The sequence below is a fragment of the Chelon labrosus genome (assembly GCF_963514085.1).
Source record: "Chelon labrosus genome assembly, chromosome: 6".
NCBI lineage: Eukaryota > Metazoa > Chordata > Actinopteri > Mugiliformes > Mugilidae > Chelon > Chelon labrosus.
In genome coordinates, this window is record NC_140342.1 from 26,656,870 (window position 1) to 26,801,048 (window position 144,179).

At 42.5% G+C, this 144,179-nt stretch overlaps 4 protein-coding genes and 2 gene segments (V, D, J or C); 3 read left to right on the forward strand and 3 right to left on the reverse strand.

The window, feature by feature from the left end:
* Nucleotides 1-7,412: 7,412 nt before the first annotated feature.
* LOC311489662 (putative nuclease HARBI1) lies at nucleotides 7,413-10,109 on the reverse strand. The gene has a single exon (XM_084546848.1). The coding sequence runs from the start codon at nucleotides 9,850-9,852 to the stop codon at nucleotides 8,824-8,826; it is 1,029 nt and encodes a 342-aa protein (XP_084402974.1). The 5' UTR covers nucleotides 9,853-10,109; the 3' UTR covers nucleotides 7,413-8,823.
* Nucleotides 10,110-34,987: 24,878 nt separating this feature from the next.
* On the forward strand, nucleotides 34,988-38,709 carry LOC311488930 (immunoglobulin lambda-like polypeptide 5; the record flags this gene model as incomplete). The annotated part of the gene is made up of 3 exons (XM_084545801.1): nucleotides 34,988-35,098; nucleotides 36,180-36,249; nucleotides 38,278-38,709. The coding sequence occupies 3 exons, from the start codon at nucleotides 34,988-34,990 to the stop codon at nucleotides 38,700-38,702; spliced, it is 606 nt and encodes a 201-aa protein (XP_084401927.1). The 3' UTR covers nucleotides 38,703-38,709.
* A 2,445-nt stretch (nucleotides 38,710-41,154) lies between these two features.
* LOC311489664 (immunoglobulin lambda constant 6-like) lies at nucleotides 41,155-116,247 on the reverse strand. The segment is given in 3 exons: nucleotides 116,094-116,247; nucleotides 113,303-113,647; nucleotides 41,155-41,636 (listed from the first exon to the last, which is right to left on the reverse strand).
* Nucleotides 78,064-80,506, forward strand: LOC311489666 (uncharacterized protein). Its single transcript, XM_084546851.1, has 3 exons — nucleotides 78,064-78,183; nucleotides 79,406-79,753; nucleotides 79,886-80,506. The coding sequence occupies exons 2-3, from the start codon at nucleotides 79,504-79,506 to the stop codon at nucleotides 80,035-80,037; spliced, it is 402 nt and encodes a 133-aa protein (XP_084402977.1). The 5' UTR covers nucleotides 78,064-78,183; nucleotides 79,406-79,503; the 3' UTR covers nucleotides 80,038-80,506.
* LOC311489665 (immunoglobulin lambda constant 6-like) lies at nucleotides 82,307-83,285 on the reverse strand. The segment is given in 2 exons: nucleotides 82,807-83,285; nucleotides 82,307-82,674 (listed from the first exon to the last, which is right to left on the reverse strand).
* Nucleotides 109,326-111,327, forward strand: LOC311489855 (uncharacterized protein; the record flags this gene model as incomplete). Its single annotated transcript, XM_084547168.1, has 3 exons — nucleotides 109,326-110,053; nucleotides 110,186-110,260; nucleotides 111,302-111,327. Exons 1-3 carry the CDS (start codon nucleotides 109,681-109,683, stop codon nucleotides 111,325-111,327), a joined length of 474 nt encoding a protein of 157 aa, XP_084403294.1. The 5' UTR covers nucleotides 109,326-109,680.
* Nucleotides 116,248-144,179: the final 27,932 nt, after the last annotated feature.

Sequence of the window (144,179 nt, forward strand, 5' to 3'; positions counted from 1 at the left end):
GAGTAAGAAATCTAACCCTCTTGTCTTTCTCTTCTTTGTGGTGTTTTGAATGTTTCAGGTTAATTGAACCAGGCATTAACTTTGGGTATAAGATTTTGTATGTCTTAGGTTGGTTGAACCTGACATTTACTTGGTCCTTCGAGCCGGATCCCGACACGCCTGAGGATTCCAGCAGGTGAGGTGGAACTCCAGAAAGACCATGGCCATGGCAAGCTCCGTAGAGTGAGCTTCTGAGACCCTTTCCGGGACTGGTGATCGACCCGCCTGCTGGGATCCGACGGCTGACGGGAGTCCGCGAAGGGGAAGACAACAGTGGTGAGTAGGCCTTTGTTTAAAACTGGCGAATGATTGGGAATCATTGCGCGCAGCAATAAAACTGGTGAATGACTGGGAGTGTGGGAGTCATTGCACGCACACGCCCTGGATATTCTAGACTCTGGCAGGTAAAAGGAAGCGTGAAGACAGAACTCTAAAAATCTAATAAAAAAAAAAAAAAAAGAGTTCTGTCGGAAGTACGCTATAAAATAAGCGTGAAGACAGGACCCTAAAAAGCCCTGTAGGAGGGACGCTTAATCACGTGATAAAAGTGAGTGATTGTGAGCGTGAGTGGTGATTAAAATACCACTTGGTATTTTGTCACATACCAAAACAGTAGGACTGTAAGTAGCGAACCTCTTGTGGATGCAAAGGCAAGAACTCTCCACTCGAAAGAGTTGAAGTGAGGGTTACCACAAAAGGTATTTTTAATCGCTACCCTACTGACAAAAACCCAGTTCTTAGAACACCCTAGGTGTTGACAGGACTGGACTAAATTCTTAAAATGGGAAAAGGGGCAAGCAAAATCGATTTTAAAGAAGAACTGCAGTGTAAAGATTGGAAGTTTGTAGAAAAACAGGATCCTGATAAAATTAGGCACCTAAACAAGTGGATTAAAAATTATGGATTTAAAGGCCAGCTAAATACACACAAAATAGTAGCACTACAAGATGCAATAAAAGAAAAAACTAAAAATAATAAAAAACAAATGAAACGAGAAGGTTATGAAGACGCAGGGTATTGGCTGAAGATAGCGATAAAAAGAGTCGCCGCCTCAGTACGAGGAAACTCCTCGGCGAGCGACTAGATCAACAGGAGAAAAGCTTACATGGTCAACAAAAATAGGGAAGGTGTATTACATCGGCCTACCAACAGGAACTTTGGAGGAATATGTTGGTCATGCTCTCCATGCAGAGAAAGTTGTAAAAGAAAAGAAAAACAAAAAACCTTTGGAAACTTTCTTCCAAGAAGAGGGAGGAGAGATTTATTACCAAGGAGGGAGAGGCAGAGGAGGCTTTAGAGGTCGAGGTCAAGGCTACCGAAGCCAGAGAGGGAGAGGAACGAGGAGAGGCAGTTTTAGGCAGTTAGGATCAGGATGTTGGTGTTGTGGAAAAGAGGGACATTTTGCTCGGGAATGCCCAGAAAAAGGACAGCAATCAGCATGACCACTCTCATCTCTCCGACAATAACCTCTACGAACACTTCCAATCCGGTTTTCGTCCCCATCACAGCACTGAAACAGCTCTACTCAAAATAACCAACGACCTCCTCCTGGCAGCAGACTCTGGACTCCTATCTATTCTCATCCTCCTTGACCTTACCGCAGCTTTTGACACTATCTCCCACTCCATCCTTCTCCATAGACTGGCATCCATTGGACTATCTGGCACACCCCTGGACTGGTTTCACTCTTATCTCACTGGCCGAACTCAATTCATTCAACTAAAAACTTTTGCATCCCAGCCATCTCCCATCTCCTCTGGTGTACCACAAGGTTCTGTCCTCGGTCCAATCCTCTTCATTATTTACCTCCTCCCCCTTGGTCACATATTCCATAAATACAATATCCACTTTCACTGCTATGCGGACGACACCCAGCTCTACCTTTCCTCTAACCCCACCTCCATCCTCCCTCCCACCTCCCTCTGTGACTGCCTCCAAGAAATCAAAACTTGGTTCTCCTCCAACTTTCTCAAACTGAACAGTGACAAAACTGAGGTTCTTCTCATTGGTTCTAAATCCACCCTCTCCAAAGCTAACAGTTTCACCATCACCATTGACAACTCCTCTGTCTCCCCCTCCCCTCAAGTCAAGAGTTTGGGTGTCGTCCTGGACGGCACTCTGTCTTTCCACTCTCACATTAATAACATTACCCGGTCTACATATTTCCATCTCCGCAACATCAACCGTCTCCGCCAGTCCCTCACCGCCGACAACACCGCCATCCTGGTCCATTCCCTCGTCACCTCCCGCCTGGATTACTGCAACTCACTTCTCACTGGTCTCCCCCTCAAGTCCCTCCGTAAACTACAGCTTGTGCAAAATGCTGCTGCCCGGATTATCACCAGGACCCCTTCTTCTCATCACATCACCCCTATTCTCCAGCAGCTTCACTGGCTTCCCATCACCCACCGCATCACCTATAAAATTCTGCTCTTAACATTCAAAGCCCTCCACAACCTCGCCCCTCCTTATCTGACAGAACTTCTCCACGTCAACACACCCAGCCGGACTCTTAGATCATCTTCATCCATCAGCCTCACCATCCCTCCTGCCCGCATGACCACCATGGGGTCCAGAGCCTTCAGCCGTTCCGCCCCCCGCCTCTGGAATTCCCTTCCACCCATCATCCGCAACATCGACACTTTGGCAATTTTCAAATCTCATCTCAAAACCCACCTTTTTCTCCAATCATACCCTCCTTGACTGTCACTCTCTCCAGATTTTTAATTTTTAAACCAAATCTTTTATCTCTTTGTTGTATCTTTTAGTGTATTATAGTTTGTTAAATGCTTTTGATTTCTGTAATGTATTTTAAACCCTGTTTTACCTGTACGGTGACCTTGGGTGTTCTGAAAGGCGCCTAGAAATAAAATGTGTTATTATTATTATTATTAAATATCACCTGAACAGGTTTTCCAAGCAGAGCCAGAAAAAGAAACACATTATGATACAGGAGAGATCTTACTTAACTTTCAAGATTTACTCTCCATGGATAAAGTAAAACCAGAGGTAACATTATGTGTAAATGGTAAATTTGTTACCTTTTTGTGTGACACTGGTGCGTGCAGGACCACCTGCAGAGAACAAATACCTAACTATGCAGAAATAACAGCACCAGCAAATTAACGTATGAGGATGACTTAAAAAATGACATTTCCACTATGCTGGAATACAGAGGCTGAGGATGCATTATGTAAGATAAAACAAGTCTTGGTGTCGAGCTCAGTGTTAGCACTACCAGACTACAGTAAACCTTTTGTTCAGATGGTAGATTGTAAAGGTCTTTTTATGACCTCAGTATTGGCACAACTACACGGGATAAGATGAAACCGATCGCATACTTCTCATCCAAATTAGATAGTGTGGCATGTGCATTACCTCACTGTGTAAGAGCTGTGATAGCAGCTTCCATGGCCGTTGAATCTAGTGCTACGGTAGTTTTGTTCCACCCTCTTGTTCTGAAAGTGCCACATGCAGTCTCTGTTCTGTTGCTACAAACTAACATGACATTCTTGTCACCAGCAAGACACTTATCATGCATGTCTACATTGTTATCACAACCTCATCTTACAATAGAGAGGTGCACTACCCTTAATCCTGCCACGTTGATGCCTCTTCCTGAAGATGGCATGCAACATAACTGTCAAGAGTTGGCAGAGCAAACAGCTAAAAGTAGGAAAGATTTAAAGGATCAACCATTAGAAAAAGGGGAAGTGCTATTTGTAGATGGTTCTTCTAAAAAGAATGAACTGGGAAAGACATTGACAGGATATGCAGTTGTGACTTCCACAGCTGTGCTAAAAGCAGGACAGCTTCCATCACATTACTCAGCTCAAGCAGCAGAGTTGGTAGCATTGACTGAAGCATGTAAATGAATGAAAGATAAAGAAGCAACAATTTATACTGACAGTCAATATGCATACGCCACAGTTCATACTTTTGCACAATATTGGAAAAATAGAGGTATGGTGACCTCAACGGGAAAACCAGTAACACATGCTGAACTTTTAACAAACTTACTGCAAGCAGTACAGTTGCCAAAGACGCTAGCTATATGTAAATGTGCAGCACATACGTCCGGAAAAGACATAATATCTCGGGGCAATGCATTTGCAGATGAAACAGCAAAAGCAGCAGCAACAGGCCAGATCAGCGTGTTAGCTGTAGAGGAAAGCACAGACTTAGACCAAACTATTTTAAAAGAGATGCAACATCAGAGCCCAGAAGTTGAAAAACGCACTTGGACAAAACATGGAGCAACACTACGAGATGACATTTATGTATGACCAGACAACAAACCTATCCTACCAAAAAATCTATACAAATGGGCAGCAATATTGAGCCATGGTGTTTCACATGTCTCAACAGGAGGGATGGTAGGACAGGTACAACAACATTATACTACCTATGGTTTTAACTCTTATTCAAAAAAATTTTGTAGAGCATGTTTGACGTGTGCTAGACACAATTCACAGGGGAACCTTAGACCGCGTAGAGGAAAGTTTCCTACGCCACAATATCCATTTCAGGTTATTCATAACCCTACGGCTGTAAAGATAGCTGAAAGATCGACGTGGGTTCATTTGACACACTGTAAGAAGGTCATTTCGGTTGAAAGCTCCGATAGGGGAGGTGAGCCAAAGTCTGATAATAGGGTGGATCCAGACGTATAGAGGCTGGATAGACCCGAAAGTCAGTGAAGCCTTTACAAGACACCAAACCAAGTAGAGGAGACAAATTTGACCAAAATTACCTCGAGATGGATAAAGGATGCCATCCGTTGCTGGGTGGCAACTAGGCTGGTTGAACCTGACAATAAGATAAGACTTTATTCATGTTACATCTCTTCCTGTACCCAGCCTACAGATAAAACCAAATAGGTTAAACTCTGGAGCACCCTGCAGGACTGTTTTGCTAGGACAGACTGGGATGTGTTTAAAGCTGCAGCCACACTGGAGGACTCTTCTGTTAGCACACAGGACTATGCTGAGTATGTGACTGGGTACATCAGCACTTGTGTTAACAACATTGTACCCACCAGAAGCCCTGGATAGACAGTCAGGTTCGACTCTCTTGCATTTAGATCAGATCAGTGAGGCAGAGTACAAAGTACGGACTGAGAAAAGTTAACACAGCAGTCAAGAGGTAGTACAGAGAGAAGCTGGACAGACCTGACACAATGGGCCCTCTGCTGTATGCCTACCATCCCAACAGCTCCATCTTGGAAGCCATCACTGCTACCCTCCATATCTGCCTGTCCCACCTAGAAAATAAAGACTCCTACATCAGCATGGTGGTTTACAAACTGACCCACAAGCTGTCTACACTCTGACTGCACCCCACACTCTGTGACTGGCTCCTGGACCTTTTTGACTGGCAGGCCCCAGTCTGTCAGCTTTGGGAAGAGGACTTCAGCCAGCATCTCCATGAACATTGCCAACAGACCATAACACGTGAGGTCAGGCCACATCTGCTCCACCACTGTCACACTCGCTTTTGGTGATCAGGAACTCCTTCCTACAATTTTTTTTTTTTTTTTTAAAGTGTGGAAAAGGATGTTTTTCTGTCACATTAAAGTGATCAAAACATTTCACTGAAACTCAGTCAGGAAGGTCTGAATGCACTGGCCATGCTTTCTATGGAGAGGGAACTAGTCAGGAACATGTCTGATCTCAATGAGAAACTGATCATCTGTTGTAATGTTGTAGCCTAAAGTTACTGAACATTGCTAATGTGTGCTAATGCTGTGAAGCTAAGCTAAAGCTAATAACTAATTCCCACTAGTTAGCGGGACACTAACAAGTGTGAATGTTTCCTGGAGCTGACATCCATTGGGTTTCTCCTCATCTAGCTGTCACCTATTTTTTGGTTTAGTGCAGAGTGAATGTGTGTTTAAGTTAAAACATTTTACACTGATGACTGTCTGGCTCGCTCCATCATCAGATGAACATTTTAATTTGTCTGATTGTTATGGCCCCTGCCATTTCAGTGGGCCGCCCATTCACAGGTGTGGCAGATTTCCCCTGGGAGATTCATCGCCACACCCCTGAACGGACTGATTGGTCGGGGGATCCTATTTAAAGACTGTCCCTGACACTCAGAAGCTGGAAGCATCCCCATCTATCTTGCCTGACACTGGTGTGCCCAATTGGTGACTCTTTGAACCTTTGAAACTTTAAATCTGTGCATGTTCACCCTACAAGTTCTGAAATACTTAGTCAGCTTAAACCCTTTTGATTTAAGCACTTAATTTAATTTGTCTATGCTGGACTGCACATCTGCACCAGTGTTAATTTTGTTGACGAAAAATTTTCGTCATAGTTTTAGTCAACAACCTTTTTTTCTCTGATGATAACTAAATACAAAATATGCCCAAAGACTAAAACTATGACGAAAGTTATTGACATTTTCGTCAACGAATAAAAACGAGACTAAAATATTTGACAAGGACGAAATCCAATCAGAACGACTTTAGATGGTGAAGCTGGACAACTTGGAAAGACAACCAATCAGAACAAACTCTGGAGAGCAGTAAGGCGCTCATTATGGTCGGTAGACTGCTACAAGGGTCATCATATACATGCACTCGCAGTTTTTTATTAACACCGCGATATGTCACAGCCGGGGAGAAAACAGAGGCAAGATATATGGACTCATTTCCAGTTTACCATTACCGAAAACAAGACGCATTGCAAACCGTGTGGACTTACTATCGCCGGTAAAAACACAACGAACTTGAAACGACACTTGCAAGCGAGTTATCCTGAAATCCATACGAAGGTAAGCTAGTTAGCTCGTTAACTCCAAACTGCATGTCATGGCTGTCTACGGTATCTACTACTGTGTGCTGTTCAGTGTTTTAAGTTTGTTAAGAGTTGCCACCCTCGCTAGTTTTGGTTTATCAAGTGCAAATACAACTGAGGCCCAAATCGAATTTGGTCAGGTGCAATAACTAGCAACTCTGGTTACGTTAACCATAGACATACACATACTGTGCATACATAGACGCCTCATTGAGCGCTTCTACAAAGTACTATACGCATTTACACATCCACACCCGAACGTGTATATTCAGGAAACCGATAGGAACCAAAAACAACGTGTGTAACATTCTGAGTAGTTAATGTTACAGACGTTGTTTTGGTTCCTATCGGTTTCCTGAGTTTCTGTATTTAGATACCTTCTGCAGTGGCATTACAACCAATAGTTTTATTATTGTTTTGAGAATTGCACTTTATTTTTCCTTTTGTGAAAAAGCCACGGTCAGTGTTTTTGAAAAAGAAAATACATGTTTTGTATTACAGCCGTTAAATCTGTGTCTGTATTGCATATTCAAACCTTAATACCATTCCATAAGATATTAGTCAACTAAGGCCCGGTTTCACAGACAAGGCTTATATCAAGTCAGGAGTAGGCCTAAGTCAGACTAGTAAAGCTAGGTCATTTAAGCGGCTTGCATGAACGTGGCTTACATTTGTCTTAGTTAGTCCCAGACTGTGGAGTCCTGGAGTAAGCTTAAACGAGAACACCTGGGTCAAGCCTCATTAGCCTAAGTGGGAGCACAGCCTGTTAGCCTATTGGTGCTCATAAAAACCTGGAATGGAATTGAGGACAGCGTTGCTGGAGGGAATTCTGACACCAAACATGGCTGGAGGTAAAAGAAAACGCTCTAAGAACTATACTGAATATGAAAAAACTCTACTTAAACAGATTGTGGGAACTCATGCTGTTATTGAAAGTAAAGGCCACAGTGCTGCTATTGAACAAAGGAAGAGGAGTGCTTGGGCTGCCATTTGTAGTGAATTCAATGCAAATGAAAATGTAACCACAAGAGCGGTACAGCAACTGCAGGTGAGACATGTCAATTATGATCTGTATATCACAGATGTCATATAGTTTTGTGACATTGTCTATATTGAATGATATCTGCATTCATAGACTCTGTGGAAGAACATCAAATTAGATTTGAAAAAAAGGAATGCAGAGGCCAGAAGAGAGAGATTTACTACTGGTGGTGGACCCCCACCTAGTAAAGACAAGACTGATGAATTGGCGGACTTGTTGACTGGGATAATAGAGGACCAGCAACCTCTGGATGGTATACCAGATGATGACCATTTGGACAGTGGACATGAAGAACTGAGCACAAATGGTAAATATATGATAGAAAGCAAATTAGTTACCTCATTCTGTACATACAGATTATTCCACTGTCTGTGTTTATTTTATTTCATTTCATGTGAGTTTTTGTATCTAACAGTGATCTTTTCACAGAGGAAACCATTCTAACCCTGGTGGAAGAGCCAGTGCACAGTGACTGTTCACCCTCCACATCTGGTACGGCATCCCAGAGAAAAGATACTGTCACCACCTTCCAGCAGAGACCAAAAAGGATGTCCATGCATGAAAAGTTAGCCTTAGAATTTCATGAGCTGAAAATGAAATATCTGAAAGAAGAGCATGACATGAAAATGAGAATTTTACAGGTCGAATTAGATATGAAATTAGAAGAGAGAGCTGTTCAAAGAAAGATGCATGAGACAGCTATATAGTGTAATGAAATATCTTGTGAAAATAAATTGTGAGTGATTGTGAAATTGTGAGAGTGTGAATAACGTAAACACCACTACCTACATTTTAGAACAGCCTTGGTTAAGTTTCCCATTTAATTTTTCTGCACACTATTTATATATGTTGTACACAACAAACAAAACAAGCAAGGCAAAAGGCAAGGCAAAAACAAGCCGTAATCAATGCATTCCATGGTTAAATGTATTTTTTTTTCTAACTGAAGTGCTGCAATGTGAAAGCAGCTCTGAGCGCAAGTCCTCCTTGGTTATTTTCTGCCACGGGCATGGGCACATTTGGATCAATCTGGTCTTCCATTGGAGGGTCAGGACAATTATGCTGCTTCAGGTAGTTGTGCAGCACAGCTGTAGCAATGATCACCTTGCAGCATCTTCTTGGCTCAAAGCGAAGTGTATTGCGTAAAGCCTGGAATCGATTCTTCCACACTCCAAACATACGCTCGACCATCCCTCTAGTGCGAATATGAGCTCTGTTGTATCTTTGCTGCTCAGTTGTTGTGGGATGTGGCCAAGGTGTGAATAAATAGGAACTCTGAGCATATCCACTGTCACCAAGTAGTAGTCCACTATGTTGCCCTCTCTCAAACTGAGCACACAATGAAGAGTTGTGAAAAATCCTTGAATCATGTGTTGCTCCTTTCCAACGGGCAACAATGTTTGAAAACTCTAAATTGGGAGTGCATACAGCCTGGACATTGATGGAAAACCAGTTCTTACGGTTCCTGTACTCCTCAGCATCAGGAGTTGATGGACACTTGATTTCAACATGACATCCATCTATACAGCCAATCACTCCCGGGAAGTTCCCATATTCATAGAAACGTATTTTATAGTTGGCTTGCTCAGCAGCATCAGGGAACATAATGTACAGATTTCTCAGTTCACAAATGGCACTGCAGACATTGTGAACTATTCTACAGACTGTTGCTTCACTGACACCACACAAATCACCAGTCTCACGATGAAAGGTTCCAGATGCCAAGAATCTCAAAGTGATCAGAACTTGGAAAGAACTTGGTACAGGCCTTCCTCTTTGAGACATGGAGGAAAGTCTAGGCTCAAGCAATGTAATGATCTCCAATGCATCTTCTTTGTACATACGGAAGCGGTCTCGGAAAGTTATTTCATCGTACTGATTCAATGGATTGCTCCTGTCCACAGGTATTTGTCTGGCTGGCCTCTGTAGTGAATATTGGTCTTCATTTAGATATTCCAAATACTCCATGCTCCCAAACCATCTGTGCTCCCTTTCACAAACACTACCAAGCTGAAGTTAAACCTGCCTCTTTGCAGGATTAATATAAACTACAATTTAGTCCTAGAGTAGCTCTAATCTACCCTCTTGCAATTGGCTTTGTTTAATCCAGAACAGACAAAATCTATGACTAATTTAAGATAGGTCTCTGCAAGTGACTTAAAGTTAAGCAAGCTCAAACAGCATTTTAGTCTGGGATTAGGCTTAAGCCTTGTCTGTGAAACCGGGCCTTAGTCTACTAAAACTAGACTAAGACTAAAAGATTTCAGATGACTAAAATATGACTAAGACTAAATGATGCGTTATTCAAAAGACTAAGACTAAATCAGAATTTGCTGCCAAAATTAACACTGATCTGCACTTACTTTGGTTCACTCTGGCTAGTTTTTGTTTGTATGTTCACATATAGGTTTGGGGTGTTGTTTGTTGATGTGTTTTGAGTTTGGTTAAGGATGTAGAGTTTTATTTGAGATTTTATTTCTTAGAAAGGACGTGGTCTGCATGTATAGGTTTGTTTTGTTTTACTAATTTCTTTGATTTATTCAGCACCCCACTGTCCAGCCTTATTGCTGCGCCTTTTGTTCAAAATGCTTCACTTTCACAGGAATAAACCTTAACTAAAGCCATTTCCACCTGGTTTTATTGTTGCTTCCCTCACCCCAGGATGTAAAACTAATACTTTGATTTATGACTAAATATCTGCTAAACTAACAACATTCTGACTTTCTATCTGTTTGATTTCTCCTGCTACTTGTTCAGGTTCCTGATCATTTATTTCATTCCATCTGTATTTTTTTTTTTCCATCTCTGACACAACAACAGACTCTGGTTCATGAAACAGTCAAAGCTACATATCAGTCAGATTTAGTTTTGGGTGGATTAGTTTGGATCATGAGGTTCTGGTAACAGTGCTGCAATGTGTAAATCTGGTTTGGTTCATTTGATTTTTCTGATCATATCAGGGTTCTTCTTGGTTTTACTGTGTTCCTGTTTAGTAACAATTGTTAAACTGATTATTCACAAAATGATTCAACGAGCTCAGTAAATGGTGAGCCTGTTGATAAGGACACCATGACCATCAATGGTTTGAGGATTGGCTTCACTCTGTGAGGAAGAAAGAGATTAAATAAAACATTTCTGATAGAAAAGGAACCAAGACAAAGATTCATGTGTTCATACATGAACTCTGGGGAATACAGTCAGGTCCATAAATACTGGGACATCGACACAATTCTAATCTTTTTGGCTCTATGCACCACCACAATGAATTAAAATGAAACGAACAAGACATGCTTTAACTGCAGACTTTCAGCTTTAATTTGAGGGTATTTACATACAAATCAGGTGAACGGTTTAGAAATTACAACAGTTTGTATATGTGCCTCCCACTTTTCAAAATATGACCTCAGACTGAATGTTACAGGATTCAAACTTTATTATTCTGGTTTCCACAACATGATACCTTCAAATTAGAGAACAGAAAGAACCCAAGATAAATATGGGGAAGTTTATTTTACTACACTTTGTGAACAGAAAATGTGTCAGTGACGTAAATAGATTTCATGTTATTTGCTCATTTTAAATATATGACTTTAGAAACCTAAAAACTATCAAATGGGATTGAAGTGATTCTAGACTGTGAGTGTTCTGGAGGATATTTAATTCATGTTCAGGAACATTATTTAGACTTTATTCCATCTTGTCCACAAATGATTTAACGACCACCCGTCCTCTTGACTGTGTGATGACATTCTGTGATTTAGTTAGCATGGATGCTAGAAAGAGGAACATGAACTATTGAATGAAGCTTTATTTCTGGGTCTTTTGTTTTTGGGAGGTGTGAGAGTATTTCTACAATTCTAGGTTTAACCATTTGCAGTCTATGAAGGACAAACACAGCAGGGGCCTCTGGACTGGGTGTGGAAGGAGAGGATGAGGAAGAGGAGGAAGATGTGGTTGTTTTATTTGTGTCAGCAATCAGCATTGAGTTAGAGACTGTCCAAGAGTCTGGAATAACCAGGGTGGACAGAAGACAGCAGAGGACTGGTGGTGAACGAGGCTGGGGACAGATCTGGATCAGAGGGACTCTGTGGACAGTAAGAAGACATCCTCAGGAAGGTGGTCATAATGTTATGGCTGATCGGTATGGAGCTTCATCTTCATCTGGAACATTTGTCTGAAATAATTTGTTCTATTGAACTTTGACTTTTAAAATCTCTTTGTGTTCTTTTGCTCTTTGATTGAATTCTTTTGATTGTCTTTGTATTTCTGCTCTTTGTTCTTCTCTGTCTTGTTTTCATCTTTTTTCTAACTGTTGAAATATCTGCTAACAACATCAATAAATCTGATGTCAAATAAATAGTGAGAGCAGGAAAGAAGAATCTCCCTCAGCTCAGTATGTTTGGGACTCTGTCTGAGATGGAGGTGAAATATGTGAACCTGGGCTGTGGTTTACTGCTCTCTTCCTGTCACAAACACTGTTTGACATCTGTTCATCTGTTGTTTTTTGTTCAGGCTGCTCGCATCATTTCACACTGTGGGTACCAGACTTATAACAGGAGCAGTAGTAGGTAGCTGAATGATCGACTTTAACACTCTTTATCTCCAACTCCCAGCCTTTCTGATTATTCACAGATGAGAAATCATTTTCCTGAGGATGACTGTAAGGTCTATGTATGTCACCACTATCAGTAATATAAAGAATTACTCTGAATGTTTCTGTTTCTTTCTTCTGGTACCAGCGTATATAACTACTACACTGGTCAGTTCGTCCACATCTGAAGGAGACTGTTTGACCAACTCTCCTGGTCAATGTTAACTGGTCCTGGGTCAGCTCTGCTGCCATGGCAACCAGCGCTGTAGAGACACAGACAGATAGATGAAGGTTAGTGAGACAGTGTTTGTTAAAGGTGGAGTTTGTTGGAAACACTCACCTGAACACAGACAGCACAGAGCAGCAGCTGGGAGGAAAAGCATTTTGTGCAGTGGTGTATCCTCTGGTGAACCTGGGGAGAAGTGGAGCTCTGATGCAGCTGAGGCCCAACAAGGACGAGCTGTGAGATCAGACGAGGCCACGTGGTTTCTAGCAGGTCCTCAAAGCTCCCATCAGCCCCTGCAGCCCACAGATGAGACTGCTGCTGCTGATTGACAGCTCAGATGAAGCTGCTGTGTGCTTTCATGGTCTTGATTTCAATCTGACAGCAGATGAAAAAAATCTGGGTCACATGATGCAGAAAGACTAAAAAACATTCATGTTCCCACAAACACATTCAGGTTGGTGGTGAATTTAGTAACACAGACTGTTATCTGTTGTTGAAGAGCTGAGATGAAAATACAAAACTACAAATCCACACAGCTCCTCAACTCTGATTGAACTCTGACTATTTGACATTTAAAGAGATGAAAGCATTAAAAATCCTTGACAGAGCAGCTTTACTGTGTAATATGTAATATTACTGTGCAGATTTAATATCTCTCAGGACATACAGGAGGAATTTGACAAGTGAAAGCAGAAGATCAAATGTTTGACTTCAACTCCTAAAAGTAGAATCAAAGCTCAGTGACTCTGAGAGATTTTGCTCAGTTAGAAGAGATTTCCTGCTCTGACATGTTTGATAAATCCAGACCTGATCAGCTCTGATCATTTTGTTGCTGCCTGAGGCTGAAATGAAGAAGCAAAGAGAAGCAGCGTCATCCTGTGGTGAGTCACTGGAAGTACAAAGGCATCCAGACACAAATGACACACAATGGTTGAGAAAAACAGCTCTGAGCTCTGGATGCAGAACATCCACCAAGTTCTGGACAAACAGAGTCATGATGGTGTCAGCTGCTTGTTCATTACCACTGGAGCTGTTCACATCTGCAGCTTTAGCATTCAAAGAAAAACTCCAATGATGAGTTTGATCAATGAAAAGAAGAAAGAAAATGAAAATCTCCTCCTCCATGAATCATTTCATTCCTCCTTCTTTTCAGACTGGATCTCTCTCTATCTCTACTTTCATGATATTCAGCAGATATGATCAGTATCACTTACTGTACTTGGACACTTTCTTTCCTTTTAATCTTTGCACTTCTGGCTGCTGTCAACACTGTCATGTCAATCACATGAATGTTTCCTTCAATCCAATCTGCTGTCTCCATGTTCTACTGGAGAGAATCAAACAGTCCCTCTGCCGCCCTCTGCTGGTTCAAACAGCACACTGCTTCACTCCAGCCAGTCTGAATCCTACATTCAGTTTTAGAGCGGGAACAAACAGGACTGTCAGTGTTCTGTGTTTGGAGATGGAGCTGTTGGAGTGGATGATGATGCTAACAGGAATAAGACACTTTATATTTCTGCTACAAAACGTTGGTGTCCTGTACATATGAAACACTGCTCTGTAAAATCTATCAGTGCCATTTTTCTGGGTGTTGTGTAGCAGTGTCTTCTTTCTGGTGATGTGGATGTTGGACTTGTTTTACTGTGGATACAGATATTGTTGTACCCGTTTCCTCCAGTGTCTTCACATGGTCCTTTGCTGCTGGGACTGATCTGAACTTCTCGTACCAAAGTCCGTTCATCTCTAGAAGACAGGATGTGTCTCCTTCCTGAGCACTATGATGGTGTCCTGGTCCCATGATGTGTAGTATTATTTGTAAACATCAACATGGTTCCTTCAGCCTTTTGGAAATTGCTCCCAAGCTTGAACCAGACTTGTCCAGGTCCACAGTTTGTTTTCTGAGGTCTTGGTTGATTTCTTTTGATTTTCCCATGATGTTAAACAAAACCTTTGAAGGTAGTCCTTAAAATACATCCACAGATACACCTCCAGTTGACTCAAATGATGTCAGTTAGCCAATCAAGCTTCTAAAGCCATGACATCGTTTTCTGGAAATGTTTAAGCTGTTTAAAGGTGCAGTCAACTGAGTGTATGGGGATGTCTGACCCACTGGAATTAAGATATAGTGAAGAAGAAGTGAAATAATCTATCTGTAGACAATTGATGGAAAAATGACTTGAGTCACAAAGGAAGCTTCCTCAGGAGTCACCCACGTTTATATCGTGTGTTAGCAAATGAGTCTGGGAAGGAGTATCAGCAAACAAGGATTTACTAGACTCAATGAACTCTACCAGATCAGAACACTATACATCAGAAAGATGAGCCAAGCAACCTGAGAGATTGTTCAAAATGTCAGAGTTTGACAACTTTCCTTGGGTCAAGGCCACTGACAAACCACAGTCCCTCACTTCAGCACTGGACAGCTCCTCTGAACCCTCTCTACTGCCAGGCTAACACAAGGAGAGGTAACTTCAGCACTGGACAGCTCCTCTGAACCCTCTCTACTGCCAGGCTAACACAAGGAGAGGTAACTTCAGCACTGGACAGCTCCTCTGAACCCTCTCCACTGCCAGGCGAACACAAGAAACCGAAGCCTTTAGCAGAGCGTACAATTAGGTCTGTGGGTTTTAGATATTTAAGTTAAACACTAAAAAAATGAACACTCAAGACACTTGGCACTTCACAATCTGAGTATTCAAATTTAGATTTTTAATGTATGGAAATGCATTGCTGCCAACCAGAAAAACGGATCAATATCAGTAACGTGATCTTTGATCTGTTTTTTGTTTTTTGGCATCAATTCGTTTCCATGAAAATGACCACGTTATGTTGCATTTATGATATGCTTGTCTGTTTGGTTACTCTTTATTTTGAAAGTACGGACCGGAAGTTTATTTAATGCTGTCACCTCTAACTTGACGACTGGTATGTGTTGCACTTCCACCCTGTGACCAGTAGAGGGTAGTAAATGTTTAAAATGTCTTCCTACCTACCACCTTATTCCTCGCTCCCATGAGCCCTTGTGTGAATTATGGGTGAGACTTCCGGTGCGAACCTGAAGCGGCGTTTTTACATGCTAGCTGTCAGCGCGAATCCACTTTCTCTGACTACTTCGACACGTAAACGATGTGGGAACACCAGCTGTCACAGCTCAAACAAGACGACATTACAATCCCGCTGCCTAATAATATAGAGGGGTGGGAGGATGACATGAAGAAGTGGCCTAAAATAACATACAGTGGCATAGTTAGCTACTTTAACTCTGCCGCTTCGGACGGGGAGGCATCATCTAAAAAGCTCTGAGGCGCATCAGTACCTGCACAGTAATAAGGTTGGACGCGTTTGGTTAAAAGAGATCGTGGGACACAATCTTATTTAGCTTAAAGCAGACGTAGAGCCCAGACAAAGTCTTAAAGTCCCTCATCACCGAGCCTTGGTATTAGTGTCATCATCGGCAGAGCTTGCAGCCACGCTGCTGCCATCCTCTGGAAGGTATATGTTGATTGTTCTGCTAGTTTTAATGATCATTTTCATTACTTTTAATGGAGGGCTGCAACAAACCATTATTTTTGTAGTCAATTAAATGTAATTAAAACTAGAAAGGGGCAGGTATCATAAGTTTTCTTCTTCCTGCTCCTTTTCATTGATGGTGTTACGTATATAATCATGTCATGTGTTTAATCTATGAATGGAATAAATAGATATGAATGAACGAATGAATCTTTAATTTACTTTCAGTTCAGGTTGAGAACGCTGTGAGACAGGGAAAGACAGGGACATCATGCACTGATGCACAGAGAAAGTGGAATTATTCTATTATTGAACTAAATATTACAGTACCAGTCAAAAGTTCAGACACACCCTCTCATTTAATGGTTTGTCTTTATTTTCATGATTGTTTACCTTGTAGATTCTCACTGAAGGCATCAAAACTATTAATGAACACATATGGAATTATGTAGTAAATATAAAAAGTGTGAAATAACTCTAAACATGATTCATAGTCTAGAGTCCTCAGAGTAGCCACCCTCTGCTTTGTTGACAGCGCTGCAAACCCTTGGACTTCTCTCAATGAGCTTCATGATGTCGTCACCTGAAATGGTTTTCACTTCACAGCTGTGCCTTGTCAGGGTTCACTTGTGGAATTTCTTGCCTCTTTAATGGGGTTGGGACCATCAGTTGTGTTGTACAGAAGTCAGGTTGGTACACAGCTGACAGCCCTATTTGACAACTGTTAGAATTCCTATTATGGCAAGAACCAATCAGCTGAGTAAAGAGAAACGACAGTCCATCATTACTTTAAGAACTGAAGGTCAGTCAGTCTGGAAAATTGCAAAAACTTTGACTGTGTCCCCAAGTGCAGCTGCAAAAACCATCAAGCGCTACGACGAAACTGGCTGACATGAGGACGGCCCCAGGAAAGGAAGACCAAGAGTCACCTCTGCTGCTGAGGAGAAGTTCATCTGAGTCACCAGCCTCAGAAATCACAAGTTAACAGCTCCTCAGATTAGAGCCCAGATCAATGGCACACAGAGTTCTAGTAGCAGACACATCTCTACATCAACTGTTCAGAGGAGACTGCACCAATCAGGCCTTTATGGTCAAATAGCTGCTAGAAAACCACCACGAAGGAAAAGCAACAAGCAGAAGAGATTTGTTTGGGTCAAGAAACACAAGGAACGGACATCAGACCAGTGGAAATCTGGGCTTTGATCTGATGAGTCCAAATTTGAGATCTTTGGTTCCAACCAACGTGTCTTTGTGCGACGCGGAAAAGGTGAAGGGATGGTCTCTACATGCATGGCTCCAACCGTGAAGCATGGAGGAGGAGGTGTGATGGTGTGGGGGGACTCTGCTGGTGACACTGTTGGGGATCGATTCAAAACTGAAGGCACACTGAACCAGGACACAGGACAATGAGCCCAAACACACCTCCGGGCTGTGTAAGGGCTATTTGACCAAGAAGGAGAGTGCACCAGATGGCCTGGCCTCCACAGTCACCTGACCTAAACCCAATGGAGATGGTTTGGGATGAGATGGAGCGCAGAGTGAAGGCAAAGGGGCCAACAAGTGCTCAGCATCTCTGGGAACTCCTTCAAGACTGTTGGAAAACCATTTCAGGTGACGACCTCATGAAGCTCATCAAGAGAATGTCAAGAGTGTGTAAAGCAGTAATCAAAGCAAAGGGTGGCTATTTGGAGGACTCTAAAATATGAATCATATTTAGAGTTATTTACACTTTTTTGTTTACTACATAATTCCATATGTGTTCATTCATAGTTTTGACGTCTTCAGTGAGAATCTACAAAGTAAATTGTCATGAAAATAAAGAAAAAACATTAAATTAGACGGTGTGTCCAAACCTTTGACTGCTACTGTATATATATATTATTTTTTTTCCAAGTTGAGTTGTTTCAGCCACATCCTTCTGAGTTCATCATCCCTCGGTAGGCGATGGAAACTGTACCGACTCTCACAACAACATTCGTCCGGGGTGCATGTTCAAAACACTGCTCTTGTAGCCACAGATTCAGCTTCGCCTGGTTATTAGTACAACCGAGAACAGCGCAACATGTTCCCAAGCTGCGCAAGAACATTTTAAAATGCTGCGGGAGCTGATAATCGTTTAGTAAAGAACAGTAAAGACCAGTAAATATCCAAATAAACCACTACGGAAACGAAAACCGCTAGCAACCAATGGCTCACTGCTACTTCCGGTGTGTCACCGGAAGTTGAACCCATAATCGTTTCGACATCAGCGCCCCCAGGAATGAGGTGAGCGTATAATAGCAGAGCGAATAATTAGGACTGTGGGTTTTAGATATTGAAGTTGAACACTAAAAAAAAATAAACACTCAACACACGTGGCACTTTACATTCTGGTTATTCAAATTTAGATTTTTAATGTATGGAAATGCATTGCTGCCAAGCAGAAAAAGAAAAACGGATCAATATCAGCAACGTGATCTTTGATATGTTTTTTTTTTTTTTTTTGGCAGCAATTCCCTTCCATAAAAATGACCGCGTTATTATGTTGTATTTATGATATACTTGTCTTGTTGTTTACTCCTTATTTTGAAAGTAAATACCGGAAGTTTATTTAATGCTGTCACCTCCAACTTGACGACTGGTATGTGTTGCAGTTCCTCCCTGTGACCAGTAGAGGGTAGTAAATGTTTAAAATGTCTTCCTATCAAACGTCAACTCAACATGAAGTAAACTGTCTTTAAAACTGCACTAAGTGTTGCAGTTTTATTCTAGTGTGAGATAAATTAAAGAATTAACTCATTTTATTTTAGGAGTATTGTATTTGTATTAATGAATGTTGAATGTTATTGCCGTTGATTTGGACAGTTATTAAGTTATTATAATCACATAAACACCGCTCGTTTCATTTAAAATGCAGTACTGCAGTTCCACACTATGACCACGAGATGGAAGTAAAGAGCCGTATTTCAAACACCTTCCGTCAACCTCCAGGGATTTATTTCAGTTAAAATAATCAAAGTAATATATACATGTTGTTTATGGAAGTTTATAGACAGACATGTTATTGAAATAAAAACTAAAAACACATTGGAGGGCATTAGTAGCAGCAGAAGCAGCTGTCACAGTCAAACGTCCAGTTTAACAAGAAAATATTGATACAAACATAATTCATGTCAAATTTCGACCTGAAATAAAAATAATGACATATATGGATTTATCAAACATGTCAGAGCAGGAAATCTCTTCTAACTGAGCAAAATCTCTCAGAGTCACTGAGCTTTGATTCTACTTTTAGGAGTTGAAGTCAAACATTTGATCTTCTGCTTTCACTTGTCAAATTCCTCCTGTATGTCCTGAGAGATATTAAAGCTGCACAGTAATATTAAATATTACACAGTAAAGCTGCTCTGTCAAGGATTTTTAATGCTTTCATCTCTTTAAATGTCAAATAGTTAGAGTTCAATCAGAGTTGAGGAGCTGTGTGGATTTGTAGTTTTGTATTTTCATCTCAGCTCTTCAACAACAGATAACAGTCTGTGTTACTAAATCCACCACCAACCTGAATGTGTTTGTGGGAACATGAATGTTTTTTAGTCTTTCTGCATCATGTGACCCAGATTTGTTTCATCTGCTGTCAGATTGAAATCAAGACCGTGAAAGCACACAGCAGCTTCATCTGAGCTGTCAATCAGCAGCAGCAGTCTCATCTGTGGGCTGCAGGGGCTGATGGGAGCTTTGAGGACCTGCTAGAAACCACGTGGCCTCGTCTGATCTCACAGCTCGTCCTTGTTGGGCCTCAGCTGCATCAGAGCTCCACTTCTCCCCAGGTTCACCAGAGGATACACCACTGCACAAAATGCTTTTCCTCCCAGCTGCTGCTCTGTGCTGTCTGTGTTCAGGTGAGTGTTTCCAACAAACTCCACCTTTAACAAACACTGTCTCACTAACCTTCATCTATCTGTCTGTGTCTCTATAGCGCTGGTTGCCATGGCAGCAGAGCTGACCCAGAACCAGTTAACATTGACCAGGAGACTTGGTCAAACAGTCTCCTTCAGATGTGGAACTGAACAGTGTGGTAGTTATAATGTATACTGGTACCAGAAGAAAGAAACAGAAACATACAGACTGATTTTTTATATTGATAGCAGTGGTACTACACAGTCAGGTTTCAATCATCCTCAGGAAAATGATTTCTCAGCTTTGAGAAATCGGAACGTTTGTGAGTTGGAGATAAAGAAAGTTAAAGTTGATCATTCAGCCACCTACTACTGCTCCTGTTTGAAGGTTGATGCCCACAGTGAGAAATGATGCGAGCAGCCTGAACAAAAACCAACAGATGAACAGATGTCAAACAGTGTTTGTGACAGGAAGAGAGCAGTAAACCACAGCCCAGGTTCACATATTTCACCTCCATCTCAGACAGAGTCCCAAACATACTGAGCTGAGGGAGATTCTTCTTTCCTGCTCTCACTATTTATTTGACATCAGATTTATTGATGTTGTTAGCAGATATTTCAACAGTTAGAAAAAAGATGAAAACAAGACAGAGAAGAACAAAGAGCAGAAATACAAAGTCAATCAAAAGAATTCAATCAAAGAGCAAAAGAACACAAAGAGATTTTAAAAGTCAAAGTTCAATAGAATAAATGATTTCAGACAAATGTCCCAGATGAAGATGAAGCTCCTCTGCTCTGAGCTGCTGCTGGAATAAAGTTCATTCCTGCTTCACAATGATAATGTTCTCTTAATGAAAACACTTCCAGCAGCACTTGTTGTTTAACACCTTCCAGCAGATTTCACCACATCATTTCACTTTCTTCCATTTTCAAAGTCAAATCTTGGACTGATGTCAGGTCAGGACTTAGTTCTTCTAGCAGCAGCTTATTAGGACGCTGATGTTGATGGACAGATTTCCATCAGTGTCCTGTCCACTTCGGCAAAAACTGGTCCCCCCCCCAAAGACAAAACACAGAGGAAGAAACAGAGTAATGTAGTGTATGCTGTTCAGTGCAGTGATGAATGTACAAACTTGTCCATCTTTTCCTGTGACCCACCAAGAGCTGAACCACTCCATATTCTGACAGTATTGTACACTCCAAGGTCTGAATGTTTTACCACCGCTCCTGTTTTTGGTCAGGGATGGTGATGGCCAGATGAAGCCCCATGAAGCCTTGAAGCTTTCCATCAAATTGGTTCTTAAAACGGTTCATTTATTGAGGCTTCATCTGCACCCACACCCCCTGCTCCTCACAACCTTTATTGTCATTTCAACCATGTGTGATGGCCTCTTGACTGTCTTGCCACGGTGTCAACATGGAAATAATCCCAGACCAGAACAGAAATAAAAACACCTTCATTTCATTTTCTGTGGTTCATTCATTCATTCATCTAATCTGTTTTTGATTAATATGTGGGTAATGGTAATAGAGGTCTATTAATGTCATGCTCATGAAGCAGTTGTTTCAAACCTCTGTGCTGATGCGTGGTCTGGTCACGTGATTTCTTTCTCTACTTTTCTTTATATATTATGAACCACTTTATTGCTTCATTGGTTACAGAAACACTGTCACTGGTTTGGTTGTCTCTGCTCTTTGGGAGAGCTGAGACTGAGTGGACAGGGGTTTGGTTTGACAGTGTTGCATTCAGTACTAAAGATCCTATAACACTACTAAACCATGATACCAGGAGGAAATGAAAAGCGTTGATGTTAGCGCTGTAACATAAATACTGGTGGGTCATGATGAAGACTCATGGAGTGATTTCTCTGCACACGCTCCGAAGCCTCGGCACAGGACGTCCCATCACTAGTTAGGGAGTCAGGGAAGGACGCCTGTATTTTATTTCATATTTGTTTGGTAGTTGAGTTAGTAATTATGTTGGTCACTTGGTTTGTTTGTTGTTTTGGCTATGCTCACCCTGAAGATGTATAACGATGCAAATAAAGATTGGTTTTTGGACTGCAAGTTGGTGGAGTGCTGGTTCATTTTGGGAGCAGGGAAAAGGGGAGAGTCAGCTTTTTGTGTTGTGTACTGGTTTCCCCTAGGCCGGTCATAACACCATAAATGTTAGGGTTCATCCTCTGGGAACCATGAATAACCACAGGACGTCTGTGAAGGTTCTCAGTCATCTAGGTCATGGTATATCCAAAAAGCGTTAAAAAGGCAACTGGACTTGTAGAGTTTGTTGAGAAGACGTTTCACCACTCATCTGAGTAGCTTCTTCAGTTCTAAGGGACTGGTGGGAAGCTGATAGCCTGGCTCCGCCTGCCTACGTACCTCCGCTCATTTGCATTCCCTACAGTACTCAGTCTGGAATAGCCTGATCCGCTAACGTTTACTCCGGCCAAGATGTTGGCGAACCAATCAGCGAACAGAGGGTGGGTCTGAGAGCGATTACGTTTCAGTTGCGCGCCGAGTTTGAAATGTTTACACGAACGGAGACGGATATACTCGAAGCCATTCGCTCCGTTGTGGATATGCTTCCTGGCATTACAGCACTTTTATTCCAATTTCGCGTCCTTAATTGCAATGGGGGATGGTAGAGTAGCGATTTGTTTACTTGTTGCGTTCTTGAAAGCGGAAGTACGAGGCAACAGAGCCTGAAGGCTCCGGTGCATAACATACGTCATTACCAAACGTTAGTGATTGGTTAAAGGAACTCCGATGATTTTAAACCTCAAACTGTGCCCTCCCACCAGGAAATAAACGTTTGCCAATGGAGCTAGGCCAGACTCTCTGCGAAGTCAGAGAGCCTGGTATCCAGGCTAGGAAGCTGAGGTTTAAATAGGAAACTCTGTGGGTATAACCCATCAGAAACTAGCTTGACTTCTTTCTGTAATGATCAGAAACTGGTGCAGCTAATTCCATTAACGCCTAGATACTTAGCTGTCGTTGAGGGGGGACTGTTTGTCCCTGTCCTCTGTCCCTATGAATGGAGCTTTAACGACCATTATCAGTCAGAGGCTCCAGTCTCAAGGTGTGAATGGGGTTGAAACTTCTTGGAGACAGAAGTTAAAACTGATGAAATGATGTGAGGGAGCACAGTAGCAGAGAGACACTCACACATACATGACTCACAGTCATAACAATGGTGACCTCCTGACCTTTCCTCTAGCGCCACCATCAGTACAAAAGGTTATCTACAACAACACTTCAGCAGTTCAAGTTTATCTCTGAATTTTTAGAATAAGATAAAAAACTGTTGCCTCATTGAATCAAAACCAAAGAACTCTCAGTTCTCTCTAAGTGATCAATAATAAATGAAGGTTCTTGTTTTTCATTTGAGTCTTTTCTCTTCATGACACTTGTCAGTGTAACACAATCAACAGTCTGTGTTACTAAATTCACCACCAACCTGAATGTGTTTGTGGGAACATGAATGTTTTTTAGTCTTTCTGCATCATGTGACCCAGATTTTTTTCATCTGCTGTCAGATTGAAATCAAGACCATGAAAGCACACAGCAGCTTCATCTGAGCTGTCAATCAGCAGCAGCAGTCTCATCTGTGGGCTGCAGGGGCTGATGGGAGCTTTGAGGACCTGCTAGAAACCACGTGGCCTCGTCTGATCTCACAGCTCGTCCTTGTTGGGCCTCAGCTGCATCAGAGCTCCACTTCTCCCCAGGTTCACCAGAGGATACACCACTGCACAAAATGCTTTTCCTCCCAGCTGCTGCTCTGTGCTGTCTGTGTTCAGGTGAGTGTTTCCAACAAACTCCACCTTTAACAAACACTGTCTCACTAACCTTCATCTATCTGTCTGTGTCTCTGCAGCGCTGGTTGCCATGGCGGCAGAGCTGACCCAGGACCAGTTAACACTGACCAGGAGAGTTGGTCAAACAGTCTCCTTCACATGTGGAGGAACTAACCAGTGTGTTAGTGGCTGGCCTGTATTCTGGTACCAGAAGAAAGAAACAGAAACATTCAGAGTGATTCTTAATATTGATAGCAGTGGTAACATAGGAACAGGTTACGGTCATCCTCAGGAAAATGATTTCTCATCTGTGAATAATCAGAACGGCTGGGAGTTGGAGATAAAGAAAGTTAAAGTCGATCATTCAGCCACCTACTACTGCTCCTGTTATGAGTCTGGTACCCACAGTGAGAAATGATGCGAGCAGCCTGAACAAAAACCAACAGATGAACAGATGTCAAACAGTGTTTGTGACAGGAAGAGAGCAGTAAACCACAGCCCAGGTTCACATATTTCACCTCCATCTCAGACAGAGTCCCAAACATACTGAGCTGAGGGAGATTCTTCTTTCCTGCTCTCACTATTTATTTGACATCAGATTTATTGATGTTGTTAGCAGATATTTCAACAGTTAGAAAAAAGATGAAAACAAGACAGAGAAGAACAAAGAGCAGAAATACAAAGTCAATCAAAAGAATTCAATCAAAGAGCAAAAGAACACAAAGAGATTTTAAAAGTCAAAGTTCAATAGAATAAATGATTTCAGACAAATGTTCCAGATGAAGATGAAGCTCCTCTGCTCTGAGCTGCTGCTGGAATAAAGTCCATTCCTGCTTCACAATGTTAATGTTCTCTTAATGAAAACACTTCCAGCAGCACTTGTTGTTTAACACCTTCCAGCACATTTCACCACATCATTTCACTTTCTTCCATTTTCAAAGTCAAATCTTGGACTGATGTCAGGTCAGGACTTAGTTCTTCTAGCAGCAGCTTATTAGGACGCTGATGTTGATGGACAGATTTCCATCAGTGTCCTGTCCACTTCGGCAAAAACTGGTCCACCCCAAAGACAAAACACAGAGGAAGAAACAGAGTAATGTAGTGTATGCTGTTCAGTGCAGTGATGAATGTACAAACTTGTCCATCTTTTCCTGTGACCCACCAAGAGCTGAACCACTCCATATTCTGACAGTATTGGACACTCCAAGGTCTGAATGTTTTACCACCGCTCCTGTTTTTGGTCAGGGATGGTGATGGCCAGATGAAGCCCCATGAAGCCTTGAAGCTTTCCATCAAATTGGTTCATAAAACGGTTCATTTCTTGAGGCTTCATCTGCACCCACACCCCCTGCTCCTCACAACCTTTATTGTCATTTCAACCATGTGTGATGGCCTCTTGACTGTCTTGCCACGGTGTCAACATGGAAATAATCCCAGACCAGAACAGAAATAAAAACACCTTCATTTCATTTTCTGTGGTTCATTCATTCATTTATCTAATCTGTTTTTGATTAATATGTGGGTAATGGTAATAGAGGTCTATTAATGTCATGCTCATGAAGCAGTTGTTTCAAACCTCTGTGCTGATGCGTGGTCTGGTCATGTGATTTCTTTCTCTACTTTTCTTTATATATTATGAACCACTTTATTGCTTCATTGGTTACAGAAACACTGTCACTGGTTTGGTTGTCTCTGCTCTTTGGGAGAGCTGAGACTGAGTGGACAGGGGTTTGGTTTGACAGTGTTGCATTCAGTACTAAAGATCCTATAACACTACTAAACCATGATACCAGGAGGAAATGAAAAGAGTTGATGTTAGCGCTGTAACATAAATACTGGTGGGTCATGATGAAGACTCATGGAGTGATTTCTCTGCACACGCTCCGAAGCCTCGGCACAGGACGTCCCATCACTAGTTAGGGAGTCAGGGAAGGACGCCTGTATTTTATTTCATATTTGTTTGGTAGTTGAGTTAGTAATTATGTTGGTCACTTGGTTTGTTTGTTGTTTTGGCTATGCTCACCATGAAGATGTATAACGATGCAAATAAAGATTGGTTTTTGGACTGCAAGTTGGTGGAGTGCTGGTTCATTTTGGGAGCAGGGAAAAGGGGAGAGTCAGCTTTTTGTGTTGTGTACTGGTTTCCCCTAGGCCGGTCATAACACCATAAATGTTAGGGTTCATCCTCTGGAAACCGTGAATGACCACAGGACGTCTGTGAAGGTTCTCAGTCATCCAGGTCATGGTATATCCAAAAAGCGTTAAAAAGGCAACTGGACTTGTAGAGTTTGTTGAGAAGACGTTTCACCACTCATCTGAGTAGCTTCTTCAGTTCTAAGGGACTGTTGGGAAGCTGAGGTTTAAATAGGAAACTCTGTGGGTATAACCCATCAGAAACTAGCTTGACTTCTTTCTGTAATGATCAGAAACTGGTGCAGCTAATTCCATTAACGCCTAGATACTTACCTGTCGTTGAGGGGGGACTGTTTGTCCCTGTCCTCTGTCCCTATGAATGGAGCTTTAACGACCATTATCAGTCAGAGGCTCCAGTCTCAAGGTGTGAATGGGGTTGAAACTTCTTGGAGACAGAAGTTAAAACTGATGAAATGATGTGAGGGAGCACAGTAGCAGACAGACACTCACACATACATGACTCACAGTCATAACAATGGTGACCTCCTGACCTTTCCTCTAGCGCCACCATCAGTACAAAAGTTTATCTACAAGAACACTTCAGCAGTTCAAGTTCAGCTTTGAATTTTTAGAATAAGATAAAAAAGAACTGTTGAACCTCATTGAATCAAAACCAAAGAACTCTCAGTTCTCTCTAAGTGATCAATAATAAATTAAGGTTCTTGTTTTTCATTTGAGTCTTTTCTCTTCATGACACTTGTCAGTGTAACACAATCAACAGTCTGTGTTACTAAATTCACCACCAACCTGAATGTGTTTGTGGGAACATGAATGTTTTTTAGCCTTTCTGCATCATGTGACCCGGTTTTTTTTCATCTGCTGTCAGATTGAAATCAAGACCATGAAAGCACACAGCAGCTTCATCTGAGCTGTCAATCAGCAGCAGCAGTCTCATCTGTGGGCTGCAGGGGCTGATGGGAGCTTTGAGGACCTGCTAGAAACCACGTGGCCTCGTCTGATCTCACAGCTTGTCCTTGTTGGGCCTCAGCTGCATCAGAGCTCCACTTCTCCCCAGGTTCACCAGAGGATACACCACTGCACAAAATGCTTTTCCTCCCAGCTGCTGCTCTGTGCTGTCTGTGTTCAGGTGAGTGTTTCCAACAAACTCCACCTTTAACAAACACTGTCTCACTAACCTTCATCTATCTGTCTGTGTCTCTACAGCGCTGGTTGCCATGGCAGCAGAGCTGATCCAGGACCAGTTAACATTGACCAGGAGAGTTGGTCAAACAGTCTCCTTCAGATGTGGAGGAACTAACCAGTGTAGTGATAATGATGTATACTGGTACCAGAAGAAAGAAACAGAAACATTCAGAGTGATTCTTAATTTTGATAAAAGCAATGGCAGAATTACTAAATGGAAAAGAACAAAAGAACAAAAGAGATTTTAAAAGTCAAAGTTCAATAGAATAAATGATTTCAGACAAATGTTCCAGATGAAGATGAAGCTCCATACCGATCAGCCATAACATTATGACCACCTTCCTAATATAGTGCAGGTCTCCCTTGTGGTGACTCATCAGAGAATGGACATGGGCCTTCTGAGGGTGTCCTGTGGTGTCTGGTAACAGAATGTTGTTAGTGGGGGGCCTTTGAGGGGAGGGGCCTCTGTGGATCATCCCACAGATACTTGATCAGTTTGGGATCTAGTGAATTTGTTCTCTCCTTTCATTCATCAGTCTGTAGCTCCAGGCCCTGAAATAGAAATCTCCATTCCACCATGCATCATATTTATTTTGTAGCCATCAGCATCACATTTATCTTCATCAAATACAATCATCACATACTCAGTAAATCACTTTCACTCTCATTTTCTATCACCTTTCTCAAACTCTCTATCTGTCCTGAGGATGTCTTCTTACTGTCCACAGAGTCCCTCTGATCCAGATCTGTCCCCAGCCTCGTTCACCATCAGTCCTCTGGTGTCTTCTGTCCACCCTGGTTATTCCAGACTCTTGGACAGTCTCTAACTCAATGCTGATTGCTGACACAAATAAAACAACCACATCTTCCTCCTCTTCCTCATCCTCTCCTTCCACACCCAGTCCAGAGGCCCCTGCTGTGTTTGTCCTTCATAGACTGCAAATGGTTAAACCTAGAATTGTAGAAATACTCTCACACCTCCCAAAAACAAAAGACCCAGAAATAAAGCTTCATTCAATAGTTCATGTTCCTCTTTCTAGCATCCATGCTAACTAAATCACAAAATGTCATCACACAGTCAAGAGGACGGGTGGTCGCTAAATCATTTGTGGACCAGATGGAATAAAGTCTAAATAATGTTCCTGAACATGAATTAAATATCCTCCAGAACACTGACAGTCTAGAATCACTTCAGTCCCATTTGATAGTTTTTAGGTTTCTAAAGTCATATATTTAAATTGGGCAAATAACATGGAATCTATCTATGTCACTGTCACATTTTCTATTTACAAAGTGGAGTAAAAGAAACTTCCCCATATTTTTCTTGGGTTCTTTCTGTTCTCTACTTTAAGGGAATTATGTTATGGAACACAGTAAAACCAAGAAGAACCCTGATATGATCAGAAAAATGATATGAACCAAACCAGATTTACACATTGCAGCACTGTTACCAGAACCTCATGATCCAAACTAATCCACCCAAAACTAAATCTGACTGATATGTAGCTTTGACTGTTTCATGAACCAGAGTCTGTTGTTGTGTCAGAGATGGAAAGAAAAATACAGATGGAATGAAATAAATGATCAGGAACCTGAACAAGTTGCAGGAGAAACCAAACATACAGAAAGTCAGAATGTTGTTTAGTAGATATTTGGTCATAAATCAAAGTATCAGACAAATTATAGTTATTTTGAAATATAAAAATAAAATCTTTTAACTTAAACACACATTCACTCTGCACTAAACCAAAAAATAAAAGGAATGTCCATTCAAATAAAACGGTGCAGGCCTGAGTCGATGCTTGTGAGCGTTGGAGTCTGAAACTTAGTGACCACTTCACTGATCAAACAGCAAAATAAAATGATGCAGTTGTTTAGTCCTCACACTCTCCCTGTCCATTCAGTTTAGCATGCTGAGTGTGGGAACTGGTGAGGGGAAACGATGAGGGAACAGGTGACAGAAAGATGAGGAGAAACCCAATGGATGTCAGCTCTAGGAGACATTGACGATTGTCAGTAGGAATTACTTATTAGCTTTAGCTTAGCTTCACAGCATTAACACACATTAGCAACGTTCAGTAACTTCAGGCTACAACATGTAGACAGATGATCAGTTTCTCATTCAGATCAGACATGTTCCTGACTAGTTCTCTCTCCATAGAAAGCATGGTCAGTGCATTCAGACCTTCCTGACTCAGTGAGTTTCAGAGAAATGTTTTGATTGCTTTGTTGTGACAGAAAAACTTCCTTTTCTCTCATTTTTTAAAATTCGTAGGAAGGAGTTCCTGATCACCAAAACTGCCAACTGCTGTTCATCCTCAGGGGAACATGAACGTCTGAACCAGTTTAAATGACAATCCATCCAATGGTTATTGAAATATTTCAGTCTGAACCACAGGTGTTGACCTGCTGGTGGTGCTAGATAAAAAGTCTGAATCAACAAAGTCAGTTAATGAAGTTGATCCTCTGGGGACCAAGAATGTGTAGAAAGGCTTATGTCAATCCATCATCCATCCTTTAGTCCAGTACAAAGAAATTCTTCTTTTATCATCCACCCAAATGCAACAATATGATAATCATAGAAATAGAATATGAACAGATACATATAAAAAGGAATATAAAATAACTAGTGCAAATATCTACGTGCAAATGAGTGTAAACAATTAACTGAAATGTAAAAAACTGAAACACTGTGTGAGATAAAGTAGTCCATGATTTTAGTCTATGATTCTAGACTCCTGTCAGCTGTTTAGGAGTCTGATGGCAGTGAGGAAAAAGGACTTCTTCAGTCTTGAGGTGCTGCATTTCACACTCTAGTACCTGAGGCCTGAGGGCAGGAGTGGAACAGTCCAGGTCTGGGGTGGGTGGGGTCCTTGGTGGTGGAGGCATCTCCCCTAAGGACTCTCCTGTGGAGTCCTGGTGATCTTCTCAGCAGTCTGCTCTCTGCTCTCCCCTCTCTCTCTGACTCTCTCCTCTCTCTCACTAACACTCTCCTCTACTGGGGATGCTATCTCAACCTAGCTCAACAAAACATAAATAGAGACTGTGGGTTATTTTTTCTCTGATAAACAGACACACACCTGCATTGACATAACACTGGCAATGCACAAACTGATGTCATTTTAAAGTGTGATGTTCTTTCACTTTAGTCTACATTGTCTTTAGCCACCTAGGTTTCATAAAAACTGACCCAAAATCATTTTTCCAGGTCTAAAAAGTAGCTTAGCCTGGGCCTACTAGTTAAACAATGAATAGCCTGATAATGAAATCAGAATGCTGCCCGCTGACTCACTCTTCATGTTGGTGAGTGGTGACTTTACATTTTCAAATACGCCTAGAATTGTTGGATTCTCTTGTAAAGAGGCGCACAGCTGCATTGGCATAACATGCAATAGACAAAATTATATAAAATTATTTCATTTAAAATGAAAGTGTGATTTTCTTTCATTTCTGTTCATTGTCCCTAACCACCTACATAAAAACTGCCTAACACATTTTTCCAGGAACAAAAAGTAGCTTAGCCTTGGGCTAGCCTACTACTCACCCCACAAACAATAATAGTCTAATAATGAAATCAGAATGCTGCTCGCTGACTGACTGTTGTTGTTGGTGAATGGTGGGTTTAAAAAGTATTTTCACATTCAAGACTACAAACTCTTGCGCTGACTGTTTTTCTTTTTCTTTTTTTTTTGCCGAATGCATTACACAGGCAGGACCAAAGCAAAAGGGGTTGGTGTTTAATAATGTGATTAGACCAGACCAGTGTCAATCAGCCCATCTACTGGTTTAATGGGCTGGTCAGACCAATATGTAAATTTAAAAAAGAGTGTCGGGACTGTCAGCCCACCAGGAAAATACCCGGTATGTCAGATGGCCAGTCCGTCCCTGGCTGTAGAAGTTGCAGAGGATCTTTGGCATCATGCTGAACTTCCTCAGCCTCCTCAGGAAGTACAGAAGCAGTTGAGCCTTTTCAGGGCCCGTCCACACGGAGACGCTTTTTGGTTTAAACTGTTGTTTATTTGTCGGTGATGATGTGAAGATGATGAAGGAAAAGATCTCCGCTGACACTGTCTCTCTTGCATATAAAAAAGGTTTATTACAAAAGATTACAGCGTCTGATACAAGCATTTGCAACTGCTTGGAGAGCCCCTCTGCCAAATTGAGACTCTCCCGATCTCCGTCCTAAACCCAACCTATATAGGGGGAGTTTGTTATTGTCCACAACTTAATCTATACCAGCTGGAACAGAGTTCACTTTTCACATAATGAGAAGCATATAGAACTCCTCTTACATAGGTATGCAACCTTTAACCTCAGGCCCCTCAATCCTTTTACTCCAGACTTCAAGTCTGCTAAATCCTGACACTAACATAAACACTGGCTGTCTCTTTCATCACCTTAAAGTCAAACATCTGGTGAACCATTTGACTTTACAGAATGTTTTTTAAATTCAATATACCTCAAAACGCAGATGTTTTGCATCGTTTTGGCCGATCGTCCACACGAATCCTGTAAACGCATTGCCCTACATAATAATAATAATAATACATTTTATTTATAGGCGCCTTTCACGTCACTCAAGGTCACCGTACAAATTGTTTAAAATAAAACACAATTCAATACACAAAATAGTTAAAATAAAACACAATTAAAGTACACACAAGCATAATATAGAACATATAGAACATACAAATGACAGATAGCATGGGAGATAGAAGTGAGACTATGGAATGGAGTAGGCCTGTCTGAATAAATAAGTTTTGAGCTGAGATTTGAAGGTGGTGACTGAGTCTGAATTTTTTAAGTGTTCCAGGAGGATCTTCCAGAGGCAGGGGGCTGAATGGGAGAAAGCTCTGAACCCCATGGTGGTCAAGCGAGCAGGTGGGATGGTGAGTTGCTGTGATGAGGATGACCTAAGAGTGTGGGCAGGAATGTTTATTTGGAGCAGGTTAGTGAGGTAGTGAGGGGCGAGGTTGTTTAATGCCTTGAAGGTGAGAAGTAGGACTTTGTAGATGATACGGAATTTGACAGGAAGCCAGTGGAGTTGCTGCAGGACCGGTGTTATGTGACTTATGGAGGGGGTTCTAGTGATGATACGTGCAGTGTAGTTTTGAACCAGTTGTAGCTTATGGATGGATTTGTCAGGTAAACCAAATAAAAGGGAGTTGCAATAGTCCAGACAGGACGTGACCAGACTATGGACAAGAGTGGCAGTATTTTCAGGTGAGAGGGATGGACGGAGACGGGAGATATTGCGTAGGTGAAAATAGGCTGAACGGGTGATATTGTTAATATGAGAATGGAAAGAAAGAGTGGTGTCAAGGATGACACCCAGACTCTTAACCTGGGGAGAGGGGGAGACTGGGGAATTGTCAATTTGAATAGAGAAGTTGTTTATATTAGATAGGGTGGTTTTGGTGCCAATGAGAAGAATTTCGGTTTTACTACTGTTGAGTTTAAGGAAGTTGGTGGAGAACCAGGTTCTGATTTCCTGAATACAGTCCGAGAGGTAAGTGGGTGGAAAGGTAGAGCTGGGTTTGGTGGACAAGTAGAGCTGGGTGTCATCCGCATAACAGTGGAAATTAATATTATACCTATGAAATATCTGGCCAAGGGCCAACAATGGCGGACTACATGCTCGTGTTCCTGCTGGAGATTAGGGTTACTAGGGCAAAATATCATGCTCCTGTGCCACCACGCTGAGCAAAAAAGGCTGATGGACAACCACATAAGAAACATTTTGTAAACAGCGCTCAAGCTTTATGCGCATGCTCCACCTCATCCTCTTCGTTTTTGGTGAATGTCTGAAACCGAAACAGCGCCACCTATAGGCCTGGAGTATGAAGTAGCGTTTTCAGTCGTGTTGAAACGGATCCGTGTGTACGCGAATATTCTTGAAACGATGCCAGGGAAAACGGAGGGGGAAAAGATCGTTTTGGTACGTGTGGACGGGGCCTTAACCAGCTGTGTGGTGTTCATGGGCATCACACCTGTGGGGGATGGGGGTGTTGCAACACGCCCACTTTTTCAACAAGGTGATTTCACCCCCTTGACTTATTTTTCCTCTCAAGTTGTCGTGCAATTAGGTGACAGGAGGGAAACAGAAAGCTGTCAATCCATAAATGCACTAATTCAATTTTATAGTAGTACATATTCTTGCATTAATGCCATGTAGGTGTTCATTTAGGTAACTTAAAGCTGTTTGTTGGAGCTTAAAATCTTCTTTCAATGAAGAAAATCCCCTACATCAACTCATCCCTGTTACTGCTCTCAGAAACTAGAAAAGAATAGAAATGATGACAATAAAATGCAATGAAACTATTAAAATCTTAAATAATAAGAGGAATAAAATAATAATATAGAGTACGATAAAGGCTAGGATGAAAGATTAGTTAAAACAGATTAGAACAACAAAATATATGTGAAATAATAAAAAGCAGATAAAAGAACAACAAAATAAATTTGTCACGTTTTCTGTCATGTCTTTCGTCATGGTTTCAGTCATAGTCATCGTCATAGTTTTTCTGTTCTGCTTCCTGTTTTATTTTGTTAAGTTCTGGTTTTCCTTTGTGTTGCTCCATGTCATGTTTTCTGTCATGTTTTCTGTCATGGTTTAGTTTCTTGGATTTTCTGTTTATTGTATTTTGTTAAGTCTTGTTTTTTTCATAGTCATGGTTTAGTGTTTAGGTTTTCTGCTTCCTGTTTTATTTTGTTAAGTTCTGAATTTCCTGTTTTGTTACTCCATGTCTTTTTTCCTTTTGATTAGGTTATTGGTTTCCCCTTGTCTCGTTTCTTGATTTGCTTCACCTGTGTCTCGTCACCCCTGCTCCTTGTGTGTGTATATATAGCCCTGCCTTCCTCTTTGTCCCTGTCACGTCATACTGCTTGTTTCCCACGTTTCACTTCATAGTTTATTCATGTTCCATGCCAAGTCATAGTTTTGTTTGTGTTTTTGAGTTTTGCTTTTTGGATTTCCTGCCTTATCAGCAGCATCTTTAGTTTTTGTAAGTTTTATTTTTGTTTGCATTAAATATCTTTTTGCCTACTCCTGCCTCTGAAGTCCTACATTTGAGTCTGAACTCCAACCCCCGCCACCCCTTCTTGACAAAATTAATATTTCCTCATCAAAATCAAGGCTGTAGAGGTTTCTTCTAAGTTCACATAAAATATTTCAACACTTCCATGTTCAGGAATATTAACACTGAGTTCTTTATGTAGGATGAGGAAGGGAAGTCCAGGAGTCAGGACAAAGGAGAGAATGGAGAAGAAGAGGGAGAGAAGAAGAAGGGGAGAACATGAGAGGAGAGGGAGGGAACGCAGTGTTCTTGTCACTCACACTTAATAAAATCCTAATAAAACATAAATTAATTGCTTAATACCATGGTATATGATTGTAAATATCTTGGGTTATATAGCGTTGTGCTATAATGTATATTTTTAATGTAATATTATTTGCATATCCTCATGAAGAAAATCTAGAAATGCGTTGCATTAGTTTTGGAGACTGAAACAGGGGCCAAAGGTGGTTGCAGTGCTCATGTGCTACCCCTAGAACCCCTCACTTTTAAAATTGCTGCTCCACCTCTGGTGGTGTTCAGTGTCCAGGTGAGGTTTTCAGTGATGTGGACCCCCAGGTACTTGAAGCTGCTCACGTTTTCCTCTTCAACTTCTAGGATACAAATTGGCTGATGAGGGTTCCTGTCCTTCCTCATGTCCACTATCATCTCTCTGATCTTGTCCGTGTTGAGGGTGAGGTTGTTGTCCTGACACCATGCCATCAGACTGGACACCTCCCTCCTGTAGGCCGAATGTGGGCCAGCACCACTCTCTGGAAGCACTTCATGATGATTCAAGTGATTGCTACTGGCCTGTAGTCATTCAGGCAGGTTGATGGGGAAGGGGACGATCGCTGTTGTCTTGAAGCTTGAGGGGCCGGTGCTGTGAGAGAAGCTGAAGATGGAGGAGAGAATGTCTGTCAGCTCGTTGGCACATGCTCTGAGGGCTCATCCAGGGATGTTGTCACATACTCAGCATAGTCCTGTGTGCTAACAGAAGAGTCCTCCAGTGTGGCTGCAGCTTTAAACACATCCCAGTCTGTCCCAGTAAAACAGTCCTGCAGGGTGCTCCAGAGTTTAAACTATTTGGTGACGGGTTTTGTTGGTTTTATCTGTAGGCTGGGTACAGGAAGAGATGTGGTCTGTGTGTCTGAAGTGGGGGTGGCGTGCTGCCCTGTATGCACCCCATATGTAACTGTGCTCTCCATCATGGACAATCAGTCACATCCACTACACCAGACAATAGAGGGGCAGCAGAGCTCATTCTCCAACAGACTGATCCAGCTCCACTCCCACAGTGAACGCTATAGGACTTCATTCATACCATTTTCAGTCCAGCTGTACAACAACTCACCTTTCTGTAACAGACAACTCCATGTTATTCATCTTAACGCTATTGCACCTTATCATCCCTGTGTATATATGTTCTTCCGTCTCTATTTCCTGTAGATTTGTAAATACGCTAATTTGTACATTTTTGCTTATACTATTTTTATTTTATTTTACTTATTTTTTTTTACTTTATTTTATTTACTCTTTCTTTTTTCTGTCCACATGTTTGTAGTCTTTGGGGAATACAGTCCATAGCTTGCACTGATTGAAGTCTCCCATTGTGAGAATAACGTCATCAGGATGAGCTGTCTCTGATGACGTCATGTAGCTTGCTGAGTGCTCTAGTGGAGTTGGATCATGGGGGCTCACGCTACTAAAGTAGTGGACTGAGAAACCACTGACATTAACATCAGAGCCATGCTGCTAGTGTGGCTAAAAGAAAAGAGAAGAAGAGACAGTCATGTTGATGTGAACATTAGAGAAACACATCATGGAGCTGAAATATGATCCTACTTCCTCATTTGGACTCGTTCACCTCAGCTGACTCTCTCAACAGCACACAGGTTTTTGTATTAGTCTTTTTCACTGTGTGGCAGCGGCTACGGCTACTACATCTTTGGCTCTGGAACTAAACTGTATGTAACAGGTAAGAAGAAACATTTCTTTTCCTTCAGTTGTTTTATTGTAGAAGCTGAAAATGTGTTTAAAGTCAGTTTGTGCTGCTTCAGCCTTTCCATGTTAGTTTTTTCCTCATTAGTAGAGAATTCATCCTGCAGCCATTGTTCCATAAGAAAAGCTCAATCATTTCTGAAAACATGTTGAAATCTGACTGAACAACTAAAGTTCTTCTTTATTTCTGTAAATATTAGTGACGTTCCAAACATTTAGGATTTGATCATCTCAGTAATTCTGTGACATATGTTGTTGAAAACAAGATGATATTTAATGTTCAACTATTTCAGATTGTTTTGAAGTGTCTATCGATTGTATTGGATCATTTCTGAAAGTTAGAACCTTGTCAGATCTAATCGCTGTCAGTTATTATTTATCTGATGGTAAATGTGTCTTTAATTGATAATGGATTCATAGGAAAAGAAAAAAACACAAAGTGAATGTGATATTAGAAGAAATAGAATTGACTCCTACAATGTTTTATTACTATCATCAGCATAAAGTATTTAAACATTTGAACATGACTGACACAAACTTGTATATTGATGTGTTTTATTAGTGATTAAAGTCTGTGCTCTTAAATGTGGAATATTCAATACATATTGGAATAAGTGAAATGACAAACGTTTAATTTAATACAAAATAATACAAAAGTTAAAAATAGTTGCTTCTTTTGATTTCATGTCACAGCTTAAAAAGGTTTAATTTAATTTAATTATATTTAATAGAAAGTAGTACATAGATAATATTTTTTTTTCTTTTTAAAGGAATAGTTGCTTATTTAAATTCAGGCTGCTCTTCTTTAACTTGCACATTTGTGAACGCACCATTAATGCTGAACCGTATGTAGAGGTTTTGGAGCAACAAATGCTGCTATCCAGATGACGTCTTATTCTGGAAGGCCTTTATAAAATAAAATAAAATAAAATAAAATAAAATAAAATAAAATAAAGGATCAGCTAAAATCTTATATTAAATCAGATTGTAAAATATTTGCCGTTCTAAACTACAGCAGCTGTGAGTTGATAAAAGACGACGTGATGAAACACAGTCGACATGTTTCTGTCCCAACTTCTTTGAAACGTGTTGTTGGATTCAAATTCAAAACCAGCAAATAATGTCTTTTGATGAAGATAAAATAAGATAATCCTTTATTTATCCCACCGTGGGGAAATTTGCAGCGTTGCAGCAGTAGACAGTTTAAGGACAGAGCACACAGGAGATAAAAAGAAGAATAAAACATTAAATAAATACAAAGAATAGAAACTGAAATACAATAGAAATCCTACTTACGTATGTATGTATGTATATTGCACATGAAAGAATAAATGGATGGATGGATGGATATCTTTATTGTCACTATAACAAGTACAGCGAAATTACACCAGTCAACCCGTACATATACGTACAAATGATATGCAAACACAAGTTCTTCCAAATATATTAAGGATATTCCAGTTTGTGTTGTGATTGTCCAGCGTGTGTTTGGTCTACTGGGAGCAGGCTTGATTATACAACTGATGATTGATCAACCACTGGATCTGTTCTGATTGATTTTATATAGCATCAGTTATTTTGGAAACAGAAATTTACATGAAGATATATTATAATGTCTACTGAATATGTAGACCGATCAGCCGTAACATTATGACCGGTGAAGTGGTTAGACGACTGGGTCAGAGCATCTCCAGAACTGCAGCTCTTGTGGGGTTTTCCTGGTCTGCAGTGATCAGTATCTATCAAAAGTGGTCCAAGGAAGGAGAAGAACCAGAGACAGGGTGGTCATGGGCAGCAAAGGATCATTGACCCTTGTGGTCCCATCCAACAGACGAGCTACTGTAGCTCAGACTGCTGAAAAGGTTAATGCTGGTTGAACTTTGTTCTGTATTGATGAGTAGTTTAGTGATCAGAGTCCATGTAGTTTCCAGGATCAGACTGAATGCAGAGCAGTGCTGGAAGCTGCTGTTGACTGTGTGAATGTGTGTGTGCTGTCAAACTTCAGATGAGCAGGTAGTGAAGCCCGTGGTGAGCGTGTACCCAGCAGCAGCATCCAGAGAGGGGAAGAGCTCCCTGCTGTGTCTGGCCTCATCCATGTTTCCTCCTCTGGTCCAGTTCTCCTGGAAAAGACAGAAGAAGAACGACCCTCTGGAGGAGCTGACCCCTGCTCAGGGAGAGCAGCTGGAGCTCAGAGAGTTGGCACGCAGAGCCTCCATCATACTGGTGGATAGAGATGATCTGGACAAGTATAAATATCACTGCTCCGTCAAGTACGAGGAGGGGACAGTGGAGGTCACAGTGGAGGACACAGTGAAGGCCACAGTAGAGCCCCAAAGCCAACAAGGTAATGAAGGCTTGGTGACTGTGTTCAGCAGTGATTCAGCTTCATGTGGAGACGCTGTCAAAGAGAGCAGAGGAGCAGAGGACTGACATGTCTCATTGCAGCTCCAAACATTTGACTCCTTTTCTGTTTCAGAGGTTCCAGCTCCAGCAGCCTCCTGTCCTCCAGAGAGAGAGCCAGCAGACCTGCCAGCTCTGCAGCAAGATCACTGTAAGATCACCTGCTGCCTCTCTGCATGGACAGCTCCAATGTCCAATGAGGACACTAGAACAACTTTACAGGATTAATCTGACACTTCCACTAATTCATATCTGTCTGTCTGTCTGTCAGTGTCCTTCCAGTCTCAGTGCAGGGTGAAGCTGCTCTGTCTGCTGTACACAGTGCTGATAGTGAAGAGTCTGGTGTACTGCTGTGGACTCTCTCTGCTGATGAGCCTCAGAAACAAGGGACCGTCCACCAACTCCACACATGCTGACTGACTGTTTTCTGCTGCTCTTTTCTCTCCATCAGATCTCATCAGTTCATCTCATTCATCACTTTGATCAGTATTTACAAATGTTGTTGTAATGTGCTTCTTTGTAATCTGTATCTTTTCATTCACGTCTTGATTGTCATCCTGGAAATAGAAACACATATATTCACATAGAAATCTGCTCTTATGACGTCTTCATTCTCTAGTAGTCTAGTTTATTTCCACTTTCAACTGTGACTTGTATAATAATCATCATCAGTTTCCAGCAGGCTGTTTCTTCTGCTCTTGTGTTTCTTTCTAATAAATGCAGACTCCACCAGGCTGCTCTTTTCTTTCACTGGAACACACTCAATAAACACAAGAAACCGACACAATCCCAGAGTCTGGCTTTGATAAACTGCTTTTTATGTGTCTTAACAAAGCAAGTCAAATACTTTAGCTCGTATATTAGGAACTGTTGGACGTTAGTTAATAAAGTTGAAGCTTAAGCAGCTTCCAGTTCCTGGATGTGACGTCTATGAACCCTGTGAATGAAGCACAGACTGCTGCACTGATAAAAAATGAAGCTGGAATAGAATTTCCATGAGAAATGTGGGTCAGTGTGGTTAATGAGGTGAACTCATGGTGGATTAGAACTGATTGGGACGTTCAGACTTTTTTTTGTCAACTATAACTCAGTGAAATAATGAGACTTGAGGTGAACCAACATGGACGCCTGCTTCAGAACAACAGCATGACTTGTTTATCTCATGTGTTTGTGTCTCTGTCTCAGTGAGGCTTGTGTTCGGTTCTGATTAATGAGAAAGAACAGGAAGCATTATTGTTTCCTATAGAAGTTGAAAATATTCTCATGGGATCAATTTAAACACTTTGCAGGCAAAGAGTTCAACTTCTTTAAAGTTCTATTTATCAGAGAGGAGAAATTTATGAGCAGATGTAAGATTTTAAACACACCACAATAAAATAATTAGTTTCATTTAATTGCAAAAAAACAATTGAACATAATTACTGATTGTAATGTTTAATAATAAATGTAAATGTGTTTCTCTCTCAGATGAAGAACACAGGTGCTTCCTGGAAAGATTCTTTAACCACAGCTGGTGGTTGAAACTGTCATTGTGTCATTAAAGTGAAAAGCCACAGCTAACGGTGTGGAGGCTGCAGAGCACAAACCCACACAGCCCGTCTGCTGCAGGAAGGAAGTCTGATTGGCTGTCAGCAGTTTGTTTTCTGTCCTAATAACCACTGAGAACAGATTCATATCTGCTGCTGAACACACTCATCACCTCCCCTCCCTTTCTCTTGTTTTCTGTAAACCTTTTTTCCTCTGAGCCCTCCACCCACACAGAGTTGAACTGAGTCTGATCACCCACCTGAAGCTCATGTCCTGGTAACATGTTCAGGGTATTTAGAGGTTTGGATGATTAAAGATGCACTTTACACTTTGAAATCAACAATAAGAACATTAATTAAATGTTATTTTATTGATCAGACACCTCTGTGATTAATGACTGATTAGGATTTATCCACTAACAGGTCCAGTTAGAGGACCATGAACTTTCAGTGTTCAGCTCTCAAACAGTTGAATTTCCACTGACACACTGACCTGCTGCTAATGAAACTATTTCATGACTGTTAATTAAACACATCCTTCAACATTCAAACTTCAGCACCGACTCATCAAACCGCTGGATGATAGTTTTTAACAGTCGTAGCTTCAAATCAGCTCTGCTCTTTATTCATCTGTGTAAACAACAGTGTCGTCAGCGTAGAGTTTGACATCCACACCGACACATTTATATTAGAGAACTAATACACAAACTAAATGATCTGAAGACACAGAACTGAACCTGGTGGAACAACCACAAACACTAGATGTTCATTTTGATTTAAAATGTCTTAGGAACAATCATCAAATTACTTTGGGGTGTCAACATAATGAATCTTTAGACAAGAAGAAAAACAAAACACCATTATTATTTTATAGTTGTTGTATTTTAATAGAACAGAATAAATGGATGAACACACTGCATTGTATTTCGATAAGAAAAAGAAAAAGAAAGCAAACACATGTTGTATTAAATGTTGAAACATCTACAAGGAAGTTAATTCTTTAATTGGTGTAATATTTAGAAGTTACAATTAAGAGATTTGATAAAGAAACTCTGATAAATCTATCTGACTCTACATTACAACCAAAGCATCATGACTAACATTTGTGAATACTGATGAAAGTGATGAATGAGATGAACTGATGAGATCTGATGGAGAGAAAAGACCAGCAGAAAACAGTCAGTCAGCATGTGTGGAGTTGGTGGACGGTCCCTTGTTTCTGAGGTTCATCAGCCGAGAGAGTCCACAGCAGTACACCAGACTCTTCACTATCAGCACTGTGTACAGCAGACAGAGCAGCTTCACTTGATATTGAGACGGGACATAAGGAACCTCTGAAACAGAAAAGGAGTCAAATATTTGGAGCTGCAGTGAGAAATATCAGTCCTCTGCTCCTCTGCTCTCTTGACCCTGAACACAGTCACCAAGCATTCATTACCTTGTTGGGCCACCATTGTCCCCCCCTCATGTTCGACGGAGCAGTGATATCTATACTTGTCCAGATCATCTCCATCCACCAGCCTGATGGAGGCGCTGCGTCCCGACTCTCTGAGCTCCAGCTGCTCTCCCTGAGCAGGGGTCAGCTCCTCCAGAGGGCCGTTCTTCTTCTGTCTTTTCCAGGAGAACTGGACCAGAGGAGGAAACATGGATGAGGCCAGACACAGCAGGGAGCTCTTCCCCTCCAGGTGGGCTCTGGATGCTGCTGGGTACACGCTCACCACGGGCTTCACTACCTGCTCATCTGAAGTTCGACAGCACACACACATTCACACAGTCAACAGCAGCTTCCAGCACTGCTCTGCATTCAGTCTGATCCTGGAAACTACATGGACTCTGATCACTAAACTACTCATCAATACAGAACAAAGTTCAACCAGCATTAACCTTTTCAGCAGTCTGAGCTACAGTAGCTCGTCTGTTGGATGGGACCACAAGGGTCAATGATCCTTTGCTGCCCATGACCACCCTGTCTCTGGTTCTTCTGAATTAATATAAGATTTTATCTGCTCCTTCATTTCATTTCATTTCATTTCATTTCATTTCATTTTAGTTTAGTTTAGTTTAGTTTAGTTTAGTTTATTTTATTTTATTTTAAGAAAGGCCTTCCAGAATAAGACCTCATCTGGATAGCAGCATATGTTGCTCCAAAACCTCTACATACGGTTAAAAAAAAACACATCAATATACAGGTTTGTGTCAGTCATGTTCAAATGTTTAAATACTTTATGCTGATGATAGTAATAAAACATTGTTTGAGTCAATTCTATTTCTTCTAATATCACATTCACCTTGTGTTTTTTTCTTTTTCTATGAATCCATTATCAATTAAAGACACATTTACCATCAGATAAATAATAACTGACAGCGATTAGATCTGACAAGGTTCTAACTTTCAGAAATGATCCAATACAATCGATAGACACTTCAAAACTATCTGAAATACTTGAACAGCACAACCTGACTTTAAACACATTTTCAGCTTCTACAATAAAACAACTGAAGGAAAAGAAATGTTTCTTCTTACCTGTTACATACAGTTTAGTTCCAGAGCCAAAGATGAGGTAGAAGCCTCTGCCACACAGTGAAAAAGACTAATACAAAAACCTGTGTGCCGTTGAGAGAGTCAGCTGAGGTGAACGAGACCAAATGAGGAAGTAGTATCATATTTCAGCTCCATGATGTGTTTCTCTAATGTTCACATCAACATGACTGTCTCTTCTTCTCTTTTCTTTTAGCCACACTAGCAGCATGGCTCTGATGTTAATGTCAGTGGTTGCTCAGTCCACTACTTTAGTAGCGTGAGCCCCCGTGAGCCAACTCCACTAGAGCGCTCAGCAAGCTCCATGACGTCATCAGAGACAGCTCATCCTGATGACGTTATTCTCACAATGGGAGACTTCAATCAGTGCAAGCTATGGACTGTATTCCCCAAATACTAACAACATGTGGACATTCCCACCTTGGATCATGTGTACAGTTACATACAGGGCTGCACACCACCCCCACTTCAGACACACAGACCACATCTCTTTCTGTACCCAGCCTACAGATAAAACCAACAAAACCTGTCACCAAATTGAAGCCCTGGATAGACAGTCAGTTACAACACATGGTGTGTGTTCTCTCTCTTGCATTTAGATCATTGAATGAGGCAGAGTACAAAGCTTCAAAGTACGAAATAAGAAAAGTCAACACAGCGGCCAAGAGGCAGTACAGAGAGAAGCTTGACAGCTTCTGTTCTACTGCTGACTCTGGGTGGATGTGGCAGGGCCTGCAGCAGATCACAGACTACAGGACCACCACCAGCACCATCACCATCAGCTCCTCAGACAGCCTGCTGGATGACCTCAACACCTTCTACACCCTCTTTGAGACCTCCAGCCCCAGCACAGAGAGGAGGCACACACCCCTGTACCACAGAACCCCCCTTCCCACCACCAAGCGTCTCATCAGCCCTGGTACACAAAGCCCTGAAGAGGATCAACCCCCACAAAGCAGCAGGGCCAGACAACATCCCTGGATGAGCCCTCAGAGCATGTGCCAACGAGCTGACTTCCTTCACGGAAAAGGTACAGAAACATCAAAACCACAACCAACAGACTGAGGCCTCGTCCACACGTACGAAAACGATCTTTTCCCTCTCCGTTTTCCCTGGCATCGTTTCAAGAATATCCACGTCCACACAGATCTGATTCAACACGACTGAAAACGCTACTTCATATTCCAGGCCTATAGGTGGCGCATAAAGCTTGAGCGCTGTTTACTAGAGGTGTGCGATACCGCTAGATTTGGTATTGATCCGGTTCCAAGTAAATACAGGGCTAGTATCGCCGATACCGACATCGATACTTTTTAATAATTACAGTGGATGCATTATCGGTCTGAATTAATCTAAATCTGAATAAATTTTCATGACATTTAAGTGTTTTTGTGATTTGCCTTTTGGATTATTAATCAGTTCAAATCCAGTACCGAATTTGGGCAAAGTTTATAAGTAAATACAAAATACTTTATTATCACAATAAAAGTTTTTGTTCAGAAACAACACAAAATGATCACTTGAGGACAAATAAAAACAAATTATTTTTCAGGCAGAGTGTTCAGAAACTACAATACAATTATACAACTAACTCATTGCACTGCTTTCTGGATTTGGATGTACAAAATTATCACTCCACAACAAATATTATAAATAATGTAAGGAAGTGTTTAGGAAGTGCAATACAATACAAAAATAAGACAACACTTCTCCCCTTTAGTGCACTTTTTTTCTTCTTTTCAGGGGTCTGTCGGGGCTAGGGGGCGGGGGATTTTAAAAAATTCCATATGCTTATACAAGTTTGTTGTGTAACCACTGTATCTTACAGCCTTTTTACAAATAGTACAAGTTGCTGTCGTTTCATTTTCGGCCTGTAAATATAACCATACAGCTCATTCTTCTGCTCCGTCTCTGCGTTGTGTGTAATGCGTTGCTGCTGGCCGGGCCTGGCAGGTAGCGGTGGGCGGTGTTCAGTTACCTGGCGCCGCGGAGTCACGTGACGGTACGACAAACACACAAGCATCGGCATTTAGACAGAGTCATGCCACTTTTTAATGAAATGAGAGAAACTGAAACTTAAGTATCGATCTCATTACACTGGTATCGATCAATCTCGATACCAACGTTGGTATCGATATTATCGATATTTAGATCGATCCGCCCACCACTACTGTTTACAAATCGGCTTTAGAAGAAATCAAACTCAAGGAGAAATTATATTTTGCCCTGGTAACCCTAAAAGGCTCAATATATTCTCCAACAGGAACACGAGCATGTAGTCCGCCATTGTTGTTGATGTTGTTATGAGATGTCTCGCTGGATATAAGAGGTGGAAGGCTGCTCGAGGGGTGTGGCGATGACATCATCGAAACGCACTTCTTCGTTTTCGCCGTTTTCGCCGTCCACACAAAAACCCAAGAGGTGCGTTTGCGAATGTTTCCACCCTGGAACCCGGTTTCAGGAAAGTGCGTTTTAGGGCAATGCGTTTACAGGATTCGTGTGGACGATCGGCCAAAACAATCCAAAACATCTGCGTTTAGACCAAAACGCGTTTCTGTGTGGACGGCCCCTGAGAGACAGCTTCTTCCCCAGAGCTGTGAAGTCAATCACCCCCCATCCTGCCCTGCACACACTCAACCCTCCCCCTGACCCCGCCCACCCCCCACCATGGACACTTTACAAATCATTGCAATGTTTGCACTATATTAGGTTTACAAGATTTGCTGCTGACTATTCACTCATATGTATATATCTGTACAACTGTATTTTTAGTTTTGATCTCATTTTATTCTTATAGTTAAAAAATTGCCTATTCTATTGTCTTTTTTATATTGCACTATTTAAGCCAGGAGGTACCGTACACAATTTCGTTATGTTCTCACATAATGACAATAAAGGATTCCTGATTCTTGATTCTTAAGTCCAAGCCATCGTTACCACCAGGAGTGTTTCAAAAGGAGGACATATACGCTCGGCGTCGATGGAGACAAGTGCAGTATATGTCTGACCTGTTTTGGAAGCGCTGGGTCAAGGAGTGGGTCAAAGTGGCAGAGTACCAGACGGAACTTTGTTCCTGGAGACCCTGTTATCATCATGGATGATTCTGCACTATGCAACTCGTGGCTTACTGGAAGGGTTGTGGAGGCAGTTCCTGATAAAAGAGGACTTGTATGGCCGATTGACATCAGAACAAGGACCAACTACCTGGACAGGCCCATCACCAAAGTGTGTCTTCTTCAAGAAGCAGAGGAGCCCTGAAGACCTGCATTTACCTTTTGAGACTTTTCTTTTTTGTAGACATGGACATACTTTCATGACTTGGACATTTACACATGTAAAAGGACTTGTGTTGACATTTTTTCCAGGTATGAATGACCTTTAGGCTAGGTGGCAGAGACTTTTGGGTTATGGGTATAGGTTATTTCAATGTGAATCTTCCTATATTGCTGATGTTTTGTCTCCTATATGTTACTGGCTGTGTAATTAGTGCTACATTTGGTGTGTGTGTGCACATCGTATTGGCACTTGGGTGGAGGGGTGTCACTACAGGTGTGTACTCAGAAGTCTCACCTGTTCACCGGTGCTGGCTTTTAATCATGAGGTAGGGTGAGCATCGGGAGTGAAGTGGAGTTTGTAGTGTGCATGTCGTCTGTTTTTCTTCAGTGTTTAGCCTACCAAGGCCTATTGTGTTTTTTTTTGTGTGTTTTTTTGTGGTTGCCAGTCAGAAGCAACAAAAGTAATCGAATCGAATCGAAACATTTCTCTGAAACTCACTGAGTCAGGAAGTTCTGAATGCACTGGCCATGCTTTCTATGGAGAGGGAACTAGCCAGGAACATGTCTGATCTCAATGAGAAACTGATCATCTGTTGTAATGTTGTAGCCTGTGTGTGTATTTAATTGTCAAGGACACAACCAGGACACACATCTTGGACTTTATCCTTCTAGGCATGTAGAAAAGCTGGTTATTCCCACCCAAGTCAATGTTTCCTGAAGCTGACATCCATTGGGTATATCCAAAAAAAGGTTAAAAAAAAAAAAAAAAAGCAACTGGACTTGTAGAGTTTTTTGAGAAGATGTTTTTCCACTCATCCGAGTAGCTTCTTCAGTTCTAGGGGACTGGTGGGAAGTCTGAGGTTTAAGTAGGAACTCCTCCTGAAACTTGCTTGTTATGCTAACAACCAGAAACCGGTGCAGCTAATTTCCATTAACGGTTGGGTACTTACCTGTTGTTGAGGGGGGACTGTTTTTGCCCCGTCCTCAATCGACTATAGTCCGTCAGAGGCACCAGTGTCAAGGTGCAAATGAGATTGAAACTTCTTGGGGACAGAAGTTAAAACTGTATTGTAAATAGATGGCAGATTAAATCTCAGTCCACCTCCTCTGTTTAGTGAAGGTTTTTCCAGTCTGACATAGATGGCTTCCTTTACTGCTCTTTCAAACCATCGGTCTTCTCTGGCTAAGATTTGGACGTTGTTACCTTCAAAGGAGTGTCCTTTGAACCTTTTTGGATATACCATGACCTGGATGACTGAGAACCTTCACAGACATCCATTGGGTTTCTCCTCATTTTTCTGTCACCTGTTCCCTCATCATTTCCTCTCACCAGTTCCCACGCTCTGTTGGAATGGACAGGGAGAGTGTGAGAACGAAACAACTGCATCATTTTATTTTGCTGTTTGATCAGTGAAGTGGTCACTAAGTTTCAGACTCCAACGCTCACAAGCATCGACTCAGGCCTGCACCGTTTTATTTGAATGGACATTCCTTTTATTTTTTGGTTTAGTGCAGAGTGAATGTGTGTTTAAGTTAAAACATTTTACTTTTATATTTCAAAAGTATAGCTACATGGGACAGGTGCAACACTGATGATTGTGTTATGGTTTGAGGTTTTTTGTCTTGTGTTCTTGCTTTGTGGCCATGTTCAGTTTTTCCCTTTACTTTTTCTCCAGCAGTGCAGGTGGTGGCTCGGAGGCGTGGCTGACCCACTTTCTCCTTAGGATCTGCAGAGCTCACCTGAGTTCCATCTCACAATCACCACCCCATAAAAGCCAGTTCACCCTCGACGCCACTGTCGGATGATTCCATTCTCTACTGCTTCAGTTCCCTGATGTCTGCTAGCCTCCGGTCGCCGCCTGCCTTGCTTTGTTACTTTGAGCGACTATTTTGAGTTTGTAGTTTTTTGCCTTGTGTTGAAGAACTGGAAAATAAACACTTGTTAAACCTTGCCAACTGATATCTCTGCATTTTGGGTCCACCCTGCATTCCAGCCGCAACAGAATCATCCGACCAAAATGGACCCAGCGGAGAAAGATCGCCTCATGCAAGCGCTCACAACACAGAGCGTTCTGGTGAGTGAGCATGACTCCACTCTACGACAAGTGCAACAGTTAGCCACGGGAGTTACTGAGCTAAGAGGGAGGATGGACGCCATTGCGGATCAACTCAGTGCTCTCTCTCGTGCAGCCCCTCCCCCTCCGCTCACACCGTCACCTGAACCAGGATCAGCTGTGGCACCCATGCCCATGGCCCGTGAACCTTACATCCCCACACCCAACAGGTATTCCGGTCACCCAGGGACATGCTCACAGTTCTTGCATCAGTGTTCATTAGTTTTCCATCAACAACCAGGTTCCTATGCCACTGATCAGGCTAAAATAGCTTTTATCATGAGCCTCCTGTCCGACCAAGCCTCTGCTTGGGCGCTAGCTTTATCTACTCACTCTCCAGAACTTACTCAGTCTTATCAAGCATTCACCCAGGAAATGAGAAAGCTTTTTGACCATCCTGTTAAAGGGAAAGAGGCTGTTAGCCGTATGCTTGACTTGAGGCAGGGATCCCAGTCAGCTTCTCAATTTGCACTCGAGTTTCGCATTTTAGCCGCAGAAAGTGGATGGAATGATACAGCACTACAGGGGATATTTGTTAAAGGGTTATCAGAGGAATTAAAGGATGAGTTGGCCCGCAAAGATGAGTCTGATAGCTTGGAATCGTTGATAAACTTAACCATCAGATTGGACAACAGGATAAGGGAGAGACGTAGGGAAAGATCTCAGGGACAGAGGTTTCGTTCCCACGCCCCCGCTCCAGCCAAACAAATGTTGTCATTCCCCTCCACCACTGGCCCCCCATTCTGCAACACCAGAGCAGACACCAGCTCCCCTGGTTCCCCGATGGTGGAGGAACCCATGCAGTTGGGGAGGGCTAAGTTGTCCCTAGAGGAGAGACGGCGTCGCTTCACGAACAAACTCTGCATCTACTGCGGCCGGGAGGGACATTATCGGGTACAGTGTCCTGAGGCACCAAAAGGACAGGCTCACCAGCAGCTAGGAGGACCCTGGTGAGCCAAATCTCCACAGCTTCCTCCACTAACCGCATCCGATTATCAGGTATGATACACTGGACACAGCAGACTCTTCCCGTACACGTATTAATTGACTCGGGAGCAGATGACAACTTCATAGACATTGGTTTGGTACAAGAACATGATCTCCCAATTTACCAGCTAGACCAACCCAAAAGAGTTCTGGCTATTGATGGCAGACCCATTGATAGCGTCACACACAAAACCCAGCCAATCAAACTAACCTTATCAGGAAACCACCATGAACTTGCAGAACTATATGTCATATCATCCCCCTTAACCCCTGTTGTTCTTGGTCTGCCCTGGCTTCAAACTCACAACCCACACATAGACTGGTCAACAGCTTCCATATATAGTTGGAGTGATCACTGCCACCAACACTGTCTTCTCTCAGCCATCTCCAAACACTCCACCATTGTGCCTACACCACCTGAGAACATAGATTTAACAAACATTCCCAGTGAATATCATGATCTAAAAGAGGCTTTCAGTAAAGACCGAGCTCTCACTCTTCCACCACACCGGCCATATGACTGCGCTATTGATCTGCTCCCTGGTGCATCTCTGCCCACACAAAGACTGTACAACCTATCCAAACCTGAAAAGGAGTCTATGGAAAAATACATCAATGATTCACTTACAGCGGGCCTCATTCGTCCCTCTTCTTCCCCAGTTGGTGCGGGGTTCTTTTTTGTTGATAAAAAAGACAAAACTCTGCGACCTTGTATAGACTACACCAAACTAAACGCCATCACCGTCAAAAACAAGTACCCTCTCCCGCTGATAGACTCGGCCTTCACACCACTCCACGATGCAGTCATTTTCTCTAAACTGGACTTGAGAAACGCTTACCACTTAATCAGGATTAAAGAGGGAGATGAATGGAAAACTGCTTTCAACACGCACTTGGGACACTTTGAATATTTAGTTATGCCTTTTGGTTTAACAAATGCTCCTGCTGTTTTTCAGGCTCTAGTCAATGATGTGCTCAGAGACATGCTGAACAGGTTTGTTTTTGTTTTCCTTGATGACATTTTAATTTTTTCTCGTGGCTATGCAGAACATGTTGACCATGTCAGGCAGGTGTTGAAGAGACTGCTGGAGAATAAGTTGTTTGTAAAGGCAGAAAAATGTGATTTCCATACCGCCTCCATTAGTTTTTTGGGTTATGTGGTCGAGAAGGGGCAGCTCAAACCAGACCCTGAAAAGATCAGAGCAGTGGAACAGTGGCCTGCTCCCACCACTCGGAAACAATTACAAAGATTTCTGGGATTTGCCAACTTTTATAGAAGGTTTATCTGTAACTATAGTCGCCTTGCTGCCCCTCTCACCCAGTTAACTTCATTAAAGAGACCTTTTGTATGGTCACCCGATGCTCAGGCTGCTTTTGATAAGCTAAAAACTAAGTTCACTGCAGCTCCTGTTCTTATTCATCCTGATCCAGGCCTCCAGTTTATTGTGGAGGTTGATGCCTCCGACTCAGGGGTCGGGGCCGTCCTCTCCCAGCGCTCGCCTGCTGACCACAAACTTCACCCTTGTGCCTTCTTCTCCCGACGCCTGACTCCAGCTGAGAGGAACTATGACGTGGGGAACCGAGAGCTGCAAGCACCAGAGCGCGTGGGTGTGATTGTGAGCTATAGGTGATGACATGTGCAAGGAGCAAGGCAGAGCAGGAGAACACACAGGACTTCAATCCAGCCAAAATCTGGTGAATCCTGCACAAATTACTAACTTTTTCACATGTGGCTGATTTATGAACAGTCACACCAGATCTTTTCAAGAAATTGTTGACTTCTTGCAGTATTTTTTGGAACTTAGTGGCTTTGGTCTGCATCTGGCCTAGTAGGCCTTTCCACCATGCCACCAAAAGCCAACAACTCTCCTGAGGAACATGTCAGCATGTCTCAAATGCGTGAGCTGTTGGACCAGCAAAAGGACTTTTATAGAACTTTGCTTGAACAGCAGGAAAAAAGTTTCAAAACATGTGTGCAGATCATCGTCGACTCATCAAACAAGAGGATCGATGAGCTCTCAAAGGAAGTCTATGATCTCAAGGTGAGTCTGGAAATGACTCAGAAGGAGTTTGATGATTTTAAAACTACCAGTACAACCTGGTCCAAGAACTGCAATGAAACAAGATCAGATCTCGACACTATCTGCAAAAGCCTCCTATCAATTTCTGATAAGGCTGAAAATCTGGAGGGGCACTCAAGACGCCATAATGTTGTTGTTGAAGGAATAAAAGAATCTGGAAATGAAAAGAGCTCTGAATCTGAGGAGAAAGTAAGAAAACTCTTTAGTGAAAAACTTCTACTGGATCATCGGAATATAGAGCTGGACCTGGTTCACAGAGCTGGAAAACCAATGTCCTCATCTGGGAAACCCCGGCCCGTCGTGGTCAAATTTCTACGTCTGAAGGACAAGCTCGCTGTTCTTGACAGAGCTAAGAACTTAAAGGGCACAGGTATCTTCATTAACGAAGACTTCCCCGAAGCTGTCCGGCTAAGAAGAAAACAACTACTGCCAGAAATGAAGGCAGCCCGGCAAAGAGGTGACATTGCTTACTTAAGATATGACAAACTAATTGTCCATCCACCAAGCCTGAATCTACAAAGACAGGTAAACTCATAGATAGCCCAAAAGCCTTGTAGTGTATATCCAGTGCACTTATGTCGCTGAATTTAAGTCCACATCTAAAGAATATTATATTACAAATACAATGGCTTTGGAAAAAACAAGCTTTGAAGACATTGTCTTTAATCCTTTTGATTTTTGTAATTTTGATTCATACAATGCAAATCTTGACCCTGATTTGAATTTTTTTTCAACTTTTAATGCTTCAAATTTCTGTAAGTTTTATGATGAATCCCAATTTAATAATTTTTGTGATACTTTACCTTTAAATGTATTCTCTGCTTTTCATTTAAATATAAGAAGTCTCCCCAGCAACTATGATAAATTTATTCACTATTTATCTTCATTGAATCACAAATTTTCTGTTCTTGCTTTATCAGAAACATGGCTCACTGAGATTACCAGAGAGATCTTTAAGGTGCCTAAATACAACGCAGTTCATTATGTAAGAGGGAGTAGACCTGGAGGGGGTGTATCACTCTTTATTCATGACGACTATGAATTCAAACTAAGACATGATCTTACTGTTAAATCTACTGTCGGGGTGGAATCTGTTTTTGTGGAACTCATTGGGGTCTTGGGCCACAAGAAGATTATTGTTGGGGTTATATATCGCCCTCCTGACTCCCCTTTAAGAGATTTTATTGAAAACCTCGCTATTTGTCTGGAGTGTATCAACAAGGAAAATAAGTTGTGTTTTATTTTAGGAGATTTTAATGTAAACCTCTTCAAATGTGATTCGAATGATGTCATGGGTGATTTTTTAAATACATTTTACTCTAGTTATTTTTTTCCCCCTCATCCACAGGCCTACGAGAGTTGGAGATCATTCAATATCTTTACTTGACAATATTTTCACAAATTCCATAGGGAAAGGAATGAATTCTGGGATTCTGTTATCAGATTTATCTGACCATTTTCCTATTTTTCAGTGTTCCTTAATTCAGGCTGATGGGATTAATTACACTAAGAAACCACAACCAAAGTACAAAAGGATCATGAGTAAGTCAAACATCTCTAAATTTGAATCTATGCTTGTCAACATGTCCTGGGATGATATTCTTGTGACAAAAAACGCTGATTCAGCATACAAGAAGTTCATGAATATAGTTAACTCTAGTTTTAATCACTGTTTCCCCTTAAGCAGTTCTTCTAAGAAAAACAGCCAAGACTTTAGCAAGCCTTGGTTTACAGATGATCTACTTAAGCTACTAAAGAAAAAGAATAAACTTTATAAAAAGTATGCCTTTAATCCAACACCTCTTACCCGTGGTGCATATAAAAGTTGTAGAAATAAATATATTCACTCCATCAGATCTGCAAAAAAGAACTATTTCAGTGATGAATTTAAGAGGTTTTCAAATGATACTAAAAATACCTGGAAAGTGATTAATCAGATATTGCAAAGAGGGAAAAAAAATTCGAAATTACCCTCAGTATTTCATGATAGTGAAAATGCTGTAAATAATCCGCTTGAGATTGCTCAAAAATTTAATGACTTCTTTGTAAATATTGGCCAGGATTTAGCTGATAAAATTCCTGACTGTCCGGGCAGTCCATTAGACTATATACCAGGGACCTTTTCCATTATGACTTCTTTTAAACCACCCAGTAGCCAAGAGATAAGTGACTCAATCGATGACCTCAGAACATCCTCAGCTGGTCACGACAGTATTCCTGCTTTTCTTGTCAAACTGGTGAAACAGTCTATATTAAAGCCCCTCACTCACATCTTTTCCCTGTCCTTGGCTACAGGAGTTGTACCGGAGGATTTAAAAATTGCAAAAGTTGTTCCAGTGTTTAAAGCAGATGATCCAGGTTCTTTTAACAATTATAGGCCCATATCAATTCTGCCTTGTTTTTCAAAGATATTAGAAAAACTTGTATATAACAGAATTCTTTCTCATTTGACTTATAATTCAGTCCTCTACAAACATCAGTATGGTTTCAGGGAAAAGCATTCCACTTATATGGCTCTGCTTCACCTTACTGATAAAATTATTTCTGCACTCGATGATCATCAAATCACTTGTAGTATCTTTTTAGACTTTTCCAAAGCATTTGACACAGTTAACCATCAGGTTTTGCTTCAAAAATTGGTTAAATATGGTTTTCAGAACACAACATACAATTGGTTGAAGGATTATCTTTTCAATAGGTATCAATTTGTTTGCATTAATAATTGCTATTCTGACAAAGCTAAACTTACCTGTGGGGTTCCACAGGGGTCTATTCTAGGACCATTGCTATTTCTTATTTATGTTAATGATTTATCAAATGTTTCACATACCCTCTCACCAATTATGTTTGCTGATGACACAACCCTTGTTTTCTCTGACAGTAATTTTAATTCATTGATTAGAGAAGCAAATGTTGGTCTAACTGCTTATATGAAATGGTTTAAGTTAAATAAATTGTCTCTGAACATTAAGAAATGTAGATTTATAATTTTCAGTGGCAAAAAATCTTACCCAAGAGATTTATCCAAAATTCAAATTAACTCTGTTGATATGCTCCAGGTATCTTCATTCAGATTCCTGGGAGTTCTTGTTGATGAGAACTTAAATTGGAAAGATCAAATTGATTGTGTCAATACAAAAATTCACAAATCTCTTGGCATTATTAGACGGATTAGACATTTGGTTAAAACAAATTGTCTTCTCACTCTCTATTATAGTCTAATTTACCCATATCTTTCATATTGTAATATAGTCTGGGCCAGTACCTTTCCTACAACATTACACAAAATTTTGGTCTGTCAGAAACGTTTTGTCAGGTTAGCAACTTGTTCAGATCCATACAGTCCCTCCACTCCTCTGTTTCATAAACTTCATATTCTTAACATTTATAATATAAATATTTATCAGACATGTCTTTTTATTTATAAGGTCTTAAAGGAGGAAAGCATTCCTGCTCACCTCAAAGACTATTTCACTACAAATTCTCAGGTTCATACTCATGCAACTCGTCGAGCGTTAGATCTGCATCCTCCAAAATGTGTTTCAACCAGGGCTCAATATGCAATACGGTACAGGGGTGTCAAACTATGGAATACATATTCCCACTTAGCAAAAAAATGCTCATCTGTCCAAGGTTATAAAGGATGTCTGAAACACCATTTAAATTTTGTTTCGTAAATGAAACTGGCATAAGTAATGGAGGTACTGATATGACACTTATTTTATCCTTTTGTGCAATTGCCAAGTTGAAGTTATTTCTTGTTTGTTTTATTTGTATTGTCCTTTAGTCGTTGTTTTTTGTTTGTTTGTTGGTTTCTTAATTGTTATTCCTTATTGTTATTGATATATTTTGATTATTATTGTTTTTGTGTAATATTTTCTTTTATCTACATATTTTTCTGATTGCTCATTTGTACATTTTGTTTTCTTAAGTATGATATAATATTTTATTGTTAGGTGGAGGCATGTGATAAGCTCTTCGAGTTTTCGCCTCTTCCTGCACTTCAAATCGTTATAATTGTTACTCTTACTTGTGTAATTTTTTAACTGTGCAAACAAATAAAACCTAAAAAATAAAAAACCTAAGTTACTTGCGGTGGTCCTGGCCCTTCAGGAATGGCGGCACTGGTTGGAGGGGGCGGTCCAGCCATTCATTGTCTGGACAGATCACAAAAACCTGGCCTACCTCCGTTCAGCTCGCCGACTCAACTCACGCCAAGCCAGGTGGGCCCTCTACTTAGGAAGGTTCAACTTCACCCTCACCTACCGCCCAGGATCACGAAACGTCAAGCCAGATGCCCTCTCTAGGCAGTTCACATCAGGAGAAGAGGAGGCCACAGAAGAAACCATCCTACCGTCATCCTGTGTGGTCGGGGCAGCCAGGTGGGAAATTGAACAGAGGGTCCAAGAGGCCCAGCAGGAGGAAACGGCACCAGACGGGTGTCCCCCCGGACGACTGTATGTTCCCCAGTCTATGAGATCTCCTGTGCTCCAGTGGGGGCATGCATCTAAGGTGGCCTGTCACCCTGGAATACACCGGACTCTTTTCTTGTTGCAGCAGCGCTTCTGGTGGCCAACCATTACCTCAGACACGAGGGAGTTTGTTACTGCCTGTTCCGTCTGTGCCAGGAATAAGCCCTCCCACCGCGCCCCAGCAGGTCTCCTTCAACCCTTACCCATTCCACATCGCCCCTGGTCCCACATTGCTGTGGATTTTGTCACCGGCCTTCCTCCCTCTGAAGGTAACACCACTATTCTGACTATCACTGACCGTTTTTCGAAATCTGTTCACTTTGTCGCACTCTCCAAGCTCCCCTCGGCCTTGGAAACCTCTGATCTCCTGGTTCAACATGTTTTTCAACATGGTATCCCCCAGGACATTGTTTCAGACAGGGGTCCACAGTTCACTTCTCAGGTGTGGAGGGGTTTCTGCCGAGCCTTAGGGGTGACGACCAGCTTAACCTCCGGATATCATCCCCAATCTAATGGCCAGACGGAACGGGCAAATCAGAGCCTGGAATCATCACTGCGGTGTGTGGCAGCACGTCTCCCAACCTCCTGGTCTACATACTTGCCCTGGGTGGAGTACTCCCACAACTCCCTGGTCAGCTCTGCTACGGGTATGTCTCCTTTCATGGTTTCTAACGGTTTTCAACCCCCCCTATTCCCCAGTCAGGAGATGGAGGTTGCTGTTCCTTCAGTCCAGTTCCACTACCGCCGAGCTCGTCGGGTCTGGCAGGAGGCCCGTGCGGCTTTAGTACGGACAGCTGCCCGGAACCAGCAGGTCGCCAATCGACACCGCACTCCTGCCCCAGAATACAAAGTGGGTCAGCAGGTCTGGCTGTCCGCTCGGGACCTCCCTCTCCAGACCGAGTCCCGCAAGATGTCTCCAAGATACATCGGCCCCTATATCATTGAACGCATTATTAATCCCAGTGCAGTACGACTGAAACTCCCTGCAGCACTCAAGGTACATCCAGTTTTTCATGTGTCTCTGTTGAAACCAGTGGTTGACAGTCCCCTGAATCCCCCACCGGACCCGCCTCCTCCTCCCCGCCTCATCGATGGCCACCCAGCCTTCACAGTCAACCGCGTTCTGGATGTTCGCAGGCGAGGCCGCGGTTACCAGTTTCTAGTGGATTGGGAGGGGTACGGCCCCGAGGAGCGCTCTTGGGTTTCACGTTCCATGCTTTTGGACCCTGTCTTGTTATCTGACTTTTATGCTAGGTTCCCTGACAAGCCTGGTAGGACGCCAGGGGGCGTCCCTTAGTGGGGGGGTACTGTTATGGTTTGAGGTTTTTTGTCTTGTGTTCTTGCTTTGTGGCCATGTTCAGTTTTTCCCTTTACTTTTTCTCCAGCAGTGCAGGTGGTGGCTCGGAGGCGTGGCTGACCCACTTTCTCCTTAGGATCTGCAGAGCTCACCTGAGTTCCATCTCACAATCACCACCCCATAAAAGCCAGTTCACCCTCGACGCCACTGTCGGATGATTCCATTCTCTACTGCTTCAGTTCCCTGATGTCTGCTAGCCTCCGGTCGCCGCCTGCCTTGCTTTGTTACTTTGAGCGACTATTTTGAGTTTGTAGTTTTTTGCCTTGTGTTGAAGAACTGGAAAATAAACACTTGTTAAACCTTGCCAACTGATATCTCTGCATTTTGGGTCCACCCTGCATTCCAGCCGCAACAGATTGTCTGACTAGCTCCATAATGAGATCAACATTTGCCTTTGTCGGATACTTTAATTTATTATCAAATATCACAGATAGATTCCATGATATTTGCTCATTTTAAATACACTACGTGGCCAAAAAAAGTTTTTAAAGTTTAACTTTTAACTTTTTTGAGCCTCCTATTGGATAATTACTGCATGGGTGAGTATCTTTCAGCTGGCAACAAGTGTTTTTTTAACCCCATCTGATACAATGAGGAGCTTCTCATTTCTTAAACAACCATGTCTAAAGACACATCCTGTAGTCATGGAAAAGATGTTAGTCTGTTTGAGAAGGGTCAAATCATTGGCATGCATCAAGCAGAGAAAACATCTAAGGAGATTGTAGAAACTACTAAAACTGGGTTAAGAACTGTCCAACACATTATTATCAACTGGAAGGATAGTGGAGAACCATCATCACTGAGAATATTTGGGATGTGGTGGAGAAGGCTTTGTGCAGTGGTCAGACTCTCCATCATCAATACAAGATCTTGGTGGAAACTTAATGCAACACAGGACGGAAATAAATCTGGTGACAATTCAGAACCTTACGGGAATGGGATTGAAGTGATTCTAGCCTGTGAGTGTTCTGGAGGATATTTAATTCATGTTCAGGAACATTATTTAGACTTTATTCCATCTTGCCCACAAATGATTTAGCTACCACCCATCCTCTTGACATTCTGTGATTTAGTTAGCATGGATGCTAGAAAGAGGAACATGAACTATTGAATGAAGCTTTATTTCTGGGTCTTTTGTTTTTGGGAGGTGTGAGAGTATTTCTACAATTCTAGGTTTAACCATTTGCAGTCTATGAAGGACAAACACAGCAGGGGCCTCTGGACTGGGTGTGGAAGGAGAGGATGAGGAAGAGGAGGAAGATGTGGTTGTTTTATTTGTGTCAGCAATCAGCATTGAGTTAGAGACTGTCCAAGAGTCTGGAATAACCAGGGTGGACAGAAGACAGCAGAGGACTGATGGTGAACGAGGCTGGGGACAGATCTGGATCAGAGGGACTCTGTGGACAGTAAGAAGACATCCTCAGGAGAGATGGAGAGTTTGAGAAAGGTGATAGAAGATGAGAGTGAAAGTGATTTACTGAGTATGTGATGATTGTATTTGATGAAGATAAATGTGATGCTGATGGCTACAAAATAAATATGATGCATGGTGGAATGGAGATTTCTATTTCAGGGCCTGGAGCTACAGACTGATGAATGAAAGGAGAGAACAAATTCAATAGATCCCAAACTGATCAAGTATCTGTGGGATGATCCACAGAGGCCCCTCCCCTCAAAGGCCCCCCACTAACAACATTCTGTTACCAGACACCACAGGACACCCTCAGAAGGCCCATGTCCATTCTCTGATGAGTCACCACAAGGGAGACATGCACTATATTAGTAAGGTGGTCATAATGTTATGCCTGATCGGTATGGAGCTTCATCTTCATCTGGAACATTTGTCTGAAATCATTTATTCTATTGAACTTTGACTTTTAAAATCTCTTTGTGTTCTTTTGCTCTTTGATTGAATTCTTTTGATTGACTTTGTATTTCTGCTCTTTGTTCTTCTCTGTCTTGTTTTCATCTTTTTTCTAACTGTTGAAATATCTGCTAACAACATCAATAAATCTGATGTCAAATAAATAGTGAGAGCAGGAAAGAAGAATGTCCCTCAGCTCAGTATGTTTGGGACTCTGTCTGAGATGGAGGTGAAATATGTGAACCTGGGCTGTGGTTTACTGCTCTCTTCCTGTCACAAACACTGTTTGACATCTGTTCATCTGTTGGTTTTTGTTCAGGCTGCTCGCATCATTTCTCACTGTGGGGAGCAGCCTTCAAACAGGAGCAGTAGTAGGTGGCTGAATGATCGACTTTAACTTTCTTTATCTCCAACTCCCAGCCGTTCTGATTATTCACAGATGAGAAATCATCTTTCTGAGGATGACCGTAATTTCTATATATTTTACCACTATTCCTGTTAATGTCAAGAATCACTCTGAATGTTTCCGTTTCTTTCTTCTGGTACCAGAATACATCATTATCATCACACTGGTCAGTCCGTCCACATCTGAAGGAGACTGTTTGACCAACTCGCCTGGTCAATGTTAACTGGTCCTGGGTCAGCTCTGCTGCCATGGCAACCAGCGCTGTAGAGACACAGACAGATGGATGAAGGTTAGTGAGACAGTGTTTGTTAAAGGTGGAGTTTGTTGGAAACACTCACCTGAACACAGACAGCACAGAGCAGCAGCTGGGAGGAAAAGCATTTTGTGCAGTGGTGTATCCTCTGGTGAACCTGGGGAGAAGTGGAGCTCTGATGCAGCTGAGGCCCAACAAGGACGAGCTGTGAGATCAGACGAGGCCACGTGGTTTCTAGCAGGTCCTCAAAGCTCCCATCAGCCCCTGCAGCCCACAGATGAGACTGCTGCTGCTGATTGACAGCTCAGATGAAGCTGCTGTGTGCTTTCATGGTCTTGATTTCAATCTGATAGCAGATGAAAAAAATCTGGGTCACATGATGCAGAAAGACTAAAAAACATTCATGTTCCCACAAACACATTCAGGTTGGTGGTGAATTTAGTAACACAGACTGTTATCTGTTGTTGAAGAGCTGAGATGAAAACACAAAACTACAAATCCACACAGCTCCTCAACTCTGATTGAACTCTAACTATTTGACATTTAAAGAGATGAAAGCATTAAAAATCCTTGACAGAGCAGCTTTACTGTGTAATATGTAATATTACTGTGCAGCTTTAATATCTCTCAGGACATACAGGAGGAATTTGACAAGTGAAAGCAGAAGATCAAATGTTTGACTTCAACTCCTAAAAGTAGAATCAAAGCTCAGTGACTCTGAGAGATTTTGCTCAGTTAGAAGAGATTTCCTGCTCTGACATGTTTGATAAATCCAGACCTGATCAGCTCTGATCATTTTGTTGCTGCCTGAGGCTGAAATGAAGAATCAAAGAGAAGCAGCGTCATCCTGTGGTGAGTCACTGGAAGTACAAAGGCATCCAGACACAAATGACACACAATGGTTGAGAAAAACAGCTCTGAGCTCTGGATGCAGAACATCCACCAAGTTCTGGACAAACAGAGTCATTATGGTGTCAGCTGCTTGTTCATTACCACTGGAGCTGTTCACATCTGCAGCTTTAGCATTCAAAGAAAAACTCCAATGATGAGTTTGATCAATGAAAAGAAGAAAGAAAATGAAAATCTCCTCATCCATGAATCATTTCATTCCTCCTTCTTTTCAGACTGGATCTCTCTCTATCTCTACTTTCATGATATTCAGCAGATATGATCAGTATCAGTTACTGTACTTGGACACTTTCTTTCCTTTTAATCTTTGCACTTCTGGCTGCTGTCAACACTGTCATGTCAATCACATGAATGTTTCCTTCAATCCAATCTGCTGTCTCCATGTTCTACTGGAGAGAATCAAACAGTCCCTCTGCCGCCCTCTGCTGGTTCAAACAGCACACTGCTTCACTCCAGCCAGTCTGAATCCTACATTCAGTGTTAGAGCGGGAACAAACAGGACTGTCAGTGTTCTGTGTTTGGAGATGGAGCTGTTGGAGTGGATGATGATGCTAACAGGAATAAGACACTTTATATTTCTGCTACAAAACGCTGGTGTCCTGTACATATGAAACACTGCTCTGTAAAAATCTATCAGTGACATTTTTCTGGGTGTTGTGTAGCAGTGTCTTCTTTCTGGTGATGTGGATGTTGGACTTGTTTTACTGTGGATACAGATATTTTTGTACACGTTTCCTCCAGTGTCTTCACATGGTCCTTTGCTGCTGGGACTGATCTGAACTTCTCGTACCAAAGTCCGTTCATCTCTAGAAGACAGGATGTGTCTCCTTCCTGAGCACTATGATGGTGTCCTGGTCCCATGATGTGTAGTATTATTTGTAAACATCAACGTGGTTCCTTCAGACATTTGGAAATTGCTCCCAAGCTTGAACCAGCCTTGTGGAGGTCCACAGTTTGTACAACATGTTAAATGCTCAACTCACTGGACTGTGTGTATCCTAATATTCCTAAAGGCTACAGAGCCTTTCAACAAGTGCATCTGTGTTTTTTCCAAACTGGAAACCTTGGATGACTAAGGAGGTTCAGAGTCTCCTCAAGCAGCGGGACCTGATCCACAGATCTGGCAACAAAGAACTGTACAGCGCTGCAAGACACAACCTTAAACAGGGCATCAGATCAGCTAAGAGGTCCTACAAGGAGAGGATCGTAGACCATTCCACCTCCAGGGACACAGCACGCATGTGGCAGGGAATCCAGCATTTGACAAACTTCAGGGGCAGCAGGGATCCAGCGATGGCAGCTAACAGATCGCTAGCAGAGGAGCTCAACCACTTCTTTGAGCCTCTCCCCAACTGGACCCTGCTGATCAGCCACTTACCCTCCAGCTAGAGGGAGTTAAGCAGACCCTGAGAACAGTTAATGCCAACAAGGCTGCCGGCCCAGATCAGATCACAGGCAGGGTGCTCCTGGACTGTGCTCACCAGCTCACAGGGGTATTTACAGACATTTTGAACCTTTCCCTAGCACAGACCACCGTGCCAGCCTGCCTGAAAACCACCACTATCATCCCAATGCCCACCTCCCTCAACGACTACAGGCCTGTTTCTCTCACATCTGTAGTCTCCAAGTGCTTTGAAAGACTGATCCTAGGCCACCTTAAATCATCTCTCCCCCCTGCATTCCACCCACACCAGTATGCATACAGAGCCAACAGATCTACTGAGGATGCCATTAACACAGCCATCTATGTTGCACTAACACACCTAGAGGAGAGGGGCTCATATGTCAGGATGCTTTTTGGAGATTACAGCTCAGCTTTTAACACCATAATACCAGCAAGCTGCTCACAAAAATGCAGGAACTGGGCCTCAGCAGTCACCTGGGCCACTGGATCCTGGACTTTCTCAGTGCACGCCCACAGAAGGTGAGACTTGGTCCCCACACCTCAACAACCCTGACCCTCAGCACCACAGTCCTCTCCTCTACGCCCTGTACACTCATGACTGTACCCCTCTCACATACAGGCAACCAGGTGGCCTATAGAGATGAGGTACACAGTCTGACTCAGTGGTGTGATCAGAACAACCTCTCTCTGACAGGACGGCAACATAAAGGGGAGCTCAGGCCACTGGAAATAGGGGGAGTGGAGGCGGAGAGGGAGCCTAGTCTGAAATCTCTGGGGGTCAACATCTGCAAGGACCTTAAATGGACTATGAGCTCTACTGCTACCGTCAAGAAGACTCAACAGAGACTTTGTCTTCCAAGGAGAGTCATCGTAAGCTCATTGTATGTCGACATGGAATGAAAATAAAAGCATTCTGGTTCTGGTTCATTCAGCCATTTGGAAAATTGCTCCCAAGCTTGAACCAGACTTGTCCAGGTCCACAGTTTGATTTCTGAGGTCTTGGTTGATTTCTTCTGATTTTCCCATGATGTTAAATCAAGCCTTTGACGGTAGACCTTAAAATACATGCACACATACAGCTGACTCAAATGAAGTCAGTTAGCCAATCAGAAGTGTCTAAAGCCATGACATCACTTTCTGGAAATGTTTAAGCTGTTTAAAGGTGCAGTCAACTGAGTGTATGGGAATGTCTGACCCACTGGAATTAAGACATAGTGAAGAAGAAGTGAAATAATCTATCTGTAGACAATTGATGGAAAAATGACTTGAGTCACAAAGGAAGCTTCCTCAGGAGTCACCCACGTTTATATGGTGTGTTAGCAAATGAGTCTGGGAAGGAGTATCAGCAAACAAGGATTTACTAGACTCAATGAACTCTACCAGATCACAACACTATACATCAGAAAGATGAGCCAAGCAACCCGAGAGATTGTTCAAAATGTCAGAGTTTGACAACTTTCCTTGGGTCAAGACCACTGACAAACCACAGTCCCTCACTTCAGCACTGGACAGCTCCTCTGAACCCTCTCTACTGCCAGGCTAACACAAGGAGAGGTAACTTCAGCACTGGACAGCTCCTCTGAACCCTCTCTACTGCCAGGCCAACACAAGGAGAGGTAACTTCAGCACTGGACAGCTCCTCTGAACCCTCTCTACTGCCAGGCTAACACAAGAAACCGAAGCCTTTAGCAGAGCGTATCCACCTTATTCCTTGCTCCAATGAGCCCTTGCGTGAATAATGATAGAGACTTCCGGTACGAACCTGAAGCGGCGTTTTTACATGCTAGCTGTCAGCGCGAATCCACTTTCTCTGACTACTTCGACACGTAAACGATGTGGGAACACCAGCTGTCACAGCTCAAACAAGACAACATTACAATCCCGCTGCCTAATAATATAGAGGGGTGGGAGGATGACATGAAGAAGTGGCCTAAAATAACATACAGTGGCATAGTTAGCTACTTTAACTCTGCCGCTTCGGACAGGGAGGCATCATCTAAAAAGCTCTGAGGCGCATCAGTACCTGCACAGTAATAAGGTTGGACGCGTTTGGTTAAAAGAGATCGTGGGACACAATCTTATTTAGCTTAAATCAGACGTAGAGCCCAGACAAAGTCTTAAAGTCCCTCATCACCGAGCCTTGGTATTAGTGTCATCATCGGCAGAGCTTGCAGCCACGCTGCTGCCATCCTCTGGAAGGTACATGTTGATTGTTCTGCTAGTTTTAATGATCATTTTCATTGCTTTCAATGGAGGGCTGCAACAAACCATTATTTTTGTAGTCAATTAAATGTCAATGAGTCAATTAAATGTAATTAAAACTAGAAAGGGGCAGGTATCATAAGTTTTCTTCTTCCTGCTCCTTTTCATTGATGGTGTTACGTATATAATCATGTCATGTGTTTAATCTATGAATGGAATAAATAGATATGAATGAACGAATGAATCTTTAATTTATTTTCAATTCAGGTTGAGAATGCTGTGAGACAGGGAAAGACAGGGACATCATGCACTGATGCACAGAGAAAGTGGAATTATTCGATTATTGAACTAAATATTACAGTACCAGTCAAAAGTTCAGACACACCCTCTCATTTAATGGCTTTTCTTTATTTTCATGATTGTTTACCTTGTAGATTCTCACTGAAGGCATCAAAACTATTAATGAACACATATGGAATTATGTAGTAAATATAAAAAGTTTGAAATAACTCTAAACATGATTCATAGTCTAGAGTCCCCAGAGTAGCCACCCTCTGCTTTGTTGACAGCGCTGCAAACCCTTGGACTTCTCTCAATGAGCTTCATGATGTCGTCACCTGAACTGGTTTTCACTTCACAGCTGTGCCTTGTCAGGGTTCATTTGTGGAATTTCTTGCCTCTTTAATGGGGTTGAGACCATCAGTTGTGTTGTACAGAAGTCAGGTTGGTACACAGCTGACAGCCCTATTTGACAACTGTTAGAATTCCTATTATGGCAAGAACCAATCAGCTAAGTAAAGAGAAACGACAGTCCATCATTACTTTAAGAACTGAAGGTCAGTCGGTCTGGAAAATTGCAAAAACTTTGACTGTGTCCCCAAGTGCAGCTGCAAAAACCATCAAGCGCTACGACGAAACTGGCTGACATGAGGACGGCCCCAGGAAAGGAAGACCAAGAGTCACCTCTGCTGCTGAGGAGAAGTTCATCTGAGTCACCAGCCTCAGAAATCACAAGTTAACAGCTCCTCAGATTAGAGCCCAGATCAATGGCACACAGAGTTCTAGTAGCAGACACATCTCTACATCAACTGTTCAGAGGAGACTGCACCAATCAGGCCTTTATGGTCAAATAGCTGCTAGAAAACCACCACGAAGGAAAAGCAACAAGCAGAAGAGATTTGTTTGGGTCAAGAAACACAAGGAACGGACATCAGACCAGTGGAAATCTGTGCTTTGATCTGATGAGTCCAAATTTGAGATCTTTGGTTCCAACCAACGTGTCTTTGTGCGACGCAGAGAAGGTGAAGGGATGGTCTCTACATGCATGGCTCCAACCGTGAAGCATGGAGGAGGAGGTGTGATGGTGTGGGGGGACTCTGCTGGTGACACTGTTGGGGATCTATTCAAAACTGAAGGCACACTGAACCAGGACACAGGACAATGAGCCCAAACACACCTCCGGGCTGTGTAAGGGCTATTTGACCAAGAAGGAGAGTGCACCAGATGGCCTGGCCTCCACAGTCACCTGACCTAAACCCAATGGAGATGGTTTGGGATGAGATGGAGCGCAGAGTGAAGGCAAAGGGGCCAACAAGTGCTCAGCATCTCTGGGAACTCCTTCAAGACTGTTGGAAAACCATTTCAGGTGACGACCTCATGAAGCTCATCAAGAGAATGTCAAGAGTGTGTAAAGCAGTAATCAAAGCAAAGGGTGGCTATTTTGAGGACTCTAAAATATGAATCATATTTAGAGTTATTTACACTTTTTTGTTTACTACATAATTCCATATGTGTTCATTCATAGTTTTGACGTCTTCAGTGAGAATCTACAAAGTAAATTATCATGAAAATAAAGAAAAGACATTAAATTAGAGGGTGTGTCCAAACCTTTGACTGCTACTGTATATATATAATTTATTTTTTTTCCAAGTTGAGTTGTTTCAGCCACATCCTTCTGAGTTCCTCATCCCTCGGTAGGCGATGGAAACTGTACCGACTCTCACAACAACATTCGTCCGGGGTGCATGTTCAAAACACTGCTCTTGTAGCCACAGATTCAGCTTCGCCTGGTTATTAGTACAACCGAGAACAGCGCAACATGTTCCCGAGCTGCGCAAGAACATTTTTAAATGCTGCGGGAGCTGATAATCGTTTAGTAAAGAACAGTAAAGACCAGTAAATTTCCAAATAAACCACTACGGAAACGAAAACCGCGAGCAACCAATGGCTCACTGCTACTTCCGCTGTGTCACCGGAAGTTGAACCCATAATCGTTTCTACATCAGCGCCCCCAGGAATGAGGTGAGCGTATAATAGCAGAGCGAATAATTAGGACTGTGGGTTTTAGATATTTAAGTTGAACACTAAAAAAATGAACACTCAACACACGTGGCACTTTACACTCTGTTTATTCAAATTTATATTTATAATGTATGGAAATGTATCGCTGCCAACCAGAAAAAGAAGTCTGTTTGGTTACTCTTTATTTTGAAAGTACCGGAAGTTTATTTTACACTGTCACCTCTAACTTGACGACTGGTATGTGTTGCAGTTCCTCCCTGTGACCAGTAGAGGGGAGTAAATGTCTAAAATGTCTTCCTATCAAACGTCAACTCAACATGAAGTAAACTGTCTTTAAAACTGCACTAAGTGTTGCAGTTTTATTCTAGTGTGAGATAAATTAAACGATTAACTCATTTTATTTTAGGATTATTTTATTGTCGTTGATATGGACAGTTATTAAGTTATTATAATCACATAAACACCAATCGTTTCATTTAAAATGCAGTACTGCAGTTCCACACTATGACCACGAGATGGCAGTAAACAGCCGTATTTCCAACACCTTCCGTCAAACTCCAGGGATTTATTTCAGTTAAAATAATCAAAGTAATATATACATGTTGTTTATGGAAGTTTATAGACAGACATGTTATTGAAATAAAAACTAAAAACACATTGGAGGGCATTAGTAGCAGCAGAAGCAGCTGTCACAGTCAAACGTCCAGTTTAACAAGGAACTATTGATACAAACATAATTCATGTCAAATTTAGACCTGAAATAAAAATAATGACATATATGGATTTATCAAACATGTCAGAGCAGGAAATCTCTTCTAACTGAGCAAAATCTCTCAGAGTCACTGAGCTTTGATTCTACTTTTAGGAGTTGAAGTCAAACATTTGATCTTCTGCTTTCACTTGTCAAATTCCTCCTGTATGTCCTGAGAGATATTAAAGCTGCACAGTAATATTACATATTACACAGTAAAGCTGCTCTGTCAAGGATTTTTAATGCTTTCATCTCTTTAAATGTCAAATAGTTAGAGTTCAATCAGAGTTGAGGAGCTGTGTGGATTTGTAGTTTTGTGTTTTCATCTCAGCTCTTCAACAACAGATAACAGTCTGTGTTACTAAATTCACCACCAACCTGAATGTGTTTGTGGGAACATGAATGTTTTTTAGTCTTTCTGCATCATGTGACCCAGATTTTTTTCATCTGCTGTCAGATTGAAATCAAGACCATGAAAGCACACAGCAGCTTCATCTGAGCTGTCAATCAGCAGCAGCAGTCTCATCTGTGGGCTGCAGGGGCTGATGGGAGCTTTGAGGACCTGCTAGAAACCACGTGGCCTCGTCTGATCTCACAGCTCGTCCTTGTTGGGCCTCAGCTGCATCAGAGCTCCACTTCTCCCCAGGTTCACCAGAGGATACACCACTGCACAAAATGCTTTTCCTCCCAGCTGCTGCTCTGTGCTGTCTGTGTTCAGGTGAGTGTTTCCAACAAACTCCACCTTTAACAAACACTGTCTCACTAACCTTCATCTATCTGTCTGTGTCTCTACAGCGCTGGTTGCCATGGCAGCAGAGCTGACCCAGGACCAGTTAACATTGACCAGGAGAGTTGGTCAAACAGTCTCCTTCAGATGTGGAGGAACTGACCAGTGTGGTGGTAATAATGTATACTGGTACCAGAAGAAAGGAATAGAAACATTCAGAGTGATTCTTTATGTTTCCACTAGTGGTTACATAGGTTCAGGTTTCAATCATCCTCAGAAAAACGATTTCTCAGCTGTGAGAAATCAGAAAGTTTCTGAGTTGGAGATAAAGAAAGTTAAAGTCGATCATTCAGCCACCTACTACTGCTGCTGTTTGAAGAAAGATCCCCACAGTGAGAAATGATGCGAGCAGCCTGAACAAAAACCAACAGATGAACAGATGTCAAACAGTGTTTGTGACAGGAAGAGAGCAGTAAACCACAGCCCAGGTTCACATATTTCACCTCCATCTCAGACAGAGTCCCAAACATACTGAGCTGAGGGAGATTCTTCTTTCCTGCTCTCACTATTTATTTGACATCAGATTTATTGATGTTGTTAGCAGATATTTCAACAGTTAGAAAAAAGATGAAAACAAAGACTATTTTATGACTTGCATTTTTTTTTATTTTTTAATATAAATGACATCCTTTCATATGCAGCTACTTTGCCGAATACAGTCACCCAGTCCTGGAAACTAGGTTCTCCATATTTCTTCCCCAAGAATAGTCTGTCGTCCAATCACGATAACAGTTTGTGTCCAGGATTTCAGTGGTTGAGAATAGGAGGACAGTACTTTACAGTCTCCTAATATATATAGCTTAGGGCAAAGTACATCATGTCTTTTAAGGATTCTGATAATGTAACTGTGAATCTTCATCCAGTATTGGTTAATCTTGGGACATGACAACATCACATGTATAATTGTACCTTCTTCCACACAACACTTCAATAAGTATCTGAGTCCTTCAACCCAAATCTGAAGAGCCTACTTGGGGTCCAATAGAATTGATGCAGAATCTTAAACTGAATAAGAGCCTCATTTATTTAGGCTTTATGCCCTTTACCCAGTACCTGAAGGATTTCATCCAACTTTTCTGCTGATTTTGGGGGTGTAAACTTGACCCAAGAATCCCCTGTAGTGCATGGCATAATTGAGGATATCTCCAGAACTGAGTTTTGGGTAGATTGTACTCTTGTTTAAGGTCATCAAATGTTTTAAATATAGCAGCACTAAATAGATTTTCTAATACAAGGATGCCTCGTTCTACCCAGTCCTTCCACATAAATGTTTTTTTTTTATTATTATTAATATTTAACTTGGGATTTAGCCAAATACTACCAGTTTTGTTTAAATGAACACAAAGGGATTTTAAAAGTCAAAGTTCAATAGAATAAATGATTTCAGACAAATGTTCCAGATGAAGATGAAGCTCCATACTGATCAGGCATAACATTATGACCACCTTCCTAATATTGTGCAGGTCTCCCTTGTGGTGACTCATCAGAGAATGGACATGGGCCTTCTGAGGGTGTCCTGTGGTGTCTGGTAACAGAATGTTGTTAGTGGGGGGCCTTTGAGGGGAGGGGCCTCTGTGGATCATCCCACAGATACTTGATCAGTTTGGGATCTAGTGAATTTGTTCTCTCCTTTCATTCATCAGTCTGTAGCTCCAGGCCCTGAAATAGAAATCTCCATTCCACCATGCATCATATTTATTTTGTAGCCATCAGCATCACATTTATCTTCATCAAATACAATCATCACATACTCAGTAAATCACTTTCACTCTCATCTTCTATCACCTTTCTCAAACTCTCTATCTGTCCTGAGGATGTCTTCTTACTGTCCACAGAGTCCCTCTGATCCAGATCTGTCCCCAGCCTCGTTCACCATCAGTCCTCTGCTGTCTTCTGTCCACCCTGGTTATTCCAGACTCTTGGACAGTCTCTAACTCAATGCTGATTGCTGACACAAATAAAACAACCACATCTTCCTCCTCTTCCTCATCCTCTCCTTCCACATCCAGTCCAGAGGCCCCTGCTGTGTTTATTGTTTATTGTTAAAAGGACCCCCATTAGCTGTCACCACAGTGGGACAAGCTAGTCTTCCTGGGGTCCTTAAAAAAACAAATGATTAGCAATGATAATGTAAAAACAATAAAACATCGTAGACATTATTAAAACATCATCAGAAATGATTCAAAATAAGTTATTACATTCAAGACAGTGGACAAGACAGTGGACAATTATTCCAATGACTGATGGCACGATAAATAACTGTCCTCTTTAACGCATTTGATTTTGGACATGGTAACATCATCTGGCCACCATCGGCTGACCAAGTCAAATGAGAATGAATCTGATCACTTCTGACAATTTTTTTATAGAAAAAAACAGGTTGAGAAGAAAACACAGTGCTTCTGAAAAATGTAGTCGTATTGAAAGCCAGCCTATTCTCTACCGTTAACCAGGAAAGTTGACGGTGCATACTGATAGTATTTGTTCTTATGGGTCAATGTAATACTAACCTGGCAGCTCTGTTTTGGACAGTTTGTAATTTCTTTAGTTGACCCTTGAATGCTGAGGACCATACCAGTGCACAATAATCCAGGTGACATAAAATTAACAATTTAGTCACTTGTCCTACAATGTGTGTATGGACATAAAAAAGACATTTCCTCACCATGGAGATACCACAACCCATCTTCTTCACTATGGTATCAGTGTGTTCTGCCCATGACAACTGACTATCAATTATTGTGCCCAATAATTTTACTTTGTCTATGGGTTCCCCAGACAAGTTCAAACTCATCTTTGGTGTAGACGACAGTTTATGACTTGATCCCAAGACAATTGATTTAGTTTTCGAGATATTCAATACCAACTTATTTCATTTTATCCAATCAAAAACCATATTTAATTCAGCTGATAAAACATTATCCAGTTCACTGACAGTTTTCGCAGCATAATACAATGTAGAATCATCAGTGTTGTGATTCGTAATACGAGTTTGGTCAAGATTAAATAATTAATAATTATTATTAACAATTATAAATTATTAAATCAAATTAAGTTGTTATTAATCAAGATTAATATTACGGGGCACCACCCTGCTTACAGGGAACCTTGACCAAATGTGATACAGTCTCAAATCATAAATGTTGAAGTCATGAACTCCGAGCACAGACTCTCTCAACCAGCTTGACACAATATAAACACACAATAATCACTAGGAGTAGCTTACTTTAAGTACAAATAAGTTTATTACAATAAATGTTAATCAATTAACAATATCCAATCCACTTAACGTACTCTACAAACTACTCGTAATCATAACATTCCAACACGGTGATGCAGGTATGTGTGTGCGTGTGTATGTGTGTATGTGTGTGTGTGTGTGTAAATGAGGACGGGGAAAAGGGGGGAGGAGCGTGGTGATGTAAGGAAGGAGGAGGACAAAAGGGGAGAGGCAAGATGGCTGACTCCGCCCACGAGTGGGTTTACGTCACCAATGATCTTTGCCCCGGAAAATGGCGGACAATTCAAATTGGTGTGGCTGATGGCGTGCTGATCAGCCGACAACCACGTGGTTATCACTCAAAGAGAGAGGGAGATTTACCGCTGGGTAATCTAGCTCTCCTTGACTAAGTAGAACCGAGAGGGTCCACGTGTAGCCTATAGGTATGTATGTGTGTGTGTGTGTGTGGGTGTGTGCGTGCGTGGTTAGCGGAAAGCTCCAAGGGAGGAGAGAAAAGCAAAGTTTACCAAGCGGATCTCGTGAGGATCACGATGATTGTCTTTTATCTGTCCGGAATGGATAGACACGGACAGACACGAAGCAATCACCCGTTTCACACACGAGAACAAAGGAGCACGGCGGCTCACACTCTCTAATTACACGATAACAACACTGGCGGACTCGCGGTCCGTAAACACACAGCAAATAAAATAGGATCACACGAAATGCAAATAAAATAAAGATAAAATCCTAACTCTGCCCAGACGTTAACCTCTTACTTGGTGATGAAAGGGGGAGCGGATGGCGTGTGTCCTTGCGTCGTTGCGATTCGGCTCCGTGCGGCTCGAATACGACGGGTCCGTTGTGCGCGTCGCTGGCGGACAAACGGCGGCTGATCCTCGGCGATGGCGCGGGGGAAATCAGCGAAGTCGACTGGGTGAAGAATCTGGTTCTTCCTTCTGCAGGCACCGAGGGATCGCAGCGGCGGCGTTCTCGGGAGGTCCGGATAGTGGCTCGGGTTGAGCGTAGGTAGAATACAGGAATCTAGTCTCGTCCAGCGAGGTGAAGATGGCGTAGTCTCTTTGCGTAACGTTACGTTTGTACCTCCAAGGTAACGAAGTTACAACGGGAAGCAATGTGTTCAGAGTCTGCGGGGTTATTTATATCCAATTTGACGTCATAGAACTCTGCGGGAGTTCTGATGGCACTCAGCCAATCAGAGTCAGTGGGTTGACTCTGCTGGATATTGTACCTGGTCATAAAACCGCTAGGGCTGATGGGAAACGGAGTCCCTTTAGGACTCCCTTTGTTCTCCCAAACGTGCTGTCAGGCTTTATGAGTTACAACAGGCCTCACTCAGGCTTTGTGGGCCCAACATCAGCATACATTTGTACAGTCGCTTTACACAAAACCGATGGTAAATCGTTCGTGAAGATAGCGTATAAAAGTGGTAACAGGCAGCTTGCTGGGACCCTGCAGTCCAAGACCTTAGAATGAGACCAGCTGCCAGTGTAATAAACCCTTTGCGTCCTTCCTGTGAGATAACTCTTCATAAATTGGATGGCGATTGAACTAAACCCATAGCATTCTAGTTTACCTATGAGTAGATTGTGATCTATGACATCAAATGCCGCACTAAAATCAAGTAATACAGAGCCAGTCATCTTATAATTATCCATTTCCTTAAGCCAATCATCTGTCATTACTGTAAGGGTGGAAAAAGTTGAATGGTTATGTCTGTAAACATGTTGGAAATCTGTATTCAAGCCATTACAGTCAAAGTATTCCATCAGTTTACTAAGAACTGGGAGAATAGTGATAGGTCTACTGTTCTTCCCAGTAAGTGCTAGTCTGCTATCTTAAGGTAAGGGAATAGTTTTACCTTCTTTCCACATAGTGGGAAAAACACCTTTCATTAAGCATGCATTTAATATATGACATATCGGACCATAAACATAATCAGCTGCCAGCCTAAGTACTTTACTTTCCAGCATGTCAGTACCCACTGAGCTGTGTTCAGGCTGAGATTTCAAAACTTCCTTACTTCCCGCTCTTCCACACTATTCAACTGAAAAGTGCAACTCTTATCCAACATCACATTATCTTTTATGAGCTTCAGATAATCAGAATCAGTATTGCCGATATTCTGCCTTAGTGCATAGACCCTATTTATGAAAAAATCATTAAAATAATTTGCTATATCAGATGGTTTCGTCAAAAACACAAAAGATTCCACAAAAGAAGCATCTTGCTTTACAGCATTTATCCTTTGCATGTAATATTCTTTTTTCACTGATCTACGAGTGCACGGGCGAGTGCTGCGACAAATGTTTTCTTCTGTATTTTTGTGATATTGTGTTTTGCTTGTGCAGCAACCTCTTTGGCTGATTTCTTTGGCCACTCACACTCTTTTTTGGACAGCTTCGCTGTAGCTTTGCGATTAACCATTTCATTGACTTGTGAAGCGTAGGTCATCTTACACTCTGGTCCCTTCGCCAGCTGCTTGCCTGTTCCGTGGAATGTGGCTTCAACGGCTCTCTTGTTGTTGGGTAGAGATGCTAGATCTTCTGTTCATGGATACTTGGCGTGCCAGTATGATTCAAGGCTATGGTGGTCTCTGTTCACATACGTCAAGCCATTTCTCATCGTCTCCATCTCTCTTTCTTCAGCCAGTTTCATTTCTTTCCCCCCAGGTTGGCAATTCCCACAGTGACATCCTTCACATCTCACCTCACAAGTGGCTCCAATGCTTTCCCACTTCCACCAATTCAGAAAGTCTCTGCTGCTAGTGTGTTGGACTGGGTGTGGGGATGGTTTGGAGACTGGTAGGAGACTGGATCTTTACAGGTGAGCTCACTGTACTTGACTGCTGCAGTTCTCATAGATCTTGTGAAGTGTGTCTTTGACATATGAGCCATTAAGGTGACTTCTTCATTGGAGGCTGGGGGCGTGCTTCCGATGGTCTTGCAGAGCAGACCGAATACAGTTTCTTTCTTTGCTTTGAGTTTAAATTCCGTCAACTCTTTGGAACCGGTCGGTTCACCTTGCTTCTGCAGAGCCTCCTATTCTTTCCTCCATCTGTAGTAGTCCTGCCGGTTGCTGGCTGACTTTGGTAGGGGTGTGGCTTTTAGCTTTATCGCTGCTTAACATGAGTTCTTAATCAATGTTCATCTTTATACTCGCTGCTTTGATGAGGGCGGACGTCCGCGACACGAGCTTGGGAAGGTGCACCTCAAGCTTTATTGCGCGGTAATCAAAGTCTTTTTGCTCGGTAGGCGGAGCCCAGCAGTTCTGGTGCGCTTCTTTTGCCTTGTGCACCAACTTCTCTAGGTTGGTCAGCATAAACTCATATGCCTTGTTGCATCTGGCTGAGTGGAGGAGAAGTTCCTGTACTCAGCCTCTACAACTTGTAGAGCCAGGGGCAGTTCTTTTTCTCCATATGTGGCCCAGAGTTTAGCTGTTGTCTTGAAGCATGAGGAGACGGTGCTCTGAGAGAGGTTGAAGATGGAGGCGAGAAAGTCTGTCAGCTCAGTGGCACATGCTCTGAGGGCTCGTCCAGGGATATTGTGCGGCCCTTCTGCTTGGCGAGGGTTGATCCTCTTCAGGGCTTTGTTTACCTGGGCTGATGAGAGGTGGTGGGGAGGAGGGTTCTGTGGTCCATGTGTGTGTGCGCCTCCTCTCTGTGCTGGGGCTGGAGGTCTCAATGTTGAGACCTGAACCTGGTGGTGAGCTATGGAAGCTCACCATGCATAACCAAGTTAACCACATGTTTGTCTTTGTCTTGGAAACAAAGGGAAGCACTAGAAACCTCAAGTCCCACAATCCTCCAGGTGTGAAAACTGACCCAGCAGTTCACTGGCTGATATAAAATGCGCTGTTTGGCCTGTGTTCTCTCTTTTACTCTTCTCCCTTCTCCTCCACTCCACACCTCCACGTGGAGACCCCCAGCTGCTCAGCTGCAGCTGGTTGCCTCAGGTAGCCTGCCAACAAAGAGCAGCTTCTCCAGGCCTGTTCTCCTTACAGCAGTGAAACGACATCCTGCTTGAGGAATCTGCACCAGCTCTTCTAGCCAAAAAAACAGAAGGTTTGCAGGCTAAACTCATAAACAACAGGAGCCACACGGCTAGTTAGCACCGAGCTGCTAATGAGCCACTTCAAAGGACTTCAAGGAGAGGCCAGTTTCCCTCCAACGTCTGCCATCAGGAATACACAGCAAAGATTTCTAACTTTCCCAGCTTGGCCCTTCCATCAGGAACTGCCAGCTACAGGAGCAACACACCAGAAATTGACTTTTCCTCAAAATCTGGTAGTGTTAAGCATTGAACTCTTAAACTTTGATTTCATGTGATATTTGTTTTTATTGAGTTGTTGTGATCGTTCGGTTGTATGGTTAGAGTATTGTTAAGTTGATGTTAGTTTAGATTATGCAACACATAGACTCAGGGTCTCTTGCATGCTAAACTAACCATCCTTCCTCTAACCTGGCACCTCATAAAAGTCTTATCACATCCCCCCCCCCACACACACACACCTGTATAAAGTACACTGTAGTTAGATCGTATGTTTTTACTTTTATTCTTGTTAATAAATACCTTTTAAACATACCTGTTGTCTGTTTAATATTGCACAAGAGTGACTATTGCAATATTGCCAACCTCTACACTGTCAAGAACTCCAAATTCATTCACTTTAACTAGTTGTTAACGTGGTAATTTCGGTTATAGTTATTAAGTTAATTATTAATCAGAAATCCAAATAAACAGTTCAGTATATTCTATGAGACTGATTTGATTAATTGGCTATCTTTTACCTTCTTAGAAGGGTGGTACCCCGAGGTGATCTAGTAATTCAGAACCAATTATTGAATATCCAATAATTATTTTTGATAATTATTAATTATTTATGATCAACTCCTCCCTCAGGTCTGGCTCAGTCCCCCGTTCACTCAAACTGGCTGCTGTCACCCCCATCCTCAAAAAACTCAACCCTGACATCTTGTCGAACTTCCAGCCCATCTCCAATCTCCCCTTTCTGTCCAAAATACTGGAGCGTATTGTCGCCACACAACTCAAAACCCACCTCTGCTCAAATGACCTGTTCGAACCATTTCAATCCGGTTTCCGTTCCCAACACAGCACCGAAACAGCCCTCCTGAAAGTCACCAATGACATCCTCCTCTCCACAGACTCCGGCCACCTCACCATCCTCATCCTCCGGGACCTCACTGCAGCTTTCGACACCATAAACCACACCATTCTCCTCTCCCGCCTTGAGTCCTCCCTCGACATCCCTGGCACTGCACTCTCCTGGCTCAAATCATACCTCTCAGACCGACAACAATTTATCCACATCACTAACTGCACCTCCTCCACTGTTCCTCTGTCCCAAGGCATCCCCCAGGGTTCGGCGCTTGGCTTCTCCTCTTCATACTTTACCTGCTCGCCCTTGGCAACATTATTCACCACCACGGTCTCCATTTCCACTGTTATGCTGATGACGTCCAGCTTTATATCTCCAACTCCATCACTCCCGCCACTCATTCCACTCTCTCCAATTGCCGCTGACATCAAATCCTGGATGCAGACCAACTTCCTCAAACTAAAATGTGACAAATCAGACCTAATCATTATCGGCCCCAAATCCCTCACCAAAACCACAGACAGTTTCCGCCTCACCATAGACAACTCCACCCTGTCTCCATCCCCCAACAGTTGCAACCTCGGAGTCATCTTTGACAGTAACCTCTCCTTTGATCATCACATCAATCAAATCACCAGAACTGCCTTCTTCCACCTCAAGAACATTGTCCGACTCCGTCCATCACTCTCCTTCTCTGCTGCTGAAACCCTCATTCACGCCTTCATCACTTCCAGTATTGACTACTGCAACAGCATCCTCTATGGCACACCATCCAAAACTTTAAATAAACTACAGTACATCCAAAATTCTGCTGCACGTCTGCTCACCCACACCCACACCCGTGATCACATCACTCCTGTCCTCCAGAAACTCCACTGGCTCCCAGTTCCACAGCGTATTGAGTTCAAAATTCTTCTCCTCACACACAAAGCCCTCCATAACCAGGCCCCTTCCTATCTCACTGACCTACTCCATCGCCACAGTCCATCCCGCAGCCTCAGTTCATCTGACGCAAACCTCCTTACTCCACCACTCAAGACCAAGCACTGAACCTGGGGCGACAGAGCCTTCTCTGCAGCTGCCCCCTCCCTCTGGAACTCTCTCCCCAAACACATCTGCGACTGCACCGACCTTCCTACATTCAAATCTCTGAGAAAAACACACCTTTTTAAAATTGCTTTTAATGTTTAGCTCAGTCTATTGTGTTTTTAGTGTTCTATTTCACATTGTTTTGCTGATTTGATGTTCTTTTTATGTAAAGTGTCTTTGAGTATCTTGAAAAGCGCTTTTAAATAAAATGGATTATTGTTATTATCCCAGTCTGTCCTAGCAAAACAGTCCTGCAGGGTGCTCCAGAGTTTAACCTATTTGGTGATGGGTTTTGTTGGTTTTATCTGTAGGCTGGGTACAGGAAGAGATGTGGTCTGTGTGTCTGAAGTGGGGATATGTAACAGTGCACATGATCCAAGGTGTTTTTCTCTGAGGCGGGAATGTCCGCATGTTGGTAGTATTTGAGGAACACGTATCCATAGCTTGTACTGATTGAAGTCTCCCAGTGTGAGAATAACGTCATCAGGATGAACCGTCTCTGATGACATCATGGAGCTTGCTGAGCGCTCTCGTGGAGTTGGCTCACGGGGGCTCACGCTACTAAAATAGTGGACTGAGCAACCACTGACATTAACATCAGAGCCATGCTGCTAGTGTGGCTAAAAGAAAAGAGAAGAAGAGACAGTCATGTTGATGTGAACATTAGAGAAACACATCATGGAGCTGAAATGTGATCCTACTTCCTCATTTGGACTCATTCAGCTCAGATGACTCTCTCAACGGCACACAGGTTTTTGTATTAGTCTTTTTCACTGTGTGGGAGCAGCAACCTCTACAACATCCTTGGATCTGGAACTAAACTATTTGTAACAGGTAAAAACAAACATTTTTTCCTTCAGTTGTTTAATTTAATTGAAAATAGTACATAGACGATATATTTTTTTTCTTCTTTTTTAAAAGAATAGTTACTTATTTAAATTCAGGCTGCTCTCCATTAACTTGCAAATTTGTGAACGCACCATTAATACTGAACCGTATGTAGAAGATTTGGAACAGCAAATGCTGCTATCCAGATGACGTCTTATTCTGAAAGGCCTTTCTTAAATTAAAATAAAATAAAATAAAACTGAGGATCTAAAATCTTATGTTAGATCAGATTGTAAAATATTTCCCGTTCTAAACTACAGCAGCTGTGAGTTGATAAAAGACGACTTGATGAAACACAGTCGACATGTTTCTGTCCCAACTTCTTTGAAACGTGTTGTTGGATTCAAATTCAAAACCAGCAAATAATGTCTTTTGATGAAGATAAAATAAGATAATCCTTTATTTATCCCACCGTGGGGAAATTTGCAGCGTTGCAGCAGTAGACAGTTAAAGGACAGAGCACACAGGAGATAAAAAGAAGTAATAAAACATTAAATAAATACAAAGAATAGAAACTGAAATACAATAGAAATCCTACTTACCTATGTATGTATGCATTTTGCACATGAAAGAATAAATGATATGCAAACACAAGTTCTTCCAAATATATTAAGGATATTCCAGTTTGTGTTGTGATTGTCCAGCGTGTTTTTGCTCTTCTGGGAGCAGGCTTGATTATACAACTGATGATTGATCAACCACTGGGTCTGTTCTGATTGATTTTATATAGCATCAGTTATTATGGAAACAGAAATTTACATGAAGATATATTATAATGTCTACTAAATATGTAGACCGATCAGCCATAACATTATGAGTGGTGAAGTGGTTGGACGACTGGGTCAGAGCATCTCCAGAACTGCAGCTCTTGTGGGGTTTTCCTGGTCTGCAGTGATCAGTATCTATCAAAAGTGGTCCAAGGAAGGAGAAGAACCAGAGACAGGGTGGTCATGGGCAGCAAAGGATCATTGACCCTTGTGGTTCCATCCAACAGACGAGCTATTGTAGCTCAGACTGCTAAAAAGGTTAATGCTGGTTGAACTTTGTTCTGTATTGATGAGTAGTTTAGTGATCAGAGTCCATGTAGTTTCCAGGATCAGACTGAATGCAGAGCAGTGCTGGAAGCTGCTGTTGACTGTGTGAATGTGTGTGTGCTGTCAAACTTCAGATAAGCAGGTAGTGAAGCCCGTGGTGAGCGTGTACCCAGCAGCAGCATCCAGAGCCCACCTGGAGGGGAAGAGCTCCCTGCTGTGTCTGGCCTCATCCATGTTTCCTCCTCTGGTCCAGTTCTCCTGGAAAAGACAGAAGAAGAACGGCCCTCTGGAGGAGCTGACCCCTGCTCAGGGAGAGCAGCTGGAGCTCAGAGAATCGGGACACAGCGCCTCCATCGGAGTGGTGGATGGAGATGATCTGGACAAGTATAGATATCACTGCTCCGTAAAGCACGAGGGGGGCACAGTGGAGGACACAGTCGAGGACACAGTGAAGGCCACAGTACAGCCCCAAAGCCAACAAGGTAAAGAAGGCTTGGTGACTGTGTTCAGCAGTGATTCAGCTTCATGTGGAGACGCTGTCAAAGAGAGCAGAGGAGCAGAGGACTGACATTTGTCATTGCAGCTCCAAATATTTGACTCCTTTTCTGTTTCAGAGGTTCCAGCTCCAGCAGCCTCCTGTCCTCCAGAGAGAGAGCCAGCAGACCTGCCAGCTCTGGAGCAAGATCACTGTAAGATCACCTGCTGCCTCTCTGCATGGACAGCTCCAATGTCCAATGAGGACACTAGAACAACTTTACAGGGTTAATCTGACACTTCCACTAATTCATATCTGTCTGTCTGTCTGTCTGTCAGTGTCCTTCCAGTCTCAGTGCAGGGTGAAGCTGCTCTGGCTGCTGTACACAGTGCTGATAGTGAAGAGTCTGGTGTACTGCTGTGGACTCTCTCTGCTGATGAGCCTCAGAAACAAGGGACCGTCCACCAACTCCACACATGCTGACTGACTGTTTTCTGCTGCTCTTTTCTCTCCATCAGATCTCATCAGTTTCATCTCATTCATCACTTTGATCAATATTCAGAAATGTTGTTGTAATGTTCTTCTTTGTAATCTGTATCTTTTCATTCACGTCTTGATTGTCATCCTGGAAATAGAAACACATATATTCACATAGAAATCTGCTCTTATGACGTCTTCATTCTCTAGTAGTCTAGTTTATTTCCACTTTCAACTGTGACTTGTATAATAATCATCATCAGTTTCCAGCAGGCTGTTTCTTCTGCTCTTGTGTTTCTTTCTAATAAATGCAGACTCCACCAGGCTGCTCTTTTCTTTCACTGGAACACACTCAATAAACACAAGAAAGCGACACAATCCCAGAGTCTGGCTTTGATAAACTGCTTTTTATGTGTCTTAACAAAGCAAGTCAAATACTTTAGCTCATATATTAGGAACTGTTGGACGTCAGTAAATAAAGTTGAAGCTTAAGCAGCTTCCAGTTCCTGGATGTGACGTCGATGAACCCTGTGAATGAAGCACAGACTGCTGCACTGATAAAAAATGAAGCTGGAATAGAATTTCCATGAGAAATGTGGGTCAGTGTGGTTAATGAGGTGAACTCATGGTGGATTACAACTGATTGGGATGTTCAGACTTTTTTTGTCAACTATAACTCAGTGAAATAATGAGACTTGAGGTGAACCAACATGGACGCCTGCTTCAGAACAACAGCATGACTTGTTTATCTCATGGGTTTGTGTCTCTGTCTCAGTGAGGCTTGTGTTCGGTTCTGATTAATGAGAAAGAACAGGAAGCATTATTGTTTCCTATAGAAGTTGAAAATCTTCTCATGGGATCAATTTAAACACTTTGCAGGCAAAGAGTTCAACTTATTTTAAGTTCTATTTATCAGAGAGGAGAAATTTATGAGAGGATGGAAGATTTTAAACACACCACAATAAAATAATTAGTTTCAGTTAATTGCAGAAAAACAATTGAACATAATTACTGATTGTAATGTTTAATAATAAATGTAAATGTGTTTCTCTCTCAGATGAAGAACACAGGTGCTTCCTGGAAAGATTCTTTAACCACAGCTGGTGGTTGAAACTGTCATTGTGTCATTAAAGTGAAAAGCCACAGCTAACGGTGTGGAGGCTGCAGAGCACAAACCCACACAGCCCGTCTGCTGCAGGAAGGAAGTCTGATTGGCTGTCAGCAGTTTGTTTTCTGTCCTAATAACCACTGAGAACAGATTCATATCTGCTGCTGAACACACTCATCACCTCCCCTCCCTTTCTCTTGTTTTCTGTAAACCTTTTTTCCTCTGAGCCCTCCACCCACACAGAGTTGAACTGAGTCCGATCACCCACCTGAAGCTCATGTCCTGGTAACATGTTCAGGGTATTTAGAGGTTTGTATGATTAAAGATGCACTTTACACTTTGGAATCAACAATAAGAACATTAATTAAATGTTATTTTATTGATCAGACACCTCTGTGATTAATGACTGATTAGGATTTATCCACTAACAGGTCCAGTTAGAGGACCATGAACTTTCAGTTTTCAGCTCTCAAACACTTGAATTTCCACTGACACACTGATCTGCTGCTAATGAAACTATTTCATGACTGTTAATTAAACACATCCTTCATTTGATCAACATTCAAACTTCAGCACTGACTCATCAAACCGCTGGATGATAGTATTTAACAGTCGTAGCTTCAAATCAGGTCTGCTCTTTGTTCATCTGTGTAAACAACAGTGTTGTCAGCGTAGAGTTTGACATCCACACCGACACATTTATATTAGAGAACTAATACACAAACTAAATGATCTGAAGACACAGAACTGAACCTGGTGGAACAACCACAAACACTAGATGTTCATTTTGATTTAAAATGTCTTAGGAACAATCATCAAATTACTTTGGGGTGTCAACTTCATGAAACAAGAAGAAAAACAAAACACCATTATTATTTTATAGTTGTTGTATTTTAATAGAACAGAATAAATGGATGAACACACTGCATTGTATTTCTATAATAAAAAGAAAAAGAAAGCAAACACATGTTGTATTAAATGCTGAAACATCTACAAGGAAGTTAATTCTTTAACTGGTGTAATATTTAGAAGTTACAATTAAGAGTTTTGATAAAGAAACTCTGATAAATCTATCTGACTCTACATTACAACCAAAGCATCATGACTAACATTTGTGAATACTGATGAAAGTGATGAATGAGATGAACTGATGAGATCTGATGGAGAGAAAAGAGCAGCAGAAAACAGTCAGTCAGCATGTGTGGAGATGGTGGACGGTCCCTTGTTTCTGAGGCTCATCAGCAGAGAGAGTCCACAGCAGTACACCAGACTCTTCACTATCAGCACTGTGTACAGCAGACAGAGCAGCTTCACTTGGTATTGAGAGGGGACATACGGAAGCTCTGAAACAGAAAAGGAGTCAAATGTTTGGAGCTGCAGTGAGAAATGTCAGTCCTCTGCTCCTCTGCTCTCTTTGACAGCGTCTCCACATGAAGCTGAATCACTGCTGAACACAGTCACCAAGCCTTCATTACCTGATTGTGTTTGGGGCTCTACTGTGACCTCCACTGTGCCCCCCTCGTGCTTGACGGAGCAGTGATATCTATACTTGTCCAGATCCTCTCCATCCACCAGCCTGATGGAGGCGCTGCGTCCTGACTCTCTGATCTCCAGCTGCTCTCCCTGAGCAGGGGTCAGCTCCTCCAGAGGGCCGTTCTTCTTCTGTCTTTTCCAGGAGAACTGGACCAGAGGAGGAAACATGGATGAGGCCAGACACAGCAGGAAGCTCTTCCCCTCCAGGTGGGCTCTGGATGCTGCTGGGTACACGCTCACCACGGGCTTCACTACCTGCTCATCTGAAGTTTGACAGCACACACACATTCACACAGTCAACAGCAGCTTCCAGCACTGCTCTGCATTCAGTCTGATCCTGGAAACTACATGGACTCTGATCACTAAACTACTCATCAATACAGAACAAAGTTCAACCAGCATTAACCTTTTCAGCAGTCTGAGCTACAGTAGCTCGTCTGTTGGATGGGACCACAAGGGTCAATGATCATTTGCTGCCCATGACCACCCTGTCTCTGGTTCTTCTCCTTCCTTGGACCACTTTTGATAGATACTGATCACTGCAGACCAGGAAAACCCCACAAGAGCTGCAGTTCTGGAGATGCTCTGACCCAGTCGTCTAACCACTTCACCGGTCATAATGTTACGGCTGATCGGTGTACATATTCAGTATACATTATAATATATCTTCATGTCAATTTCTGTTTCCAAAATAACTGATGCTATATAAAATCAATCAGAACAGATCCAGTGGTTGATCAATCATCAGTTGTATAATCAAGCCTGCTCCCAGTAGACCAAACACACGCTGGACAATCACAACACAAACTGGAATATCCTTAATATATTTGGAAGAACTTATATTTTCATATCATTTATTTTATTTTATTTTATTTTATTTTATTTTATTTTATTTTATTTTAAGAAAGGCCTTCCAGAATAAGACGTCATCTGGATAGCAGCATTTGTTGCTCCAAAACCTCTACATACGGTTCATCATTAATGGTGCGTTCTGTCATGGATGTTTTCACAACTTCGAATAAAAAGATCTCAAAACAAAGGTTTTGTCTTTGTGAGTTTTATTGCAAAAAACAAAGGTATACCGTTCATGAAGGGGGAAGAATCATCTGTGAAAAACTACGCAGATTCTCTTCTGCCGTTTTAGTTTTGCAGACAGTTTTTATGTTTGAAACAAGGCATGGTACAATTACTTTCTGCCCATTGGTTCATGTTCTTCTCGTACGATGTTTTGTCTCTATTAGTTTGCTCAATAACAGTGGGACCTTGAGAAGGTTCTCACAGAGACGGCTGAGCAGGTGCAGATATGTTTTGTCTTGTGTGAGCAAAAGCATGACAGTCAGAACTTAAGAAGTTTTCCATTACAGGAGTGAATGGGGCATCGAAACACAGCTTCTAAATAACACATTATCTGCCACAAAACTCGTTCATTTCATCAACATTTTGTTATGTTAGTCAGCACTAAAAATTTCCACTACAGTTCACAAATGTGCAAGTTAATGAAGAGCAGCCTGAATTTAAATAAGTAACTATTCCCTTAAAAAGAAAAAAAATATATTGTCTAGTTACGAAATTAAAATAAATTAAATTAAATTAAATTAAATTAAATTAAATATTTAAATCATTTCCAAATCCCTGAATTGTGTTTTTCAGTTGTACGTTCGTTATTTCACTGATTCCAATATGTATTGAATATTCCACATTTAAGAGCACAGACTTTAATCACTAATAAAACACATCAATATACAAGTTTGTGTCAGTCATGTTCAAATGTTTAAATACTTTATGCTGATGATAGTAATAAAACATTGTTTGAGTCAATTCTATTTCTTCTAATATCACATTCACTTTGTGTTTTTTTTTCTTTTTCTATGAATCCATTATCAATTAAAGACACATTTACCATCAGATAAATAATAACTGACAGCCATTAGATCTGACAAGGTTCTAACTTTCAGAAATGATCCAATACAATCGATAGACACTTCAAAACAATCTGAAATAGTTGAACATGAAATCTCATCTTGTTTTCAACAACACATGTCACAGAATTACTGAGATGATCAAATCCTAAATGTTTGGAACGTCACTAATATTTACAGAAATAAAGAAGAACTTTAGTTGTTCAGTCAGATTTCAACATGTTTTCAGAAATGATTGAGCTTTTCTTATGGAACAATGGCTGCAGGATGAATTCTCTACTAATGAGGAAAAAACTAACATGGAAAGGCTGAAGCAGCACAAACTGACTTTAAACAGCTTCTACAATAAAACAACTGAAGGAAAAGAAATGTTTCTTCTTACCTGTTACATACAGTTTAGTTCCAGAGCCAAATATGGGGTAGTCGTAGCCATAGCCACACAGTGAAAAAGACTAATACAAAAACCTGTGTGCCGTTGAGAGAGTCAGCTGAAGTGAAGGAGTCCAAATGAGGAAGTAGGATCATATTTCAGCTCCATGATGTGTTTCTCTAATGTTCACATCAACATGACTGTCTCTTCTTCTCTTTTCTTTTAGCGCCACTAGCAGCATGGCTCTGATGTTAATGTCAGTGGTTGCTCAGTCCACTGCTCCTGCTCCATTCTAGAGGATCAACTTCATTAACTGACTTTGTTGATTCAGACTTTTTATCTTGCGCCACCAGCAGGTCAACATCTGTGGTTCAGACTGAAACATCTCAGTAACTGTTGGAGGATGAACAGCACGAACAGTTCAGGTAACCTAACACTAAAAAGAGAAAGGTATTTTTTCGTATCACCTTCAACCACAGTATAAACAGACGCTGTAATACAATCTGAATGTGTTCCAGTGCACTGGTCATGCTTTCCATGGAGAGGGAACTAGTCAGGAACATGTCTGATCTCAATGAGAAACTGATCATCTGTTGTAATGTTGTAGCCTAAAGTTACTGAACGTTGCTAATGTGTTTTAATGCTGTTAAGCTAAGCTAAAGTTAATAACTAATTCCCACTAACTCGTGTCAGTGTTTCCTGGAACTGACATCCATTGGGTTTCTCCTCATCTTTCTGTCACCTGTTCCCTCATCGTTTCCCCTCACCAGTTCCCACTCTCAGCATGCTAAACTGAAAGGACAGGGAGAGTGTGAGGACTAAACAACTGCATCATTTTATTTTGCTGTTTGATCAGTGAAGTGGTCACTAAGTCTCAGACTCCAACGCTCACAAGCATCGACTCAGGCCTGCACCGTTTTATTTGAATGGACATTCCTTTTATTTTTTGGTTTAGTGCAGAGTGAATGTGTGTTTAAGTTAAAACATTTTATTTTTATATTTCAAAAGCACCATATAAGGTGTATATCTTTTCTTTAACTATAATTTTGTACCTTTGTTTTATTTCCTGTGTATTTTTAATATTGCATTTAAAGTTCAGTGTGTGAGTCACTTGAGTTTACAGTTTGATAAGAGGAGAGGATTTAAAACAGATGCACTTCCAATATATTCTTAGTAGGATTTAGACTGAGTCAATATATTCTGCTAAGTGGAGGCACCAACCAGTTCATTTATTTGTATTATTTCAGTAAAGGTAAAAGATGAAAAAGTTCTTGTTGATATGATGAACCACAAGATTAATAGAGCCCAGGGCCCCGCCCATAGTACTAGAACACCCAAACTATATTTAACTCCATTTATTAATGGCTACATGGGACAGGTGCTACACTGATGATTGTCTGACTAGCTTCATCATCAGATCAACATTTGAATTTGTCTGATACTTTGATTTATAATCAAAGTATCATAGATAGTTTCCATGGTATTTGCTCATTTTAAACAAATGGTTTTAAAAACCTTAAATGAATGAATCTTGACTGCCTGCGACACTTAACAGGAATAAGCGGTTACAGAAGATGAATGAATGAATGAATGAATAATTAACTAGTTAAAAGAATTTGGAGTTCTTGACAATGTAGAGGTAAAACATACGATCTAACTATCCAGAAAAGGTTCATAAAAAGGAGGATTCTACAGGCAAAAACACAGCTGTGAGATGGGTTCACCAGTGTCACCGATCGTGGCCAATCTCTACATGGAGGAGGTCGAGACCAGAGCCCTGAACTCTTTCACAGGAAACACCCCCACCCACTGGTTCAGGTATGTGGACGACACTTGGTTTAAACTCAAGACAAAGGAAGTGGAATCTTTCACACAGCACATCAATGCAGTGGACAGCAACATCAAGTTCACTCAGGAGGATGTCAGCAGAGGTAGTTTGGCTTTCCTGGACTGTCTGGTGCATGTGGAGGAAGACAGAAGCCTCAACATTGAAGTGTATAGAAAACCCACTCACACTGCTCAGCACTTATTATTTGATTCCCACCACCCCCTGGAAAACAAATTAGGGGTCATCAGAACTCTTCAGCACAGTCTGTACCCACAAGACTGGATGGCAAGGAGAAAGAATAGAAACACATCAAATGGACACTCAAGACATGTGGATACCCCAACTGGGCCTTTGTCAAAGGCTCAAAAAGATATCCCAAAAAGGACAGAGAGGAAAAGAGCAACAAAAGACACCCAGCTGTAGCCGAGCAGCTGGGTGTCTCCAGAGGAGAGGTGTGGAGTTGAGGAGAGGAGTGGAGGAGAAGAGGAGAAGAGGAGAACAAAAGCCAAGCAGAGAATTTTATATGACCTGATGACCTCAGAGGTCACATGCCACTGTCAGCCAATGATAACTGCTGGGTCATTTTTCACTCCTGGAAGATTGTGGGACTTAGAGTTCAGGTGCTTTCCTCTGTTTCTAAGACAAAGACAGCCATGTAGTTAACTTAGTGAGTTTCCATAGCTCACCACCAGGTTCAGGTCCCAACACAGAGCCTGGAGCAACACCTAAACTTTACCAGAGCCAAGCTGAATCTTATCCTGCACTAGTCTGCACTCTCCTTGGCTGATTATTCACAGCCTGCCTTGTGCATTGGAGTCAGACTTTTGAGAGAAAGCCTGTACCATGAATATATCTTCTGCTCTTTCATTGAATTCTTTTGATTGACTTTGTATTTCTGCTCTTTGTTCTTCTCTGTCTTGTTTTTATCTTTTTTCTAACTGTTGAAATATCTGCTAACAACATCAATAAATCTGATGTCAAATAAATAGTGAGAGCAGGAAAGAAGAATCTCCCTCAGCTCAGTATGTTTGGGACTCTGTCTGAGATGGAGCTGAAATATGTGAACCTGGGCTGTGGTTTACTGCTCTCTTCCTGTCACAAACACTGTTTGACATCTGTTCATCTGTTGGTTTTTGTTCAGGCTGCTCGCATCATTTCTCACTGTGGGGAACATCCTTCATACAGAAGCAGTAGTAGGTGGCTGAATGATCGACTTTAATGTTGGTAATGTTCAGCTCACAACCGTTTTGTTTATTCACAGTTGAGAAATCATTTTTCTGAGGATGATTGTAACCTTTATAAATTCTACCGTTGCTTTTATCAATACGAAGAATCACTCTGAATGTTTCTGTTTCTTTCTTCTGGTACCAAAATATATAAGTAGTACACTGGTTAGTTCCTCCACATCTGAAGGAGACTGTTTGACCAACTCTCCTGGTCAATGTTAACTGGTCCTGGGTCAGCTCTGCTGCCATGGCAACCAGCGCTGTAGAGACACAGACAGATAGATGAAGGTTAGCGAGACAGTGTTTGTTAAAGGTGGAGTTTGTTGGGAACACTCACCTGAACACAGACAGCACAGAGCAGCAGCTGGGAGGAAAAGCATTTTGTGCAGTGGTGTATTCTCTGGTGAACCTGGGGAGAAGTGGAGCTCTGATGCAGCTGAGGCCCAACAAGGACGAGCTGTGAGATCAGACGAGGCCACGTGGTTTCTAGCAGGTCCTCAAAGCTCCCATCAGGAGCAGCCCACAGATGAGACTGCTGCTGCTGATTGACAGCTCAGATGAAGCTGCTGTGTGCTTTCATGGTCTTGATTTCAATCTGACAGCAGATATTCAGATCTAATCATTCTCTCAGATAAGTTGAAATAAAGTTTTGATTTCTGACGCAATGTACGGCAAAAATAAGCCTCTCACCTTAAGCATAAAAATATCCAATCTGGACATTAAACAGATGGAAGGAGACATCTCCCTCTGCCTGGGACGACCATCTAACTGACACTTGAGTTTACAACAGGATTTGGAGAGGACCACTTTACGACCACCTTTGTTCGTTAACCTAAAGGTTGTGCAGGAGCCACAGGACAAGGAGAAGATAAGACAACCAGACTGTGTTTTAATGGTGAGAACTGAAAGAACATGGCTAACAAAACAACTCTTCCAGAGACTGTAGTACCATGTAGAGAAACTGACAATGTATCAGTGACTTTACTGCATGTCAGACTGTGTGAGGTTGGTTTATGAAATCTGGTTTTGACCAGTGTCAGACTGCACATTCAATTTGAGGCTGGTAAACTGTGCAGTGGATATGTGGTGAATCTTCCAGAAGCAAAGAACTAAACTTTTACAGGAGATGAAAATGAAGTACTCTGGATGACCTATGAAGTTCTTTGTGGTGTATCATCATTAGTACTGAAAACACTGTTCCCTGTCAACTGGAGTCTTCTCTTTGTTTCTGAGCTTCTATCATTTGATGTTTCTATGTGTTTTTGATTTCATCAAATTTTTCTACTTTCCAACTTTAGAGGTGACACAGACCAAGAGGAGTTATTCTAAGAGTTGATTTTATAGTTCTCTGTGTCTCCAGAGTTTTAAATATAAAAGTTTTGAGTCCACAGTTGGGAAGTAAGTTGTTGACTGAAGTTATTTGAAATACGGATGTTTACTGCCATCTCGTGGCCAAAGTCTGGAACTGCGGTACTGCATTTTAAATAGCTTGAAACGAGCGGTGTTTATGTGATTATAATAACTTAATAACTGTCCAAATCAACATGAATAACTTGGTATTATTGTCATTATTAAAAATAAACATTATTGTTGATTAAACCGCAACACTTAGTGCAGTTTTAATGACAGTTTACTTCATGTTGAGTTGACATTTAACAGGACATTTTAAACATTTACTACCCTCTACTGGTCAAAGGGAGGAACTGCAACACATACTAATCATCAAGTTAGTCTATAGACTGTATAAAGTAGATATACAGTCAGTGGTTAGAGGTGACAGTAGAAAATGAACGTCCGGTTTCAAAATAAAAAGTAACGGCACAGACAAATATATCATAAATACAATAGAACGAGGACATTTCAATGCATCTCTGCCAAGCCAGAAAAAAAACGGATCATTGTCAGTGAAAGTGAGTCCTGTGTTTAAAAGCCATATTTCTCTCCCTGTCTGATTCTAGGTGTGTTGAGTTCATCTTAATTATTTTCAACCCACAGTCCTAATTATACTGCTTGTGTTAGATCACTCAGTATGCTGTCTACTAGAGAGGGAGTCAACACATTTAAATGAACAGAAAGTCAATGATGTTTCTAAGGATGCAGGTTTGGTTGATGAGGATGTTCTCACTCAGGTCTGTTTGTGTGGATCGTCCTTTCAGCCTCTTGATGGTCACAGTGGTCGTGGAAAGGGTGTCATGAAGGTGCCAGGAGTTCTGGGTCTTCTGAGCTTGAGGTTCAGACTGTGAAGGAGGACGTGAAGGGAGTGGACAATTTAATGTGCTACTGTTGTAAGAAAAAAGGGCCATATTGTGTCAGGTTGGCCTGTTATTGAAAAAGCCACATGGAAAACCAGTAGCTTTGATCAACAGACCTGTGGCGTCTGAAGAGTTGTCCACTGACTTGGCTCCGTTTGTTATGGATGGTGTTTTCTCGTTGGTTGGTAACGACCATAAACTGACCTGGGACTTTTTAAATCAAGACTTAAAATGCATCTTTTTAAAATGGCTTTTAGTACCCAGTAGTGTGGTGACACTTTTATATTTATTTTATTTATTTTCATTCTATTTTTATTTTACTTTTTTATCCTCTCATTTTTTGTTTTTAGTTTCTTTTTTAGCTTTGTTTTACTACTGTACTTGTTTTCCGGTGTGTTGTTTTTAATCGTTGTTTAATCTGTTGTAAAGCACCTTGGTTCACCTAGCGGTCGATATAAGGTGCTATATAAATAAAGTACATTTACATTTACATTTACATAAAATCCCAGTGAAGATCTTTCATTTTGGAGGGAGTTTGACCCTTTGATAATGGATCTACTGTAAGATCTGGTTTGGCATGAAAGATATTGGTGTGCTGTTGCATTAAGTCTTTGTCCAGAAGTTTCCAGCAGTTCCAGCAGCTTGTGCTGTTACTTGATCTACACGTAAACTGGACCAGGAGGAAGTTGATGTGAGTGACAGTTTTTTTCTTTTCTGATTCTAGTGTTGGTCACTTGTGTTCTTCAGAAGTTGCAGAGGATGTCACGAGTTCAAAGACGGTAGTAGAGAGGGTTCAGAGGAGCTGTCCAGTGCTGAAGTTACCTCTCCTTGTGTTAGCCTGGCAGTAGAGAGGGTTCAGAGGAGCTGTCCAGTGCTGAAGTTACCTCTCCTTGTGTTAGCCTGGCAGTAGAGAGGGTTCAGAGGAGCTGTCCAGTGCTGAAGTTACCTCTCCTTGTGTTAACCTGGCAGTAGAGAGGGTTCAGAGGAGCTGTCCAGTGCTGAAGTGAGGGACTGTGGTTTGTCAGTGGCCTTGACCCAAGGAAAGTTGTCAAACTCTGACATTTTGAACAATCTCTCAGGTTGCTTGGCTCATCTTTCTGATGTATAGTGTTCTGATCTGGTAGAGTTCATTGAGTCTAGTAAATCCTTGTTTGCTGATACTCCTTCCCAGACTCATTTGCTAACACACAATATAAACGTGGGTGACTCCTGAGGAAGCTTCCTTTGTGACTCAAGTCATTTTTCCATCAATTGTCTACAGATAGATTATTTCACTTCTTCTTCACTATATCTTAATTCCATATATTCAGTTGACTGTGCCTTTAAACAGCTTAAACATTTCCAGAATTATGTCAAGGCTTTAGAAGCTTCTGATTAGCTGACATAATTTGAGCTTAGATCTAGTAACAGCACAAGCCGCTGGAACTGCTGGAAACTTCCAGTCAAGCTCATTTGGAGACTGTCTAATGGGAATCAGTGTCACACAATAAAGCTAAGTGTCATTCCCCGTTAGAAAGTCAATCCCCTTAATGGAAAACTGTGGTTTGAAAATAACTAAGATGAACACAACACACCTGGTAATGAATACATTTTAATGCTTTAAATACCATCAATGGTGAAACTGTTAGAATTGATAACAGTGAAACGGATGTATTTCACTATTTTATTCACAGAATAAAAGCACTTCTATCTCATAGTAAAAGATATACATACATATGAATCACTACCACGCCAGAAAAAGAAAAATGAATCAGTATTCACGTTAAAACGTATAAACTCACTTTCACTAACACTGATCTGTTATTTGTTTGTTTTTTTTTTTTTCTAGCGTGGCCGTGATGCCCTGAAATGCCCTCGTTATATTGTATTTATGACTGTATATCTACTTTATATTAGTTATTATAATCACATAAACCGTCACTCAAACCATTTAAAATGCAGTACCGCAGTTCCACACTTTGGCCACGAGATGGCATTAAACATCCGTATTTCAAATAACTTCTGGAGACACAGAGAACTATAAAATCAACTCTTAGAATAACTCCTCTTGGTCTGTGTCACCTCTAAAGTTGGAAAGTAGAAAAAATTGATGAAATCAAAAACACATAGAAACATGAAATGATAGAAGCTCAGAAACAAAGAGAAGACTCCAGTTGACAGGGAGCAGTGTTTTCAGTACTAATGATGATACACCACAAAGAACTTCATAGATCATCCAGAGTACTTCATTTTCATATCCTGTAAAATAATAAGAATAAGAATAAGAACACCTTTATTAGTCCCGCATGGGGAAATTGCAGTTCACAACAGCTTACAGAAAGAATAAAAACAGCAAGAGCAAAAAGGGTAGCTATAAAGATAAATGGGGAACAGATATTGCACTGGAATATTTCACAGATTGAGTTGTAAAAATGTTTTTACACTTATGGTGTAATACTATTGCACATATTAAGAGTGTTCGTTGTGGAGCCTAACAGCAGCAGGAAGGAAAGACCTTCTGTATCTTTCCTTCACACATCGAGGGTGAAGCAGTCTGTCACTGAAGCTGCTCCTCAGTCCTGTCAGGTCACCATGCAGGGGGTGGGACTCATTGTTCAGCATGGATGACAGTTTAGCCAGAACTCTCCTGTCACCCACCTCCCCCACTGAGTCCAGAGGGCAGCCCAGGACAAAGCTGGATTTCCTGATGATCTTATCCAGCTTCTTCCTGTCCCTCTCTGTGATGCCACTGTTCCAGCAGACCACTCCGTAGAGGATGGCTGATGCCACTACAGAGTCATAGAAGGTCTTCAGGAGTGCCCCTTTCACTCCTAAAGACCTCAGTCTCCTCAGAAGGTAGAGCCTGCTCTGTCCCTTCCTGTAGAGTGCGTCAGTGTGGTTAGTCCAGTCCAGTTTGGTGTTGAGGTGAACACCCAGGTACTTATAAGAGTCCACTTGCTCAATGTCCATTCCCTGGATGTTCACTGGTGAGGGGAGGGCAGAACGACATCTACGGAAATCCACCACCATCTCCTTGGTCTTCCACGCGTTGATCAGGAGGTGGTTTCGTTGACACCATTCTACAAAGTTCCCCGTCAGTCCTCTGTATTCTGCATCGTCGTCACCTCTGATGAGGCCAACAATCGCAGAGTCGTCGGAGAACTTCTGCAGTACACAGCTGTCTGTGTTGTGTCTGAAGTCTGCTGTGTAGAGGGTGAAAAGAAAGGGGGCCAGGACAGTCCCCTGGGGGGCACCCGTGCTACTGGTGAGCAGGTCAGACACACAGTTCCTGTTTCTCACAAACTGTGGTCGGTCTGTGAGGTAGTCCAGGATCCAGGTAGACAGCTGGTGGTCCACACCCATCCTCTCCAGTTTGTCCCTCAGAATCACCGGCTGGATGGTGTTGAACGCACTGGAGAAATCAAAAAAGGTGATTCTCACAGTGCTGCCAGGCTTTTCCAGGTGAGAGAGAGCTCGGTGTAGCAGGAAGACAACAGCGTCCTCCACTCCAACATTAGGACGGTAGGCAAACTGTAGTGGGTCCATGGAGGGGCCCACCTCAGAGCGGAGATGTCCCAGTATCAGTCTCTCCAGTGTCTTCATCAGGTGGGATGTTAGAGCCACCGGTCTGTAGCTGCTGAGGTCTTTAGGGTGCGATGTTTTAGGCACCGGTACCACGCACGAGGTCTTCCAAATCTGTGGTACCACTCTCAGCTCAAGGCTCAGGTTGAAGACATGCTCCATGAGTTCGTTAAAGTTTAGTTCTTTGCTTCTGGAAGATTCACCACATATCCACTGCACAGTTTACCAGCCTCAAACTGAATGTGCAGTCTGACACTGGTCAAAACCAGATTTCATAAACCAACCTCACACAGTCTGACATGCAGTAAAGTCACTGATACATTGTCAGTTTCTCTACATGGTACTACAGTCTCTGGAAGAGTTGTTTTGTTAGCCATGTTCTTTCAGTTCTCACCATTAAAACACAGTCTGGTTGTCTTATCTTCTCCTTGTCCTGTGGCTCCTGCACAACCTTTAGGTTAACGAACAAAGGTGGTCGTAAAGTGGTCCTCTCCAAATCCTGTTGTAAACTCAAGTGTCAGTTAGATGGTCGTCCCAGGCAGAGGGAGATGTCTCCTTCCATCTGTTTAATGTCCAGATTGGATATTTTTATGCTTAAAGTGAGCAGCTTGTTTTTGCAGAATGTGTCTGAAAAAAAAATACATACATATATATATGTATGTATTAAGTATTTTAACTCAGCTGAATTAGAGCAGATATCTGCTTCAGTGTTGTTTTCGTCGACGATGACGATGACGAAATTATTTCGTTGACGAACGTTTTTTTCATGATAATATGTTGTGGGTCTGTCAGACGTTCAAAATACATGACATTTTTGCGTATTGTCTGTCAAAAGCTAAACAGTATCAGCAATGGTGCTGCATCCTATCCTTGTTTGGTCACGCCCACCACATGGCATCACGCCAGCATCTGTGCACATTCTGCACAACACGCCTGCCGTCACAGTCACACTAAATGATGGACCTTAGTGGCAGCGGCAAGGGCCTTGGTGGTCAGAAACGACGAGATGATCTATGGCAGGGGGGCTCATTACGTCGATCGCGATCGACCGGTAGATCGCGAAGGTAGTGCGGGTAGATCGCGTGCCACTGAAAACTTTTTTTAGATGTTAGTCTAAAACATTTATCTGTTGCAACTCCAAAACAAACAGCAAGACAAACGTTCATCTTTATTTATTTTTACTTTATATTTCCAACATGCCCTCAGTTCAGCGGCACACATCCACAGCCACGCACAACTTCAACAAGTCAAGACTACCGTCTTTCTTAAAGAGACAGCGCTATTTTTGTAAAGGTGCACTGCACCAGTTTTTCTTGATAAAAATAAAAACAAAGATGGATAGAGCTTTTAACACTGCAGCACCAATTAATATGACTATATATACACTGTTACCATTTTATCTGTGTGTAATGCATAATCCTTATAGTAGATCAGAAAGTATTTGCTGTTGGGTGGAAAACTTGTCTGTCTAAAACCATTCTGTTGTTATTGTAATTATTGATGAAAATACTTTTTTTTTTCTTTTAACTAAAATTGACTAAAACTAGACTAAAACCTTTTTGAGTTTTCGTCGACGAAAACTAGACTAAAACCATCACATATAGAAATGACAAAAATGTGACTAAAACTAATAAGCAATTTCGTCCAAACGACTAAGACTAAATCTAAAATGGCTGCCAAAAACAACACTGGTCTGCTACAACGTTTACTCCCTACTAATTCTGACGTGTTTTTCAAGCTCAGCTTCCCAGAGATTTTTTTCCCACAGATGTTTCAGGACAACAGTTTCTCACCTGTGTGAGTCCTCATGTGCTTAGTTGCAGTAGTACTGTGAGTGAAGGTTTTACCACATGTGTCACAACGATATGGCCTCTCACCTGTGTGAGTTCTCATGTGCTTCGTTAAACTACTACTTTCAGTGAAGGTTTTACCACATGTGTCACAACCGTACGGCTTCTCACCTGTGTGAGTCCTCATGTGTTTAATCAAATGACTATTTTGACTGAAACATTTCCCACATGTCTTGCAAGAGAACAGCTTCTCGCCTGGGTGGGTTTCCATATGATGTCTAATTGATGACCAGTTAATAAATCTTTTCCCACATAATTTACAAAGGTAGAGTCTCTCACCTGCGTGAGTCTTCAAGTGTCTGGTTAATTTACTACGTTGCCTGAAGACTTTACCACATGTGTCAGTATCACACTGACTCTCTGACATGGGAGAGTTGTCTACATTGTTACTGTGTCTTGTGTCTCTGTGACGTCTCTTCTTTGGATTCAGCTCTGCATTTCTAGTTGATCCTGAGTCTACATGTTTGCTTCCTTCCTGATCTGGGCTCTCAGCTACAGGAGGGTTGTTAGAGAGGAGCTGGTCACTGTTTGGTTCTGGTTCACTGTGCTCACTTTCCTCATCAGTAGGAGTCTCCATCAAGGAATCAGTCTCCTGGTTCAGTACAAGAAGTTCTCCCTGCTGACTGCTGCAGAGTTCCTCCTGTTCTTCTTTCATCTGTGGAGGTTCTGGTTCCTCCTGTTCCTCTTTCATCTGTGGAGGTTCTGGTTCCTCCTGATCCAGACTGGAGTTCCTCTCCTGGTTCCAGAGCTGCTGGTCACTGAGAACCTCCTCCTCCGTACAGACATGTTGCTGTGGGAGGTCTGGAGGGACAAAGAGACACAACATAAAGGTTACTAATGTGATGACAGGAAAACACATCTGAGCAAATATGTTCTAGTTTAAATCCATGTAGCGTTAGCTGTGCTAGTTAGCCTCTTAGCATGTCATCAGTCTTGTAGCTGTGTGTCTTTCCTCTGTGTCTTCTCCATACTGTGTGTTTCCATTCATTAGTTAGTTCATTTAGACCATTCTAGTTCTACTCACCTATTCTGTGGAACTTTATCTCGGGTTTCCAGGTGATATCCAGCAGTCTGCGCTGACGATCGATCTCTTCCTCGTACTGGACGACAGTTCTTTCAAAGAGTCTGAATATTTCTTCAGCAGCAGCAGTTAGTCGCTCGATGATCAACTCTCTCAAACTCTCAGCTGAAGACATTGTTACTTCAACAGCTCTAATATTTATCTGGGACACGACGACACGACACAACCGTCTTCCAGCTCAGTCCACAAACACAGAAACACTAGTGGTGGGCGGATCGATCCAAATATCAATAATATCGATACCAACGTTGGTATCGAGATTGATCGATACCAATGTAATGAGATCGATACTTAAGTTTCAGTTTCTCTCGTTTCATGAAAGAGGCACCTGACTCTGTTTATCTAAATGCCGCTGCTGTCACAGAGCAGAGCAGGCTCACTTTGCTCCTCCTCCCCTTCTCCTGTGTTTGTTGTACCGTCACGTGACTCCGCATCGCCGAACACTGCCCACCGCTACCAGCCGGGCCCGGCCAGCAGCAGCGCATTACGCACAACGAGAGAAAGAGTAGGGCTGTTTGGTTATATTATCGGGCCGAAAATGAAACGATAGCAAGTTGTACTATTTGTAAAAAGGCTGTAAGATACAGTGGTTACACAACAAACTTGTATAAGCATATGGACATTTTTAAAATCCCCCGCCCACCTGGCCCTGACAGACCCCTGAAAAGAAGAAAAAAAGTACACTAAAGGGGAGAAATGTTGTCTTTTTTGTGTATTGTATTGCACTTCCTAAACACTTCCTTACATTATTTATAATATTTGTTGTGGAGTGGTAATTTTGTACACTTTGTTTATTTAAGAAAAAATAATCCAGAAAGAAGTGCAAGAGATTTAGTTTTGTAATTGCATTGTAGTTTCTGAACACTCTGCCTGAAAAATAATTTTTTATTTGTCCTCAAATGATCATTTTGTGTTGTTTCTGAACAAAAACTTTTGTTGTGATAATAAAGTATTTTCTATTTACTTATAAACTTTGCCCAAATTCTGTACTGGATTTTAACTGCTTAATAATCCAAAAGGCAAATCACAAAAACACTTAAATGTCATGAAAATTCATTCAGATTGAGATTGATTCAGACTGATGGTGCATCCACCGTAATTATTAAAAAGTATCGGTATTGGTATCGGCGATACTGGCCCTGTATTTACTTGGTATCGGATCGATACCAAATTTATCAGTATCGCACACCTCTAAGAAACACAACAACACTACTAACGGAGTTTAAAAAACAAACCACTTCCGCCTGGTGTAACACTATAAAGTTCCGACAGAGGAGGAAAGTTAACATTTTGTTCCGCTACATTTTTAAATCTCACTTCGGATCATATCATCAATTACCTACAGGAATATTAACTCTAAAGTCCATGAAGACAAAACAAAAATCAACTAAATGATTTAACTTAAGGTATATATTATTTTTTATTTTAATTGCTGACTAAATGTATTCACTCTGACACTGTTTTTGTTTCATGTTTAAAGTTTAAGTCGACCACTTCTGTGTCTACTGTAGTAAATCCAAATTTAATCCTGAAACCAGTTTAAACCAGTTTATTTTCTGCTGATTCAGTCGTTAACTGCTGCCCTGAAATACCTCCACCTGGAACATGACATATGGAAGAGAAATAACTTTGGAAATGCTCAAAATAATTTAATCTTTTAGTTGAAGTTTAATTTTTAGGAGCTTTTTATGTCTGAATCTGTAAATTAACCATTGACTAAAAAGCTGTTAGATACATTTTCACAATGGACAATATATATCATTTACCAGCGACCTGCCAGTGTTTTCTGTGCGTTTAGAGTTTTTAGAGTCACATGAAGTTTTTCCAGCACAGTAATTAAAGTCCACAAGTATTATCAGCTCCATGTAGTCACCTGTCTCTGTTCCTGATGTCTGAAATGTGACATGATGAGATTTTTGATTCTGATCAACCAAAGCTTCAGCAGCATTTTACTGATGGAGCCACTTTCAACTTCTTTATCTACAGTTTGATAGTTAAGTCCAGTAGTTCCCAGTCTAGCGATCAGCTCCATCTGAAGTGTCAGCACATAAATGGGAGGGGTGGTGAGATGATTGATGGAAGAGGAAAGAGAAAAAATCAAGCTGTGATACACAGAGTGGGCTGCAGCTTATTGTCTCTTCCACATGCAGCCTCCTGCTCTCCTCCACTTTCCAGCTGAAGAGAAATTCACCTCCAGCGAGCCGTCTGGATGCCTTTGTACTTCCAGTGACTCACCACAGGATGACGCTGCTTCTCTTTGCTTCTTCATTTCAGCCTCAGGCAGCAACAAAATGATCAGAGCTGATCAGGTCTGGATTTATCAAACATGTCAGAGCAGGAAATCTCTTCTAACTGAGCAAAATCTCTCAGAGTCACTGAGCTTTGATTCTACTTTTAGGAGTTGAAGTATAACATTTGATCTTCTGCTTTCACTTGTCAAATTCCTCCTGTATGTCCTGTATTACATTTCACTATTTAAAGGCTTTTAAAGATCTTTTCATTTGAAATAATCCTAATGTCACCTTTAAGAGTCATTGAACTGATTATGTTCAAAGTGTAAACATGTTTTCAGGAGAACAGTCCTTTAATAGAAGAGTATTAACTTTCACCACCAACCTGAATGTGTTTGTGGGAACATCTGCATCTTTCTGATTTGGATTCTTTTCATCTGCTGTTGGATTGCAATCAAGACCGTGAAAGCACACAGCAGCTTCATCTGAGCTGTCAATCAGCAGCAGCAGTCTCATCTGTGGGCTGCAGGGGCTGATGGGAGCTTTGAGGACCTGCTAGAAACCACGTGGCCTCGTCTGATCTCACAGCTCGTCCTTGTTGGGCCTCAGCTGCATCAGAGCTCCACTTCTCCCCAGGTTCACCAGAGGATACACCACTGCACAAAATGCTTTTCCTCCCAGCTGCTGCTCTGTGCTGTCTGTGTTCAGGTGAGTGTTTCCAACAAACTCCACCTTTAACAAACACTGTCTCACTAACCTTCATCCATCTGTCTGTGTCTCTACAGCGCTGGTTGCCATGGCAGCAGAGCTGACCCAGGACCAGTTAACATTGACCAGGAGAGTTGGTCAAACAGTCTCCTTCAGATGTGGAGGGACTGGCCAGTGTAGTAGTGATTATATATTCTGGTACCAGAAGAAAGAAACAGAAACATTCAGAGTGATTCTTTATATTGATAAAAGTGATGGTGACATATTTTCAGGTTACGGTCATCCTCAGAAAGATGATTTCTCATCTGTAAATAATCAGAACGGCTGGGAGTTGGAGATAAAGAATGTTAAAGTCGATCATTCCGCCACCTACTACTGCTCCTGTAGAAAGTCTGCTCCCCACAGTGAGAAATGATTCGAGCAGCCTGAACAAAAACCAACAGATGAACAGATGTCAAACAGTGTTTGTGACAGGAAGAGAGCAGTAAACCACAGCCCAGGTTCACATATTTCACCTCCATCTCAGACAGAGTCCCAAACATACTGAGCTGAGGGAGATTCTTCTTTCCTGCTCTCACTATTTATTTGACATCAGATTTATTGATGTTGTTAGCAGATATTTCAACAGTTAGAAAAAAGATGAAAACAAGACAGAGAAGAACAAAGAGCAGAAACACAAAGTCCATCAAAAGAATTCAATGAAAGAGCAAAAGAACACAAAGAGATTTTAAAAGTCAAAGTTCAATAGAATAAATGATTTCAGACAAATGTTCCAGATGAAGATGAAGCTCCTCTGCTCTGAGCTGCTGCTGGAATAAAGTCCATTCCTGCTTCACAATGTTAATGTTCTCTTAATGAAAACACTTCCAGCAGCACTTGTTGTTTAACACCTTCCAGCAGATTTCCTGTCCACTGCAGCAAAAATTGGTCCACCCCAAAGACAAAACACAGAGGAAGAAACAGAGTAATGTAGTGTATGCTGTTCAGTGCAGTGATGAATGTACAAACTTGTCCATCTTTTCCTGTGACCCACCAAGAGCTGAACCACTCCATATTCTGACAGTATTGTACACTCCAAGGTCTGAATGTTTTACCACCGCTCCTGTTTTTGGTCAGGGATGGTGATGGCCAGATGAAGCCCCATGAAGCCTTGAAGCTTTCCATCAAATTGGTTCATAAAACGGTTCATTTCTTGAGGCTTCATCTGCACCCACACCCCCTGCTCCTCACAACCTTTATTGTCATTTCAACCATGTGTGATGGCCTCTTGACTGTCTTGCCACGGTGTCAACATGGAAATAATCCCAGACCAGAACAGAAATAAAAACACCTTCATTTCATTTTCTGTGGTTCATTCATTCATTTATCTAATCTGTTTTTGATTAATATGTGGGTAATGGTAATAGAGGTCTATTAATGTCATGCTCATGAAGCAGTTGTTTCAAACCTCTGTGCTGATGCGTGGTCTGGTCACGTGATTTCTTTATCTACTTTTCTTTATATATTATGAACCACTTTATTGCTTCATTGGTTACAGAAACACTGTCACTGGTTTGGTTGTCTCTGCTCTTTGGGAGAGCTGAGACTGAGTGGACAGGGGTTTGGTTTGACAGTGTTGCATTCAGTACTAAAGATCCTATAACACTACTAAACCATGATACCAGGAGGAAATGAAAAGAGTTGATGTTAGCGCTGTAACATAAATACTGGTGGGTCATGATGAAGACTCATGGAGTGATTTCTCTGCACACGCTCCGAAGCCTCGGCACAGGACGTCCCATCACTAGTTAGGGAGTCAGGGAAGGACGCCTGTATTTTATTTCATATTTGTTTGGTAGTTGAGTTAGTAATTATGTTGGTCACTTGGTTTGTTTGTTGTTTTGGCTATGCTCACCCTGAAGATGTATAACGATGCAAACAAAGATTGGTTTTTGGACTGCAAGTTGGTGGAGTGCTGGTTCATTTTGGGAGCAGGGAAAAGGGGAGAGTCAGCTTTTTTTTTGTTGTGTACTGGTTTCCCCTAGGCCGGTCATAACACCATAAATGTTAGGGTTCATCCTCTGGGAACCGTGAATGACCACAGGACGTCTGTGAAGGTTCTCAGTCATCCAGGTCATGGTATATCCAAAAAGTGTTAAAAAAGCAACTGGTCTTGTAGAGTTTGTTGAGAAGACGTTTCACCACTCATCTGAGTAGCTTCTTCAGTTCTAAGGGACTGGTGGGAAGCTGAGGTTTAAATAGGAAACTCTGTGGGTATAACCCATCAGAAACTAGCTTGACTTCTTTCTGTAATGATCAGAAACTGGTGCAGCTAATTCCATTAACGCCTAGATACTTACCTGTCAGGGACTGTTTGTCCCTGTCCTCTGTCCCTATGAATGGAGCTTTAACGACCATTATCAGTCAGAGGCTCCAGTCTCAAGGTGTGAATGGGGTTGAAACTTCTTGGAGACAGAAGTTAAAACTGATGAAATGATGTGAGGGAGCACAGTAGCAGACAGACACTCACACATACATGACTCACAGTCATAACAATGGTGACCTCCTGACCTTTCCTCTAGCGCCACCATCAGTACAAAAGTTTATCTACAACAACACTTCAGCAGTTCAAGCTCATCTTTGAATTTTTAGAATAAGATAAAAAACTGTTGAACCTCATTTAATCAAAACCAAAGAACTCTCAGTTCTCTCTAAGTGATCAATAATAAATTAAGGTTCTTGTTTTTCATTTGAGTATTTTCTCTTCATGACACTTGTCAGTGTAACACAATCAACAGTCTGTGTTACTAAATTCACCACCAACCTGAATGTGTTTGTGGGAACATGAATGTTTTTTAGTCTTTCTGCATCATGTGACCCAGATTTTTTTCATCTGCTATCAGATTGAAATCAAGACCATGAAAGCACACAGCAGCTTCATCTGAGCTGTCAATCAGCAGCAGCAGTCTCATCTGTGGGCTGCAGGGGCTGATGGGAGCTTTGAGGACCTGCTAGAAACCACGTGGCCTCGTCTGATCTCACAGCTCGTCCTTGTTGGGCCTCAGCTGCATCAGAGCTCCACTTCTCCCCAGGTTCACCAGAGGATACACCACTGCACAAAATGCTTTTCCTCCCAGCTGCTGCTCTGTGCTGTCTGTGTTCAGGTGAGTGTTTCCAACAAACTCCACCTTTAACAAACACTGTCTGACTAACCTTCATCTATCTGTCTGTGTCTCTACAGCGCTGGTTGCCATGGCAGCAGAGCTGACCCAGGACCAGTTAACATTGACCAGGAGAGTTGGTCAAACAGTCTCCTTCAGATGTGGAGGAACTGACCAGTGTTATTATGATGATGTATTCTGGTACCAGAAGAAAGAAACAGAAACATTTCAATATCACTCATCTGTGAATAAACGGAACGGCGGGCCGTTGGAGATAAAGAATGTTAAAGTCGATCATTCCGCCACCTACTACTGCTCCTGTTATAAGTCTGGTACCCACAGTGAGAAATGATGCGAGCAGCCTGAACAAAAACCAACAGATGAACAGATGTCAAACAGTGTTTGTGACAGGAAGAGAGCAGTAAACCACAGCCCAGGTTCACATATTTCACCTCCATCTCAGACAGAGTCCCAAACATACTGAGCTGAGGGAGATTCTTCTTTCCTGCTCTCACTATTTATTTGACATCAGATTTATTGATGTTGTTAGCAGATATTTCAACAGTTAGAAAAAAGATGAAAACAAGACAGAGAAGAACAAAGAGGAGAAATACAAAGTCAATCAAAAGAATTCAATGAAAGAGCAAAAGAACACAAAGAGATTTTAAAAGTCAAAGTTCAATAGAATAAATGATTTCAGACAAATGTTCCGGATGAAGATGAAGCTCCATACCGATCAGGCATAACATTATGACCACCTTCCTAATATTGTGTAGGTCTCCCTTGTGGTGACTCATCAGAGAATGGACATGGGCCTTCTGAGGGTGTCCTGTGGTGTCTGGTAACACAATGTTGTTAGTGGGGGGCCTTTCAGGGGAGGGGCCTCTGTGGATCATCCCACAGATACTTGATCAGTTTGGGATCTAGTGAATTTGTTCTCTCCTTTCATTCATCAGTCTGTAGCTCCAGGCCCTGAAATAGAAATCTCCATTCCACCATGCATCATATTTATTTTGTAGCCATCAGCATCACATTTATCTTCATCAAATACAATCATCACATACTCAGTAAATCACTTTCACTCTCATCTTCTATCACCTTTCTCAAACTCTCTATCTGTCCTGAGGATGTCTTCTTACTGTCCACAGAGTCCCTCTGATCCAGATCTGTCCCCAGCCTCGTTCACCATCAGTCCTCTGCTGTCTTCTGTCCACCCTGGTTATTCCAGACTCTTGGACAGTCTCTAACTCAATGCTGATTGCTGACACAAATAAAACAACCACATCTTCCTCCTCTTCCTCATCCTCTCCTTCCACACCCAGTCCAGAGGCCCCTGCTGTGTTTGTCCTTCATAGACTGCAAATGGTTAAACCGAGAATTGTAGAAATACTCTCACACCTCCCAAAAACAAAAGACCCAGAAATAAAGCTTCATTCAATAGTTCATGTTCCTCTTTCTAGCATCCATGCTAACTAAATCACAGAATGTCATCACACAGTCAAGAGGACGGGTGGTAGCTAAATCATTTGTGGACAAGATGGAATAAAGTCTAAATAATGTTCCTGAACATGAATTGAATATCCTCCAGAACACTCACAGTCTAGAATCACTTCAATCCCATTTGATAGTTTTTAGGTTTCTAAAGTCATATATTTAAATTGAGCAAATAACATGGAATCTATGGATGTCACTGACACATTTTCTATTTACAAAGTGGAGTAAAAGAAACTTCCCCATATTTTTCATGGGTTCTTTCTGTTCTCTAGTATAAAGGAATTATGTTATGGAACACAGTAAAACCAAGAAGAACCCTGATATGATCAGAAAAATAAGATGAACCAAACCAGATTTACACATTGCAGCTCTGTTACCAGAACCTCATGATCCAAACTAATCCACCCAAAACTAAATCTGACTGATATGTAGCTTTGACTGTTTCATGAACCAGAGTCTGTTGTTGTGTCAGAGACGGAAAAAAAATACAGATGGAATGAAATAAATGATCAGGAACCTGAACAAGTAGCAGGAGAAACTAAACAGATAGAAAGTCAGTATGTTGTTTAGCAGATATTTGGTCATAAATCAAAGTATCAGACAAATTATAGTTATTTTGAAATATGGAAATAAAATGTTTTAACTTAAACACACATTCACTCTGCACTAAACCAAAAAATAAAAGGAATGTCCATTCAAATAAAACGGTGCAGGTCTGAGTCGATGCTTGTGAGCGTTGGAGTCTGAAACTTAGTGACCACTTCACTGATCAAACAGCAAAATAAAATGATGCAGTTGTTTAATCCTCACACTCTCCCTGTCCATTCAGTTTAGCATGCTGAGTGTGGGAACTGGTGAGGGGAAACGATGAGGGAACAGGTGACAGAAAGATGAGGAGAAACCCAATGGATGTCAGCTCTAGGAGACATTGACACTAGTTAGTGGGAATAACCAGGTTTTCTAGATGCCTCCAAGGAGAAAGTCCAAGATGTGTGTCCTGGTCGTGTCCTTGAAGATTAAATATACACACAGGCTACAACACTACAACAGATGATCATTTTCTCATTGAGATCAGACATGTTCCTGACTAGTTCCCTCTCCATGGAATGCATGGTCAGTGCATTCAGACCTTCCTGACTCAGTGAGTTTCAGAAAAATGTTTCGATTGCTTTTGTTGCTTCTGACCGGTGAGCACCAGCACCGGTGAACAGGTGAGCGCAAATATGTACACCCCTCCACCCAATGCCAATATGATGTGCACACACGCGCCAAATTACAAATTACACAACCAGAAACATATAGAAGACAAAACATCAGCAATATAGGAAGGTTCACATTCAAGTAACTTATACCCATAACCCAAAAGTCTCTGCCACCTAGCCTAAAGGTCATTCATACCTGGAAAAATGTCAACACAAGTCCTCTTACATGTGTAAATGTCCAAGTCATGAAAGTATGTCCATATCTGCCTGGGCCTGTCCAGGTAGTTGGTCCTTGTCCTGATGTCAATCTGCCATACAAGTCCTCTTTTATCAGGAACTGTCTCCACAACCCTTCCAGTAAGCCACGAGTTGCATAGTGCAGAATCATCCATGATGATAACAAGGTCTCCATGAACAAAGTTCCGTCTGGTACTCTGCCACTTTGACCCACTCCTTGACCCAGCGCTTCCAAAACAGGTCAGACATATACTGCACTTGTCTCCATCGACGCCGAGCGTATATGTCCTCCTTTTGAAACACTCCTGGTGGCAACGATGGCCTGGACTTAAGAATCAAGAATCAAGAATAAAGAATCAAGAATAAAGAATCAAGAATAAAGAATCCTTTATTGTCATTATGTGAGAACATAGTGAATTTTTTACGGTACCTCCTGGCTTAAATAGTGTAATATGAAAAAGAATAGAATAGGCAATTTTTTAACTATAAGAATAAAATAAGATCAAAACTAAAAATACAGTTGTACAGATATATACATATGAGTGAATAGTCAGCAGCAAACCTTGTAAACCTAATATAGTGCAGACATTGCAATGATTTGTGAAGTGTCCATGGTGGGGGGTGGGCGGGGTCAGGGGGGAGGGTTGAGTGTGTGTGTGTGCAGGGCGGGATGGGGGGTGATTGACTTCACAGCTCTGGGGAAGAAGCTGTCTCTCAGTCTGTTGGTTGTGGTTTTGATGTTTCTGTAACTTTTCCATGAAGGAAGTCAGCTCATTGACACATGCTCTGAGGGCTCATCCAGGGATGTTGTCTGGCTCTGCTGCTTTGTGGGGTTTGATCCTCTTCAGGTCTTTGTGTACCAGGGCTGATGAGACGCTTGGTGGTGGAGAGGGGGGTTCCGTGGTATAGGTGTGTGTGTGCCTACTCTCTGTGCTGGAGCTGGAGGTCTCAAAGAGGGTGTAGAAGGTGCTGAGGTCATCCAGCAGGCTGTCTGAGGAGCTGATGGTGATGGTGGTGGTCCTGTAGTCTGTGATCTGCTGCAGGCCCTGCCACATCCACCCAGAGTCAGCAGTAGAATAGAAGCTGTCCAGCTTCTCTCTGTGCTTCTTGGCCGCTGTGTTGACTTTTTTTATTTCGTACTTTGAAGCTTTGTACACTGCCTCATTCAATGATCTAAATGCAAGAGAGAGAACACACACCATGTGTCGTAAATTATTGTCTATCCAGGGCTTCAATTTGGTGATTGGTTTTGTTGGTTTTATCTGTAGGCTGGGAACAGGAAGAGATGTGGTCTGTGTGTTTGAAGTGGGGCTGGTGTGCACCCCATATGTAACTGTACACATGATCCAAGGTGGGAATGTCCACATATTGGTAGTATTTGGGGAACACAGTCCATAGCTTGCACTGATTGAAGTTTCCCATTGTGAGAATAACGTCATCAGGATGAGCTGTCTCTGATGACGTCATGTAGCTTGCTGAGCGCTCTAGTGGAGTTGGCTCACAGGGGGCTCACGCTACTAAAATAGTGGACTGAGCAACCACTGACATTAACATCAGAGCCATGCTGCTAGTGTGGCTAAAAGAAAAGAGAAGAAGAGACAGTCATGTTGATGTGAACATTAGAGAAACACATCATGGAGCTGAAATATGATCCTACTTCCTCATTTGGACTCGTTCACCTCAGCTGACTCTCTCAACGGCACACAGGTTTTTGTATTAGTCTTTTTCACTGTGTGGAGGCTACTACTACCTCATCTTTGGCTCTGGAACTAAACTGTATGTAACAGGTAAGAAGAAACATTTCTTTTCCTTCAGTTGTTTTATTGTAGAAGCTGAAAATGTGTTTAAAGTCAGTTTGTGCTGCTTCAGCCTTTCCATGTTAGTTTTTTCCTCATTAGTAGAGAATTCATCCTGCAGCCATTGTTCCATAAGAAAAGCTCAATCATTTCTGAAAACATGTTGAAATCTGACTGAACAACTAAAGTTCTTCTTTATTTCTGTAAATATTAGTGACGTTCCAAACATTTAGGATTTGATCATCTCAGTAATTCTGTGACATGTGTTGTTGAAAACAAGATGATATTTGATGTTCAACTATTTCAGATTGTTTTGAAGTGTCTATCGATTGTTTTGGATCATTTCTGAAAGTTAGAACCTTGTCAGATCTAATCGCTGTCAGTTATTATTTATCTGATGGTAAATGTGTCTTTAATTAATAATGGATTCATAGAAAAAGAAAAAAACACAAAGTGAATGTGATATTAGAAGAAATAGAATTGACTCAAACAATGTTTTATTACTATCATCAGCATAAAGTATTTAAACATTTGAACATGACTGACACAAACTTGTATATTGATGTGTTTTATTGGTGATTAAAGTCTGTGCTCTTAAATGTGGAATATTCAATACATATTGGAATCAGAGAAATGACAAACGTACAACTGAAAAACACAATTCAGGGATTTGGAAATTATTTAAATATTTAATTAAATTTAATTTAATTAAATTTAATTTAATTTAATTTAATTTAATTTAATTTAATTTACAATAGTACACATTTTTGAATGCACCATTAATGCTGAACCGTATGTAGAGGTTTTGGAGCAACAAATGCTGCTGTCCTGGTGACGTCTTATTCTGGAAGGCCTTTCTTAAATTATAATAAAATAAAATAAAATAAAATAAAATAAAATAAAATAAAATAAAATAAAATAAAATAAAATAAAATTAAATTAAATTAAATTAAATTAAATTAAATTAAATTAAATAAAGGAGCAGCTAAAATCTTATATTAAATCAGATTGTAAAATATTTCCCGTTCTAAACTACAGCAGCTGTGAGTTGATAAAAGACGACGTGATGAAACACAGTCGACATGTTTCTGTCCCAACTTCTTTGAAACGTGTTGTTGGATTCAACTTCAAAACCAGCAAATAATGTAATTTGATGAAGATAAAATAAGATAATCCTTTAATTATCCCACCGTGGGGAAATTTGCAGCGTTGCAGCAGTAGACAGTTTAAGGACAGAGCACACAGGAGATAAAAAGAAGTAATAAAACATTAAATACATACAAAGAATAGAAACTGAAATACAATAGAAATCCTACTTATGTATGTATGTATGTATATGGCACATGAAAGAATAAATGATATGCAAACATAAGTTCTTCCAAATATATTAAGGATATTCCAGTTTGTGTTGTGATTGTCCAGCGTGTGTTTGGTCTACTGGGAGCAGGCTTGATTATACAACTGATGATTGATCAACCACTGGATCTGTTCTGATTGATTTTATATAGCATCAGTTATTTTGGAAACAGAAATTTACATGAAGATATATTATAATGTCTACTGAATATGTAGACCGATCAGCCGTAACATTATGACCGGTGAAGTGGTTAGACGACTGGGTCAGAGCATCTCCAGAACTGCAGCTCTTGTGGGGTTTTCCTGGTCTGCAGTGATCAGTATCTATCAAAAGTGGTCCAAGGAAGGAGAAGAACCAGAGACAGGGTGGTCATGGGCAGCAAAGGATCATTGACCCTTGTGGTCCCATCCAACAGACGAGCTACTGTAGCTCAGACTGCTGAAAAGGTTAATGCTGGTTGAACTTTGTTCTGTATTGATGAGTAGTTTAGTGATCAGAGTCCATGTAGTTTCCAGGATCAGACTGAATGCAGAGCAGTGCTGGAAGCTGCTGTTGACTGTGTGAATGTGTGTGTGCTGTCAAACTTCAGATGAGCAGATAGTGAAGCCCGTGGTGAGCGTGTACCCAGCAGCAGCATCCAGAGCCAACCTGGAGGGGAAGAGCTCCCTGCTGTGTCTGGCCTCATCCATGTTTCCTCCTCTGGTCCAGTTCTCCTGGAAAAGACAGAAGAAGAATGACCCTCTGAAGGAGCTGACCCCTGCTCAGGGAGAGCAGCTGGAGCTCAGAGAGTCGGGACGCAGCGCCTCCATCATGCTGGTGGATAGAGATGATCTGGACAAGTATAAATATCGCTGCTCCGTCAAGTACGAGGAGGGGACAGTGGAGGTCACAGTGGAGGACACAGTGAAGGCCACAGTAGAGCCCCAAAGCCAACAAGGTAATGAAGGCTTGGTGACTGTGTTCAACAATGATTCAGCTTCATGTGGAGACGCTGTCAAAGAGAGCAGAGGAGCAGAGGACTGACATTTCTCACTGCAGCTCCAAACATTTGACTCCTTTTCTGTTTCAGAGTTTCCAGCTCCAGCAGCCTCCTGTCCTCCAGAGAGAGAGCCAGCAGACCTGCCAGCTCTGCAGCAAGATCACTGTAAGATCACCTGCTGCCTCTCTGCATGGACAGCTCCAATGTCCAATGAGGACACTAGAACAACTTTACAGGATTAATCTGACACTTCCACTAATTCATATCTGTCTGTCTGTCTGTCTGTCTGTCAGTGTCCTTCCAGTCTCAGTGCAGGGTGAAGCTGCTCTGTCTGCTGTACACAATGCTGATAGTGAAGAGTCTGGTGTACTGCTGTGGACTCTCTCTGCTGATGAGCCTCAGAAACAAGGGACCGTCCACCAACTCCACACATGCTGACTGACTGTTTTCTGCTGCTCTTTTCTCTCCATCAGATCTCATCAGTTCATCTCATTCATCACTTTCATCAGTATTCACAAATGTTGTTGTAATGTGCTTCTTTGTAATCTGTATCTTTTCATTCACATCTTGATTGTCATCCTGGAAATAGAAACACATATATTCACATAGAAATCTACTCTTATGACGTCTTCATTCTCTAGTAGTCTAGTTTATTTTCACTTTCAACTGTGACTTGTATAATAATCATCATCAGTTTCCAGCAGGCTGTTTCTTCTGCTCTTGTGTTTCTTTCTAATAAATGCAGACTCCACCAGGCTGCTCTTTTCTTTCACTGGAACACACTCAATAAACACAAGAAACCGACACAATCCCAGAGTCTGGCTTTGATAAACTGCTTTTTATGTGTCTTAACAAAGCAAGTCAAATACTTTAGCTCGTATATTAGGAACTGTTGGATGTCAGTAAATAAAGTTGAAGCTTAAGCAGCTTCCAGTTCCTGGATGTGATGTCTATGAACCCTGTGAATGAAGCACAGACTGCTGCACTGATAAAAAATGAAGCTGGAATAGAATTTCCATGAGAAATGTGGGTCAGTGTGGTTAATGAGGTGAACTCATGGTGGATTAGAACTGATTGGGACGTTCAGGCTTTTTTTGTCAACTATAACTCAGTGAAATAATGAGACTTGAGGTGAACCAACATGGACGCCTGCTTCAGAACAACAGCATGACTTGTTTATCTCATGGGTTTGTGTCTCTGTCTCAGTGAGGCTTGTGTTCGGTTCTGATTAATGAGAAAGAACAGGAAGCATTATTGTTTCCTGTAGAAGTTGAAAATCTTCTCATGGGATCAATTTAAACACTTTGCAGGCAAGGAGTTCAACTTCTTTAAAGTTCTATTTATCAGAGAGGAGAAATTTATGAGAGGATGGAAGATTTTAAACACACCACAATAAAATAATTAGTTTCATTTAATTGCAGAAAAACAATTGAACATAATTACTGATTGTAATGTTTAATAATAAATGTAAATGTGTTTCTCTCTCAGATGAAGAACACAGGTGCTTCCTGGAAAGATTCTTTAACCACAGCTGGTGGTTGAAACTGTCATTGTGTCATTAAAGTGAAAAGCCACAGCTAACGGTGTGGAGGCTGCAGAGCACAAACCCACACAGCCCGTCTGCTGCAGGAAGGAAGTCTGATTGGCTGTCAGCAGTTTGTTTTCTGTCCTAATAACCACTGAGAACAGATTCATATCTGCTGCTGAACACACTCATCACCTCCCCTCCCTTTCTCTTGTTTTCTGTAAACCTTTTTTCCTCTGAGCCCTCCACCCACACAGAGTTGAACTGAGTCCGATCACCCACCTGAAGCTCATGTCCTGGTAACATGTTCAGGGTATTTAGAGGTTTGGATGATTAAAGATGCACTTTACACTTTGAAATCAACAATAAGAACGTTAATGAAATGTTATTTTATTGATCAGACACCTCTGTGATTAATGACTGATTAGGATTTATCCACTAACAGGTCCAGTTGAGGACCATGAACTTTCAGTGTTCAGCTCTCAAACAGTTGAATTTCCACTGACACACTGACCTGCTGCTAATGAAACTATTTCATGACTGTTAATTAAACACATCCTTCATTTGATCAACATTCAAACTTCAGCACTGACTCATCAAACCGCTGGATGATAGTTTTTAACAGTCGTAGCTTCAAATCAGCTCTGCTCTTTGTTCATCTGTGTAAACAACAGTGTCGTCAGCGTAGAGTTCAACATCCACACCGACACATTTATATTAGAGAACTAATACACAAACTAAATAATCTGAAGACACAGAACTGAACCTGGTGGAACAACCACAAACAATAGATGTTCATTTTTATTTCTAATGTCTTCGGAAGAATCATATGACATAATGAATCTTTAGACAAGAAGAAAAACAAAACACCATTATTATTTTATAGTTGTTGTATTTTAATAGAACAGAATAAATGGATGAACACACTGCATTGTATTTCTATAATAAAAAGAAAAAGAAAGCAAACACATTTTGTATTAAATGTTGAAACATCTACAAGGAAGTTAATTCTTTAATATTTAGAAGTTACAATTAAGAGATTTAATAAAGAAACTCTGATAAATCTATGTGACTCTACATTACAACCAAAGCATCATGACTAACATTTGTGAATACTGATCAAAGTGATGAATGAGATGAACTGATGAGATCTGATGGAGAGAAAAGAGCAGCAGAAAACAGTCAGTCAGCATGTGTGGAGTTGGTGGACGGTCCCTTGTTTCTGAGGCTCATCAGCAGAGAGAGTCCACAGCAGTACACCAGACTCTTCACTATCAGCACTGTGTACAGCAGACAGAGCAGCTTCACCCTGCACTGAGACTGGAAGGACACTGACAGACAGACAGACAGACAGACAGACAGACAGACAGACAGATATGAATTAGTGGAAGTGTCAGATTAATCCTGTAAAGTTGTTCTAGTGTCCTCATTGGACATTGGAGCTGTCCACGCAGAGAGGCAGCAGGTGATCTTACAGTGATCTTGCTTCAGAGCTGGCAGGTCTGCTGGCTCTCTCTCTGGAGGACAGGAGGCTGCTGGAGCTGGAACCTCTGAAACAGAAAAGGAGTCAAATGTTTGGAGCTGCAGTGAGAAATGTCAGTCCTCTGCTCCTCTGCTCTCTTTGACAGCGTCTCCACATGAAGCTGAATCACTGCTGAACACAGTCAGCAAGCCTTCATTACCTTGTTGGCTTTGGGGCTCTACTGTGGCCTTCACTGTGTCCTCCACTGTGACCTCCACTGTCTCCACCTCGTGCTCGACGGAACAGTAATATTTATACTTGTAGAGATCATCTCTAACCACCAGCCTGATGGAGGCGCTGTGTCCCGACTCTCTGAGCTCCAGCTGCTCTCCCTGAGCAGGGGTCAGCTCCTCCAGAGGGCCGTTCTTCTTCTGTCTTTTCCAGGAGAACTGGACCAGAGGAGGAAACATGGATGAGGCCAGACACAGCAGGGAGCTCTTCCCCTCCAGGTTGGCTCTGGATGCTGCTGGGTACACGCTCACCACGGGCTTCACTACCTGCTTATCTGAAAAGTTTGACAGCACACACACATTCACACAGTCAACAGCAGCTTCCAGCACTGCTCTGCATTCATTCTGATCCTGGAAACTACATGGACTCTGATCACTAAACTACTCATCAATACAGAACAAAGTTCAACCAGCATTAACCTTTTCAGCAGTCTGAGCTACAGTAGCTCGTCTGTTGGATGGGACCACAAGGGTCAATGATCCTTTGCTGCCCATGACCACCCTGTCTCTGGTTCTTCTCCTTCCTTGGACCACTTTTGATAGATACTGATCACTGCAGACCAGGAAAACCCCACAAGAGCTGCAGTTCTGTAGATGCTCTGACCCAGTCGTCGAACAACTTCACCGGTCATAATGTTATGGCTGATCGGTCTGCAGATTCAGTATACATTATAATATATCTTCATGTAAATTTCTGTTTCCAAAATAACTGATGCTATATAAAATCAATCAGAACAGATCCAGTGGTTGATCAATCATCAGTTGTAAAGGCAAAGGCCCTAATGGGCAAACTTCCCAGTTATATTTGTAATCTTTTGTCATTTTGCCCTTCTACATACAACACCCGTTCCTCAAGCAAGCTCCTACTACATTCCCCCACATCACGAACAAAACTGGGGAAATCTGCCTTTTCATCCTATGCACCACATGCCTGGAATGATCTACAACATACACTCAACTTGGACTCCTTACCCTCCCTAACTGTTTTTAAAAATATTTTAAAGCTGACTTACACTGAACAGTGTCACTGCTTCTAGTATTTTTATTTCATTCTAATGTATTTTTGGCTCTCCCTAGTCTTTGTTGTCTTTGACTCTGTGTTCTCTGTGTTAGTCTGTTTTTGATATCTTTGCTCTGTACCCATGTCCTATGTTGTATTTCCTTGTCTTTTATAACTTATACTGTATAATTGCTGCCATCTTGACCAGGACTCCGTGGTAGAAGAGACACTGTGTCTCAATGGGACCTTCCTGGTAAAACAAAGGTTAAATAAAAAATAAAAAATAATCAAGCCTGCTCCCAGTAAACCAAACACACGCTGGACAATCACAACACAAACTGGAATATCCTTAATATATTTGGAAGAACTTATGTTTGCATATCATTTATTCTTTCATGTGCAATATACATACATACATACGTAAGTAGGATTTCTATTGTATTTCAGTTTCTATTCTTTGTATTTATTTAATGTTTTATTACTTCTTTTTATCTCCTGTGTGCTCTGTCCTTAAACTGTCTACTGCTGCAACGCTCCAAATTTCCCCACAGTGGGATAAATAAAGGATTATCTTATTTTATCTTCATCAAAAGACATTATTTGCTGGTTTTGAATTTGAATCCAACAACACGTTTCAAAGAAGTTGGGACAGAAACATGTCGACTGTGTTTCATCACGTCGTCTTTTATCAACTCACAGCTGCTGTAGTTTAGAACGGGAAATATTTTACAATCTGATTTAATATAAGATTTTAGCTGCTCCTTTATTTTATTTTATTTTATTTTATTTTATTTTAAGAAAGGCCTTCCAGAATAAGACGTCATCTGGATAGCAGCATTTGTTGCTCCAAAACCTCTACATACGGTTCAGCATTAATGGTGCGTTCACAAATGTGCAAGTTAATGAAGAGCAGCCTGAATTTAAATAAGCACCTATTCCTTTAAAAAGGAAAAACAAAAAAAATCTTCTATGTACTATTTTCAAGTAAATTAAATTAAATTAAATTAAATTGAATTAAATTAAATATTTAAATCATTTCCATATCCCTGAATTGTGTTTTTCAGTTGTACGTTTGTCATTTCTCTGATTCCAATATGTATTGAATATTCCACATTTAAGAGCACAGACTTTAATCACTAATAAAACACATCAATATACAAGTTTGTGTCAGTCATGTTCAAATGTATAAATACTTCATGCTGATGATAGTAATAAAACATTGTTTGAGTCAATTCTATTTCTTCTAATATCACATTCATTTTGTGTTTTTTTCTTTTTCTATGAATCCATTATCAATTAAAGACACATTTACCATCAGATAAATAATAACTGACAGCCATTAGATCTGACAAGGTTCTAACTTTCAGAAATGATCCAATACAATCGATAGACACTTCAAAACAATCTGAAATAGTTGAACATCAAATATCATCTTGTTTTCAACAACACATGTCACAGAATTACTGAGATGATTAAATCCTAAATGTTTGGAACGTCACTAATATTTACAGAAATAAAGAAGAACTTTAGTTGTTCAGTCAGATTTCAACATGTTTTCAGAAATGATTGAGCTTTTCTTATGGAACAATGGCTGCAGGATGAATTCTCTACTAATGAGGAAAAAACTAACATGGAAAGGCTGAAGCAGCACAAACTGACTTTAAACACATTTTCAGCTTCTACAATAAAACAACTGAAGGAAAAGAAATGTTTCTTCTTACCTGTTACATACAGTTTAGTTCCAGAGACAAACATGCGGTAGTTGCCTCCTCCACACAGTGAAAAAGACTAATACAAAAACCTGTATGCTGTTGAGAGAGTCAGCTGAGGTGAACGAGTCCAAATGAGGAAGTAGGATCATATTTCAGCTCCATGATGTGTTTCTTTAATGTTCACATCAAGTTTTTATTTTCATTTTCATGTTTATTTTCATGTTGGTACATGAGGTGGAACAAAATTAGTTACTCCAAGTGCAAGCCAATAGCAGAGACAGTAAAAAGTATAAAAATAGAATAAAACTAGCTAACTAAGTATAAGTACAAAATATCAAGATAGAATGCTCAGTAAGTAATATAAATATAGAAAATCTAGAGAGAAAAAAAAAGTATAAACACTAAAATAAGTGGGTGGTTGTCATGGAAGGGAGGGTGGTGACGTGTGTGTGTGTGTGTGTGTGGGGGGGTGGTGGTGGTGGTGGGGGGGGGGGGGGGGGGGGGGTGTCTTACAGCCTCCTGGAAGAAGCTGCTCCTCAGTCTGGTGGTCCTGCTCCTAATGCTCTGCAGCAGCGACTAACATGTGTGTGCGAGGTCTTTCATGATGGAGGTGGCCTTTTTCCTGCATCTGGAGGTGTAAATATCTGTGGTGGTAGGTAGACTCCGTCACACAGTCTTCTGTGCAGCTTTCACCTCCCTCTCCATAGCCTTCTTCTCAGCTGCTGTGCCACACAGTCAAGCAGGAGCACAGAACGCACTCCACCACACATCTGTAGAATGATGTTCTTAGTGAGGGACAGGAGGACACTGGACAAACTGCTCTCCATCATGGACAATGCATCACATCCACTACACCAGACAATAGAGGGGCAGCGGAGCTCATTCTCCAACAGACTGATCCAGCTCCACTCCCACAGTGAACGCTATAGGACTTCATTCATACCATTTTCAGTCCAGCTGTACAACAACTCAATTTTCTGTAACAGATAACTCCATGTCCTTACTATGTATGTGTATATATATTCTTCCGTCTCAACTGTTGGATGCATTGTCATTTAAACTGGTTCAGAGATTCATGTTCCCCTGAGGATGACCAGCACGGGCTGTTTCAGTGATCAGGCAACTCCCCAGGACAAAGAAAATATTTCTTTCTGTCACATTCAACCACAGTGAACTGTAGATGATGTAATACAATCTGAATGTGTTCCAGAAGGCCTTGAACTGGTATCATCTCCTTTGATCTTTTTATTCAGACTCTGGAGCAGACAGTTAGCTATCGATCAAAACATTTCTCCAAAACTCACTGAGTCAGGAAGGTCTGAATGCACTGGTCATGCTTTCCATGGAGAGAGAACTAGTCAGGAACATGTCTGATCTGAATGGGAAACTGATCATCTGTTGTAATGTTGTAGCCTAAAGTTACTGAACGTTGCTAACGTGTGTTAATGTGTGTTAATGCTGTGAAGCTAAGCTAAAGCTAAATTAATTCAGAATGCGCTTGTTTTACCATGTGGATACTTTTCAATAAGGGAAGTAACTAAAAGAAGTTTGTGTTTAATCTTCAAGAACACGACCAGGACACACATCTTGGACTTTCTCCTTGTGGGCTCCTAGAAGACCTGGTTATTCCCAATAACTAGCAACAGTGTTTCCTGGAGCTGACATCCATTGGGTTTCTCCTCATCTTTCTGTCACCTGTTCCCTCATCGTTTCCACTCACCAGTTCCCACACTCAGCATGCTAAACTGAAAGGACAGGGAGAGTGACACCTGTTTATCTGAAATAAAATCCTGGTTCACCTCAAAGTTTCTAAAACTGATAGTGATAAAACTAAACTCCTCCCCATGGGAACCAAATCCACACTTTCCAAAGCTGACAGTTCTTCCCTCACAGTCGACAGTTCCTTAGTTTCCCCCTCCACCTAGGTTAAGAGTCTGGGTGTCATCCTTGACAGCTCTTTGTCATTTCATTCATCCCTCCCTCAGCCCCCATACCACTTCCATCCTTGTTCACAGCCTTGTCACCTCCCGCATTGATTACTGCAACTCTCTTCTTTTCGGCCCCCCACACAAATCCCTCCATAAGCTTCAAATGGTTCAGAATTCAGCCGCTCGCATTATCACCAGAACCCCTTCATTTCACCACATTACCCCCGTACTACAGCATCTCCACTGGCTCCCAGTCAAATTCCGCATTGACTTCAAGATCCTTCTCCACACCTTCAAGGCCATTCATAACCTCGCCCATTCCTATCTGTCGGATCTCCTCCACATTGTCACCCCCTTCTGCTCCCTCAGATCCTCCTCCTCTATCCACCTCTCGGCTCACCTCAGTACCATGGGGAGCGGATGTTTCAGTTGCTCTGCTCCCCAGCTCTGGAACTCACTCCCTTAAGACATCCATAACATGGACTCTTTCCCTCTCTTCAAATCTGGACTCAAAACACACCTGTTCCAGAAGCTGTTCCATTTTGTTCTGTCTAGCACTGATGCCTCACAGCGAGAAGGTCCCGGGTTCTGATCCATGGGCCGACTGGGCCTTTCTGTGTGGAGTTTGCATGTTCTGCCTGTGTATGTGTGGGTTCTCTTCGGGTACTCTGGCTTCCTCCCACTGTCCAAAGACATGCTCATTAGGTTAATTGATGATTCTAAATTGGTCGTAGGTGTGAGTGTGAATGATTGTCTGTCTCTCTGTGTTAGCCCTGTGATAGACTGGAGACCTGTCCAGGGTGTACCCCCGCCTCTCGCCTGATGACAGCTGGGATAGGCTCCAGCAGACCCCGCGACCCTTAACAGGAATAACCGGGTTCAGATTCCGGATAGATTTTGTTCAGTCCATTTTTCCTTTAAACTAGAGAAGAGGAAGCACCATATACTGTCTACTGAAAATGAATTGGTAAAATAAATAGAATAAATAGGTTCACGGCAGCAATCAGCATTGAGTTAGAGACTGTCCAAGAGTCTGGAATAACCAGGGTGGACAGAAGACAGCAGAGGACTGATGGTGAACGAGGCTGGGGACAGAATCCGAGGGACTATGTGGACACTAAGAAGACATCCTCAGGACAGATAGAGAGTTTGAGAAAGGCAATATACAGTATAGTACTGATATATACTGTGTATGTGATGACAGTAGACAGTACTTTGCAATGCATGATGTAACCCCACATATCTTATAGCTGAAGGGATAGATGGATGGATGGATGGATGGATGGATGGATGGATGGATGGATGGATGGATGGATGGATGGATGGATGGATGGAGCGTTACAGGACTTTAGGTGAAACGCTGTGGCAAGAGGTGCACCTTAAATGTATTCAATGAATGTTTGCTAAGTTAAGATCAGTTCATCTTTTCATTTTATTCCACAGTGGTGACATTTACAGTACTGCATGGAAAAATAAACATTAAATAAAAAATAAATATAAAAAATATCTATTAAATACAACAGTAGTTCTACATATGTGGTCTACTGGGAGCAGGCTTGGTTGAACAGCCTCACACCAGCAGGAAGGAAGGAAGGACCTGAAGGTGCTGACCAGTGCTATTACAGCACCATGGGGGGGGGGGGGGGGACTGGTTTTCCATCAGTGATGACAACTTTGCTTCCATCCTCCAATCATCCACCACCTCCACAGGCTCTAGAGGGCAGCCCAGAACAGAGCCGGCCTTCTTCACCAGTCTGTTCAGTCTCTCCTTGTCTGTCTCTGAGATGCTGCTGCTCGGGCAGACCACTCCATAGTAGATCACTGATCCCACCACAGCATCATAGAATGACCACTGTTGCCTACTCTGAATGCAACCTGAAGACAAGGTAGTGTGAGAGCATTTGGGTGGCGTTGTTACAGAGCGTGCCAGACTGACAAGCACACAAGTATAAATGGCTTGCACTGGCGTAGGCTACATGCGTAGGTTACGGTGTCTGTCAGGGGAGGGAAATATCCAGAATATGTACACAATGTCATGTATTTGTACCAATTGTTCGTTATACTAGTAAAATATCTGCTTCCCCCCCTCCGTTAACTGACAATCCCTCTGACCTCACCAAATTCTACAACGTAACTCTCCTCCTGTCTCAACCAGCTAGCCCCCATCAAAACTAAAACTGTCTCCTTCACCCACTCTGCCCCCTGGTACACTCCTGAACTACACAAAATGAAATCACAAAAACAACAGCTTGAAAGACTTCACAAGAAAACCGGTTTAACTGTCCATCTACAAGCCTATACAGATTACCTTCAGCAGTACAAGGATGCTCTCAGTACTGCCCGATCCACCTACTACTCTCACCTCATTCACTCTGGCTCCACCAACCCCAAGGCTCTGTTTTCTACAGTAAATAAACTCCTCAAGCCCAGCGACAATACCTCCAACTCATTCACCACTGACAAATGCAACTCCTTTCTCTCATTCTTCCAAACAAAAATCGACACCATTTATAACAACTTGTCCTCCTCTCCTGCCCCCATGGCCTGCACTCCCACTCCCTCACCTGCTCCTCCCCTCCTCACCTCTCAGCCTCTGTCTCAGTTCTCCCCCGTGTCACCAGGGGAGCTGCCCAAAATCATTTTAGGCATGAAAACCTCTACATGTGTTCTGGATCCCATCCCATCTCACCTCATTAAGGACTCTTTACCAGCCATCTCCACACTCATCACAGAAATCATCAACTCCTCCCTCAGGTCTGGCTCAGTCCCCCGTTCACTCAAACTGGCTGCTATCACCCCCATCCTCAAAAAACCTGGACTCAACCCTGATATCTTGTCGAACTTTCGGCCCATCTCCAATCTCCCCTTTCTGTCCAAAATACTGGAGCGTATTTTCGCCACACAACTCAAAGCCCACCTCTGCTCAAATGACCTGTTCGAACCATTTCAATCCGGTTTCCGTTCCCAACACAGCACCGAAACAGCCCTCCTGAAAGTCACCAATGACATCCTCCTCTCCGCAGACTCCGGCCACCTCAGCATCCTCATCCTCCTGGACCTCACTGTAGCTTTCGACACCATAAATCACACCATTCTCCTCTCCCGCCTTGAGTCCTCCCTCGGCATCACTGGCACTGCACTCTCCTGGCTCAAATCATACCTCTCAGACCGACAACAATTCATCCACATCAACAACTGCACCTCCTCCACTGTTCCTCTGTCCCAAGGCGTCCCCCAGGGTTCGGTGCTTGGTCCTCTCTTCTTCATACTTTACCTGCTCCCCCTTGGCAACATCATTCGCCACCACGGTCTCCATTTCCACTGTTATGCTGATGACGTCCAGCTTTACATCTCCACTAACTCCATCACTTCCGCCACTCTTTCCACTCTCTCCAATTGCCTCGCTGACATCAAATCCTGGATGCAGATCAACTTCCTCAAACTAAATTGTGACAAATCAGACCTAATCATTATCAGCCCCAAATCCCTCAACAACACCACAGACAGCTTCCGCCTCCCCATCGACAACTCCACCCTGTCTCCATCCCCCAACAGCCGCAACCTCGGAGTCATCTTTGACAGTAACCTCTCCTTTGATCATCACATCAATCAAATCACCAGAACTGCCTTCTTCCACCTCAAGAACATTGCCTGACTCCGTCCATCACTCTCCTTCTCTGCTGCTGAAACCCTCATTCACGCCTTCATCACTTCCAGAATTGACTACTGCAACAGCATCCTCTATGGCACACCATCCAAAACTTTAAATAAACTTCAGTACATCCAAAATTCTGCTGCACGTCTGCTCACCCACACCCGCTCTCGTGATCACATCACTCCTATCCTCCAGAAACTCCACTGGCTCCCGGTTCCACAGCGTATTCAGTTCAAAATCCTCCTCCTCACACACAAAGCCCTCCATAACCAGGCCCCTTCCTATCTCACTGACCTGCTCCATCGCCACAATCCATCCCGCAGCCTCTGTTCATGTGACGCAAACCTCCTTACTCCACCACTCAAGACCAAGCATCGAACCTGGGGCGACAGAGCCTTCTCTGCAGCTGCCCCCTCCCTCTGGAACTCTCTCCCCAAACACATCCGCGACTGTACCGACCTTCCTACCTTCAAATCTCTGACAAAAACACACCTTTTTAAAATTGCTTTTAATGTTAAGCTCAGTTTATTGTGTTTTTGATGTTATATTTCACATTGTTTTGCTAATTTGATGTCCTTTTTATGTAAAGTGTCTTTGAGTATCTTGAAAAGCGCTTTTAAATAAAATGTATTATTATTTTTATTATTATTAATAATTTGCACTGTCCTCACCAAATAAACAAATAAATAAATAAAATAAATATTCTGCACATGTTCCAACAGAGAGCCTTGGTAGTAAAGAGGTGGGTACTAGACCAGCCTGCCTGCAGTCCAGACCTGTCCTCCATTGACAATATGTGACAACAGTCAGTGTCCTCAGTTCCTAAATGCTTATTGTTTTATTGTTGTAGTGAAATGCTTGTTTCTTGAGGAAAAGTCATCCTATGAGAACCATGAACATCCACAGGAAACTGATGGAAATCTGTCCATCAACATCAGCGTCCTAATAAGCTGCTGCTAGAAGAACTAAGTCCTGACCTGACATCAGTCCAAGATTTGACTTTGAAAATGGAAGAAAGTGAAATGATGTGGTGAAATCTGCTGGAAGGTGTTAAACAACAAGTGCTGCTGGAAGTGTTTTCATTAAGAGAACATTAACATTGTGAAGCAGGAATGGACTTTATTCCAGCAGCAGCTCAGAGCAGAGGAGCTTCATCTTCATCTGGAACATTTGTCTGAATTTGTCTCTTTGTGTTCTTTTGTTCTTTCATTGAATTCTTTTGATTGACTTTGTATTTCTGCTCTTTGTTCTTCTCTGTCTTGTTTTCATCTTTTTTCTAACTGTTGAAATATCTGCTAACAACATCAATAAATCAGATGTCAAATAAATAGTGAAAGCAGGAACGAAGAATCTCCCTCAGCTCAGTATGTTTGGGACTCTGTCTGAGATGGAGGTGAAATATGTGAACCTGGGCTGTGGTTTACTGCTCTCTTCCTGTCACAAACACTGTTTGACATCTGTTCATCTGTTGGTTTTTGTTCAGGCTGCTCACATCATTTCTCACTGTGGGGATGTCTCTTAAAACAGGAGCAGTAGTAGGTGGCTGAATGACTGACTTTAACGTTGTTAATGTTCAACTCACACACATTCTGATTACAGACAGCTGAGAAATCATCTTTCTGAGGATGATTGTAACCTTTATAAATTTCACCACTGCTTTTATAAAAATGGAGAATCATTCTGAATGTTTCTGTTTCTTTCTTCTGGTACCAGAATACATGACTATACGACGCACGACTATCACAGTGTTCAGTTCCACATCTGAAGGAGACTGTTTGACCAACTCTCCTGGTCAATGTTAACTGGTCCTGGGTCAGCTCTGCTGCCATGGCAACCAGCACTGTAGAGACACAGACAGATAGATGAAGGTTAGTGAGACAGTGTTTGTTAAAGGTGGAGTTTGTTGGAAACACTCACCTGAACACAGACAGCACAGAGCAGCAGCTGGGAGGAAAAGCATTTTGTGCAGTGGTGTATCCTCTGGTGAACCTGGGGAGAAGTGGAGCTCTGATGCAGCTGAGGCCCAACAAGGACGAGCTGTGAGATCAGACGAGGCCACGTGGTTTCTAGCAGGTCCTCAAAGCTCCCATCAGCCCCTGCAGCCCACAGATGAGACTGCTGCTGCTGATTGACAGCTCAGATGAAGCTGCTGTGTGCTTTCATGGTCTTGATTTCAATCTGACAGCAGATGAAAAAAATCTAGGTCAGAATGTTCTGACAGCAGAGATTCAGATCTAATCATTCTCTCAGATAAATTGAAATAAAGTTTTGATTTCTGACACAATGTACGGCAAAAACAAGCCACTCACTGTAAGCATAAAAATATCCAATACGGACATTAAACAGATGGAAGGAGACATATCCCTCTGCCTGGGACGACCATCTAACTGACACTTGAGTTTACAACAGGATTTGGAGAGGACCACTTTACGACCACCTTTGTTCGTTAACCTAAAGGTTGTGCAGGAGCCACAGGACAAGGAGAAGATAAGACAACCAGACTGTGTTTTAATGGTGAGAACTGAAAGAACATGGCTAACAAAACAACTCTTCCAGAGACTGTAGTACCATGTAGAGAAACTGACAATGTATCAGTGACTTTACTGCATGCCAGACTGTGTGAGGTTGGTTTATGAAATCTGGTTTTGACCAGTGTCAGACTGCACATTCAGTTTGAGGCTGGTAAACTGTGCAGTGGATATGTGGTGAATCTTCCAGAAGCAAAGAACTAAACTTTTACAGGATATGAAAATGAAGTACTCTGGATGATCTATGAAGTTCTTTGTGGTGTATCATCATTAGTACTGAAAACACTGCTCCCTGTCAACTGGAGTCTTCTCTTTGTTTCTGAGCTTCTATCATTTGATGTTTCTATGTGTTTTTGATTTCATCAATTTTTTCTACTTTCCAACTTTAGAGGTGACACAGACCAAGAGGAGTTATTCTAAGAGTTGATTTTATAGTTCTCTGTGTCACCAGAGTTTTAAATAGAAAAGTTTTGAGTCCACAGTTGGGAAGTAAGTTGTTCACAGAAGTTATTTGAAATACGGTTGTTTACTGCCATCTCGTGGCCATAGTCTGGAACTGCGGTACTGCATTTTAAATGGCTTGAAACGAGCGGTGTTTATGTGATAATAATAACTTAATAACTGTCCAAATCAACATGAATAAATTGGTATTATTGTCATTATTAAAAATGAACATTGTTGTTGTTTAAATCGCAACACTTAGTGCAGTTTTAATGATAGTTTACTTCCTGTTGAGTTGACATTTAACAGGACATTTTAAACATTTACTACCCTCTACTGGTCAAATGGAGGAACTGCAACACATACTAATCATCAGGTTAGTCTATAGACTGTATAAAGTAGATATACAGTCAGTGGTTAGAGATCAGAGTAGAAAATGAATGTGCAGTAAAAAATAAAAAGTAACCACACAGACAAATATATCATAAATACAATAGAACGAGGACATTTCAATGCATCGCTGCCACGCCAGAAAAAAACGGATCATTGTCAGTGAAAGTGAGTCCTGTGTTTAAAAGCCATATTTCTCTACCTGTCTGATTCTAATGTGTTGAGTTCATCTTAATTATTTTCAAACCCACAGTCCTAATTATCCTGCTTGTGTTAGATCACTCAGTATGCTGTCCACCAGAGAGGGAGTCAACACATTTAAATGAACAGAAAGTCAATGATGTTTCTAAGGCTGCAGGTTTGGTTGATGAGGATGTTCTCACTCAGGTCTGTTTGTGTGGATCGTCCTTTCAGCCTCTTGATGGTCACAGTGGTCGTGGAAAGGGTGTCATGAAGGTGCCAGGAGTTCTGGGTCTTCTGAGCTTGAGGTTCAGACTGTGAAGGAGGACGTGAAGGGAGTGAACAATTTAATGTGCTACTGTTGTAAGAAAAAAGGGCCATATTGTGTCAGGTTGGCCTGTTATTGAAAAAGCCACATGGAAAACCAGTAGCTTTGGTCAACAAACCTGTGGCGTCTGAAGAGTTGTCCACTGATTTGGCTCCGTTTGTTATGGATGGTGTTTTCTCGTTGGTTGGTAACGACCATAAAATCCCAGTGAAGATCTTTCATTTTGGAGGGAGTTTGACCCTTTGATAATGGATCTACTGTAAGATCTGGTTTGGAATGAAAGATATTGGTGTGCTGTTGCATTAAGTCTTTGTCTGGAGGTTTCCAGCAGTTCCAGCAGCTTGTGCTGTTACTTGATCTACACGTAAACTGGACCAGGAGGACGTTGATGTGAGTGACAGTTTATTTTACTTTTCTGATTCTAGTGTTGGTCACTTGTGTTCTTCAGAAGTTGCAGAGGATGTCACGAGTTCAAAGACGGTAGTCGAGAGGGTTCAGAGGAGCTGTCCAGTGCTGAAGTTACTTCTCCTTGTGTTAGCCTGGCAGTAGAGAGGGTTCAGAGGAGCTGTCCAGTGCTGAAGTGAGGGACTGTGATTTGTCAGTGGCCTTGACCCAAGGAAAGTTGTCAGACTCTGACATTTTGAACAAACCCTTGGTTGCTTGGCTCATCTTTCTGATGTATAGTGTTCTGATCTGGTAGAGTTCATTGAGTCTAGTAAATCCTTGTTTGCTGATACTCCTTCCCAGACTCATTTGCTAACACACGGTATAAACGTGGGTGACTCCTGAGGAAGCTTCCTTTGTGACTCAAGTCATTTTTCCATCAATTGTCTACAGATAGATTATTTCACTTCTTCTTCACTATATCTTAATTCCATATATTCAGTTGACTGTGCCTTTAAACAGCTTAAACATTTCCAGAAAATTATGTCATGGCTTTAGAAGCTTCTGATTAGCTGATATAATTTGAGCGGAGATCTAGTAACAGCACAAGCTGCTGGAACTGCTGGAAACTTCCAGTCAGGCTCATTTGGAGACTGTCTAATGGGAATCAGTGTCACACAATAAAGCTAAGTGTCATTCCCCGTTAGAAAGTCAATCCCCTTAATGGAAAACTGTGGGTTGAAAATAACTAAGATGAACACAACACACATGGTAATGAATCCATTTTAATGCTTTAAATACCATCAATGGTGAAACTGTTAGAATTGATAACAGTGAAACGGATGTATTTCACCATTTTATTCACAGAATAAAAGCACTTCTACCTCATAGTAAAAGATATACATACATATGAATCAGTATTCACGTTAAAACGTATTAACTCACTTTCACTAACACTGATCTGTTATTTGTTTTTTGTTTTTTTCTAGCGTGGCCGTGATGCCCTGAAATGCCCTCGTTATATTGTATTTATGACTGTATATCTACTTTATATTAGTTATTCTAATCACATAAACCGTCACTCAAACCATTTAAAATGCAGTACCGCAGTTCCAGACTTTGGCCACGAGATGGCAGTAAACATCCGTATTTCAAATAACTTCAGTCAACAACTTACTTCCCAACTGTGGACTCAAAACTTTTAGATTTAAAACTCTGGTGACACAGAGAACTATAAAATCAACTCTTAGAATAACTCCTCTTGGTCTGTGTCACCTCTAAAGTTGGAAAGTAGAAAAAATTGATGAAATCAAAAACACATAGAAACATGAAATGATAGAAGCTCAGAAACAAAGAGAAGACTCCAGTTGACAGGGAGCAGTGTTTTCAGTACTAATGATGATACACCACAAAGAACTTCATAGATCATCCAGAGTACTTCATTTTCATATCCTGTAAAATAATAAGAATAAGAATAAGAACACCTTTATTAGTCCCGCAATGGGGAAATTGCAGTTCACAACAGCTTACAGAAAGAATAAAAACAGCAAGAGCAAAAAGGGTAGCTATAAAGATAAATAGTGGAACAGATATTGCACTGGAATATTGCACAGATTGTAAAAATGTTTTTACACTTATGGTGTAATACTATTGCACATATTAAGAGTGTTCGTTGTGGAGCCTGACAGCAGCAGGAAGGAAAGACCTTCTGTATCTTTCCTTCACACATCGAGGGTGAAGCAGTCTGTCACTGAAGCTGCTCCTCAGTCCTGTCAGGTCACCATGCAGGGTGTGGGACTCATTGTTCAGCATGGATGACAGTTTAGCCAGAACTCTCCTGTCACCCACCTCCCCCACTGAGTCTAGAGGGCAGCCCAGGACAAAGCTGGATTTCCTGATGATCTTATCCAGCTTCTTCCTGTCCCTCTCTGTGATGCCACTGTTCCAGCAGACCACTCCGTAGAGGATGGCTGATGCCACTACAGAGTCATAGAAGGTCTTCAGGAGTGTCCCTTTCACTCCAAAAGACCTCAGTCTCCTCAGAAGGTAGAGCCTGCTCTGTCCCTTCCTGTAGAGTGCGTCAGTGTGGTTAGTCCAGTCCAGTTTGGTGTTGAGGTGAACACCCAGGTACTTATAAGAGTCCACTTGCTCAATGTCCATTCCCTGGATGTTCACTGGTGAGGGGAGGGCAGAACGACGTCTACGGAAATCCACCACCATCTCCTTGGTCTTCCCCGCGTTGATCAGGAGGTGGTTTCGTTGACACCATTCTACAAAGTTCCCCGTCAGTCCTCTGTACTCTGCATCGTCGTCACCTCTGATGAGGCCAACAATCGCAGAGTCGTCGGAGAACTTCTGCAGTACACAGCTGTCTGTGTTGTGTCTGAAGTCTGCTGTGTAGAGGGTGAAAAGAAAGGGGGCCAGGACAGTCCCCTGGGGGGCACCCGTGCTACTGGTGAGCAGGTCAGACACACAGTTCCTGTTTCTCACAAACTGTGGTCGGTCTGTGAGGTAGTCCAGGATCCATGTAGACAGCTGGTGGTCCACACCCATCCTCTCCAGTTTGTCCCTCAGAATCACCGGCTGGATGGTGTTGAATGCACTGGAGAAATCAAAAAAGGTGATTCTCACAGTGCTGCCGGGCTTATCCAGGTGAGAGAGAGCTCGGTGTAGCAGGAAGACAACAGCGTCCTCCACTCCAACATTAGGACGGTAGGCAAACTGTAGTGGGTCCATGGAGGGGCCCACCTCAGAGCGGAGATGTCCCAGTATCAGTCTCTCCAGTGTCTTCATCAGGTGGGATGTTAGAGCCACCGGTCTGTAGCTGCTGAGGTCTTTAGGGTGCCATGTTTTAGGCACCGGTACCACGCACGAGGTCTTCCAAATCTGTGGTACCACTTTCAGCTCAAGGCTCAGGTTGAAGACATGCTCCATAACTCCAGACAGTTCGTTAAAGTTTAGTTCTTTGCTTCTGGAAGATTCACTACATATCCACTGCACAGTTTACCAGCCTCAAACTGAATGTGCAGTCTGACACTGGTCAAAACCAGATTTCATAAACCAACCTCACACAGTCTGACATGCAGTAAAGTCACTGATACATTGTCAGTTTCTCTACATGGTACTACAGTCTCTGGAAGAGTTGTTTTGTTAGCCATGTTCTTTCAGTTCTCACCATTAAAACACAGTCTGGTTGTCTTATCTTCTCCTTGTCCTGTGGCTCCTGCACAACCTTTAGGTTAACGAACAAAGGTGGTCGTAAAGTGGTCCTCTCCAAATCCTGTTGTAAACTCAAGTGTCAGTTAGATGGTCGTCCCAGGCAGAGGGAGATGTCTCCTTCCATCTGTTTAATGTCCAGAGTGGATATTTTTATGCTTAAAGTGAGCAGCTTGTTTTTGCAGAATGTGTGTCTGAAAAAAAAATACATACATATATATATGTATGTATTAAGTATTTTAACTCAGCTGAATTAGAGCAGATATCTGCTACAGTGTTGTTTTCGTCGACGATGACGATGACGAAATTATTTCGTTGACGAACGTTTTGTTCATGATAATATGTTGTGGGTGGTCTGTCAGACGTTCAAAATACATGACATTTCTGCCTATTGTCTGTCAAAAGCTAAACAGTATCAGCAATGGTGCTGCATCCTATCCTTGTTTGGTCACGCCCACCACATGGCATCACGCCAGCATCTGTGCACATTCTGCACAACACGCCTGCCGTCACAGTCACACTAAATGATGGACCTTAGTCGCAGCGGCAAGGGCCTTGGTGGTCAGAAACGACGAGATGATCTATGGCAGGGGGGCTCATTACGTCGATCGCGATCGACCGGTAGATCTCGAAGGTAGTGCGGGTAGTTCGCGTGCCACTGAAAACTTTTTTTAGATGTTAGTCTAAAACATTTATCTGTTGCAGCTCCAAAACAAACAGCAAGACAAACGTTCATCTTTATTTATTTTTACTTTATATTTCCAACATGCCCTCAATTCAGCGGCACACATCCACAGCCACGCACAACTTCAACAAGTCAAGACTACCGTCTTTCTTAAAGAGACAGCGCTACTTTTGTAAAGGTGCAGTGCACCAGTTTTTCTTGATAAAAATAAAAACAAAGATGGATAGAGCTTTTAACACTGTAGCACCAATTAATATGACTATATATACACTGTTACCATTTTATCTGTGTGTAATGCATAATCCTTATAGTAGATCAGAAAGTATTTGCTGTTGGGTGGAAAACTTGTCTGTCTAAAACCATTCTGTTGTTATTGTAATTATTGGTGAAAATTACCACTTTCAGTGAAGGTTTTACCACATGTGTCACAACCGTACGGCTTCTCACCTGTGTGAGTCTTCAAGTGTCTGGTTAATTTACTACGTTGCCTGAAGACTTTACCACATGTTTGACAAGAATGCATACTCTCACCTGTGTGAATCCTGGTGTGTAAAATCAAACCATTCCTCTGCGTGAAACTTTTACCACACGTGTTGCAATGGTAAGGTGTCTCACCAGTGTGAAATCTGTAATGTTTCTTCATTACAGACATGTTCTTAAAGGTTTTTCCACAGACATCACATGTTACAGACTTTCTACCTGTGTCAGTATCACACTGACTCTCTGACATGGGAGAGTTGTCCACATTGTTACTGTGTCTTGTGTCTCTGTGACGTCTCTTCTTTGGATTCAGCTCTGCATTTCTAGTTGATCCTGAGTCTTCATGTTTGCTTCCTTCCTGATCTGGGCTCTCAGCTACAGGAGGGTTGTTAGAGAGGAGCTGGTCACTGTTTGGTTCTGGTTCACTGTGCTCACTTTCCTCATCAGTAGGAGTCTCCATCAAGGAATCAGTCTCCTGCTTCAGGACAAGATGTTCTCCCTGCTGACTGCTGCAGATTTCCTCCTGTCCCTCTTTCATCTGTGGAGGTTCTGGTTCCTCATGTTCCTCTTTCATCTGTGGAGGTTCTGGTTCCTCCTGGTCCTCTTTCATCTGTGGAGGTTCTGGTTCCTCCTGGTCCAGACTGGAGTTCCTCTCCTGGGTCCTGAGCTGCTGGTCACTGAGAACCTCCTCTTCCGTACAGACATGTTGCTGTGGGAGGTCTGGAGGGACAAAGAGACACAACATAAAGGTTACTAATGTGATGACAGGAAAACACATCTGAGCAAATATGTTCTAGTTTAAATCCATGTAGTGTTAGCTGTGCTAGTTAGCCTCTTAGCATGTTATCAGTCTTGTAGCTGAGTGTAGGGCCCTATGATTTCCGCGATCACGGAATCGCGGACGGAATCGCAGAATTGGCCGATAAAAACGGAATCTATTTTTTAACGTGGAATATCGCGGAATTTGCTGTTTTCATGTGGAAGAGGAACGTATGTTGCACGGAGGGAAGCAAATCTGGGTGGCACAACAAGCCCCTTCTAAAGACTGAGACCCTCCCCTTCAAAACATTGTAAGCATGGCGAAGCGGCTGCCTATGGCTCTGTCTTCGTCGGCGAAAAAACTGCAAAACTCTACGCTAACCCCCCAGTACAGAGCCGAGCAGTTCACGAACGACTTATATGCGTCAGGCAGCGGTTGCGCTAGACTTTTTCCATTGTCTGTCATTTTGACTGACAGGGTCATAAAAATCCCATCATCTATTTTTACCCGTCACTTTATTTTTTTTTTATTAAATGATGATAACGACATATTCAATATGTCTGTGAAGGTTCTCAGTCATCCAGGTCATGGTATATCCAACAAAGGTTCAAAAAAAGGCAACTGGACTTGTAGATTTTTAGACAAAACCCCCAGGCAGAAACAGAGTAATGTGGTGTATGCTGTTCAGTGCAGTGAGGAGTGTACAGACTTATACATTGGGGAAACCAAACAACCCATCCATAAACGCATGTACCAGCACAGGAGAGCCAGCTCATCAGGAAACGATTCAGCGGTCCACCTGCACCTGAAGGACAAAGGACACTCCTTTGAAGATAACAACGTCCAGATCTTAGCCAGAGAAGACCGATGGTTTGAAAGAGGAGTAAAGGAAGCCATCTATGTCAGACTGGAAAAACCTTCACTAAACAGAGGAGGTGGACTGAGATTTAATCTGCCATCTATTTACAATACAGTTTTAACTTCTGTCCCCAAGAAGTTTCAGTCTCATTCACACCTTGACAGTGGAGCCTCTGACGGACAAGAGTCGTTAGAGAACCATTCATAGGGAAGAGGACAGGGACAAAACAGTCCCCCCTCAACAACAGGTAAGTACCCAGTCGTTAATGGAAATTAATTAATCACCAGTTTCTGGTTGTGAGCATAACAAGAAAGTTTTTTCAGGAGGAGTTCCTATTTAAACCTCAGCTTCTCACCAGTCCCCTAGAACTGAAGAAGCTACTCAGATGAGTGGTGAAACGTCTTCTCTAAAAATCTACAGGTCCAGTTGCCTTTTTTTTTTAACCTTTGTTGGATAGACATATTCAATAGCATTTGAATTTTCATTCATTTTTAATTAATATAGCGAAATAGTTTTATTACTTGAAACTCTGCTGCTTGTTTTTGATGCACTTTAATTTTGCCATATTGAGGAAACGTGTTGTCTGTCACCTCAATAAAGTTAATGTCTATTTAATTTGTGTACATTTTAGTCATTTACATTAAAAACATTTTGATAGTAAAATAAGAGTAGAAGGTAAAAAAAAATGGGATTCGCAAAAACTATAATGGAAAAAACAGAACTACCAAAAATTTAAATGGAAAAAAACGGAATTTGGGGAAATAAAACGAAAAGTTACGGTTGTAACTACGGTTCTATGAGTCCCGGATGACCGCCAGAGGCGGTGCTTTAAGCACTGGATAACTCCGCTCGCGCTAGCGCATGTCGAGTACGAATAACAACAACATCACCTGTGACCCCTGCATGACCCCCGGGAGGCTATATCTTCCGGTGTCAGCAGGTGATCGGCTCCCAAAGTCTTCACGTGAGCGCGCAAAGATTCTGAGTGACAGAGCGCTCTGGCGGTCATCCGGGACTCATAGAACCGTAGTTACAACCGTAACTTTTCGTTCTATTTCGTCCCTCCTGACCGCCAGAGGCGGTGCTTTAAGCACTGGATGACATTACCAACAGTGTCATGAAGAATCCCACAACCCACCTACTAATGAGAGGTTGAAGACCCAGGGCAAAGGATCACGCCCAGCGGGTGGGGAGCGGCCACATTAAGCCGGTAGAATCGATGGAAGGTACTCGGCGAAGACCAAGAGGCTGCTGCACAGATGTCATCGAGGGGTACACTCCTCAGGGCAGCCCAGGACGTGGAGACACCACGTGTGGAGTGGCATCTGACCCCCGCCGGCAACGCTCGACCGTTAATCCTGTAAGCACAAGAGATGGTGTCCACAATCCAATGGGAAAGGCGCTGTTTGGAGAGGGCACGACCCCTGTTATGACCCCCATAGCAAACAAACAACTGTTCTGTCTGCCGCACATGTGCAGTGGCACTGATATAGGCAACCAGGGCCCGCACAGGACACAAAACACGCAACCCATCATCAGCCACTGGGGGATCAAATCGCGCCAGGTGGATAGGACGGTTGACGTGGTCACGGGGCAAGGTCTTCGGCAGAAACGCAACATTAGGCCACAGGGTCACCCCTGACCCCTCAGGCCCCCAACGCAGGCAGGACTCGCTGACAGACAAGGCATGTAACTCCCCCACCCGTTTCGCTGAGGTGATAGCCAGAAGAAAGGCTGTCTTTAATGACAGCCACTTGAGGTCAGTCTGGGCGAGAGGTTCAAAGGGTGAAGAAGACAGAGCCTTCAGCACCAGGGAGAGGTCCCATGCTGGAACCCTGGGGGACAAAGAGGGCCGCAGCCTCAATGCCCCCCTCAGAAATAGCGACACCAACCGCTGGCTCCCTACGGTAGCATTGTCTATCAGGCTATGCTGCCAAGAAATTGCTGCCACGTACACCCTCAAAGTGGAAGGTGCTCGGCCGTCGTCCAGGAGAGACTGAAGAAAGTCCAGAACGGTGGCCACTGGACAAGAAGTGGGGTCCTCCCCCCTGTCAGCGCACCAGGCAGAGAATCTCCTCCACTTGCTCTCATACTGGAGACGGGTGGACGATGCACGAGCATGCGAGATGGTTCGTCGGACAGGCTCAGTGCAACTGCTCAGCAGCGTGTCGGGCCCTGCAGCGGCCAGGCCCACAACTGGAGACGGCAGGGGTCGGGGTGCCAAATCCGGCCCCCCAGCTGTGATAGGAGATCCTTCCTCCCTGGGAGACGCCATGGCGAGCTGCAGCAAAGCTTCCGCAGCAGTGGAAACCAAAGCCTCCCTGGCCAGAACGGGGCCACCAGGAGGAGGCGGTGGCCCCGATGAAGGACCCGCTGCAGCGTCGGGAGGATCAGAGGCAGCGGTGGAAAGGCGTACAGAAACGCGCTGGGCCACTCGTGTCCCAAGGCATCCTGTCCCAGAGGACTGTCCTCCTCCATCCAGGAAAACCACAGGGGACAATGGGTTGACTCCCTCGAGGCAAAGAGATCCACCTCTGCCCTGCCGAAAACGCCCCAGATCAGCTCGACGACCTCTGGGTGTAGTCTCCACTCCCCCGGCGGGAGCTTGTGTCGAGAGAGGAAATCTGCCACCTGATTCCGCTCCCCCGGGAACCACATCGCTCGCAAACTCAACAGACGGGGCGTGGCCCATGTCAGCAGGCGCTGGGACACCTGCAACAGTTGTGCCGACTTGGTTCCCCCCTGATGGTTGATCTGGGAGACCACTGCCTTGTTGTCTGACCGGACCAGCACATGTGTCCCCTGCAGGTGCTGTAGAAAATGCCGGAGTGCCAGGTGGACAGCCCGCAGCTCCAGCACATTGATGTGCCGTGTGCAGTCCCGACAAGACCACCGTCCCTGGGCGGATCTGCCACGCCAAACTGCACCCCATCCTAACTGGGACGCATCTGTCGCATGAAGGAAGGACCCCCAGAGGTGCACCCCCCCATAGGAACGCCCTGTCCTGCCATGGCTCCAGGGCGCGGACACACACCCGAGACACTCTGATCAGCTTGTGCTTGTGAATCCTCTGGTCCAGACGGAAGCTGTTCAGCCACATTTGAAGCGGGCGCAGCAGCAACAGGCCGGAAGGTATGGCAGTCGATGCGGCCGTCAGTTTGCCCAGAAGCTGCAGGAACTGAATGTAAGGCAGCCGCCTGCCCCTCTTGAAGGAAGGGAGGAGCTGGAGGATGTCGTTCACGCGCTTCTCTGACAGGTAGGCCTGCATGGCAACTGAATCCAGAATCAGACCCAAATAGGCAGCCCGCTGAGTGGGAACCAGGCAACTTTTTGCCATGTTGACCCTGAGGCCCAGTCGGGACACATGCGACAGAAGACGGTTGGTGTCCCGAATCACCTGGGCCCGGGAAGGCGCACACACCAGCCAGTCGTCGAGGTAAGGCAGGATCTTCATGCCCCCCGCCTGCAGAGGTGCCAAGGCAGCTGCAACACAGCGGGTAAACACCCTTGGAGACAGGGAGAGCCCAAAGGGGAGCACCCTGAACTGATAATGGTGGCCCTGGAAGGCAAACCTCAGAAAGGCCTGATGATGAGCAGCGATTGGGACATGGAAGTATGCGTCCTTCAGGTCTATAGAAGTGAACCACTCGTTGGGGCTGACTACGCGCTGAACATCTGCTACAGTCAGCATATGGAACGGCAGAACTTTTAAGTACCTGTTCAGGCCTCGCAGGTCCAGGATGGGTCGAAGTCCGCCGTCCTTCTTGCCGACCAGGAAGTACGTCGAGTAGAACCCCCCGGGATGAAGGAGGGGGTCCACTGGTACGATGGCACCTTTGTCCAGGAGGGTCGACAGCTCCTGGGTTAAGGTCTGGGCCTTGGCAGGGTCGCCGATGGATGTCATCCTCACCCGGCCGAAGGCAGGGGGCCGGCGTCGGAATTGCAATTCGTAGCCCCGGGTCAAGGTGGAAACCACCCAGGGATCTGAACAGCAGGCAGTCCAGTGGCTGAGCTGCTGCTGGGAAAAGCATCCGACGACCGGCCCCGTGGCCCTAGCGCCGCTGCCCCCGGGCCCCGAAGGAACCGGAAGAACGGCGGTCGGGCTTAGAGGCCTGCTGCTGACGAGGTGAGCGTCGCACGGTGGAGCGAAAGTCATCCGCTGGCTTCTTTGCATCCCGTCGTGACGGCCGCCGACCATCCCGGGGAGGCAGCTGTGGAGGACGTGGGGGAGCAGATGGAAAAGCCCTCGGCCCGCTGGAGGTAGGTGTTCTCTTATGCAGGGCTGCAAGCCGCCTCCTGGTCTCATCCGCCTCAGCCGTGCGGTCCAGTGCATCCAACGCTGCAGAGCCAAACAGCTCACCAGGTGTCGGCGGCACCCTGCGAAGGGCCCTACGAGTCGCCTCCGTCAGGGGTGATTGGGCCAGCCAGACGTGTCGACGAGTGTGGACGAGCGTGGACATGAGTTGACCCAATTCTCTCGTCTGGCAGGCAAAAGTCTGCAGTGAGGCATCGCAGATGTCACGGACAGAGTCGTCCACCTGAGCCCCCTGCAGAGAAGTCGAGAGAGCCAGAAGGAAGTGGGATAGGGTGTTTCCAAGGCGGCCGATGCGCGCTGCCGTGTTGTAAGCTCTGCAGACGTAATCATCTGTGACTTTACACTGGGCAGAAGGACACCGGGGATCCGACTTCATTGCCTCATCTGGAGACACAATCAGGGCAGCGATTGCAGGCTCCACCGATGGCATGTGGAGAAGGCCAACTGCCTCAGCACCCTCCATGGCAGCTAAGGCCCGCTCGTCCGACCCCGGTCTGGTGAGGGCTGACGTGTCTCCCCAGCAGGAGTGCAGCTCCTTCAAAAAATCAGGAGAGTGTGGGACCAAAGTCTTCGCCGTTGGGGGGTTGCGCCTGTAGCCTTTTGCTCACTCGGAGGATCAAGCTGCAGACGCGCCAGGGCAGCTCGGATGATTGCCCCCATGGAAGAATCCTCAGAGCCCCGCCGGGAACCCGAGGCTGAAGAATGTGAGGAGCCCGCCGCCGTCGGAGTCGCCGACTCAGCCTGGGAATCATTAAACTGGCTGGACGAAGCTGCAATGGAGATGGCATCGTCCACTGGCAGTGGTGACCCATGAACAGCTGCACCAGCAGCATGTGGCATCCTACCAGCAGGCTGCAGGCCAAGCAGAAGTGCCTTCATCTCCTCCATATCAGCTGCCAGACGGTCAACCTTGGAGGAGAGCTGATCGTCTGTCTTCCTCCGTCGTTTTCCTGCGGGGACACCCCCCACACCCCGTGAGGCAGACCTCTTCTGTGCATCCCGACAGGAATCTGCCCCCCCAGACTGGAATGAAGGCAGGCAAGATAGTGGATCCAGTTGGGCCAGCCTGGCCAGCCTTACTGATCTTGGCATGATTCCACAATTTATGCAGGCTTCCTCTGTGATGGCCTCCCGCAGGTGATCCACGCCAAGACAGGACACACACCGATCATGGCCATCCTCAGGCTCCAAGGACGCCATACAAGTGTTACAAGCATGCTCCATCCGGGACCAGATGGAGAGGTAGCCAAGAAAAGTACAGAAAAGACACAAAAGAACACAAAGTGTCACGTCGCCGGGACGGAAACGCCAACACCTTGAAACGCTAAGCCAAGTTGGGAGAGGGGGCAGGTGCGCAACCTTCACCAACAAGGTCAGTAGTTTAACTTTTTTTTTTTTTTTTTTTTTTTACACAACACACAACTGAGCTTGAAGAGGGGCTGACCCTACCTCAATAACACAGTTGAATCCTTCAAAAATACTCAATCACTAAAGAGAGAACACAAAAGAAGCAGAGATTAGCATCAAACATCATCATCCTGCTAGTAAAGCTGTATGCAATGCTGGAAGGTGAGGGGCGGAACGCCACCAAAACAGCCAGCCACCCTTACAGAGCAGGTAAACATACAACGTGCAATCGCTGACGACAGCCTCTGGGAGGACGAGCGTCTGCCCGTTACTCCCGCCACAGAAGCACGAGACTGCACAAAGCCAGCAGCACGCCAGTAATAACCATACCAGTACAATTGAATGGCTATGCTCTACTTACGTACACCTCGACGCGCGATCACGAGAAGAATGAAGGAGCAGATCACCTGCTGACACCGGAAGATATAGCCTCCCGGGGGTCATGCAGGGGTCACAGGTGACGTTGTTGTTATTCGTACTCGACATGCGCTAGCGCGAGCGGAGTTATCCAGTGCTTAAAGCACCGCCTCTGGCGGTCAGGAGGGACGAAATAGAACAGATTTTATAGGGCCCTATGAGTGTCTTTCCTCTGTGTCTTCTCCATACGGTGTGTTTCCATTCATTAGTTAGTTCATTTAGACCATTCTAGTTCTACTCACCTATTCTGTGGAACTTTATCTCGGGTTTCCAGGTGATATCCAGCAGTCTGCGCTGACGATCGATCTCTTCCTCGTACTGGACGACAGTTCTTTCAAAGAGTCTGAATATTTCTTCAGCAGCAGCAGTTAGTCGCTCGATGATCAACTCTCTCAAACTCTCAGCTGAAGACATTGTTACTTCAACAGCTCTAATATTTATCTGGGACACGACGACACGACACAACCGTCTTCCAGCTCAGTCCACAAACACAGAAACACAACAACACTACTAACGGAGTTTAAAAAACAAACCACTTCCGCCTGGTGTCACACTATAAAGTTCCGACAGAGGAGGACAGTTAACATTTTGTTCCGCTACATTTTTAAATCTCACTTCGGATCATATCATCAATTACCTGCAGGAATATTAACTCTAAAGTCCATGAAGACAAAACAAAAATCAACTAAATGATTTAACTTAAGGTATATATTATTTTTTATTTGAATTGATGACTAAATGTATTCACTCTGACACTGTTTTTGTTTCATGTTTAAAGTTTAAGTCGACCACTTCTGCGTCTACTGTAGTAAATCCAAATTTAATCCTGAAACCAGTTTAAACCAGTTTATTTTCTGCTGATTCATTCGTTAACTGCTGCCCTGAAATACCTCCACCTGGAACATAACATGTGGAAGAGAAATACCTTTGGAAATGCTCAAAATAATTTAATCTTTCATTTGAAGCTTAATTTTTAGGAGCTTTTTATGTCTGAATCTGTAAATTAACCATTGACTAAAAAGCTGTTAGATACATTTTGACAATGGGCAATATATATCATTTACCAGCGACCTGCCAGTGTTTTCTGTGCGTTTAGAGTTTTTAGAGTCACATGAAGTTTTTCCAGCAAAGTAATAAAAGTCCACAAGTATCAGCTCCATGTAGTCACCTGTCTCTGTTGCTGATGTCTGAATGTGACATGATGAAATTTTTGATCCTGATCAACCAAAGCTTCAGCAGCATTTTACTGATGGAGCCACTTTCAACTTCTTTATCTACAGTTTGATAGTTAAGTCCAGTAGTTCCCAGTCTAGCGATCAGCTCCATCTGAAGTGTCAGCACATAAATGAGAGGGGTGGTGAGATGATTGATGGAAGAGGAAAGAGAAAAAAACAAGCTGTGATACACAGAGTGGGCTGCAGCTTATTGTCTCTTCCACATGCGGCCTCCTGCTCTCACTTTCCAGCTGAAGAGAAATTCACCTCCAGCGAGCCGTCTGGATGCCTTTGTACTTCCAGTGACTCACCACAGGATGACGCTGCTTCTCTTTGCTTCTTCATTTCAGCCTCAGGCAGCAACAAAATGATCAGAGCTGATCAGGTCTGGATTTATCAAACATGTCAGAGCAGGAAATCTCTTCTAACTGACCAAAATCTCTCAGAGTCACTGAGCTTTGATTCTACTTTTAGGAGTCAAAGTCAAACATTTGATCTTTTGGCTACACTTGTCAAATTCCTCCTGTATGTCCTGTATTACATTTCATTATTTAAAGGCTTTTAAAGATCTTTTCATTTTAAATAATCCTAATGTCACCTTTAAGAGTCATTGAACTGATTCTGTTCAAAGTGTAAATGTGTTTTCATGAGAACAGTCCTTTAATCGAAGAGTATTAACTTTCACCACCAACCTGAATGTGTTTGTGGGAACATCTGCATCTTTCTGACCTAGATTCTTTTCATCTGCTGTCAGATTGAAATCAAGACCATGAAAGCACACAGCAGCTTCATCTGAGCTGTCAATCAGCAGCAGCAGTCTCATCTGTGGGCTGCAGGGGCTGATGGGAGCTTTGACGACCTGCTAGAAACCACGTGGCCTCGTCTGATCTCACAGCTCGTCCTTGTTGGGCCTCAGCTGCATCAGAGCTCCACTTCTCCCCAGGTTCACCAGAGGATACACCACTGCACAAAATGCTTTTCCTCCCAGCTGCTGCTCTGTGCTGTCTGTGTTCAGGTGAGTGTTTCCAACAAACTCCACCTTTAACAAACACTGTCTCACTAACCTTCATCTATCTGTCTGTGTCTCTACAGCGCTGGTTGCCATGGCAGCAGAGCTGACCCAGGAGCAGTTAACACTGACCAGTAGAGTTGGTCAAACAGTCTCCTTCAGATGTGGAACTGACCAGTGTGGTACTGATTATCTGTACTGGTACCAGAAGAAAGAAACAGAAACATTCAGACTGATTCTTCGTATTAATAAAGATAGTGGTAAAATAGATTCAGGTTACGGTCATCCTCAAAAAGATGATTTTGCAGTTGTGTATAATAAGAACATTGGTGAGTTGAAGATAGAGAAAGTTAAAGTTGATCATTCAGCCACCTACTACTGCTCCTGTGTGAAGTCTGGTCCCCACAGTGAGAAATGATGTGAGCAGCCTGAACAAAAACCAACAGATGAACAGATGTCAAACAGTGTTTGTGACAGGAAGAGAGCAGTAAACCACAGCCCAGGTTCACATATTTCACCTCCATCTCAGACAGAGTCCCAAACATACTGAGCTGAGGGAGATTCTTCTTTCCTGCTCTCACTATTTATTTGACATCAGATTTATTGATGTTGTTAGCAGATATTTCAACAGTTAGAAAAAAGATGAAAACAAGACAGAGAAGAACAAAGAGCAGAAATACAAAGTCAATCAAAAGAATTCAATCAAAGAGCAAAAGAACACAAAGAGATTTTAAAAGTCAAAGTTCAATAGAATAAATGATTTCAGACAAATGTTCCAGATGAAGATGAAGCTCCTCTGCTCTGAGCTGCTGCTGGAATAAAGTCCATTCCTGCTTCACAATGTTAATGTTCTCTTCATGAAAACACTTCCAGCAGCACTTGTTGTTTAACACCTTCCAGCAGATTTCACCACATCATTTCACTTTCTTCCATTTTCAAAGTCAAATCTTGGACTGATGTCAGGTCAGGACTTAGTTCTTCTAGCAGCAGCTTATTAGGACGCTGATGTTGATGGACAGATTTCCATCAGTGTCCTGTCCACTTCGGCAAAAACTGGTCCACCCCAAAGACAAAACACAGAGGAAGAAACAGAGTAATGTAGTGTATGCTGTTCAGTGCAGTGATGAATGTACAAACTTGTCCATCTTTTCCTGTGACCCACCAAGAGCTGAACCACTCCATATTCTGACAGTATTGTACACTCCAAGGTCTGAATGTTTTACCACCGCTCCTGTTTTTGGTCAGGGATGGTGATGGCCAGATGAAGCCCCATGAAGCCTTGGAGCTTTCCATCAAATTGGTTCATGAAACGGTTCATTTCTTGAGGCTTCATCTGCACCCACACCCCCTGCTCCTCACAACCTTTATTGTCATTTCAACCATGTGTGATGGCCTCTTGACTGTCTTGCCACGGTGTCAACATGGAAATAATCCCAGACCAGAACAGAAATAAAAACACCTTCATTTCATTTTCTGTGGTTCATTCATTCATTTATCTAATCTGTTTTTGATTAATATGTGGGTAATGGTAATAGAGGTCTATTAATGTCATGCTCATGAAGCAGTTGTTTCAAACCTCTGTGCTGATGCGTGGTCTGGTCACGTGATTTCTTTATCTACTTTTCTTTATATATTATGAACCACTTTATTGCTTCATTGGTTACAGAAACACTGTCACTGGTTTGGTTGTCTCTGCTCTTTGGGAGAGCTGAGACTGAGTGGACAGGGGTTTGGTTTGACAGTGTTGCATTCAGTACTAAAGATCCTATAACACTACTAAAGCATGATACCAGGAGGAAATGAAAAGAGTTGATGTTAGCGCTGTAACATAAATACTGGTGGGTCATGATGAAGACTCATGGAGTGATTTCTCTGCACACGCTCCGAAGCCTCGGCACAGTACGTCCCATCACTAGTTAGGGAGTCAGGGAAGGACGCCTGTATTTTATTTCATATTTGTTTGGTAGTTGAGTTAGTAATTATGTTGGTCACTTGGTTTGTTTGTTGTTTTGGCTATGCTCACCCTGAAGATGTATAACGATGCAAATAAAGATTGGTTTTTGGACTGCAAGTTGGTGGAGTGCTGGTTCATTTTGGGAGCAGGGAAAAGGGGAGAGTCAGCTTTTTGTGTTGTGTACTGGTTTCCCCCAGGCCGGTCATAACACCGTAAATGTTAGGGTTCATCCTCTGGGAACCGTGAATAACCACAGGATGTCTGTGAAGGTTCTCAGTCATCCAGGTCATGGTATATCCAAAAAGCGTTAAAAATGCAACTGGACTTGTAGAGTCTGTTGAGAAGACGTTTCACCACTCATCTGAGTAGCTTCTTCAGTTCTAAGGGACTGGTGGGAAGCTGAGGTTTAAATAGGAAACTCTGTGGGTATAACCCATCAGAAACTAGCTTGACTTCTTTCTGTAATGATCAGAAACTGGTGCAGCTAATTCCATTAACGCCTAGATACTTACCTGTCGTTGAGGGGGGACTGTTTGTCCCTGTCCTCTGTCCCTATGAATGGAGCTTTAACGACCATTATCAGTCAGAGGCTCCAGTCTCAAGGTGTGAATGGGGTTGAAACTTCTTGGAGACAGAAGTTAAAACTGATGAAATGATGTGAGGGAGCACAGTAGCAGACAGACACTCACACATACATGACTCACAGTCATAACAATGGTGACCTAATGACCTTTCCTCTAGCGCCACCATCAGTACAAAAGTTTATCTACAACAACACTTCAGCAGTTCAAGTTCAGCTTTGAATTTTTAGAATAAGATAAAAAAAAACTGTTGAACCTCATTGAATCAAAACCAAAGAACTCTCAGTTCTCTCTAAGTGATCAATAATAAATTAAGGTTCTTGTTTTTCATTTGAGTCTTTTCTCTTCATGACACTTGTCAGTGTAACACAATCAACAGTCTGTGTTACTAAATTCACCACCAACCTGAATGTGTTTGTGGGAACATGAATGTTTTTTAGTCTTTCTGCATCATGTGACCCAGATTTTTTTCATCTGCTGTCAGATTGAAATCAAGACCATGAAAGCACACAGCAGCTTCATCTGAGCTGTCAATCAGCAGCAGCAGTCTCATCTGTGGGCTGCAGGGGCTGATGGGAGCTTTGAGGACCTGCTAGAAACCACGTGGCCTCGTCTGATCTCACAGCTCGTCCTTGTTGGGCCTCAGCTGCATCAGAGCTCCACTTCTCCCCAGGTTCACCAGAGGATACACCACTGCACAAAATGCTTTTCCTCCCAGCTGCTGCTCTGTGCTGTCTGTGTTCAGGTGAGTGTTTCCAACAAACACCACCTTTAACAAACACTGTCTCACTAACCTTCATCTATCTGTCTGTGTCTCTACAGCGCTGGTTGCCATGGCAGCAGAGCTGACCCAGGACCAGTTAACATTGACCAGGAGAGTTGGTCAAACAGTCTCCTTCAGATGTGAAGGAACTGACCAGTGTGGTACTTATGTATACTGGTACCAGAAGAAAGAAACAGAAACATTCAGAGTGATTCTTGATATTGATAAAAGTAATGGTAAAATAGATTCAAGTTACGGTCATCCTCAGAAAGATGATTTCACATCTGTGAATAATCAGAATGGCTGGGAGTTGGAGATAAAGAATGTTAAAGTCGATCATTCAGCCACCTACTACTGCTCCTGTTGGAAGTCTGGTACCCACAGTGAGAAATGATGCGAGCAGCCTGAACAAAAACCAACAGATGAACAGATGTCAAACAGTGTTTGTGACAGGAAGAGAGCAGTAAACCACAGCCCAGGTTCACATATTTCACCTCCATCTCAGACAGAGTCCCAAACATACTGAGCTGAGGGAGATTCTTCTTTCCTGCTCTCACTATTTATTTGACATCAGATTTATTGATGTTGTTAGCAGATATTT

Coding starts and splice junctions, on each gene's coding strand:
- LOC311489662 (XM_084546848.1), bottom strand. CDS start 9,852: ATGGAGTATTTGGAATATCTAAATGAAGACCAATATTCACTACAGAGG.
- LOC311489666 (XM_084546851.1), top strand. CDS start 79,504: ATGTTTCCTCCTCTGGTCCAGTTCTCCTGGAAAAGACAGAAGAAGAAC. Junction 79,754..79,885: donor ACAGCCCCAAAGCCAACAAG/GTAAAGAAGGCT, acceptor TTTCTGTTTCAG/AGGTTCCAGCTCCAGCAGCC.